Here is a 104432-nt window from a genome sequence, read left to right as displayed (position 1 = left end):
TCTGAGGCCTCACAACACCGCTCACGGATGGGCTCGAACCACCAACCTTTCGGTTAACAGCCGAACGCGCTAACCATTGCGCCACGGAAGCCCAAAGATTAAATGTTCGTCAGGTATTGTTGAAAAACTTTAACTATTTACGTCACATCTGAGACTTCACAACACCGCTCCCGGATGGGCTCGAACCACAAACCTTTTGAATAACAGCTGAACGCTCTAACCATTGCGCCACGGAAGACCAAAAATTAAATGTTCGTCAGTTATTTTTAAAAAACTCTGAATTTTACGTTACATATAAGACCTCACGACACCGCTCCCGGATGGGCTCGAACCACCAACCTTTCGGTTAACAGCCGACGGCGTTAACCATTGTGCAACGGAAGCCCAAAGATTAAATGTTCGTCAGGTATTGTGGAAAAGCTTTGACTTTTTACGTCACATCTGAGACTTCACAACACCGCTCCCGGATGGGCTCGAACCACAAACCTTTTGAATAACAGCTGAACGCTCTAACCATTGCGCCACGGAAGCCCAAAAATTAAATGTTCGTCAGTTATTTTTAAAAAACTCTGAATTTTACGTTACATCTAAGACCTCACAACACCGCTCCCGGATGGGCTCGAACCACCAACCTTTCGGTTAACAGCCGACGGCGTTAACCATTGCGCAACGGAAGCCCAATGATTAAATGTTCGTCAGGTATTGTGAAAAAACTTTGGATTTTTACGTTACATGTGAGATTTCACAACACCGCTCTAGGGTGGGCTCGAACCACCAACCTTTCGGTTAACAGCCGACGGCGTTAACCATTGCGCAACGGAGGCCCAAAGATTAAATGTTCGTCAGGTATTGTGGAAAAACTTTGACTTTTTACGTCACATCTGAGACCTCACAACACCGCTCACGGATGGGCTCGAACCACCAACCTTTCGGTTAACAGCCGAACGCGCTAACCATTGCGCCACGGAAGCCCAAAAATTAAATGTGCGTCAGGTATTGTGGAAAAACTTTGGCATTTGACATTACGTTTGAGATCTCACAACACCGCTCCCAGGTGGGCTCGAACCACCAACCTTTTGAATAACAGCTGAACGCTCTAACCATTGCGCCACGGAAGCCCAAAAATTAAATGTTCGTCAGTTATTTTTAAAAAACTCTGAATTTTACGTTACATCTAAGACCTCACAACACCGCTCCCGGATGGGCTCGAACCACCAACCTTTCGGTTAACAGCCGACGGCGTTAACCATTGCGCAACGGAAGCCCAAAAATTAAATGTTCGTCAGTTATTTTTAAAAAACTCTGAATTTTACGTTACATCTAAGATCTCACAACACCGCTCCCGGGTGGGCTCGAACCGCCAACCTTTCGGTTAACAGCCGAACGCGCTAACCATTGCGCCACGGGAGCCCAAAGATTAAATGTTCGTCAGGTATTGTGGAAAAACTTTGACTTTTTACGTCATATCTGAGACTTAACAACACCGCTCCCGGATGGGCTCGAACCACCAACCTTTCGGTTAACAGCCGAACGCGCTAACCATTGCGCCACGGAAGCCCAAAGATTAAATGTTCGTCAGGTATTGTGGAAAAACTTTGACTTTTTACGTCACATCTGAGACCTCACAACACCGCTCACGGATGGGCTCGAACCACCAGCCTTTCGGTTAACAGCCGAACGCGCTAACCATTGCGCCACGGAAGCCCAAAGATTAAATGTTCGTCAGGTATTGTGGAAAAACTTTGACTTTTTACGTCACATCTGAGACCTCACAACACCGCTCTCGGATGGGCTCGAACCACCAATCTTTCGGTTAACAGCCGAACGCGCTAACCATTGCGCCACGGAAGCCCAAAGATTAAATGTTCGTCAGGTATTGTGGAAAAACTTTGACTTTTTACGTCACATCTGAGACCTCACAACACCGCTCCCGGATGGGCTCGAACCACCAACCTTTCGGTTAACAGCCGACGGCGTTAACCATTGTAAAACGGAAGCCCAAAGATTATTTGTTCGTCAGGTATTGTGGAAAAACTTTAACTATTTACGTCACATCTGAGACTTCACAACACCCCTCCCGGATGGGCTCGAACCACAAACCTTTTGAATAACAGCTGAACGCTCTAACCTTTGCGCCACGGAAGCCCAAAAATTAAATGTTCGTCAGTTATTTTTAAAAAACTCTGAATTTTACGTTACATCTAAGACCTCACAACACAGCTCCTGGATGGGCTCGAACCACCAACCTTTCGGTTAACAGCCGACGGCGTTAACCATTGCGCAACGGAAGCCCAAAGATGAAATGTTCGTCAGGTATTGTGGAAAAACTTTGACTTTTTTCGTCACATCTGAGACCTCACAACACAGCTCCTGGATGGGCTCGAACCACCAACCTTTCGGTTAACAGCCGACGGCGTTAACCATTGCGCAACGGAAGCCCAAAGATTAAATGTTCGTCAGGTATTGTGGAAAAACTTTGACTTTTTACGACACATCTGAGACCTCACAACACCGCTCACGGATGGGCTCGAACCACCAACCTTTCGGTTAACAGCCGAACGCGCTAACCATTGCGCCACGGAAGCCCAAAATATAAATGGTCGTCGGGTATTGTGGAAACACTTTGGCTTTTTACGTTACATGTGAGAGCTCACAACACCGCTCCCGGATGGTCTCGAACCACCAACCTTTCAGTTAACAGCCGAACGCGCTAATCATTGCGCCACGGAAGCCCAAAAATTAAATGTTCGTCAGGTATTGTGGAAAAACTTTGGCTTTTTACGTTACATTTGAGACTTCACAACACGGCAGCCGGGTGGGCACGAACCACCAACCTTTTGGTTAACATCCGAACGCGCTAACCTTCGAGCCAAGGAAGCTCAGAAATGAAATGGTCGTCAGGTATTGTGGAAAAACTTTGGCTTTTTACGTTACATGTGAGATTTCACAACACCGCTCTTGGGTGGGCTCGAACCACCAACCTTTCGGTTAACAGCCGAACGCGCTAACCATTGCGCCACGGAAGCCCAAAGATTAAATGTTCGTCAGGTATTGTGGAAAAACTTTGACTTTTTACGTCACATCTGAGACCTCACAACACCGCTCTCGGATGGGCTCGAACCACCAATCTTTCGGTTAACAGCCGAACGCGCTAACCATTGCGCCACGGAAGCCCAAAGATTAAATGTTCGTCAGGTATTGTGGAAAAACTTTGACTTTTTACGTCACATCTGAGACCTCACAACACCGCTCACGGATGGGCTCGAACCACCAGCCTTTCGGTTAACAGCCGAACGCGCTAACCATTGCGCCACGGAAGCCCAAAGATTAAATGTTCGTCAGGTATTGTGGAAAAACTTTGACTTTTTACGTCACATCTGAGACCTCACAACACCGCTCTCGGATGGGCTCGAACCACCAATCTTTCGGTTAACAGCCGAACGCGCTAACCATTGCGCCACGGAAGCCCAAAGATTAAATGTTCGTCAGGTATTGTGGAAAAACTTTGACTTTTTACGTCACATCTGAGACCTCACAACACCGCTCCCGGATGGGCTCGAACCACCAGCCTTTCGGTTAACAGCCGACGGCGTTAACCATTGTGTAACGGAAGCCCAAAGATTAAATGTTCGTCAGGTATTGTGGAAAAACTTTAACTATTTACGTCACATCTGAGACTTCACAACACCGCTCCCGGATGGGCTCGAACCACAAACCTTTTGAATAACAGCTGAACGCTCTAACCTTTGCGCCACGGAAGCCCAAAAATTAAATGTTCGTCAGTTATTTTTAAAAAACTCTGAATTTTACGTTACATCTAAGACCTCACAACACCGCTCCCGGATGGGCTCGAACCACCAACCTTTCGGTTAACAGCCGACGGCGTTAACCATTGCGCAACGGAAGCCCAAAGATTAAATGTTCGTCAGGTATTGTGGAAAAACTTTGACTTTTTACGTCACATCTGAGACCTCACAACACCGCTCACGGATGGGCTCGAACCACCAACCTTTCGGTTAACAGCCGAACGCGCTAACCAATGCGCCACGGAAGCCCGAAAAATAAATGGTCGTCGGGTATTGTGGAAACACTTTGGCTTTTTACGTTACATGTGAGAGCTCACAACACCGCTCCCGGATGGTCTCGAACCACCAACCTTTCAGTTAACAGCCGAACGCGCTAATCATTGCGCCACGGAAGCCCAAAAATTAAATGTTCGTCAGGTATTGTGGAAAAACTTTGGCTTTTTACGTTACATTTGAGACTTCACAACACGGCAGCCGGGTGGGCACGAACCACCAACCTTTTGGTTAACATCCGAACGCGCTAACCTTCGAGCCAAGGAAGCTCAGAAATGAAATGGTCGTCAGGTATTGTGGAAAAACTCTGACTTTTTACGTCACATCCGAGACTTCAAAACACCGCTCCCGGATGGGCTCGAACCACAAACCTTTTGAATAACAGCTGAACGCGCTAACCATTGCGCCACGGAAGCCCAAAAATTAAATGTTCGTCATATATTTTTAAAAAACTCTGAATTTTACGTTACATCTAAGACCTCACAACACCGCTCCCGGATGGGCTCGAACCACCAACCTTTCGGTTAACAGCCGACGGCGTTAACCATTGCGCAACGGAAGCCCAAAGATTAAATGTTCGTCAGGTATTGTGGAAAAACTTTGGATTTTTACGTTACATGTGAGATCTCACAACACCGCTCCCGGGTGGGCTCGAACCGCCAACCTTTCGGTTAACAGCCGAACGCGCTAACCATTGCGCCACGGAAGCCCAAAGATTAAATGTTCGTCAGGTATTGTGGAAAAACTTTGACTTTTTACGTCACATCTGAGACTTCACAACACCGCTCCCGGATGGGCCCAAACCACAAACCTTTTGAATAACAGCTGAACGCTCTAACCATTGCGGCACGGAAGACCAAAAATTAAATGTTCGTCAGTTATTTTTAAAAAACTCTGAATTTTACGTTACATCTAAGACCTCACAACACCGCTCCCGGATGGGCTCGAACCACCAACCTTTCGGTTAACAGCCGACGGCGTTAACCATTGTAAAACGGAAGCCCAAAGATTATTTGTTCGTCAGGTATTGTGGAAAAACTTTAACTATTTACGTCACATCTGAGACTTCCCAACACCCCTCCCGGATGGGCTCGAACCACATACCTTTTGAATAACAGCTGAACGCTCTAACCTTTGCGCCACGGAAGCCCAAAAATTAAATGTTCGTCAGTTATTTTTAAAAAACTCTGAATTTTACGTTACATCTAAGACCTCACAACACAGCTCCTGGATGGGCTCGAACCACCAACCTTTCGGTTAACAGCCGAACGCACTAACCATTGCGCCACGGAAGCCCAAAGATTAAATGTTCGTCAGGTATTGTGGAAAAACTTTGACTTTTTACGTCACATCTGAGACCTCACAACACCGCTCTCGGATGGGCTCGAACCACCAATCTTTCGGTTAACAGCCGAACGCGCTAACCATTGCGCCACGGAAGCCCAAAGATTAAATGTTCGTCAGGTATTGTGGAAAAACTTTGACTTTTTACGTCACATCTGAGACCTCACAACACCGCTCCCGGATGGGCTCGAACCACCAACCTTTCGGTTAACAGCCGACGGCGTTAACCATTGTGCAACGGAAGCCCAAAGATTAAATGTTCGTCAGGTATTGTGGAAAAATTTTAACTATTTACGTCACATCTGAGACTTCACAACACCGCTCTCGGATGGGCTCGAACCACAAACCTTTTGAATAACAGCTGAACGCGCTAACCATTGCGCCACGGAAGCCCAAAGATTAAATGTTCGTCAGGTATTGTGGAAAAACTTTGGCATTTGAAATTACGTTTGAGATCTCACAACACCGCTCCCGGGTGGGCTCGAACCACCAACCTTTAGGTTAACAGCCGAACGCGCTAACCATTGCGCCACGGAAGCTCAAAAATTAAACGGTCGTCAGGTATTGTGGAAAAACTTTGGCTTTTTACGTTACATATGAGACTTCACAACACGGCAGCCGGGTGGGCTCGAACCACCAACCTTTTGGTTAACATCCGAACGCGCTAACCTTCGAGCCAAGGAAGCTCAGAAATGAAATGGTCGTCAGGTATTGTGGAAAAACTCTGACTTTTTACGTCACATCCGAGACTTCAAAACACCGCTCCCGGATGGGCTCGAACCACAAACCTTTTGAATAACAGCTGAACGCGCTAACCATTGCGCCACGGAAGCCCAAAGATTAAATGTTCGTCAGGTATTGTGGAAAAACTTTAACTATTTACGTCACATCTGAGACTTCACAACACCGCTCCCGGATGGGCTCGAACCACAAACCTTAAGCTTAACATCCGAACACGCTAACCATGGAGCCAAGGAAGCTCAGAAGTGAAATGGTCGTCAGGTATTGTGGAAAAACTTTGACTTTTTACGTCACATCTGAGACTTCACAACACCGCTCCCGGATGGGCTCGAACCACAAACCTTTTGAATAACAGCTGAACGCTCTAACCAATTGCGCCACGGAAGCCCAAAAATTAAATGTTCGTCAGTTATTTTAAAAAAACTCTGAATTTTACGTTACATCTAAGACCTCACAACACCGCTCCCGGATGGGCTCGAACCACCAACCTTTCGGTAACAGCCGACGGCGTTAACCATTGCGCAACGGAAGCCCAACGATTAAATGTTCGTCAGGTATTGTGGAAAAACTTTGGATTTTTACGTTACATGTGAGATTTCACAACACCGCTCTTGGGTGGGCTCGAACCACCAACCTTTCGGTTAACAGCCGAACGCGCTTACCATTGCGCCACGGAAGCCCAAAAATTAAATGTTCGTCAGGTATTGTGGAAACCTTTGACTTTTTACGTCACATCTGAGACCTCACAACACCGCTCACGGATGGGCTCGAACCACCAACCTTTCGGTTAACAGCCGACGGCGTTAACCATTGTGCAACGGAAGCCCAAAGATTAAATGTTCGTCAGGTATTGTGGAAAAGCTTTGACTTTTTACGTCACATCTGAGACTTCACAACACCGCTCTCGGATGGGCTCGAACCACAAACCTTTTGAATAACAGCTGAACGCTCTAACCATTGCGCCACGGAAGCCCAAAAATTAAATGTTCGTCAGTTATTTTTAAAAAACTCTGAATTTTACGTTACATCTAAGACCTCACAACACCGCTCCCGGATGGGCTCGAACCACCAACCTTTCGGTTAACAGCCGACGGCGTTAACCATTGCGCAACGGAAGCCCAACGATTAAATGTTCGTCAGGTATTGTGAAAAAACTTTGGATTTTTACGTTACATGTGAGATTTCACAACACCGCTCTTGGGTGGGCTCGAACCACCAACCTTTCGGTTAACAGCCGACGGCGTTAACCATTGCGCAACGGAAGCCCAAAAAATAAATGGTCGTCGGGTATTGTGGAAACACTTTGGCTTTTTACCTTACATGTGAGAGCTCACAACACCGCTCCCGGATGGTCTCGAACCACCAACCTTTCAGTTAACAGCCGAACGCGCTAATCATTGCGCCACGGAAGCCCAAAAATTAAATGTTCGTCAGGTATTGTGGAAAAACTTTGGCTTTTTACGTTACATTTGAGACTTCACAACACGGCAGCCGGGTGGGCTCGAACCACCAACCTTTTGGTTAACATCCGAACGCGCTAACCTTCGAGCCAAGGAAGCTCAGAAATGAAATGGTCGTCAGGTATTGTGGAAAAACTTTGGCTTTTTACGTTACATGTGAGATTTCACAACACCGCTCTTGGGTGGGCTCGAACCACCAACCTTTCGGTTAACATCCGAACGCGCTAACCTTCGAGCCAAGGAAGCTCAGAAATGAAATGGTCGTCAGGTATTGTGGAAATCTTTGGCTTTTTACGTTACATGTGAGATTTCACAACACCGCTCTTGGGTGGGCTCGAACCACCAACCTTTCGGTTAACAGCCGAACGCGCTAACCATTGCGCCACGGAAGCCCAAAAATTAAATGTTCGTCAGGTATTGTGGAAAAACTTTGACTTTTTACGTCACATCTGAGACTTCACAACACCGCTCCCGGATGGGCTCGAACCACAAACCTTAAGCTTAACATCCGAACACGCTAACCATGGAGCCAAGGAAGCTCAGAAGTGAAATGGTCGTCAGGTATTGTGGAAAAACTTTGACTTTTTACGTCACATCTGAGACTTCACAACACCGCTCCCGGATGGGCTCGAACCACAAACCTTTTGAATAACAGCTGAACGCTCTAACCAATTGCGCCACGGAAGCCCAAAAATTAAATGTTCGTCAGTTATTTTAAAAAAACTCTGAATTTTACGTTACATCTAAGACCTCACAACACCGCTCCCGGATGGGCTCGAACCACCAACCTTTCGGTAACAGCCGACGGCGTTAACCATTGCGCAACGGAAGCCCAACGATTAAATGTTCGTCAGGTATTGTGGAAAAACTTTGGATTTTTACGTTACATGTGAGATTTCACAACACCGCTCTTGGGTGGGCTCGAACCACCAACCTTTCGGTTAACAGCCGAACGCGCTTACCATTGCGCCACGGAAGCCCAAAAATTAAATGTTCGTCAGGTATTGTGGAAACCTTTGACTTTTTACGTCACATCTGAGACCTCACAACACCGCTCACGGATGGGCTCGAACCACCAACCTTTCGGTTAACAGCCGACGGCGTTAACCATTGTGCAACGGAAGCCCAAAGATTAAATGTTCGTCAGGTATTGTGGAAAAGCTTTGACTTTTTACGTCACATCTGAGACTTCACAACACCGCTCTCGGATGGGCTCGAACCACAAACCTTTTGAATAACAGCTGAACGCTCTAACCATTGCGCCACGGAAGCCCAAAAATTAAATGTTCGTCAGTTATTTTTAAAAAACTCTGAATTTTACGTTACATCTAAGACCTCACAACACCGCTCCCGGATGGGCTCGAACCACCAACCTTTCGGTTAACAGCCGACGGCGTTAACCATTGCGCAACGGAAGCCCAACGATTAAATGTTCGTCAGGTATTGTGAAAAAACTTTGGATTTTTACGTTACATGTGAGATTTCACAACACCGCTCTTGGGTGGGCTCGAACCACCAACCTTTCGGTTAACAGCCGACGGCGTTAACCATTGCGCAACGGAAGCCCAAAAAATAAATGGTCGTCGGGTATTGTGGAAACACTTTGGCTTTTTACCTTACATGTGAGAGCTCACAACACCGCTCCCGGATGGTCTCGAACCACCAACCTTTCAGTTAACAGCCGAACGCGCTAATCATTGCGCCACGGAAGCCCAAAAATTAAATGTTCGTCAGGTATTGTGGAAAAACTTTGGCTTTTTACGTTACATTTGAGACTTCACAACACGGCAGCCGGGTGGGCTCGAACCACCAACCTTTTGGTTAACATCCGAACGCGCTAACCTTCGAGCCAAGGAAGCTCAGAAATGAAATGGTCGTCAGGTATTGTGGAAAAACTTTGGCTTTTTACGTTACATGTGAGATTTCACAACACCGCTCTTGGGTGGGCTCGAACCACCAACCTTTCGGTTAACATCCGAACGCGCTAACCTTCGAGCCAAGGAAGCTCAGAAATGAAATGGTCGTCAGGTATTGTGGAAATCTTTGGCTTTTTACGTTACATGTGAGATTTCACAACACCGCTCTTGGGTGGGCTCGAACCACCAACCTTTCGGTTAACAGCCGAACGCGCTAACCATTGCGCCACGGAAGCCCAAAAATTAAATGTTCGTCAGGTATTGTGGAAAAACTTTGACTTTTTACGTCACATCTGAGACCTCACAACACCGCTCACGGATGGGCTCGAACCTACAACCTTTCGGTTAACAGCCGAACGCGCTAACCATTGCGCCACGGAAGCCCAAAGATTAAATGTTCGTCAGGTATTGTGGAAAAACTTTGACTTTTTACGTCACATCTAAGACCTCACAACACCGCTCTCGGATGGGCTCGAACCACCAACCTTTCGGTTAACAGCCGAACGCGCTAACCATTGCGCCACGGAAGCCCAAAGATTAAATGTTCGTCAGGTATTGTGGAAAAACTTTGACTTTTTACGTCACATCTGAGACCTCACAACACCGCTCCCGGATGGGCTCGAACCACCAACCTTTCGGTTAACAGCCGACGGCATTAACCATTGTGCAACGGAAGCCCAAAGATTAAATGTTCGTCAGGTATTGTGGAAAAACTTTAACTATTTACGTCACATCTGAGACTTCACAACACCGCTCCCGGATGGGCTCGAACCACAAACCTTTTGAATAACAGCTGAACGCTCTAACCTTTGCGCCACGGAAGCCCAAAAATTAAATGTTCGTCAGTTATTTTTAAAAAACTCTGAATTTTACGTTACATCTAAGACCTCACAACACCGCTCCCGGATGGGCTCGAACCACCAACCTTTCGGTTAACAGCCGACGGCGTTAACCATTGCGCAACGGAAGCCCAAAGATTAAATGTTCGTCAGGTATTGTGAAAAAACTTTGGATTTTTACGTTACATGTGAGATTTCACAACACCGCTCTTGGGTGGGCTCGAACCACCAACCTTTCGGTTAACAGCCGAACGCGCTAACCATTGCGCTACGGAAGCCCAAAAAATAAATGGTCGTCGGGTATTGTGGAAACACTTTGGCTTTTTACGTTACATGTGAGAGCTCACAACACCGCTCCCGGATGGTCTCGAACCACCAACCTTTCAGTTAACAGCCGAACGCGCTAATCATTGCGCCACGGAAGCCCAAAAATTAAATGTTCGTCAGGTATTGTGGAAAAACTTTGGCTTTTTACGTTACATGTGAGATTTCACAACACCGCTCTTGGGTGGGCTCGAACCACCAACCTTTCGGTTAACAGCCGAACGCGCTAACCATTGCGCCACGGAAGCCCAAAGATTAAATGTTCGTCAGGTATTGTGGAAAAACTTTGACTTTTTACGTCACATCTGAGACCTCACAACACCGCTCTCGGATGGGCTCGAACCACCAACCTTTCGGTTAACAGCCGAACGCGCTAACCATTGCGCCACGGAAGCCCAAAGATTAAATGTTCGTCAGGTATTGTGGAAAAACTTTGACTTTTTACGTCACATCTGAGACCTCACAACACCGCTCCCGGATGGGCTCGAACCACAAACCTTTCGGTTAACAGCCGACGGCGTTAACCATTGTGCAACGGAAGCCCAAAGATTAAATGTTCGTCAGGTATTGTGGAAAAACTTTGACTTTTTACGTCACATCTGAGACTTCACAACACCGCTCCCGGATGGGCTCGAACCACAAACCTTTTGAATAACAGCTGAACGCTCTAACCATTGCGCCACGGAAGACCAAAAATTAAATGTTCGTCAGTTATTTTTAAAAAACTCTGAATTTTTCGTTACATCTAAGACCTCACAACACTGCTCCCAGATGGGCTCGAACCACCAACCTTTCGGTTAACAGCCGACGGCGTTAACCATTGTGCAACGGAAGCCCAAAGATTAAATGTTCGTCAGGTATTGTGGAAAAACTTTAACTATTTACGTCACATCTGAGACTTCACAACACCGCTCCCGGATGGGCTCGAACCACAAACCTTTTGAATAACAGCTGAAGGCTCTAACCTTTGCGCCACGGAAGCCCAAAAATTAAATGTTCGTCAGTTTTTTTTAAAAAACTCTGAATTTTACGTTACATCTAAGACCTCACAACACCGCTCCCGGATGGGCTCGAACAACCAACCTTTCGGTTAACAGCCGAACGCGCTAACCATTGCGCCACGGAAGCTCAAAAATTATATGTTCGTCAGGTATTGTGGAAAAACTTTGGATTTTTACGTTACATGTGAGATTTCACAACACCGCTCCCGGGTGGGCTCGAACCACCAACCTTTCGGTTAACAGCCGAACTCGCTAACCATTGTGCCACGGAAGCCCAAAAATTAAATGTTCGTCAGGTATTGTGGAAAAACTTTGACTTTTTACGGCACATCTGAGACTTCACAACACCTCTCCCGGATGGGCTCGAACCACAAACCTTTTGAATAACAGCTGAACGCTCTAACCATTGCGCCACGGAAGCCCAAAAATTAAATGTTCGTCAGTTATTTTTAAAAAACTCTGAATTTTACGTTACATCTAAGACCTCACAACACCGCTCCCGGATGGGCTCGAACCACCAACCTTTCGGTAACAGCCGACGGCGTTAACCATTTCGCAACGGAAGCCCAACGATTAAATGTTCGTCAGGTATTGTGGAAAAACTTTGGATTTTTACGTTACATGTGAGATTTCACAACACCGCTCTTGGGTGGGCTCGAACCACCAACCTTTCGGTTAACAGCCGAACGCGCTAACCATTGCGCCACGGAAGCCCAAAGATTAAATGTTCGTCAGGTATTGTGGAAAAACTTTGACTTTTTACGTCACATCTGAGACCTCACAACACCGCTCTCGGATGGGCTCGAACCACCAACCTTTCGGTTAACAGCCGAACGCGCTAACCATTGCGCCACGGAAGCCCAAAGATTAAATGTTCGTCAGGTATTGTGGAAAAACTTTGACTTTTTACGTCACATCTGAGACCTCACAACACCGCTCCCGGATGGGCTCGAACCACAAACCTTTCGGTTAACAGCCGACGGCGTTAACCATTGTGCAACGGAAGCCCAAAGATTAAATGTTCGTCAGGTATTGTGGAAAAACTTTGACTTTTTACGTCACATCTGAGACTTCACAACACCGCTCCCGGATGGGCTCGAACCACAAACCTTTTGAATAACAGCTGAACGCTCTAACCATTGCGCCACGGAAGACCAAAAATTAAATGTTCGTCAGTTATTTTTAAAAAACTCTGAATTTTTCGTTACATCTAAGACCTCACAACACTGCTCCCAGATGGGCTCGAACCACCAACCTTTCGGTTAACAGCCGACGGCGTTAACCATTGTGCAACGGAAGCCCAAAGATTAAATGTTCGTCAGGTATTGTGGAAAAACTTTAACTATTTACGTCACATCTGAGACTTCACAACACCGCTCCCGGATGGGCTCGAACCACAAACCTTTTGAATAACAGCTGAAGGCTCTAACCTTTGCGCCACGGAAGCCCAAAAATTAAATGTTCGTCAGTTTTTTTTAAAAAACTCTGAATTTTACGTTACATCTAAGACCTCACAACACCGCTCCCGGATGGGCTCGAACAACCAACCTTTCGGTTAACAGCCGAACGCGCTAACCATTGCGCCACGGAAGCTCAAAAATTATATGTTCGTCAGGTATTGTGGAAAAACTTTGGATTTTTACGTTACATGTGAGATTTCACAACACCGCTCCCGGGTGGGCTCGAACCACCAACCTTTCGGTTAACAGCCGAACTCGCTAACCATTGTGCCACGGAAGCCCAAAAATTAAATGTTCGTCAGGTATTGTGGAAAAACTTTGACTTTTTACGGCACATCTGAGACTTCACAACACCTCTCCCGGATGGGCTCGAACCACAAACCTTTTGAATAACAGCTGAACGCTCTAACCATTGCGCCACGCAAGCCCAAAAATTAAATGTTCGTCAGTTATTTTTAAAAAACTCTGAATTTTACGTTACATCTAAGACCTCACAACACCGCTCCCGGATGGGCTCGAACCACCAACCTTTCGGTAACAGCCGACGGCGTTAACCATTTCGCAACGGAAGCCCAACGATTAAATGTTCGTCAGGTATTGTGGAAAAACTTTGGATTTTTACGTTACATGTGAGATTTCACAACACCGCTCTTGGGTGGGCTCGAACCACCAACCTTTCGGTTAACAGCCTAAGTAACATAAAAAGTCAAAGTTTTTCCACAATACCTGACGACCATTTAATTTTTGGGCTTCGGTGGTGCAATGGTTAGCGCGTTCGGCTGTTAACCGAAAGATTGGTGGTTCGAGCCCACCCGGGAGCGGTGTTATGAGGTGTCAGATGTAACGCAAAATATAAAAGTATTTCCACAATACCTGACGACCATTTAATTTTTAGGCTTCCGTGGCGTAATGGCTGGCTCGTTCGGCTGTAATCCGAAAGGTTGGTGGTTCGAGCCCATCCGGGAATGGTGTAGTGAGTTCTCAGATGTGACGTAAAAAGTCAAAGTTTTTCCACAATACCTGAAAACCATTTAATTTTTGAGCTTCCGTTGCGCAGTGGTTAGCGCATTCGGCTGTTATCTGAAAGGTTGGTGGTTCGAGCCCATCCGGGAGCGGTGTTGTGAGGTCTCAGATGTGACGTAAAAAGTCAAAGTTTTATCACAATACCTGACGGCCATTTAATTTTTAGGCTTCTGTGGCGCAATGGTTAGAGCGTTCGGCTGTTAACCGAAAGGTTGGTGGTTCGAGCCCATCCGGGTGTGGTGTTGTGAGGTCTCAGATGTGACGTAAAAAGTCAAAGTTTTTCCACAATACCTGAAGACCATTTAATTTTTGGGCTTCCGTTGCGCAATGGTTAGAGCGTTCGGCTGTTAACCGAAAGGTTGGTGGTTCGAGCCCATCCGGGAGTGGTGTTGTGAGGTCTCAGATGTAACGTAAAAAGCCAAAGTTTTACTACAATACCTGACGAGCATTTCATTTCTGAGCTTCCGTGGCGCAATGGTTAGCGCGTTCGGCTGTTAACCGAAAGGTTGGTGGTTCGAGCCCACCCGGGAGCGGTGTTGTGGGGTGTCAGATGTAACGTTAAAAAACAAAGTTTTTCCACAATACCTGACGACCAGTTAATTGCCGGGCTTCTGTGGCGCAGTGGTTAGCGCGTTCGGCTGTTATCCGAAAGGTTGGTGGCTAAAGCCCACCCGGGAACATTTGTGTAAAGTTTTTCCACAATACCTGAAGACCATTTAATATTTGGGCTTCTGTGGCGCAATGGTTAGCAAGTTCAGCTTTTAATCAAAAGGTTGGTGGTTCAGGCCCATCCGCAAGCGCTGTTGTAAGGTCTCAGGTGTACCGAAAAAAGTCAAAGTTTTTACACAATACCTGACGACCACTTAATTTCCGGGCATCTGTGGCGCCATGGTTAGCGCGTTCGGCTGTTAACCAAAAGGTTGGTGGTTCGAGACCATCTGGACGCGGTGTTGTGAGGTCTCAGATGTAACGTAAAAAGCCATAGTTTTTCCACAATACCTGACGACCATTTATTTTTTGGGCTTCGGTGGCGCAATGGTTAGGTTAGGGCGTTCGGCTGTTAACCGAAAGGTTGGTGGTTACATCCCACGCTCGAGAGTTAGTGTGAAATGTTTTAAGTAACATAAAAAGTCAAAGTTTTTCCACCATACTTGACAACATTTTAAATTCTAAGCTTCCGTGGCGCAATGCTTAGTGCGTTCGGCCGTTAACCGATAGGTTGGTGGTTCGAGCCCATCCGGGAGCGGTGTTGTGAGGTCTCAGATGTGACGTAAAAATTCAAAGTTTTTCCACAATACCTGACATCAAATTAATTTCCTAGCTTCCGTGGCGTAATGGCTTGCGCGTTCGGCTGTTAACCGAAAAGTTGGTGGTTCAAGCCCACCCGGGAACGGTTGTGTAATGTTTTATAAGTAACGTTAAAATCAAAGTTTTTCCACAATACCTGACGGCCATTTAGTTTTTAGACTTCCGTGGCGCGATGGTTAGGTTAGCGCGTTCGGCTGTTAACCGAAAGGTTGGTGGTTAGAGCCCACCCGGGAGCGGTGTTGTGGGGTGTCAGATGTAACGTTAAAAAACAAAGTTTTTCCACAATACCTGACGACCAGTTAATTGCCGGGCTTCTGTGGCGCAGTGGTTAGCGCGTTCGGCTGTTATCCGAAAGGTTGGTGGCTAAAGCCCACCCGGGAACATTTGTGTAAAGTTTTTCCACAATACCTGAAGACCATATATCTTTTGGGCTTCCTTTGCGCAATAGTTAGCGCGTTCGGCCGTTAACCGAAAGGATGGTGGTTCGAGCCCTTCCGGGAGCGGTGTAGTGAGGTATAAGATGGTACGTAAAAAGTCAAAGTTTTTCCACAATACCTGAAAACCATTTAATTTTTTGGCTTCCAATGCGCAATGGTTAACGCGTTCGACAGTTATCCGAAAGCTTGGTGGTTCGAGCACACCCGGGAGCGGTGTTGTGAGGTCTCAGATGTATCGTAAAAAGCTAAAGTTTTTCCAAAATACCTGACGACCATTTAATATTTGGGCTTCTGTGGCGCAATGGTTAGCAAGTTCAGCTTTTAATCAAAAGGTTGGTGGTTCAGGCCCATCCGCAAGCGCTGTTGTAAGGTCTCAGGCGTACCGAAAAAAGCCATAGTTTTTCCACAATACCTGAAGACCATATATCTTTGGGCTTCCGTTGCCTTTATCCGGGAGCGGTGTTGTGAGGTATATGATGTGACGTAAAAAGTTAAAGCTTTTCCACAATACCTGAAGACCATATATCTTTGGGCTTCCGTTGCGCAATGGTTAGAGCGTTCGGCTGTTAATCAAAAGGTTGGTGGTTCAAGCCCACCCGGGAACGGTTGTGTAAAGTTTTATAAGTAACGTAAAAAGTCAAAATTTTTTCAACCCGACGACCATTGCATTTCTAAGCTTCTGTGTCGCATTGCTTAGTGCGTTCGGCTGTTAACCGAAAGGTTGGTGGTTCGAGCCCATCCGGGAGCGGTGTTGTGAGGTCTCAGATGTACCGAAAAAAGACAAAGTTTTTCCACAATACCTGACGACCACTTAATTTCCGGGCATCTGTGGCGACATGGTTAGCGCGATCGGCTGTTAACCGAAAGGTTGGTGGTTAGAGACCACGCTGGGCCGTTAGTGTGAAGTGTTATAAGTAACGTAAAAAGTCAAATTTTTTCCACAATTCCTTACAACATTTTAAATTATAAGCTTCTGTGTCGAAATGCTTAGCGCGTTCGGCTGTTAACCGAAAGGTTGGTGGTTCGAGCCCATCCGGGAGCGGTGTTGTGAGGTCTCAGATGTAACGTAAAAAGCCAAAGTTTTTCCACAATACCAGACGACCATTTAATTTTTGGGCTTCGGTGGCGCAATGGTTAGCGCGTTCGGCTGTTAACCGAAAGGTTGGTGGTTCGAACCCACCCGGGAGCGTAGGTGTGTAGTTTTATAAGTAACGTAAAAAGTCAAAGTTTTTCCACAATACCTGACAACATTTAAAATTCTAAGCTTCTGTGTCGCATTGCTTAGTGCGTTCGGCTGTTAACCGAAAGGTTGGTGGTTTGAGCCCATCCGGGAGCGGTGTTGTGAGGTCTCAGATGTACCGAAAAAAGCCAAAGTTTTTCCACAATACCTGACGACCATTTAATTTTTGGCCTTCGGTGGCGCAATGGTTAGCGCGTTCGGCTGTTAACCGAAAGGTTGGTGGTTCGAGCCCATCCGGGAGCGGTGTTGTAAGGTCTCAGATGTAACGTAAAAAGCCAAAGTTTTTCCACAATACCTGACGACCATTTAATTTTTGGCCTTCGCTGGCGCAATGGTTAGCGCGTTCGGCTGTTAACCGAAAGGTTGGTGGTTCGAGCCCTTCCGGGAGCGGTGTAGTGAGGTCTCAGATGTAACGTAAAAAGCCAAAGTTTTTCCACAATACCTGACGACCATTTAATTTTTGGGCTTCGGTGGCGCAATGGTTAGCGCGTTCGGCTGTTAACCGAAAGGTGAGTGGTTCGAGCCCACCCGGGAGCGGTGTTATGAGGTGTCAATGTAACGTAAAATATAAAAGTATTTCCACAATACCTGACGACCATTTAATTTTTAGGCTTCCGTGGCGTAATGGCTGGCTCGTTCGGCTGTTAACCGAAAGGTTGGTGGTTCGAGCCCATCCGGGAGCGGTGTTGTAAGGTCTCAGATGTAACGTAAAAAGCCAAAGTTTTTCCACAATACCTGACGACCATTTAATTTTTGGCCTTCGCTGGCGCAATGGTTAGCGAGTTCGGCTGTTAACCGAAAGGTTGGTGGTTCGAGCCCTTCCGGGAGCGGTGTAGTGAGGTCTCAGATGTAACGTAAAAAGCCAAAGTTTTTCCACAATACCTGACGACCATTTAATTTTTGGGCTTCGGTGGCGCAATGGTTAGCGCGTTCGGCTGTTAACCGAAAGGTGAGTGGTTCGAGCCCACCCGGGAGCGGTGTTATGAGGTGTCATTGTAACGTAAAATATAAAAGTATTTCCACAATACCTGACGACCATTTAATTTTTAGGCTTCCGTGGCGTAATGGCTGGCTCGTTCGGCTGTAATCCGAAAGGTTGGTTGTTCGAGCCCATCCGGGAGCGGTGTAGTGAGGTCTCAGATGTAACGTAAAAAGCCAAAGTTTTTCCACAATACCTGACGACCATTTAATTTTTGGGCTTCGGTGGCGCAATGGTTAGCGCGTTCGACTGTTAACCGAAAGGTTGGTGGTTCAAGCCCACCCGGGAACGGTTGTGTAATGTTTTATAAGTAACGTAAAAAGTCAATGTTTTTCCACAATACCTGACGGCCATTTAATTTTTAGGCTTCCGTGGCGCGATGGTTAGGTTAGGGCGTTCGGCTGTTAACCGAAAGGTTGGTGGTTAGATCCCACGCTGGAGCGTTAGTGTGAAATGTTTTAAGTAACATAAAAAGTCAAAGTTTTTCCACCATACTTGACAACATTTTAAATTCTAAGCTTCCGTGGCGCAATGCTTAGTGCGTTCGGCCGTGGTTAGCGCGTTCGACTGTTAACCGAAAGGTTGGTGGTTCAAGCCCACCCGGGAACGGTTGTGTAATGTTTTATAAATAACGTAAAAAGCCAAAGTTTTTCCACAATACCTGACGACCATTTAATTTTTGGCCTTCGCTGGCGCAATGGTTAGCGCGTTCGGCTGTTAACCGAAAGGTTGGTGGTTCGAGCCCTTCCGGGAGAGGTGTAGTGAGGTCTCAGATGTAACGTAAAAAGCCAAAGTTTTTCCACAATACCTGACGACCATTTAATTTTTGGGCTTCGGTGGCGCAATGGTTAGCGCGTTCGGCTGTTAACCGAAAGGTGAGTGGTTCGAGCCCACCCGGGAGCGGTGTTATGAGGTGTCAATGTAACGTAAAATATAAAAGTATTTCCACAATACCTGACGACCATTTAATTTTTAGGCTTCCGTGGCGTAATGGCTGGCTCGTTCGGCTGTAATCCGAAAGGTTGGTTGTTCGAGCCCATCCGGGAGCGGTGTAGTGAGGTCTCAGATGTAACGTAAAAAGCCAAAGTTTTTCCACAATACCTGACGACCATTTAATTTTTGGGCTTCGGTGGCGCAATGGTTAGCGCGTTCGACTGTTAACCGAAAGGTTGGTGGTTCAAGCCCACCCGCGAACGGTTGTGTAATGTTTTATAAGTAACGTAAAAAGTCAATGTTTTTCCACAATACCTGACGGCCATTTAATTTTTAGGCTTCCGTGGCGCGATGGTTAGGTTAGGGCGTTCGGCTGTTAACCGAGAGGTTGGTGGTTAGATCCCACGCTGGAGCGTTAGTGTGAAATGTTTTAAGTAACATAAAAAGTCAAAGTTTTTCCACCATACTTGACAACATTTTAAATTCTAAGCTTCCGTGGCGCAATGCCTAGTGCGTTCGGCCGTTAACGGAAAGGTTGGTGGTTCGAGCCCATCCGGGAGCGGTGTAGTAAGGTCTCAGATGTAACGTAAAAAGCCAAAGTTTTTCCACAATACCTGACGACCATTTAATTTTTGGGCATCGGTGGCGCAATGGTTAGCGCGTTCGGCTGTTAACCGAAAGGTTGGTGGTTCGAGCACACCCGGGAGCGGTGTTATGAGGTGTCAATGTAACGCAAAATATAAAAGTATTTCCACAATACCTGACGACCATTTAATTTTTAGGCTTCCGTGGCGTAATGGCTGGCTCGTTCGGCTGTAATCCGAAAGGTTGGTGGTTCGAGCCCATCCGGGAGCGGTGTAGTGAGGTCTCAGATGTAACGTAAAAAGCCAAAGTTTTTCCACAATACCTGACGACCATTTAATTTTTGGGCTTCGGTGGCGCAATGGTTGGCGCGTTCGGCTGTTAACCGAAAGGTTGGTGGTTCAAGCCCACCCGGGAACGGTTGTTCTAATGTTTTATAAGTAACGTAAAAAGTCAATGTTTTTCCGCAATACCTGACGGCCATTTAATTTTTAGGCTTCCGTGGCGCGATGGTTAGGTTAGGGCGTTCGGCTGTTAACCGAAAGGTTGGTGGTTAGATCCCACGCTGGAGCGTTAGTGTGAAATGTTTTAAGTAACATAAAAAGTCAAAGTTTTTCCACCATACTTGACAACATTTTAAATTCTAAGCTTCCGTGGCGCAATGCTTAGTGCGTTCGGCCGTTAACCGAAAGGTTGGTGGTTCGAGCCCATCCGGGAACGGTGTTGTGAGGTGGAAAAACTTTGGCTTTTTACGTTACATCTGAGACCTCACAACATCGCTCCCGAATGGGCTCGAACCACCAACCTTTCGGTTAACGGCCGAACGCACTAAGCATTGCGCCACGGAAGCTTAGAATTTAAAATGTTGTCAAGTATGGCGGAAAAACTTTGACTTTTTATGTTACTTAAAACATTTCACACTAACTCTCGAGCATGGGATCTAACCACCAACCTTTCGGTTAACAGCCGAACGCCCTAACCTAACCATCGCGCCACAGAAGCCTAAAAATTAAATGGCCGTCAGGTATTGCGGAAAAACATTGACTTTTTACGTTACTTATAAAACATTAGAACAACCGTTCCCGGGTGGGCTTGAACCACCAACCTTTCGGTTAACAGCCGAACGCGCCAACCATTGCGCCACCGAAGCCCAAAAATTAAATGGTCGTCAGGTATTGTGGAAAAACTTTGGCTTTTTACGTTACATCTGAGACCTCACTACACCGCTCCCGGATGGGCTCGAACCACCAACCTTTCGGATTACAGCCGAACGAGCCAGCCATTACGCCACGGAAGCCTAAAAATTAAATGGTCGTCAGGTATTGTGCAAATACTTTTATATTTTGCGTTACATCTGACACCTCATAACACCGCTCCCGGGTGGGCTCGAACCACCAACCTTTCGGTTAACAGCTGAACGCGCTAACCATTGCGCCACCGAAGCCCAAAAATTAAATGGTCGTCAGGTATTGTGGAAATACTTTTATATTTTGCGTTACATCTGACACCTCATAACACCGCTCCCGGGTGGGCTCGAACCACCAAACTTTCGGTTAACAGCCGAACGCAATAACCATTGCGCCACCGAAGCCCAAAAATTAAATGGTCGTCAGGTATTGTGGAAAAACTTTGGCTTTTTACGTTACATCTGAGACCTCACAACACCGCTCCCGGATGGGCTCGAACCACCAACCTTTCGGTTAACGGCCGAACTCAGTAACCATTGCGCCACAGAAGCCCAAAGATTAAATGTTCGTCAGGTATTTTTAAAAAACTCTGAATTTTACGTTACATCTACGACCTCACAACACCGCTCCCGGATGAGCTCGAACCACCAACCTTTCGGTTAACAGCCGAACGCGCTAACCATTGCGCCACGGAAGCCCAAAAATTTAATATTCGTCAGTTATTTTTAAAAAACTCTGAATTTTACGTTACATCTAAGACCTCACAACACCAATCCCGGATGGGCTCAAACCACCAACCTTTCGGTTAACAGCCGACGGCGTTAACCATTGCGCAACGGAAGCCCAAAGATTAAATGTTCGTCAGGTATTGTGGAAAAACTTTGGATTTTTACGTTACATGTGAGATCTCACAACACCGCTCCCGGGTGGGCTCGAACCACCAACCTTTCGGTTAACAGCCGAACGCGCTAACCATTGCGCCACGGAAGCCTAAAGATTAAATGTTTGTCAGGTATTGTGGAAAAACTTTGACTTTTTACGTCACATCTGACACTTCACAACACCGCTCCCGGATGGGCTCGAACCACAAACCTTTTGAATAACAGCTGAACGCTCTAACCATTGCGCCACGGAAGCCCAAAGATTAAATGTTCGTCAGTTATTTTTAAAAAACTCTGAATTTTACGTTACATCAAAGACCTCACAACACAGCTCCCGGATGGGCTCGAACCACCAACCTTTCGGTTAACAACCGAACGCGCTAACCATTGCGCCACGGAAGCCCAAAAATTAAATGGTCGTCGGCTATTGTGGAAACACTTTGGCTTTTTACGTTACATGTGAGAGCTCACAACACCGCTCCCGGGTGGGCTCGAACCACCAACCTTTCGGTTAACAGCCGAACGCGCTAACCATTGCGCCACGGAAGCCCAAAAATTAAATGGTCGTCGGCTATTGTGGAAACACTTTGGCTTTTTACGTTACATGTGAGAGCTCACAACACCGCTCCCGGGTGGGCTCGAACCACCAACCTTTCGGTTAACAGCCGAACGCGCTAACCATTGCGCCACGGAAGCCCAAAGATTAAATATTCGTCAGGAATTTTTAAAAAACTCTGAGTTTTACGTTACATCTAAGACCTCACATTACCATTCCCGTATGGGCTCGAACCACAAACCTTTTGAATAACAGCTGAACGCTCTAAACATTGCGCCACGGAAGCCCAAAAATTTAATATTCGTCAGTTATTTTTAAAAAACTCTGAATTTTACGTTACATCTAAGACCTCACAACACCGCTCCCGGATGGGCTCAAACCACCAACCTTTCGGTTAACAGCCGACGGCGTTAACCATTGCGCAACGGAAGCCCAAAGATTAAATGTTCGTCAGGTATTGTGGAAAAACTTTGGATTTTTACGTTACATGTGAGATCTCACAACACCGCTCCCGGGTGGGCTCGAACCACCAACCTTTCGGTTAACAGCCGAACGCGCTAACCATTGCGCCACGGAAGCCCAAAGATTAAATGTTCGTCAGGTATTGTGGAAAAACTTTGACTTTTTACGTCACATCTGAGACTTCACAACACCGCTCCCGGATTGGCTCGAACCACAAACCTTTTGAATAACAGCTGAACGCTCTAACCATTGCGCCACGGAAGCCCAAAAATTAAATGTTCGTCAGTTATTTTTAAAAAACTCTGAATTTTACGTTACATCTAAGACCTCACAACACAGCTCCCAGATGGGCTCGAACCACCAACTTTTCGGTTAACAGCCGACGGCGTTAACCATTGCGCAACGGAAGCCCAAAAATTAAATGGTCGTCGGCTATTGTGGAAACACTTTGGCTTTTTACGTTACATGTGAGAGCTCACAACACCGATCCCGCGTGGGCTCGAACCACCAACCTTTCGGTTAACAGCCGAACGCGCTAACCATTGCGCCACGGAAGCCCAAATATTAAATGTTCGTCAGGTATTTTTAAAAAACTCTGAATTTTACGTTACATCTAAGACCTCACATTACCGCTCCCGGATGGGCTCGAACCACCAACCTTTCGGTTAACAGCCGACGGCGTTAACCATTGCGCAACGGAAGCCCAAAGATTAAATGTTCGTCAGGTATTGTGGAAAAACTTTGACTTTTTACGTCACATCTGAGACTTCACAACACCGCTCCCGGATGGGCTCGAACCACAAACCTTTTGAATAACATCTGAACGCTATAACCATTGCGCCACGGAAGCCCAAAGATTAAATGTTCGTAAGGAATTTTTAAAAAACTCTGAATTTTACGTTACATCTAAGACCTCACATTACCGCTCCCGGATGGGCTCGAACCACAAACCTTTTGAATAACAGCTAAACGCTCTAAACATTGCGCCACGGAAGCCCAAAAATTTAATATTCGTCAGTTATTTTTAAAAAACTCTGAATTTTACGTTACATCTAAGACCTCACAACACCGCTCCCGGATGGGCTCAAACCACCAACCTTTCGGTTAACAGCCGACGGCGTTAACCATTGCGCAACGGAAGCCCAAAGATTAAATGTTCGTCAGGTATTGTGGAAAAACTTTGGATTTTTACGTTACATGTGAGATCTCACAACACCGCTCCCGGGTGGGCTCGAACCACCAACCTTTCGGTTAACAGCCGAACGCGCTAACCATTGCGCCACGGAAGCCCAAAGATTAAATGTTCGTCAGGTATTGTGGAAAAACTTTGACTTTTTACGTCACATCTGAGACTTCACAACACCGCTCCCGGATGGGCTCGAACCACCAACCTTTCGGTTAACAGCCGAACGCGCTAACCATTGCGCCACGGAAGCCCAAAAATTAAATGGTCGTCGGCTATTGTGGAAACACTTTGGCTTTTTACGTTACATGTGAGAGCTCACAACACCGCTCCCGGGTGGGCTCGAACCACCAACCTTTCGGTTAACAGCCGAACGCGCTAACCATTGCGCCACGGAAGCCCAAAAATTAAATGGTCGTCGGCTATTGTGGAAACACTTTGGCTTTTTACGTTACATGTGAGAGCTCACAACACCGCTCCCGGGTGGGCTCGAACCACCAACCTTTCGGTTAACAGCCGAACGCGCTAACCATTGCGCCACGGAAGCCCAAAGATTAAATATTCGTCAGGAATTTTTAAAAAACTCTGAGTTTTACGTTACATCTAAGACCTCACATTACCATTCCCGTATGGGCTCGAACCACAAACCTTTTGAATAACAGCTGAACGCTCTAAACATTGCGCCACGGAAGCCCAAAAATTTAATATTCGTCAGTTATTTTTAAAAAACTCTGAATTTTACGTTACATCTAAGACCTCACAACACCGCTCCCGGATGGGCTCAAACCACCAACCTTTCGGTTAACAGCCGACGGCGTTAACCATTGCGCAACGGAAGCCCAAAGATTAAATGTTCGTCAGGTATTGTGGAAAAACTTTGGATTTTTACGTTACATGTGAGATCTCACAACACCGCTCCCGGGTGGGCTCGAACCACCAACCTTTCGGTTAACAGCCGAACGCGCTAACCATTGCGCCACGGAAGCCCAAAGATTAAATGTTCGTCAGGTATTGTGGAAAAACTTTGACTTTTTACGTCACATCTGAGACTTCACAACACCGCTCCCGGATTGGCTCGAACCACAAACCTTTTGAATAACAGCTGAACGCTCTAACCATTGCGCCACGGAAACCCAAAAATTAAATGTTCGTCAGTTATTTTTAAAAAACTCTGAATTTTACGTTACATCTAAGACCTCACAACACAGCTCCCAGATGGGCTCGAACCACCAACTTTTCGGTTAACAGCCGACGGCGTTAACCATTGCGCAACGGAAGCCCAAAAATTAAATGGTCGTCGGCTATTGTGGAAACACTTTGGCTTTTTACGTTACATGTGAGAGCTCACAACACCGATCCCGGGTGGGCTCGAACCACCAACCTTTCGGTTAACAGCCGAACGCGCTAACCATTGCGCCACGGAAGCCCAAATATTAAATGTTCGTCAGGTATTTTTAAAAAACTCTGAATTTTACGTTACATCTAAGACCTCACATTACCGCTCCCGGATGGGCTCGAACCACCAACCTTTCGGTTAACAGCCGACGGCGTTAACCATTGCGCAACGGAAGCCCAAAGATTAAATGTTCGTCAGGTATTGTGGAAAAACTTTGACTTTTTACGTCACATCTGAGACTTCACAACACCGCTCCCGGATGGGCTCGAACCACAAACCTTTTGAATAACATCTGAACGCTATAACCATTGCGCCACGGAAGCCCAAAGATTAAATGTTCGTAAGGAATTTTTAAAAAACTCTGAATTTTACGTTACATCTAAGACCTCACATTACCGCTCCCGGATGGGCTCGAACCACAAACCTTTTGAATAACAGCTAAACGCTCTAAACATTGCGCCACGGAAGCCCAAAAATTTAATATTCGTCAGTTATTTTTAAAAAACTCTGAATTTTACGTTACATCTAAGACCTCACAACACCGCTCCCGGATGGGCTCAAACCACCAACCTTTCGGTTAACAGCCGACGGCGTTAACCATTGCGCAACGGAAGCCCAAAGATTAAATGTTCGTCAGGTATTGTGGAAAAACTTTGGATTTTTACGTTACATGTGAGATCTCACAACACCGCTCCCGGGTGGGCTCGAACCACCAACCTTTCGGTTAACAGCCGAACGCGCTAACCATTGCGCCACGGAAGCCCAAAGATTAAATGTTCGTCAGGTATTGTGGAAAAACTTTGACTTTTTACGTCACATCTGAGACTTCACAACACCGCTCCCGGATGGGCTCGAACCACAAACCTTTTGAATAACATCTGAACGCTATAACCATTGCGCCACGGAAGCCCAAAGATTAAATGTTCGTAAGGAATTTTTAAAAAACTCTGAATTTTACGTTACATCTAAGACCTCACATTACCGCTCCCGGATGGGCTCGAACCACAAACCTTTTGAATAACAGCTGAACGCTCTAAACATTGCGCCACGGAAGCCCAAAAATTTAATATTCGTCAGTTATTTTTAAAAAACTCTGAATTTTACGTTACATCTAAGACCTCACAACACCGCTCCCGGATGGGCTCAAACCACCAACCTTTCGGTTAACAGCCGACGGCGTTAACCATTGCGCAACGGAAGCCCAAAGATTAAATGTTCGTCAGGTATTGTGGAAAAACTTTGGATTTTTACGTTACATGTGAGATCTCACAACACCGCTCCCGGGTAGGCTCGAACCACCAACCTTTCGGTTAACAGCCGAACGCGCTAACCATTGCGCCACGGAAGCCCAAAGATTAAATGTTCGTCAGGTATTGTGGAAAAACTTTGACTTTTTACGTCACATCTGAGACTTCACAACACCGCTCCCGGATGGGCTCGAACCACCAACCTTTCGGTTAACAGCCGAACGCGCTAACCATTGCGCCACGGAAGCCCAAAAATTAAATGGTCGTCGGCTATTGTGGAAACACTTTGGCTTTTTACGTTACATGTGAGAGCTCACAACACCGCTCCCGGGTGGGCTCGAACCACCAACCTCTCGGTTAACAGCCGAACGCGCTAACCATTGCGCCACGGAAGCCCAAAAATTAAATGGTCGTCGGCTATTGTGGAAACACTTTGGCTTTTTACGTTACATGTGAGAGCTCACAACACCGCTCCCGGGTGGGCTCGAACCACCAACCTTTCGGTTAACAGCCGAACGCGCTAACCATTGCGCCACGGAAGCCCAAAGATTAAATATTCGTCAGGAATTTTTAAAAAACTCTGAGTTTTACGTTACATCTAAGACCTCACATTACCATTCCCGTATGGGCTCGAACCACAAACCTTTTGAATAACAGCTGAACGCTCTAAACATTGCGCCACGGAAGCCCAAAAATTTAATATTCGTCAGTTATTTTTAAAAAACTCTGAATTTTACGTTACATCTAAGACCTCACAACACCGCTCCCGGATGGGCTCAAACCACCAACCTTTCGGTTAACAGCCGACGGCGTTAACCATTGCGCAACGGAAGCCCAAAGATTAAATGTTCGTCAGGTATTGTGGAAAAACTTTGGATTTTTACGTTACATGTGAGATCTCACAACACCGCTCCCGGGTGGGCTCGAACCACCAACCTTTCGGTTAACAGCCGAACGCGCTAACCATTGCGCCACGGAAGCCCAAAGATTAAATGTTCGTCAGGTATTGTGGAAAAACTTTGACTTTTTACGTCACATCTGAGACTTCACAACACCGCTCCCGGATTGGCTCGAACCACAAACCTTTTGAATAACAGCTGAACGCTCTAACCATTGCGCCACGGAAGCCCAAAAATTAAATGTTCGTCAGTTATTTTTAAAAAACTCTGAATTTTACGTTACATCTAAGACCTCACAACACAGCTCCCAGATGGGCTCGAACCACCAACTTTTCGGTTAACAGCCGACGGCGTTAACCATTGCGCAACGGAAGCCCAAAAATTAAATGGTCGTCGGCTATTGTGGAAACACTTTGGCTTTTTACGTTACATGTGAGAGCTCACAACACCGATCCCGGGTGGGCTCGAACCACCAACCTTTCGGTTAACAGCCGAACGCGCTAACCATTGCGCCACGGAAGCCCAAATATTAAATGTTCGTCAGGTATTTTTAAAAAACTCTGAATTTTACGTTACATCTAAGACCTCACATTACCGCTCCCGGATGGGCTCGAACCACCAACCTTTCGGTTAACAGCCGACGGCGTTAACCATTGCGCAACGGAAGCCCAAAGATTAAATGTTCGTCAGGTATTGTGGAAAAACTTTGACTTTTTACGTCACATCTGAGACTTCACAACACCGCTCCCGGATGGGCTCGAACCACAAACCTTTTGAATAACATCTGAACGCTATAACCATTGCGCCACGGAAGCCCAAAGATTAAATGTTCGTAAGGAATTTTTAAAAAACTCTGAATTTTACGTTACATCTAAGACCTCACATTACCGCTCCCGGATGGGCTCGAACCACAAACCTTTTGAATAACAGCTAAACGCTCTAAACATTGCGCCACGGAAGCCCAAAAATTTAATATTCGTCAGTTATTTTTAAAAAACTCTGAATTTTACGTTACATCTAAGACCTCACAACACCGCTCCCGGATGGGCTCAAACCACCAACCTTTCGGTTAACAGCCGACGGCGTTAACCATTGCGCAACGGAAGCCCAAAGATTAAATGTTCGTCAGGTATTGTGGAAAAACTTTGGATTTTTACGTTACATGTGAGATCTCACAACACCGCTCCCGGGTGGGCTCGAACCACCAACCTTTCGGTTAACAGCCGAACGCGCTAACCATTGCGCCACGGAAGCCCAAAGATTAAATGTTCGTCAGGTATTGTGGAAAAACTTTGACTTTTTACGTCACATCTGAGACTTCACAACACCGCTCCCGGATGGGCTCGAACCACAAACCTTTTGAATAACATCTGAACGCTATAACCATTGCGCCACGGAAGCCCAAAGATTAAATGTTCGTAAGGAATTTTTAAAAAACTCTGAATTTTACGTTACATCTAAGACCTCACATTACCGCTCCCGGATGGGCTCGAACCACAAACCTTTTGAATAACAGCTGAACGCTCTAAACATTGCGCCACGGAAGCCCAAAAATTTAATATTCGTCAGTTATTTTTAAAAAACTCTGAATTTTACGTTACATCTAAGACCTCACAACACCGCTCCCGGATGGGCTCAAACCACCAACCTTTCGGTTAACAGCCGACGGCGTTAACCATTGCGCAACGGAAGCCCAAAGATTAAATGTTCGTCAGGTATTGTGGAAAAACTTTGGATTTTTACGTTACATGTGAGATCTCACAACACCGCTCCCGGGTAGGCTCGAACCACCAACCTTTCGGTTAACAGCCGAACGCGCTAACCATTGCGCCACGGAAGCCCAAAGATTAAATGTTCTTCAGGTATTGTGGAAAAACTTTGACTTTTTACGTCACATCTGAGACTTCACAACACCGCTCCCGGATGGGCTCGAACCACAAACCTTTTGAAAAACATCTGAACGCTATAACCATTGCGCCACGGAAGACCAAAAATTAAATGTTCGTCAGTTATTTTTAAAAAACTCTGAATTTTACGTTACATCTAAGACCACACAACACCGCTCCCGGATGGGCTCGAACCACCAACCTTTCGCTTAACAGCCGACGGCGTTAACCATTGTGCAACGGAAGCCCAAAGATTAAATGTTCGTCAGGTATTGTGGAAAAACTTTGACTTTTTACGTCACATCTAAGACTTCACAACACCGCTCCCGGATTGGCTCGAACCACAAACCTTTTGAATAACAGCTGAACGCTCTAACCATTGCGCCACGGAAGCCCAAAAATTAAATGTTCGTCAGTTATTTTTAAAAAACTCTGAATTTTACGTTACATCTAAGACCTCACAACACAGCTCCCGGATGGGCTCGAACCACCAACCTTTCGGTTAACAGCCGACGGCGTTAACCATTGCGCAACGGAAGCCCAAAAATTAAATGGTCGTCGGCTATTGTGGAAACACTTTGGCTTTTTACGTTACATGTGAGAGCTCACAACACCGATCCCGGGTGGGCTCGAACCACCAACCTTTCGGTTAACAGCCGAACGCGCTAACCATTGCGCCACGGAAGCCCAAAGATTAAATGTTCGTCAGTTATTTTTAAAAAACTCTGAATTTTACGTTACATCTAAGACCACACAACACCGCTCCCGGATGGGCTCGAACCACCAACCTTTCGCTTAACAGCCGACGGCGTTAACCATTGTGCAACGGAAGCCCAAAGATTAAATGTTCGTCAGGTATTGTGGAAAAACTTTGACTTTTTACGTCACATCTGAGACTTCACAACACCGCTCCCGGATTGGCTCGAACCACAAACCTTTTGAATAACAGCTGAACGCTCTAACCATTGCGCCACGGAAGCCCAAAAATTAAATGTTCGTCAGTTATTTTTAAAAAACTCTGAATTTTACGTTACATCTAAGACCTCACAACACAGCTCCCGGATGGGCTCGAACCACCAACCTTTCGGTTAACAGCCGACGGCGTTAACCATTGCGCAACGGAAGCCCAAAAATTAAATGGTCGTCGGCTATTGTGGAAACACTTTGGCTTTTTACGTTACATGTGAGAGCTCACAACACCGATCCCGGGTGGGCTCGAACCACCAACCTTTCGGTTAACAGCCGAACGCGCTAACCATTGCGCCACGGAAGCCCAAAGATTAAATGTTCGTCAGGTATTTTTAAAAAACTCTGAATTTTACGTTACATCTAAGACCTCACATTACCGCTCCCGGATGGGCTCGAACCACCAACCTTTCGGTTAACAGCCGACGGCGTTAACCATTGCGCAACGGAAGCCCAAAGATTAAATGTTCGTCAGGTATTGTGGAAAAACTTTGACTTTTTACGTCACATCTGAGACTTCACAACACCGCTCCCGGATGGGCTCGAACCACAAACCTTTTGAATAACATCTGAACGCTATAACCATTGCGCCACGGAAGCCCAAAGATTAAATGTTCGTAAGGAATTTTTAAAAAACTCTGAATTTTACGTTACATCTAAGACCTCACATTACCGCTCCCGGATGGGCTCGAACCACAAACCTTTTGAATAACAGCTAAACGCTCTAAACATTGCGCCACGGAAGCCCAAAAATTTAATATTCGTCAGTTATTTTTAAAAAACTCTGAATTTTACGTTACATCTAAGACCTCACAACACCGCTCCCGGATGGGCTCAAACCACCAACCTTTCGGTTAACAGCCGACGGCGTTAACCATTGCGCAACGGAAGCCCAAAGATTAAATGTTCGTCAGGTATTGTGGAAAAACTTTGGATTTTTACGTTACATGTGAGATCTCACAACACCGCTCCCGGGTGGGCTCGAACCACCAACCTTTCGGTTAACAGCCGAACGCGCTAACCATTGCGCCACGGAAGCCCAAAGATTAAATGTTCGTCAGGTATTGTGGAAAAACTTTGACTTTTTACGTCACATCTGAGACTTCACAACACCGCTCCCGGATGGGCTCGAACCACAAACCTTTTGAATAACATCTGAACGCTATAACCATTGCGCCACGGAAGCCCAAAGATTAAATGTTCGTAAGGAATTTTTAAAAAACTCTGAATTTTACGTTACATCTAAGACCTCACATTACCGCTCCCGGATGGGCTCGAACCACAAACCTTTTGAATAACAGCTGAACGCTCTAAACATTGCGCCACGGAAGCCCAAAAATTTAATATTCGTCAGTTATTTTTAAAAAACTCTGAATTTTACGTTACATCTAAGACCTCACAACACCGCTCCCGGATGGGCTCAAACCACCAACCTTTCGGTTAACAGCCGACGGCGTTAACCATTGCGCAACGGAAGCCCAAAGATTAAATGTTCGTCAGGTATTGTGGAAAAACTTTGGATTTTTACGTTACATGTGAGATCTCACAACACCGCTCCCGGGTAGGCTCGAACCACCAACCTTTCGGTTAACAGCCGAACGCGCTAACCATTGCGCCACGGAAGCCCAAAGATTAAATGTTCTTCAGGTATTGTGGAAAAACTTTGACTTTTTACGTCACATCTGAGACTTCACAACACCGCTCCCGGATGGGCTCGAACCACAAACCTTTTGAAAAACATCTGAACGCTATAACCATTGCGCCACGGAAGACCAAAAATTAAATGTTCGTCAGTTATTTTTAAAAAACTCTGAATTTTACGTTACATCTAAGACCACACAACACCGCTCCCGGATGGGCTCGAACCACCAACCTTTCGCTTAACAGCCGACGGCGTTAACCATTGTGCAACGGAAGCCCAAAGATTAAATGTTCGTCAGGTATTGTGGAAAAACTTTGACTTTTTACGTCACATCTAAGACTTCACAACACCGCTCCCGGATTGGCTCGAACCACAAACCTTTTGAATAACAGCTGAACGCTCTAACCATTGCGCCACGGAAGCCCAAAAATTAAATGTTCGTCAGTTATTTTTAAAAAACTCTGAATTTTACGTTACATCTAAGACCTCACAACACAGCTCCCGGATGGGCTCGAACCACCAACCTTTCGGTTAACAGCCGACGGCGTTAACCATTGCGCAACGGAAGCCCAAAAATTAAATGGTCGTCGGCTATTGTGGAAACACTTTGGCTTTTTACGTTACATGTGAGAGCTCACAACACCGATCCCGGGTGGGCTCGAACCACCAACCTTTCGGTTAACAGCCGAACGCGCTAACCATTGCGCCACGGAAGCCCAAAGATTAAATGTTCGTCAGGTATTTTTAAAAAACTCTGAATTTTACGTTACATCTAAGACCTCACATTACCGCTCCCGGATGGGCTCGAACCACCAACCTTTGGGTTAACAGCCGAACGCGCTAACCATTGCGCCACGGAAGCCCAAAAATTAAATGTTCGTCAGTTATTTTTAAAAAACTCTGAATTTTACGTTACATCTAAGACCTCACAACACCGCTCCCGGATGGGCTCAAACCACCAACCTTTCGGTTAACAGCCGACGGCGTTAACCATTGCGCAACGGAAGCCCAAAGATTAAATGTTCGTCAGGTATTGTGGAAAAACTTTGACTTTTTACGTCACATCTGAGACTTCACAACACCGCTCCCGGATGGGCTCGAACCACAAACCTTTTGAATAACATCTGAACGCTATAACCATTGCGCCACGGAAGACCAAAAATTAAATGTTCGTCAGTTATTTTTAAAAAACTCTGAATTTTACGTTATATCTAAGACCTCACAACACCGCTCCCAGATGGGCTCGAACCACCAACCTTTCGGTTAACAGCCGACGGCGTTAACCATTGTGCAACGGAAGCCCAAAGATTAAATGTTCGTCAGGTATTGTGGAAAAACTTTGACTTTTTACGTCACATCTGAGACTTCACAACACCGCTCCCGGATGGGCTCGAACCACAAACATTTTGAATAACAGCTGAACGCTCTAACCATTGCGCCACGGAAGCCCAAAAATTAAATGTTCGTCAGTTATTATTAAAAAACTCTGAATTTTACGTTACATCTAAGACCTCACAACACAGCTCCCGGATGGGCTCGAACCACCAACCTTTCGGTTAACAGCCGACGGCGTTAACCATTGCGCAACGGAAGCCCAAAAATTAAATGGTCGTCGGCTATTGTGGAAACACTTTGGCTTTTTACGTTACATGTGAGAGCTCACAACACCGATCCCGGGTGGGTTCGAACCACCAACCTTTCGGTTAACAGCCGAACGCGCTAACCATTGCGCCACGGAAGCCCAAAGATTAAATGTTCGTCAGGTATTTTTAAAAAACTCTGAATTTTGCGTTACATCTAAGACCTCACATTACCGCTCCCGGATGGGCTCGAACCACCAACCTTTCGGTTAACAGCCGAACGCGCTAACCATTGCGCCACGGAAGCCCAAAAATTAAATGTTCGTCAGTTATTTTTAAAAAACTCTGAATTTTACGTTACATCTAAGACCTCACAACACCGCTCCCGGATGGGCTCGAACCACCAACCTTTCGGTTAACAGCCGACGGCGTTAACCATTGCGCAACGGAAGCCCAACGATTAAATGTTCGTCAGGTATTGTGGAAAAACTTTGGATTTTTACGTTACATGTGAGATTTCACAACACCGCTCCCGGGTGGTCTCGAACCACCAACCTTTCGGTTAACAGCCGAACGCGCTAACCATTGCGCCACGGAAGCCCAAAAATTAAATGTTCGTCAGGTATTGTGGAAAAACTTTGACTTTTTACGTCACATCTGAGACCTCACAACACCGCTCACGGATGGGCTCGAACCACCAACCTTTCGGTTAACAGCCGAACGCGCTAACCATTGCGCCACGGAAGCTCAGAAATGAAATGGTCGTCAGGTATTGTGGAAAAACTTTGACTTTTTACGTCACATCTGAGACCTCACAACACCGCTCCCGGATGGGCTCGAACCACCAACCTTTCGGTTAACAGCCGAACGCGCTAACCATTGCGCCACGGAAGCTCAAAAATTAAATGGTCGTCAGGTATGTGGAAAAACTTTGACTTTTTACGTTACATTTGAGACTTCACAACACTGCTCCCGGGTGGGCTCGAACCACCAACCTTAAGGTTAACATCCGAACACGCTAACCATGGAGCCAAGGAAGCTCAGAAATGGAATGGTCGTCAGGTATTGTGGAAAAACTTTGACTTTTTACGTCACATCTGAGACTTCACAACACCGCTCCCGGATGGGCTCGAACCACAAACCTTTTGAATAACAGCTGAACGCTCTAACCATTGCGCCAAGGAAGCCCAAAAATTAAATGTTCGTCAGTTATTTTTAAAAAACTCTGAATTTTACGTTACATCTAAGACCTCACAACACCGCTCCCGGATGGGCTCGAACCACCAACCTTTCGGTAACAGCCGACGGCGTTAACCATTGCGCAACGGAAGCCCAACGATTAAATGTTCGTCAGGTATTGTGGAAAAAGTTTGGATTTTTACGTTACATATGAGATTTCACAACACCGCTCCCGGGTGGGCTCGAACCACCAACCTTTCGGTTAACAGCCGAACGCGCTAACCATTGCGCCACGGAAGCCCAAAAATTAAATGTTCGTCAGGTATTGTGGAAAAATTTTGACTTTTTACGTCACATCTGAGACCTCACAACACCGCTCACGGATGGGCTCGAACCACCAACCTTTCGGTTAACAGCCGAACGCGCTAACCATTGCGCCACGGAAGCTCAAAAATTAAATGGTCGTCAGGTATGTGGAAAAACTTTGACTTTTTACGTTACATCTAAGACCTCACAACACCGCTCCCGAATGGGCTCAAACCACCAACCTTTCGGTTAACAGCCGACGGCGTTAACCATTGCGCAACGGAAGCCCAAAGATTAAATGTTCGTCAGGTATTGTGGAAAAACTTTGAATTTTTACGTCACATCTGAGACTTCACAACACCGCTCCCGGATGGGCTCGAACCACAAACCTTTTGAATAACATCTGAACGCTATAACCAATGCGCCACGGAAGACCAAAAATTAAATGTTCGTCAGTTATTTTTAAAAAACTCTGAATTTTACGTTATATCTAAGACCTCACAACACCGCTCCCGGATGGGCTCGAACCACCAACCTTTCGGTTAACAGCCGACGGCGTTAACCATTGTGCAACGGAAGCCCAAAGATTAAATGTTCGTCAGGTATTGTGGAAAAACTTTGACTTTTTACGTCACATCTGAGACTTCACAACACCGCTCCCGGATGGGCTCGAACCACAAACCTTTTGAATAACAGCTGAACGCTCTAACCATTGCGCCACGGAAGCCCAAAAATAAAATGTTCGTCAGTTATTATTAAAAAACTCTGAATTTTACGTTACATCTAAGACCTCACAACACAGCTCCCGGATGGGCTCGAACCACCAACCTTTCGGTTAACAGCCGACGGCGTTAACCATTGCGCCACGGAAGCCCAAAGATTAAATGTTTGTCAGGTATTGTGGAAAAACTTTGGCATTTGACATTACGTTTGAGATCTCACAACACCGCTCCCGGGTGGGCTCGAACCACCAACCTTTCGGTTGACAGCCGAACGCGCTAACCATTGCTTCAAGGAAGCCCAAAGATTAAATGTTCGTCAGGTATTGTGGAAAAACTTTGACTTTTTACGTCACATCTGAGACCTCACAACACCGCTCCCGGATGGGCTCGAACCACCAACCTTTCGGTTAACAGCCGAACGCGCTAACCATTGCGCCACGGAAGCTCAAAAATTAAATGGTCGTCAGGTATGTGGAAAAACTTTGACTTTTTACGTTACATTTGAGACTTCACAACACTGCTCCCGGGTGGGCTCGAACCACCAACCTTAAGGTTAACATCCGAACACGCTAACCATGGAGCCAAGGAAGCTCAGAAATGAAATGGTCGTCAGGTATTGTGGAAAAACTTTGACTTTTTACGTCACATCTGAGACTTCACAACACCGCTCCCGGATGGGCTCGAACCACAAACCTTTTGAATAACAGCTGAACGCTCTAACCATTGCGCCAAGTAAGTTCAAAAATTAAATGTTCGTCAGTTATTTTTAAAAAACTCTGAATTTTACGTTACATCTAAGACCTCACAACACCGCTCCCGGATGGGCTCGAACCACCAACCTTTCGGTAACAGCCGACGGCGTTAACCATTGCGCAACGGAAGCCCAACGATTAAATGTTCGTCAGGTATTGTGGAAAAAGTTTGGATTTTTACGTTACATATGAGATTTCACAACACCGCTCCCGGGTGGGCTCGAACAACCAACCTTTCGGTTAACAGCCGAACGCGCTAACCATTGCGCCACAGAAGCCCAAAAATTAAATGTTCGTCAGGTATTGTGGAAAACTTTGACTTTTTACGTCACATCTGAGACCTCACAACACCGCTCACGGATGGTCTCGAACCACCAACCTTTCAGTTAACAGCCGAACGCGCTAACCATTGCGCCACGGAAGCCCAAAGATTAAATGTTTGTCAGGTATTGTGGAAAAACTTTGGCATTTGACATTACGTTTGAGATCTCACAACACCGCTCCCGGATGGGCTCGAACCACAAACCTTTTGAATAACAGCTGAACGCTCTAACCATTGCGCCAAGGAAGCCCAAAAATTAAATGTTCGTGAGTTATTTTTAAAAAACTCTGAATTTTACGTTACATCTAAGACCTCACAACACCGCTCCCGGATGGGCTCGAACCACCAACCTTTCGGTAACAGCCGACGGCGTTAACCATTGCGCAACGGAAGCCCAACGATTAAATGTTCGTCAGGTATTGTGGAAAAAGTTTGGATTTTTACGTTACATATGAGATTTCACAACACCGCTCCCGGGTGGGCTCGAACCACCAACCTTTCGGTTAACAGCCGAACGCGCTAACCATTGCGCCACGGAAGCCCAAAAATTAAATGTTCGTCAGGTATTGTGGAAAAATTTTGACTTTTTACGTCACATCTGAGACCTCACAACACCGCTCACGGATGGGCTCGAACCACCAACCTTTCGGTTAACAGCCGAACGCGCTAACCATTGCGCCACGGAAGCTCAAAAATTAAATGGTCGTCAGGTATGTGGAAAAACTTTGACTTTTTACGTTACATCTAAGACCTCACAACACCGCTCCCGAATGGGCTCAAACCACCAACCTTTCGGTTAACAGCCGACGGCGTTAACCATTGCGCAACGGAAGCCCAAAGATTAAATGTTCGTCAGGTATTGTGGAAAAACTTTGAATTTTTACGTCACATCTGAGACTTCACAACACCGCTCCCGGATGGGCTCGAACCACAAACCTTTTGAATAACATCTGAACGCTATAACCAATGCGCCACGGAAGACCAAAAATTAAATGTTCGTCAGTTATTTTTAAAAAACTCTGAATTTTACGTTATATCTAAGACCTCACAACACCGCTCCCGGATGGGCTCGAACCACCAACCTTTCGGTTAACAGCCGACGGCGTTAACCATTGTGCAACGGAAGCCCAAAGATTAAATGTTCGTCAGGTATTGTGGAAAAACTTTGACTTTTTACGTCACATCTGAGACTTCACAACACCGCTCCCGGATGGGCTCGAACCACAAACCTTTTGAATAACAGCTGAACGCTCTAACCATTGCGCCACGGAAGCCCAAAAATAAAATGTTCGTCAGTTATTATTAAAAAACTCTGAATTTTACGTTACATCTAAGACCTCACAACACAGCTCCCGGATGGGCTCGAACCACCAACCTTTCGGTTAACAGCCGACGGCGTTAACCATTGCGCCACGGAAGCCCAAAGATTAAATGTTTGTCAGGTATTGTGGAAAAACTTTGGCATTTGACATTACGTTTGAGATCTCACAACACCGCTCCCGGGTGGGCTCGAACCACCAACCTTTCGGTTGACAGCCGAACGCGCTAACCATTGCTTCAAGGAAGCCCAAAGATTAAATGTTCGTCAGGTATTGTGGAAAAACTTTGACTTTTTACGTCACATCTGAGACCTCACAACACCGCTCCCGGATGGGCTCGAACCACCAACCTTTCGGTTAACAGCCGAACGCGCTAACCATTGCGCCACGGAAGCTCAAAAATTAAATGGTCGTCAGGTATGTGGAAAAACTTTGACTTTTTACGTTACATTTGAGACTTCACAACACTGCTCCCGGGTGGGCTCGAACCACCAACCTTAAGGTTAACATCCGAACACGCTAACCATGGAGCCAAGGAAGCTCAGAAATGAAATGGTCGTCAGGTATTGTGGAAAAACTTTGACTTTTTACGTCACATCTGAGACTTCACAACACCGCTCCCGGATGGGCTCGAACCACAAACCTTTTGAATAACAGCTGAACGCTCTAACCATTGCGCCAAGTAAGTTCAAAAATTAAATGTTCGTCAGTTATTTTTAAAAAACTCTGAATTTTACGTTACATCTAAGACCTCACAACACCGCTCCCGGATGGGCTCGAACCACCAACCTTTCGGTAACAGCCGACGGCGTTAACCATTGCGCAACGGAAGCCCAACGATTAAATGTTCGTCAGGTATTGTGGAAAAAGTTTGGATTTTTACGTTACATATGAGATTTCACAACACCGCTCCCGGGTGGGCTCGAACAACCAACCTTTCGGTTAACAGCCGAACGCGCTAACCATTGCGCCACAGAAGCCCAAAAATTAAATGTTCGTCAGGTATTATGGAAAACTTTGACTTTTTACGTCACATCTGAGACCTCACAACACCGCTCACGGATGGTCTCGAACCACCAACCTTTCAGTTAACAGCCGAACGCGCTAACCATTGCGCCACGGAAGCCCAAAGATTAAATGTTTGTCAGGTATTGTGGAAAAACTTTGGCATTTGACATAACGTTTGAGATCTCACAACACCGCTCCCGGGTGGGCTCGAACCACCAACCTTTCGGTTAACAGCCGAACACGCTAACCATGGAGCCAAGGAAGCTCAGAAATGAAATGGTCGTCAGGTATTGTGGAAAAACTTTGACTTTTTACGTCACATCTGAGACCTCACAACAGCGCTCCCGGATGGGCTCGAACCACCAACCTTTCGGTTAACAGCCGAACGCGCTAACCATTGCGCCACGGAAGCTCAAAAATTAAATGGTCGTCAGGTATGTGGAAAAACTTTGACTTTTTACGTTACATTTGAGACTTCACAACACTGCTCCCGGGTGGGCTCGAACCACCAACCTTAAGGTTAACATCCGAACACGCTAACCATGGAGCCAAGGAAGCTCAGAAATGAAATGGTCGTCAGGTATTGTGGAGAAACTTTGACTTTTTACGTCACATCTGAGACTTCACAACACCGCTCCCGGATGGGCTCGAACCACAAACCTTTTGAATAACAGCTGAACGCTCTAACCATTGCGCCAAGTAAGCCCAAAAATTAAATGTTCGTCAGTTATTTTTAAAAAACTCTGAATTTTACGTTACATCTAAGACCTCACAACACCGCTCCCGGATGGGCTCGAACCACCAACCTTTCGGTAACAGCCGACGGCGTTAACCATTGCGCCACGGAAGCCCAAAAATTAAATGTTCGTCAGGTATTGTGGAAAAACTTTGACTTTTTACGTCACATCTGAGACCTCACAACACCGCTCACGGATGGGCTCGAACCACCAGCCTTTCGGTTAACAGCCGAACGCGCTAACCATTGCGCCACGGAAGCCCAAAGATTAAATGTTTGTCAGGTATTGTGGAAAAACTTTGGCATTTGACATTACGTTTGAGATCTCACAACCCCGCTCCCGGGTGGGCTCGAACCACCAACCTTTCGGTTAACAGCCGAACACGCTAACCATGGAGCCAAGGAAGCTCAGAAATGAAATGGTCGTCAGGTATTGTGGAAAAACTTTGACTTTTTACGTCACATCTGAGACCTCACAACACCGCTCCCGGATGGGCTCGAACCACCAACCTTTCGGTTAACAGCCGAACGCGCTAACCATTGCGCCACGGAAGCTCAAAAATTAAATGGTCGTCAGGTATGTGGAAAAACTTTGACTTTTTACGTTACATTTGAGACTTCACAACACTGCTCCCGGGTGGGCTCGAACCACCAACCTTAAGGTTAACATCCGAACACGCTAACCATGGAGCCAAGGAAGCTCAGAAATGAAATGGTCGTCAGGTATTGTGGAAAAACTTTGACTTTTTACGTCACATCTGAGACTTCACAACACCGCTCCCGGATGGGCTCGAACCACAAACCTTTTGAATAACAGCTGAACGCTCTAACCATTGCGCCAAGTAAGCCCAAAAATTAAATGTTCGTCAGTTATTTTTAAAAAACTCTGAATTTTACGTTACATCTAAGACCTCACAACACCGCTCCCGGATGGGCTCGAACCACCAACCTTTCGGTAACAGCCGACGGCGTTAACCATTGCGCAACGGAAGCCCAACGATTAAATGTTCGTCAGGTATTGTGGAAAAAGTTTGGATTTTTACGTTACATATGAGATTTCACAACACCGCTCCCGGGTGGGCTCGAACAACCAACCTTTCGGTTAACAGCCGAACGCGCTAACCATTGCGCCACGGAAGCCCAAAAATTAAATGTTCGTCAGGTATTGTGGAAAAACTTTGACATTTTACGTCACATCTGAGACCTCACAACACCGCTCACGGATGGTCTCGAACCACCAACCTTTCAGTTAACAGCCGAACGCGCTAACCATTGCGCCACGGAAGCCCAAAGATTAAATGTTTGTCAGGTATTGTGGAAAAACTTTGGCATTTGACATTACGTTTGAGATCTCACAACACCGCTCCCGGGTGGGCTCGAACCACCAACCTTTCGGTTAACAGCCGAACGCGCTAACCATTGCGCCACGGAAGCTCAAAAATTAAACGGTCGTCAGGTATTGTGGAAAAACTTTGGCTTTTTACGTTACATTTGACACTTCACAACACGGCAGCCGGGTGGGCTCGAACCACCAACCTTTTGGTTAACATCCGAACGCGCTAACCTTCGAGCCAAGGAAGCTCAGAAATGAAATGGTCGTCAGGTATTGTGGAAAAACTCTGACTTTGTACGTCACATCCGAGACTTCAAAACACCGCTCCCGGATGGGCTCGAACCTCAAACCTTTTGAATAACAGCTGAACGCGCTAACCATTGCGCCATGGAAGCCCAAAAATTAAATGTTCGTCAGATATTTTTAAAAAACTCTGAATTTTACGTTACATCTAAGACCTCACAACACCGCTCCCGGATGGGCTCGAACCACCAACCTTTCGGTAACAGCCGACGGCGTTAACCATTGCGCAACGGAAGCCCAACGATTAAATGTTCGTCAGGTATTGTGGAAAAAGTTTGGATTTTTACGTTACATATGAGATTTCACAACACCGCTCCCGGGTGGGCTCGAACAACCAACCTTTCGGTTAACAGCCGAACGCGCTAACCATTGCGCCACGGAAGCCCAAAAATTAAATGTTCGTCAGGTATTGTGGAAAAACTTTGACATTTTACGTCACATCTGAGACCTCACAACACCGCTCACGGATGGTCTCGAACCACCAACCTTTCAGTTAACAGCCGAACGCGCTAACCATTGCGCCACGGAAGCCCAAAGATTAAATGTTTGTCAGGTATTGTGGAAAAACTTTGGCATTTGACATTACGTTTGAGATCTCACAACACCGCTCCCGGGTGGGCTCGAACCACCAACCTTTCGGTTAACAGCCGAACGCGCTAACCATTGCGCCACGGAAGCTCAAAAATTAAACGGTCGTCAGGTATTGTGGAAAAACTTTGGCTTTTTACGTTACATTTGACACTTCACAACACGGCAGCCGGGTGGGCTCGAACCACCAACCTTTTGGTTAACATCCGAACGCGCTAACCTTCGAGCCAAGGAAGCTCAGAAATGAAATGGTCGTCAGGTATTGTGGAAAAACTCTGACTTTGTACGTCACATCCGAGACTTCAAAACACCGCTCCCGGATGGGCTCGAACCTCAAACCTTTTGAATAACAGCTGAACGCGCTAACCATTGCGCCACGGAAGCCCAAAAATTAAATGTTCGTCAGATATTTTTAAAAAACTCTGAATTTTACGTTACATCTAAGACCTCACAACACCGCTCCCGGATGGGCTCGAACCACCAACCTTTCGGTAACAGCCGACGGCGTTAACCATTGCGCAACGGAAGCCCAACGATTAAATGTTCGTCAGGTATTGTGGAAAAAGTTTGGATTTTTACGTTACATATGAGATTTCACAACACCGCTCCCGGGTGGGCTCGAACAACCAACCTTTCGGTTAACAGCCGAACGCGCTAACCATTGCGCCACAGAAGCCCAAAAATTAAATGTTCGTCAGGTATTGTGAAAAAACTTTGACTTTTTACGTCACATCTGAGACCTCACAACACCGCTCACGGATGGTCTCGAACCACCAACCTTTCAGTTAACAGCCGAACGCGCTAACCATTGCGCCACGGAAGCCCAAAGATTAAATGTTTGTCAGGTATTGTGGAAAAACTTTGGCATTTGACATTACGTTTGAGATCTCACAACACCGCTCCCGGGTGGGCTCGAACCACCAACCTTTCGGTTAACAGCCGAACACGCTAACCATGGAGCCAAGGAAGCTCAGAAATGAAATGGTCGTCAGGTATTGTGGAAAAACTTTGACTTTTTACGTCACATCTGAGACCTCACAACAGCGCTCCCGGATGGGCTCGAACCACCAACCTTTCGGTTAACAGCCGAACGCGCTAACCATTGCGCCACGGAAGTTCAAAAATTAAATGGTCGTCAGGTATGTGGAAAAACTTTGACTTTTTACGTTACATTTGAGACTTCACAACACTGCTCCCGGGTGGGCTCGAACCACCAACCTTAAGGTTAACATCCGAACACGCTAACCATGGAGCCAAGGAAGCTCAGAAATGAAATGGTCGTCAGGTATTGTGGAAAAACTTTGACTTTTTACGTCACATCTGAGACTTCACAACACCGCTCCCGGATGGGCTCGAACCACAAACCTTTTGAATAACAGCTGAACGCTCTAACCATTGCGCCAAGTAAGCCCAAAAATTAAATGTTCGTCAGTTATTTTTAAAAAACTCTGAATTTTACGTTACATCTAAGACCTCACAACACCGCTCCCGGATGGGCTCGAACCACCAACCTTTCGGTAACAGCCGACGGCGTTAACCATTGCGCAACGGAACCCCAACGATTAAATGTTCGTCAGGTATTGTGGAAAAAGTTTGGATTTTTACGTTACATATGAGATTTCACAACACCGCTCCCGGGTGGGCTCGAACAACCAACCTTTCGGTTAACAGCCGAACGCGCTAACCATTGCGCCACGGAAGCCCAAAAATTAAATGTTCGTCAGGTATTGTGGAAAAACTTTGACTTTTTACGTCACATCTGAGACCTCACAACACCGCTCACGGATGGTCTCGAACCACCAACCTTTCAGTTAACAGCCGAACGCGCTAACCATTGCGCCACGGAAGCCCAAAGATTAAATGTTTGTCAGGTATTGTGGAAAAACTTTGGCATTTGACATTACGTTTGAGATCTCACAACACCGCTCCCGGGTGGGCTCGAACCACCAACCTTTCAGTTAACAGCCGAACGCGCTAACCATTGCGCCACGGAAGCTCAAAAATTAAACGGTCGTCAGGTATTGTGGAAAAACTTTGGCTTTTTACGTTACATTTGAGACTTCACAACACGGCAGCCGGGTGGGCTCGAACCACCAACCTTTTGGTTAACATCCGAACGCGCTAACCTTCGAGCCAAGGAAGCTCAGAAATGAAATGGTCGTCAGGTATTGTGGAAAAACTCTGACTTTGTACGTCACATCCGAGACTTCAAAACACCGCTCCCGGATGGGCTCGAACCTCAAACCTTTTGAATAACAGCTGAACGCGCTAACCATTGCGCCACGGAAGCCCAAAAATTAAATGTTCGTCAGATATTTTTAAAAAACTCTGAATTTTACGTTACATCTAAGACCTCACAACACCGCTCCCGGATGGGCTCGAACCACCAACCTTTCGGTTAACAGCCGACGGCGTTAAACATTGCGCAACGGAAGCCCAAAGATTAAATGTTCGTCAGGTATTGTGGAAAAACCTCGGATTTTTGCGTTACATGTGAGATCTCACAACACCTCTCCCGGGTGGGCTCGAACCGCCAACCTTTCGGATAACAGCCGAACGCGCTAACCATTGCGCCACGGAAGCCCAAAGATTAAATGTTCGTCAGGTATTGTGGAAAAACTTTGACTTTTTACGTCACATCTGAGACCTCACAACACCGCTCTCGGATGGGCTCGAACCAGCAACCTTTCGGTTAACAGCCGAACGCGCTAATCATTGCGCCACGGAAGCCCAAAGATTAAATGTTCGTCAGGTATTGTGGAAAAACTTTGACTTTTTACGTCACATCTGAGACCTCACAACACCGCTCCCGGATGGGCTCGAACCTCCAACCTTTCGGTTAACAGCCGACGGCGTTAACCATTGTGCAACGGAAGCCCAAAGATTAAATGTTTGTCAGGTATTGTGGAAAAACTTTAACTATTTACGTCACATCTGAGACTTCACAACACCGCTCCCGGATGTGCTCGAACCACAAACCTTTTGAATAACAGCTGAACGCTCTAACCTTTGCGCCACGGAAGCCCAAAAATTAAATGTTCGTCAGATATATTTAAAAAACTCTGAATTTTACGTTACATCTAAGACCTCACAACACAGCTTCCGGATGGGCTCGAACCACCAACCTTTCGGTTAACAGCCGACGGCGTTAACCATTGCGCCACGGAAGCCCAAAGATTAAATGTTCGTCAGGTATTGTGGAAAAACTTTGATTTTTACGTCACATCTGAGACCTCACAACACCGCTCCCGGATGGTCTCGAACCACCAACCTTTCAGTTAACAGCCGAACGCGCTAACCATTGCGCCACGGAAGCCCAAAGATTAAATGTTTGTCAGGTATTGTGGAAAAACTTTGGCATTTGACATTACGTTTGAGATCTCACAACACCGCTCCCGGGTGGGCTCGAACCACCAACCTTTCGGTTAACAGCCGAACGCGCTAACCATTGCGCCACGGAAGCTCAAAAATTAAACGGACGTCAGGTATTGTGGAAAACTTTGGCTTTTTACGTTACATTTGAGACTTCACAACACGGCAGCCGGGTGGGCTCGAACCACCAACCTTTTGGTTAACATCCGAACGCGCTAACCTTCGAGCCAAGGAAGCTCAGAAATGAAATGGTCGTCAGGTATTGTGGAAAAACTCTGACTTTGTACGTCACATCCGAGACTTCAAAACACCGCTCCCGGATGGGCTCGAACCTCAAACCTTTTGAATAACAGCTGAACGCGCTAACCATTGCGCCACGGAAGCCCAAAAATTAAATGTTCGTCAGATATTTTTAAAAAACTCTGAATTTTACGTTACATCTAAGACCTCACAACACCGCTCCCGGATGGGCTCGAACCACCAACCTTTCGGTTAACAGCCGACGGCGTTAAACATTGCGCAACGGAAGCCCAAAGATTAAATGTTCGTCAGGTATTGTGGAAAAACTTTGACTTTTTACGTCACATCTGAGACCTCACAACACCACTCCCGGATGGGCTCGAACCACCAACCTTTCGGTTAACAGCCGAACGCGCTAACCATTGCGCCACGGAAGCTCAAAAATTAAATGGTCGTCAGGTATTGTGGAAAAACTTTGACTTTTTCCGTCACATCTGAGACCTCACAACACCACTCCCGGATGGTCTCGAACCACCAACCTTTCAGTTAACAGCCGAACGCGCTAACCATTGCGCCACGGAAGCCCAAAGATTAAATGTTTGTCAGGTATTGTGGAAAAACTTTGGCATTTGACATTACGTTTGAGATCTCACAACACCGCTCCCGGGTGGGCTCGAACCACCAACCTTTCGGTTAACAGCCGAACGCGCTAACCATTGCGCCACGGAAGCTCAAAAATTAAACGGTCGTCAGGTATTGTGGAAAAACTTTGGCTTTTTACGTTACATTTGACACTTCACAACACGGCAGCCGGGTGGGCTCGAACCACCAACCTTTTGGTTAACATCCGAACGCGCTAACCTTCAAGCCAAGGAAGCTCAGAAATGATATGGTCGTCAGGTATTGTGGAAAAACTGACTTTGTACGTCACATCCGAGACTTCAAAACACCGCTCCCGGATGGGCTCGAACCTCAAACCTTTTGAATAACAGCTGAACGCGCTAACCATTGCGCCACGGAAGCCCAAAAATTAAATGTTCGTCAGATATTTTTAAAAAACTCTGAATTTTACGTTACATCTAAGACCTCACAACACCGCTCCCGGATGGGCTCGAACCACCAACCTTTCGGTTAACAGCCGACGGCGTTAAACATTGCGCAACGGAAGCCCAAAGATTAAATGTTCGTCAGGTATTGTGGAAAAACTTCGGATTTTTACGTTACATGTGAGATCTCACAACACCGCTCCCGGGTGGGCTCGAACCGCCAACCTTTCGGATAACAGCCGAACGCGCTAACCATTGCGCCACGGAAGCCCAAAGATTAAATGTTCGTCAGGTATTGTGGAAAAACTTTGACTTTTTACGTCACATCTGAGACCTCACAACACCGCTCTCGGATGGGCTCGAACCACCAACCTTTCGGTTAACAGCCGAACGCGCTAACCATTGCGCCACGGAAGCCCAAAGATTAAATGTTCGTCAGGTATTGTGGAAAAACTTTGACTTTTTACGTCACATCTGAGACCTCATAACACCGCTCCCGGATGGGCTCGAACCACCAACCTTTCGGTTAACAGCCGACGGCGTTAACCATTGTGCAACGGAAGCCCAAAGATTAAATGTTTGTCAGGTATTGTGGAAAAACTTTAACTATTTACGTCACATCTGAGACTTCACAACACCGCTCCCGGATGTGCTCGAACCACAAACCTTTTGAATAACAGCTGAACGCTCTAACCTTTGCGCCACGGAAGCCCAAAAATTAAATGTTCGTCAGTTATATTTAAAAAACTCTGAATTTTACGTTACATCTAAGACCTCACAACACAGCTCCCGGATGGGCTCGAACCACCAACCTTTCGGTTAACAGCCGACGGCGTTAACCATTGCGCAACGGAAGCCCAAGGATTAAATGTTCGTCAGGTATTGTGGAAAAACTTTGGATTTTTACGTTACATGTGAGATTTCACAACACCGCTCCCGGGTGGGCTCGAACCACCAACCTTTCGGTTAACAGCCGAACGCGCTAACCATTGCGCCACGGAAGCCCAAAAATTAAATGTTCGTCAGGTATTGTGGAAAAACTTTGACTTTTTACGTCACATCTGAGACCTCGAAACACCGCTCACGGATGGGTTCGAACCACCAACCTTTCGGTTAACAGCCGAACGCGCTAACCATTGCGCCACAGAAGCCCAGAGATTAAATGTTCGTCAGGTATTGTGGAAAAACTTTGACTTTTTACGTCACATCTGAGACCTCACAACACCGCTCCCGGATGGTCTCGAACCACCAACCATTCAGTTAACAGCCGAACGCGCTAACCATTGCGCCACGGAAGCCCAAAGATTAAATGTTTGTCAGGTATTGTGGAAAAACTTTGGCATTTGACATTACGTTTGAGATCTCACAACACCGCTCCCGGGTGGGCTCGAACCACCAACCTTTCGGTTAACAGCCGAACGCGCTAACCATTGCGCCACGGAAGCTCAAAAATTAAACGGTCGTCAGGTATTGTGGAAAACTTTGGCTTTTTACGTTACATTTGAGACTTCACAACACGGCAGCCGGGTGGGCTCGAACCACCAACCTTTTGGTTAACATCCGAACGCGCTAACCTTCGAGCCAAGGAAGCTCAGAAATGAAATGGTCGTCAGGTATTGTGGAAAAACTCTGACTTTGTACGTCACATCCGAGACTTCAAAACACCGCTCCCGGATGGGCTCGAACCTCAAACCTTTTGAATAACAGCTGAACGCGCTAACCATTGCGCCACGGAAGCCCAAAAATTAAATGTTCGTCAGATATTTTTAAAAAACTCTGAATTTTACGTTACATCTAAGACCTCACAACACCGCTCCCGGATGGGCTCGAACCACCAACCTTTCGGTTAACAGCCGACGGCGTTAAACATTGCGCAACGGAAGCCCAAAGATTAAATGTTCGTCAGGTATTGTGGAAAAACTTTGACTTTTTACGTCACATCTGAGACCTCACAACACCACTCCCGGATGGGCTCGAACCACCAACCTTTCGGTTAACAGCCGAACGCGCTAACCATTGCGCCACGGAAGCTCAAAAATTAAATGGTCGTCAGGTATTGTGGAAAAACTTTGACTTTTTCCGTCACATCTGAGACCTCACAACACCGCTCCCGGATGGTCTCGAACCACCAACCTTTCAGTTAACAGCCGAACGCGCTAACCATTGCGCCACGGAAGCCCAAAGATTAAATGTTTGTCAGGTATTGTGGAAAAACTTTGGCATTTGACATTACGTTTGAGATCTCACAACACCGCTCCCGGGTGGGGTCGAACCACCAACCTTTCGGTTAATAGCCGAACGCGCTAACCATTGCGCCACGGAAGCTCAAAAATTAAACGGTCGTCAGGTATTGTGGAAAAACTTTGGCTTTTTACGTTACATTTGACACTTCACAACACGGCAGCCGGGTGGGCTCGAACCACCAACCTTTTGGATAACATCCGAACGCGCTAACCTTCGAGCCAAGGAAGCTCAGAAATGATATGGTCGTCAGGTATTGTGGAAAAACTCTGACTTTGTACGTCACATCCGAGACTTCAAAACACCGCTCCCGGATGGGCTCGAACCTCAAACCTTTTGAATAACAGCTGAACGCGCTAACCATTGCGCCACGGAAGCCCAAAAATTAAATGTTCGTCAGATATTTTTAAAAAACTCTGAATTTACGTTACATCTAAGACCTCACAACACCGCTCCCGGGTGGGCTCGAACCACCAACCTTTCGGTTAACAGCCGAACGCGCTAACCATTGCTTCACGGAAGCCCAAAAATTAAATGTTCGTCAGGTATTGTGGAAAAACTTTGACTTTTTACGTCACATCTGAGACCTCACAACACCGCTCCCGGATGGGCTCGAACCACCAACCTTTCGGTTAACAGCCGACGGCGTTAAACATTGCGCAACGGAAGCCCAAAGATTAAATGTTCGTCAGGTATTGTGGAAAAACTTCGGATTTTTACGTTACATGTGAGATCTCACAACACCGCTCCCGGGTGGGCTCGAACCGCCAACCTTTCGGTTAACAGCCGAACGCGCTAACCATTGCGCCACGGAAGCCCAAAGATTAAATGTTCGTCAGGTATTGTGGAAAAACTTTGACTTTTTACGTCACATCTGAGACCTCACAACACCGCTCTCGGATGGGCTCGAACCACCAACCTTTCGGTTAACAGCCGAACGCGCTAACCATTGCGCCACGGAAGCCCAAAGATTAAATGTTCGTCAGGTATTGTGGAAAAACTTTGACTTTTTACGTCACATCTGAGACCTCACAACACCGCTCCCGGATGGGCTCGAACCACCAACCTTTCGGTTAACAGCCGACGGCGTTAACCATTGTGCAACGGAAGCCCAAAGATTAAATGTTCGTCAGGTATTGTGGAAAAACTTCGGATTTTTACGTTACATGTGAGATCTCACAACACCGCTCCCGGGTGGGCTCGAACCGCCAACCTTTCGGTTAACAGCCGAACGCGCTAACCATTGCGCCACGGAAGCCCAAAGATTAAATGTTCGTCAGGTATTGTGGAAAAACTTTGACTTTTTACGTCACATCTGAGACCTCACAACACCGCTCCCGGATGGGCTCGAACCACCAACCTTTCGGTTAACAGCCGACGGCGTTAACCATTGTGCAACGGAAGCCCAAAGATTAAATGTTCGTCAGGTATTGTGGAAAAACTTTAACTATTTACGTCACATCTGAGACTTCACAACACCGCTCCCGGATGGGCTCGAACCACAAACCTTTTGAATAACAGCTGAACGCTCTAACCTTTGCGCCACGGAAGCCCAAAAATTAAATGTTCGTCAGTTATTTTTAAAAAAACTCTGAATTTTACGTTACATCTAAGACCTCACAACACCGCTCCCGGATGGGCTCGAACCACCAACCTTTCGGTTAACAGCCGACGGCGTTAAACATTGCGCAACGGAAGCCCAAAGATTAAATGTTCGTCAGGTATTGTGGAAAAACTTCGGATTTTTACGTTACATGTGAGATCTCACAACACCGCTCCCGGGTGGGCTCGAACCGCCAACCTTTCGGATAACAGCCGAACGCGCTAACCATTGCGCCACGGAAGCCCAAAGATTAATTGTTCGTCAGGTATTGTGGAAAAACTTTGACTTTTTACGTCACATCTGAGACCTCACAACACCGCTCTCGGATGGGCTCGAACCACCAACCTTTCGGTTAACAGCCGAACGCGCTAACCATTGCGCCACGGAAGCCCAAAGATTAAATGTTCGTCAGGTATTGTGGAAAAACTTTGACTTTTTACGTCACATCTGAGACCTCATAACACCGCTCCCGGATGGGCTCGAACCACCAACCTTTCGGTTAACAGCCGACGGCGTTAACCATTGTGCAACGGAAGCCCAAAGATTAAATGTTTGTCAGGTATTGTGGAAAAACTTTAACTATTTACGTCACATCTGAGACTTCACAACACCGCTCCCGGATGTGCTCGAACCACAAACCTTTTGAATAACAGCTGAACGCTCTAACCTTTGCGCCACGGAAGCCCAAAAATTAAATGTTCGTCAGTTATATTTAAAAAACTCTGAATTTTACGTTACATCTAAGACCTCACAACACAGCTCCCGGATGGGCTCGAACCACCAACCTTTCGGTTAACAGCCGACGGCGTTAACCATTGCGCAACGGAAGCCCAAAGATTAAATGTTCGTCAGGTATTGTGGAAAAACTTTGGATTTTTACGTTACATGTGAGATTTCACAACACCGCTCCCGGGTGGGCTCGAACCACCAACCTTTCGGTTAACAGCCGAACGCGCTAACCATTGCGCCACGGAAGCCCAAAAATTAAATGTTCGTCAGGTATTGTGGAAAAACTTTGACTTTTTACGTCACATCTGAGACCTCACAACACCGCTCACGGATGGGTTCGAACCACCAACCTTTCGGTTAACAGCCGAACGCGCTAACCATTGCGCCACGGAAGCCCAGAGATTAAATGTTCGTCAGGTATTGTGGAAAAACTTTGACTTTTTACGTCACATCTGAGACCTCACAACACCGCTCCCGGATGGTCTCGAACCACCAACCTTTCAGTTAACAGCCGAACGCGCTAACCATTGCGCCACGGAAGCCCAAAGATTAAATGTTTGTCAGGTATTGTGGAAAAACTTTGGCATTTGACATTACGTTTGAGATCTCACAACACCGCTCCCGGGTGGGCTCGAACCACCAACCTTTCGGTTAACAGCCGAACGCGCTAACCATTGCGCCACGGAAGCTCAAAAATTAAACGGTCGTCAGGTATTGTGGAAAACTTTGGCTTTTTACGTTACATTTGAGACTTCACAACACGGCAGCCGGGTGGGCTCGAACCACCAACCTTTTGGTTAACATCCGAACGCGCTAACCTTCGAGCCAAGGAAGCTCAGAAATGAAATGGTCGTCAGGTATTGTGGAAAAACTCTGACTTTGTACGTCACATCCGAGACTTCAAAACACCGCTCCCGGATGGGCTCGAACCTCAAACCTTTTGAATAACAGCTGAACGCGCTAACCATTGCGCCACGGAAGCCCAAAAATTAAATGTTCGTCAGATATTTTTAAAAAACTCTGAATTTTACGTTACATCTAAGACCTCACAACACCGCTCCCGGATGGGCTCGAACCACCAACCTTTCGGTTAACAGCCGACGGCGTTAAACATTGCGCAACGGAAGCCCAAAGATTAAATGTTCGTCAGGTATTGTGGAAAAACTTTGACTTTTTACGTCACATCTGAGACCTCACAACACCGCTCCCGGATGGGCTCGAACCACCAACCTTTCGGTTAACAGCCGACGGCGTTAAACATTGCGCAACGGAAGCCCAAAGATTAAATGTTCGTCAGGTATTGTGGAAAAACTTCGGATTTTTACGTTACATGTGAGATCTCACAACACCGCTCCCGGGTGGGCTCGAACCGCCAAACTTTCGGTTAACAGCCGAACGCGCTAACCATTGCGCCACGGAAGCCCAAAGATTAAATGTTCGTCAGGTATTGTGGAAAAACTTTGACTTTTTACGTCACATCTGAGACCTCACAACACCGCTCTCGGATGGGCTCGAACCACCAACCTTTCGGTTAACAGCCGAACGCGCTAACCATTGCGCCACGGAAGCCCAAAGATTAAATGTTCGTCAGGTATTGTGGAAAAACTTTGATTTTTACGTCACATCTGAGACCTCACAACACCGCTCCCGGATGGGCTCGAACCACCAACCTTTCGGTTAACAGCCGACGGCGTTAACCATTGTGCAACGGAAGCCCAAAGATTAAATGTTCGTCAGGTATTGTGGAAAAACTTCGGATTTTTATGTTACATGTGAGATCTCACAACACCGCTCCCGGGTGGGCTCGAACCGCCAACCTTTCGGTTAACAGCCGAACGCGCTAACCATTGCGCCACGGAAGCCCAAAGATTAAATGTTCGTCAGGTATTGTGGAAAAACTTTGACTTTTTACGTCACATCTGAGACCTCACAACACCGCTCCCGGATGGGCTCGAACCACCAACCTTTCGGTTAACAGCCGACGGCGTTAACCATTGTGCAACGGAAGCCCAAAGATTAAATGTTCGTCAGGTATTGTGGAAAAACTTTAACTATTTACGTCACATCTGAGACTTCACAACACCGCTCCCGGATGGGCTCGAACCACAAACCTTTTGAATAACAGCTGAACGCTCTAACCTTTGCGCCACGGAAGCCCAAAAATTAAATGTTCGTCAGTTATTTTTAAAAAAACTCTGAATTTTACGTTACATCTAAGACCTCACAACACAGCTCCCGGATGGGCTCGAACCACCAACCTTTCGGTTAACAGCCGACGGCGTTAACCATTGCGCAACGGAAGCCCAAAGATTAAATGATCGTCAGGTATTGTGGAAAAATTTTGCATTTTTACGTTACATGTGAGATTTCACAACACCGCTCCCGGGTGGGCTCGAACCACCAACCTTTCGGTTAACAGCCGAACGCGCTAACCATTGCTTCACGGAAGCCCAAAAATTAAATGTTCGTCAGTTATTTTTAAAAAACTCTGAATTTTACGTTACATCTAAGACCTCACAACACCGCTCCCGGGTGGGCTCGAACCACCAACCTTTCGGTTAACAGCCGAACGCGCTAACCATTGCTTCACGGAAGCCCAAAAATTAAATGTTCGTCAGGTATTGTGGAAAAACTTTGACTTTTTACGTCACATCTGAGACTTCACAACACCGCTCCCGGATGGGCTCGAACCACAAACCTTTTGAATAACAGCTGAACGCTCTAAACATTGCGCCACGGAAGCCCAAAAATTAAATGTTCGTCAGTTATTTTTAAAAAACTCTGAATTTTACGTTACATCTAAGACCTCACAACACCGCTCCCGGGTGGGCTCGAACCACCAACCTTTCGGTTAACAGCCGAACGCGCTAACCATTGCTTCACGGAAGCCCAAAAATTAAATGTTCGTCAGGTATTGTGGAAAAACTTTAACTTTTTACGTCACATCTGAGACTTCACAACACCGCTCCCGGATGGGCTCGAACCACAAACCTTTTGAATAACAGCTGAACGCTCTAAACATTGCGCCACGGAAGCCCAAAAATTAAATGTTCGTCAGTTATTTTTAAAAAACTCTGAATTTTACGTTACATCTAAGACCTCACAACACCGCTCCCGGGTGGGCTCGAACCACCAACCTTTCGGTTAACAGCCGAACGCGCTAACCATTGCGCCACGGAAGCTCAAAAATTAAACGGTCGTCAGGTATTGTGGAAAAACTTTGGCTTTTTACGTTACATTTGAGACTTCACAACACGGCAGCCGGGTGGGCTCGAACCACCAACCTTTTGGTTAACATCCGAACGCGCTAACCTTCGAGCCAAGGAAGCTCAGAAATGAAATGGTCGTCAGGTATTGTGGAAAAACTCTGACTTTGTACGTCACATCCGAGACTTCAAAACACCGCTCCCGGATGGGCTCGAACCTCAAACCTTTTGAATAACAGCTGAACGCGCTAACCATTGCGCCACGGAAGCCCAAAAATTAAATGTTCGTCAGATATTTTTAAAAAACTCTGAATTTTACGTTACATCTAAGACCTCACAACACCGCTCCCGGATGGGCTCGAACCACCAACCTTTCGGTTAACAGCCGACGGCGTTAAACATTGCGCAACGGAAGCCCAAAGATTAAATGTTCGTCAGGTATTGTGGAAAAACTTCGGATTTTTGCGTTACATGTGAGATCTCACAACACCGCTCCCGGGTGGGCTCGAACCGCCAACCTTTCGGATAACAGCCGAACGCGCTAACCATTGCGCCACGGAAGCCCAAAGATTAAATGTTCGTCAGGTATTGTGGAAAAACTTTGACTTTTTACGTCACATCTGAGACCTCACAACACCGCTCTCGGATGGGCTCGAACCACCAACCTTTCGGTTAACAGCCGAACGCGCTAACCATTGCGCCACGGAAGCCCAAAGATTAAATGTTCGTCAGGTATTGTGGAAAAACTTTGACTTTTTACGTCACATCTGAGACCTCACAACACCGCTCCCGGATGGGCTCGAACCACCAACCTTTCGGTTAACAGCCGACGGCGTTAACCATTGTGCAACGGAAGCCCAAAGATTAAATGTTTGTCAGGTATTGTGGAAAAACTTTAACTATTTACGTCACATCTGAGACTTCACAACACCGCTCCCGGATGTGCTCGAACCACAAACCTTTTGAATAACAGCTGAACGCTCTAACCTTTGCGCCACGGAAGCCCAAAAATTAAATGTTCGTCAGATATATTTAAAAAACTCTGAATTTTACGTTACATCTAAGACCTCACAACACAGCTCCCGGATGGGCTCGAACCACCAACCTTTCGGTTAACAGCCGACGGCGTTAACCATTGCGCAACGGAAGCCCAAAGATTAAATGTTCGTCAGGTATTGTGGAAAAACTTTGGATTTTTACGTTACATGTGAGATTTCACAACACCGCTCCCGGGTGGGCTCGAACCACCAACCTTTCGGTTAACAGCCGAACGCGCTAACCATTGCGCCACGGAAGCCCAAAAATTAAATGTTCGTCAGGTATTGTGGAAAAACTTTGACTTTTTACGTCACATCTGAGACCTCACAACACCGCTCACGGATGGGTTCGAACCACCAACCTTTCGGTTAACAGCCGAACGCGCTAACCATTGCGCCACGGAAGCCCAAAGATTAAATGTTCGTCAGGTATTGTGGAAAACTTTGACTTTTTACGTCACATCTGAGACCTCACAACACCGCTCCCGGATGGTCTCGAACCACCAACCTTTCAGTTAACAGCCGAACGCGCTAACCACTGCGCCACGGAAGCCCAAAGATTAAATGTTTGTCAGGTATTGTGGAAAAACTTTGGCATTTGACATTACGTTTGAGATCTCACAACACCGCTCCCGGGTGGGCTCGAACCACCAACCTTTCGGTTAACAGCCGAACGCGCTAACCATTGCGCCACGGAAGCTCAAAAATTATTCGGACGTCAGGTATTGTGGAAAACTTTGGTTTTTTACGTTACATTTGAGACTTCACAACACGGCAGCCGGGTGGGCTCGAACCACCAACCTTTTGGTTAACATCCGAACGCGCTAACCTTCGAGCCAAGGAAGCTCAGAAATGAAATGGTCGTCAGGTATTGTGGAAAAACTCTGACTTTGTACGTCACATCCGAGACTTCAAAACACCGCTCCCGGATGGGCTCGAACCTCAAACCTTTTGAATAACAGCTGAACGCGCTAACCATTGCGCCACGGAAGCCCAAAAATTAAATGTTCGTCAGATATTTTTAAAAAACTCTGAATTTTACGTTACATCTAAGACCTCACAACACCGCTCCCGGATGGGCTCGAACCACCAACCTTTCGGTTAACAGCCGACGGCGTTAAACATTGCGCAACGGAAGCCCAAAGATTAAATGTTCGTCAGGTATTGTGGAAAAACTTTGACTTTTTACGTCACATCTGAGACCTCACAACACCACTCCCGGATGGGCTCGAACCACCAACCTTTCGGTTAACAGCCGAACGCGCTAACCATTGCGCCACGGAAGCTCAAAAATTAAATGGTCGTCAGGTATTGTGGAAAAACTTTGACTTTTTCCGTCACATCTGAGACCTCACAACACCACTCCCGGATGGTCTCGAACCACCAACCTTTCAGTTAACAGCCGAACGCGCTAACCATTGCGCCACGGAAGCCCAAAGATTAAATGTTTGTCAGGTATTGTGGAAAAACTTTGGCATTTGACATTACGTTTGAGATCTCACAACACCGCTCCCGGGTGGGCTCGAACCACCAACCTTTCGGTTAACAGCCGAACGCGCTAACCATTGCGCCACGGAAGCTCAAAAATTAAACGGTCGTCAGGTATTGTGGAAAAACTTTGGCTTTTTACGTTACATTTGACACTTCACAACACGGCAGCCGGGTGGGCTCGAACCACCAACCTTTTGGTTAACATCCGAACGCGCTAACCTTCAAGCAAAGGAAGCTCAGAAATGATATGGTCGTCAGGTATTGTGGAAAAACTGACTTTGTACGTCACATCCGAGACTTCAAAACACCGCTCCCGGATGGGCTCGAACCTCAAACCTTTTGAATAACAGCTGAACGCGCTAACCATTGCGCCACGGAAGCCCAAAAATTAAATGTTCGTCAGATATTTTTAAAAAACTCTGAATTTTACGTTACATCTAAGACCTCACAACACCGCTCCCGGATGGGCTCGAACCACCAACCTTTCGGTTAACAGCCGACGGCGTTAAACATTGCGCAACGGAAGCCCAAAGATTAAATGTTCGTCAGGTATTGTGGAAAAACTTCGGATTTTTACGTTACATGTGAGATCTCACAACACCGCTCCCGGGTGGGCTCGAACCGCCAACCTTTCGGATAACAGCCGACGGCGTTAAACATTGCGCAAAGGAAGCCCAAAGATTAAATGTTCGTCAGGTATTGTGGAAAAACTTCGGATTTTTACGTTACATGTGAGATCTCACAACACCGCTCCCGGGTGGGCTCGAACCGCCAACCTTTCGGTTAACAGCCGAACGCGCTAACCATTGCGCCACGGAAGCCCAAAGATTAAATGTTCGTCAGGTATTGTGGAAAAACTTTGACTTTTTACGTCACATCTGAGACCTCACAACACCGCTCTCGGATGGGCTCGAACCACCAACCTTTCGGTTAACAGCCGAACGCGCTAACCATTGCGCCACGGAAGCCCAAAGATTAAATGTTCGTCAGGTATTGTGGAAAAACTTTGACTTTTTACGTCACATCTGAGACCTCACAACACCGCTCCCGGATGGGCTCGAACCACCAACCTTTCGGTTAACAGCCGACGGCGTTAACCATTGTGCAACGGAAGCCCAAAGATTAAATGTTCGTCAGGTATTGTGGAAAAACTTCGGATTTTTACGTTACATGTGAGATCTCACAACACCGCTCCCGGGTGGGCTCGAACCGCCAACCTTTCGGTTAACAGCCGAACGCGCTAACCATTGCGCCACGGAAGCCCAAAGATTAAATGTTCGTCAGGTATTGTGGAAAAACTTTGACTTTTTACGTCACATCTGAGACCTCACAACACCGCTCCCGGATGGGCTCGAACCACCAACCTTTCGGTTAACAGCCGACGGCGTTAACCATTGTGCAACGGAAGCCCAAAGATTAAATGTTCGTCAGGTATTGTGGAAAAACTTTAACTATTTACGTCACATCTGAGACTTCACAACACCGCTCCCGGATGGGCTCGAACCACAAACCTTTTGAATAACAGCTGAACGCTCTAACCTTTGCGCCACGGAAGTTCAAAAATTAAATGTTCGTCAGTTATTTTTAAAAAACTCTGAATTTTACGTTACATCTAAGACCTCACAACACAGCTCCCGGATGGGCTCGAACCACCAACCTTTCGGTTAACAGCCGACGGCGTTAACCATTGCGCAACGGAAGCCCAAAGATTAAATGATCGTCAGGTATTGTGGAAAAATTTTGGATTTTTACGTTACATGTGAGATTTCACAACACCGCTCCCGGGTGGGCTCGAACCACCAACCTTTCGGTTAACAGCCGAACGCGCTAACCATTGCTTCACGGAAGCCCAAAAATTAAATGTTCGTCAGTTATTTTTAAAAAACTCTGAATTTTACGTTACATCTAAGACCTCACAACACCGCTCCCGGGTGGGCTCGAACCACCAACCTTTCGGTTAACAGCCGAACGCGCTAACCATTGCTTCACGGAAGCCCAAAAATTAAATGTTCGTCAGGTATTGTGGAAAAACTTTAACTTTTTACGTCACATCTGAGACTTCACAACACCGCTCCCGGATGGGCTCGAACCACAAACCTTTTGAATAACAGCTGAACGCTCTAAACATTGCGCCACGGAAGCCCAAAAATTAAATGTTCGTCAGTTATTTTTAAAAAACTCTGAATTTTACGTTACATCTAAGACCTCACAACACCGCTCCCGGGTGGGCTCGAGCCACCAACCTTTCGGTTAACAGCCGAACGCGCTAACCATTGCGCCACGGAAGCCCAGAAATTAAATGGTCGTCGGGTATTGTGGAAACACTTTGGCTTTTTACGTTACATGTGAGAGCTCACAACACCGCTCCCGGGTGGGCTCGAACCACCAACCTTTCGGTTAACAGCCGAACGCGCTAACCATTGCGCCACAGAAGCCCAAAGATTAAATGTTCGTCAGGTATTTTTAAAAAACTCTGAATTTTACGTTACATCTAAGACCTCACAACACCGCTCCCGGATGGGCTCGAACCACCAACCTTTCGGTTAACAGCCGACGGCGTTAACCATTGCGCAACGGAAGCCCAAAGATTAAATGTTCGTCAGGTATTGTGGAAAAACTTTGGATTTTTACGTTACATGTGAGATCTCACAACACCGCTCCCGGGTGGGCTCGAACCACCAACCTTTCGGTTAACAGCCGAACGCGCTAACCATTGCGCCACGGAAGCCCAAAAATTAAATGGTCGTCGGGTATTGTGGAAACACTTTGGCTTTTTACGTTACATGTGAGAGCTCACAACACCGCTCTAGGGTGGGCTCGAACCACCAACCTTTCGGTTAACAGCCGAACGCGCTAACCATTGCGCCACAGAAGCCCAAAGATTAAATGTTCGTCAGGTATTTTTAAAAAACTCTGAATTTTACGTTACATCTAAGACCTCACAACACCGCTCCTGGATGGGCTCGAACCACCAACCTTTCGGTTAACAGCCGACGGCGTTAACCATTGCGCAACGGAAGCCCAAAGATTAAATGTTCGTCAGGTATTGTGGAAAAACTTTGGATTTTTACGTTACATGTGAGATCTCACAACACCGCTCCCGGGTGGGCTCGAACCACCAACCTTTCGGTTAACAGCCGAACGCGTTAACCATTGCGCCACGGAAGCCCAAAGAATAAATGTTCGTCAGTTATTGTGGAAAAACTTTGACTTTTTACGTCACATCTGAGACTTCACAACACCGCTCCCGGATGGGCTCGAACCACAAACCTTTTGAATAACAGCTGAACGCTCTAACCATTGCGCCACGGAAGACCAAAAATTTAATGTTCGTCAGTTATTTTTAAAAAACTCTGAATTTTACGTTACATCTAAGACCTCACAACACCGCTCCCGGATGGACTCGAACCACCAACCTTTCGGCTAACAGCCGACGGCGTTAACCATTGTGCAACGGAAGCCCAAAGATTAAATGTTCGTCAGGTATTGTGGAAAAACTTTGACTTTTTACGTCACATCTGAGACTTCACAACACCGCTCCCGGATGGGCTCGAACCACAAACCTTTTGAATAACAGCTGAACGCTCTAACCATTGCGCCACGGAAGACCAAAAATTTAATGTTCGTCAGTTATTTTTAAAAAACTCTGAATTTTACGTTACATCTAAGACCTCACAACACCGCTCCCGGATGGGCTCGAACCACCAACCTTTCGGCTAACAGCCGAGGGCGTTAACCATTGTGCAACGGAAGCCCAAAGATTAAATGTTCGTCAGGTATTGTGGAAAACTTTGACTTTTCACGTCACATCTGAGACTTCACAACACCGCTCCCGGATGGGCTCGAACCACAAACCTTTTGAATAACAGCTGAACGCTCTAAACATTGCGCCACGGAAGCCCAAAAATTAAATGTTCGTCAGTTATTTTTAAAAAAACTCTGAATTTTACGTTACATCTAAGACCTCACAACACTGCTCCCGGGTTAGCTCGAACCACCAACCTTTCGGTTAACAGCCGAACGCGCTAACCATTGCTTCACGGAAGCCCAAAAATTAAATGTTCGTCAGGTATTGTGGAAAAACTTTGACTTTTTACGTCACATCTGAGACTTCACAACACCGCTCCCGGATGGGCTCGAACCACTAACCTTTTGAATAACAGCTGAACGCTCTAAACATTGCGCCACGGAAGCCCAAAAATTAAATGTTCGTCAGTTATTTTTAAAAAACTCTGAATTTTACGTTACATCTAAGACCTCACAACACCGCTCCCGGATGGGCTCGAACCACCAACCTTTCGGTTAACAGCCGACGGCGTTAACCATTGCGCAACGGAAGCCCAAAGATTAAATGTTCGTCAGGTATTGTGGAAAAACTTTGGATTTTTACGTTACATGTGAGATCTCACAACACCGCTCCTGGGTGGGCTCGAACCACCAACCTTTCGGTTAACAGCCGAACGCGCTAACCATTGCGCCACGGAAGCCCAAAGATTAAATGTTCGTCAGGTATTGTGGAAAAACTTTGACTTTTTTCGTCACATCTGAGACTTCACAACACCGCTCCCGGATGGGCTCGAACCACAAACCTTTTGAATAACAGCTGAACGCTCTAAACATTGCGCCACGGAAGCCCAAAAATTAAATGTTCGTCAGTTATTTTTAAAAAACTCTGAATTTTACGTTACATCTAAGACCTCACAACACCGCTCCCGGATGGGCTCGAACCACCAACCTTTCGGTTAACAGCCGACGGCGTTAACCATTGCGCAACGGAAGCCCAAAGATTAAATGTTCGTCAGGTATTGTGGAAAAACTTTGGATTTTTACGTTACATGTGAGATCTCGCAACACCGCTCCTGGGTGGGCTCGAACCACCAACCTTTCGGTTAACAGCCGAACGCGCTAACCATTGCGCCACGGAAGCCCAAAGATTAAATGTTCGTCAGGTATTGTGGAAAAACTTTGACTTTTTTCGTCACATCTGAGACTTCACAACACCGCTCCCGGATGGGCTCGAACCACAAACCTTTTGAATAACAGCTGAACGCTCTAACCATTGCGCCACGGAAGACCAAAAATTAAATGTTCGTCAGTTATTTTTAAAAAACTCTGAATTTTACGTTACATCTAAGACCTCACAACACCGCTCCCGGATGGGCTCGAACCACCAACCTTTCGGTTAACAGCCGACGGCGTTAACCATTGTGCAACGGAAGCCCAAAGATTAAATGTTCGTCAGGTATTGTGGAAAAACTTTGACTTTTTACGTCACATCTGAGACTTCACAACACCGCTCCCGGATGGGCTCGAACCACAAACCTTTTGAATAACAGCTGAACGCTCTAACCATTGCGCCACGGAAGACCAAAAATTAAATGTTCGTCAGTTATTTTTAAAAAACTCTGAATTTTACGTTACATCTAAGAACTCACAACAACGCTCCCGGATGGGCTCGAACCACCAACCTTTCGGTTAACAGCCGACGGCGTTAACCATTGTGCAACGGAAGCCCAAAGATTAAATGTTCGTCAGGTATTGTGGAAAAACTTTGACTTTTTACGTCACATCTGAGACTTCACAACACCGCTCCCGGATGGGCTCGAACCACAAACCTTTTGAATAACAGCTGAACGCTCTAAACATTGCGCCAATGAAGCCCAAAAATTAAATGTTCGTCAGTTATTTTTAAAAAAACTCTGAATTTTACGTTACATCTAAGACCTCACAACACCGCTCCCGGGTGGGCTCGAACCACCAACCTTTCGGTTAACAGCCGAACGCGCTAACCATTGCTTCACGGAAGCCCAAAGATTAAATGTTCGTCAGGTATTGTGGAATAACTTTGACTTTTTACGTCACATCTGAGACTTCACAACACCGCTCCCGGATGGGCTCGAACCACAAACCTTTTGAATAACAGCTGAACGCTCTAAACATTGCGCCACGGAAGCCCAAAAATTAAATGTTCGTCAGTTATTTTTAAAAAACTCTGAATTTTACGTTACATCTAAGACCTCACAACACCGCTCCCGGATGGGCTCGAACCACCAACCTTTCGGTTAACAGCCGACGGCGTTAACCATTGCGCAACGGAAGCCCAAAGATTAAATGTTCGTCAGGTATTGTGGAAAAACTTTGGATTTTTACGTTACATGTGAGATCTCACAACACCGCTCCTGGGTGGGCTCGAACCACCAACCTTTCGGTTAACAGCCGAACGCGCTAACCATTGCACCACGGAAGCCCAAAGATTAAATGTTCGTCAGGTATTGTGGAAAAACTTTGACTTTTTTCGTCACATCTGAGACTTCACAACACCGCTCCCGGATGGGCTCGAACCACAAACCTTTTGAATAACAGCTGAACGCTCTAAACATTGCGCCACGGAAGCCCAAAAATTAAATGTTCGTCAGTTATTTTTAAAAAACTCTGAATTTTACGTTACATCTAAGACCTCACAACACCGCTCCCGGATGGGCTCGAACCACCAACCTTTCGGTTAACAGCCGACGGCGTTAACCATTGCGCAACGGAAGCCCAAAGATTAAATGTTCGTCAGGTATTGTGGAAAAACTTTGGATTTTTACGTTACATGTGAGATCTCGCAACACCGCTCCTGGGTGGGCTCGAACCACCAACCTTTCGGTTAACAGCCGAACGCGCTAACCATTGCGCCACGGAAGCCCAAAGATTAAATGTTCGTCAGGTATTGTGGAAAAACTTTGACTTTTTTCGTCACATCTGAGACTTCACAACACCGCTCCCGGATGGGCTCGAACCACAAACCTTTTGAATAACAGCTGAACGCTCTAACCATTGCGCCACGGAAGACCAAAAATTAAATGTTCGTCAGTTATTTTTAAAAAACTCTGAATTTTACGTTACATCTAAGACCTCACAACACCGCTCCCGGATGGGCTCGAACCACCAACCTTTCGGTTAACAGCCGACGGCGTTAACCATTGTGCAACGGAAGCCCAAAGATTAAATGTTCGTCAGGTATTGTGGAAAAACTTTGACTTTTTACGTCACATCTGAGACTTCACAACACCGCTCCCGGATGGGCTCGAACCACAAACCTTTTGAATAACAGCTGAACGCTCTAAACATTGCGCCAATGAAGCCCAAAAATTAAATGTTCGTCAGTTATTTTTAAAAAACTCTGAATTTTACGTTACATCTAAGACCTCACAACACCGCTCCCGGGTGGGCTCGAACCACCAACCTTTCGGTTAACAGCCGAACGCGCTAACCATTGCTTCACGGAAGCCCAAAGATTAAATGTTCGTCAGGTATTGTGGAAAAACTTTGACTTTTTACGTCACATCTGAGACTTCACAACACCGCTCCCGGATGGGCTCGAACCACAAACCTTTTGAATAACAGCTGAACGCTCTAACCATTGCGCCACGGAAGACCAAAAATTAAATGTTCGTCAGTTATTTTTAAAAAACTCTGAATTTTACGTTACATCTAAGACCTCCCAACACCGCTCCCGGATGGGCTCGAACCACCAACCTTTCGGTTAACAGCCGACGGCGTTAACCATTGTGCAACGGAAGCCCAAAGATTAAATGTTCGTCAGGTATTGTGGAAAAACTTTGACTTTTTACGTCACATCTGAGACTTCACAACAACGCTCCCGGATGGGCTCGAACCACAAACCTTTTGAATAACAGCTGAACGCTCTAAACATTGCGCCAATGAAGCCCAAAAATTAAATGTTCGTCAGTTATTTTTAAAAAACTCTGAATTTTACGTTACATCTAAGACCTCACAACACCGCTCCCGGGTGGGCTCGAACCACCAACCTTTCGGTTAACAGCCGAACGCGCTAACCATTGCTTCACGGAAGCCCAAAGATTAAATGTTCGTCAGGTATTGTGGAAAAACTTTGACTTTTTACGTCACATCTGAGACTTCACAACACCGCTCCCGGATGGGCTCGAACCACAAACCTTTTGAATAACAGCTGAACGCTCTAAACATTGCGCCACGGAAGCCCAAAAATTAAATGTTCGTCAGTTATTTTTAAAAAACTCTGAATTTTACGTTACATCTAAGACCTCACAACACCGCTCCCGGGTGGGCTCGAACCACCAACCTTTCGGTTAACAGCCGAACGCGCTAACCATTGCTTCACGGAAGCCCAAAGATTAAATGTTCGTCAGGTATTGTGGAATAACTTTGACTTTTTACGTCACATCTGAGACTTCACAACACCGCTCCCGGATGGGCTCGAACCACAAACCTTTTGAATAACAGCTGAACGCTCTAAACATTGCGCCACGGAAGCCCAAAAATTAAATGTTCGTCAGTTATTTTTAAAAAACTCTGAATTTTACGTTACATCTAAGACCTCACAACACCGTTCCCGGGTGGGCTCGAACCACCAACCTTTCGGTTAACAGCCGAACGCGCTAACCATTGCTTCAAGAAGCCCAAAAATTAAATGTTCGTCAGGTATTGTGGAAAAACTTTAACTTTTTACGTCACATCTGAGACTTCACAACACCGCTCCCGGATGGGCTCGAACCACAAACCTTTTGAATAACAGCTGAACGCTCTAAACATTGCGCAACGGAAGCCCAAAGATTAAATGTTCGTCAGGTATTGTGGGAAAACTTTGGATTTTTACGTTACATGTGAGATCTCACAACACCGCTCCTGGGTGGGCTCGAACCACCAACCTTTCGGTTAACAGCCGAACGCGCTAACCATTGCGCCACGGAAGCCCAAAGATTAAATGTTCGTCAGGTATTGTGGAAAAACTTTGACTTTTTACGTCACATCTGAGACTTCACAACACCGCTCCCGGATGGGCTCGAACCACAAACCTTTTGAATAACAGCTGAACGCTCTAAACATTGCGCAACGGAAGCCCAAAGATTAAATGTTCGTCAGGTATTGTGGAAAAACTTTGGATTTTTACGTTACATGTGAGATCTCACAACACCGCTCCTGGGTGGGCTCGAACCACCAACCTTTCGGTTAACAGCCGAACGCGCTAACCATTGCGCCACGGAAGCCCAAAGATTAAATGTTCGTCAGGTATTGTGGAAAAACTTTGACTTTTTACGTCACATCTGAGACTTCACAACACCGCTCCCGGATGGGCTCGAACCACAAACCTTTTGAATAACAGCTGAACGCTCTAAACATTGCGCCACGGAAGCCCAAAGATTAAATGTTCGTCAGGTATTGTGGAGAAACTTTGGATTTTTACGTTACATGTGAGATCTCACAACACCGCTCCTGGGTGGGCTCGAACCACCAACCTTTCGGTTAACAGCCGAACGCGCTAACCATTGCGCCACGGAAGCCCAAAGATTAAATGTTCGTCAGGTATTGTGGAAAAACTTTGGATTTTTACGTTACATGTGAGATCTCACAACACCGCTCCTGGGTGGGCTCGAACCACCAACCTTTCGGTTAACAGCCGAACGCGCTAACCATTGCGCCACGGAAGCCCAAAGATTAAATGTTCGTCAGGTATTGTGGAAAAACTTTGACTTTTTACCACACATCTGAGACTTCACAACACCGCTCCCGGATGGGCTCGAACCACAAACCTTTTGAATAACAGCTGAACGCTCTAACCATTGCGACACGGAAGACCAAAAATTAAATGTTCGTCAGTTATTTTTAAAAAACTCTGAATTTTACGTTACATCTAAGACCTCACAACACCGCTCCCGGATGGGCTCGAACCACCAACCTTTCGGTTAACAGCCGACGGCGTTAACCATTGTGCAACGGAAGCCCAAAGATTAAATGTTCGTCAGGTATTGTGGAAAAACTTTGACTTTTTACGTCACATCTGAGACTTCACAACACCGCTCCCGGATGGGCTCGAACCACCAACCTTTCGGTTAACAGCCGAACGCGCTAACCATTGCTTCACGGAAGCCCAAAGATTAAATGTTCGTCAGGTATTGTGGAAAAACTTTGATTTTTACGTCACATCTGAGACTTCACAACACCGCTCCCGGATGGGCTCGAACCACAAACCTTTTGAATAACAGCTGAACGCTCTAAACATTGCGCCACGGAAGCCCAAAAATTAAATGTTCGTCAGTTATTTTTAAAAAACTCTGAATTTTACGTTACATCTAAGACCTCACAACACCGCTCCCGGATGGGCTCGAACCACCAACCTTTTGGTTAACAGCCGACGGCGTTAACCATTGTGCAACGGAAGCCCAAAGATTAAATGTTCGTCAGGTATTGTGGAAAAACTTTGACTTTTTACGTCACATCTGAGACTTCACAACACCGCTCCCGGATGGGCTCGAACCACAAACCTTTTGAATAACAGCTGAACGCTCTAAACATTGCGCCACGGAAGCCCAAAAATTAAATGTTCGTCAGTTATTTTTAAAAAACTCTGAATTTTACATTACATCTAAGACCTCACAACACCGTTCCCGGGTGGGCTCGAACCACCAACCTTTCGGTTAACAGCCGAACGCGCTAACCATTGCTTCACGGAAGCCCAAAAATTAAATGTTCGTCAGGTATTGTGGAAAAACTTTAACTTTTTACGTCACATCTGAGACTTCACAACACCGCTCCCGGATGGGCTCGAACCACAAACCTTTTGAATAACAGCTGAACGCTCTAACCATTGCGCCACGGAAGCCCAAAAATTAAATGTTCGTCAGTTATTTTTAAAAAACTCTGAATTTTACGTTACATCTAAGACCTCACAACACCGTTCCCGGGTGGGCTCGAACCACCAACCTTTCGGTTAACAGCCGAACGCGCTAACCATTGCTTCACGGAAGCCCAAAAATTAAATGTTCGTCAGGTATTGTGGAAAAACTTTAACTTTTTACGTCACATCTGAGACTTCACAACACCGCTCCCGGATGGGCTCGAACCACAAACCTTTTGAATAACAGCTGAACGCTCTAAACATTGCGCAACGGAAGCCCAAAGATTAAATGTTCGTCAGGTATTGTGGAAAAACTTTGGATTTTTACGTTACATGTGAGATCTCACAACACCGCTCCTGGGTGGGCTCGAACCACCAACCTTTCGGTTAACAGCCGAACGCGCTAACCATTGCGCCACGGAAGCCCAAAGATTAAATGTTCGTCAGGTATTGTGGAAAAACTTTGGATTTTTACGTTACATGTGAGATCTCACAACACCGCTCCTGGGTGGGCTCGAACCACCAACCTTTCGGTTAACAGCCGAACGCGCTAACCATTGCTTCACGGAAGCCCAAAAATTAAATGTTCGTCAGGTATTGTGGAAAAACTTTAACTTTTTACGTCACATCTGAGACTTCACAACACCGCTCCCGGATGGGCTCGAACCACAAACCTTTTGAATAACAGCTGAACGCTCTAAACATTGCGCAACGGAAGCCCAAAGATTAAATGTTCGTCAGGTATTGTGGAAAAACTTTGGATTTTTACGTTACATGTGAGATCTCACAACACCGCTCCTGGGTGGGCTCGAACCACCAACCTTTCGGTTAACAGCCGAACGCGCTAACCATTGCGCCACGGAAGCCCAAAGATTAAATGTTCGTCAGGTATTGTGGAAAAACTTTGACTTTTTACGTCACATCTGAGACTTCACAACACCGCTCCCGGATGGGCTCGAACCACAAACCTTTTGAATAACAGCTGAACGCTCTAAACATTGCGCCACGGAAGCCCAAAGATTAAATGTTCGTCAGGTATTGTGGAAAAACTTTGGATTTTTACGTTACATGTGAGATCTCACAACACCGCTCCTGGGTGGGCTCGAACCACCAACCTTTCGGTTAACAGCCGAACGCGCTAACCATTGCGCCACGGAAGCCCAAAATTAAATGTTCGTCAGGTATTGTGGAAAAACTTTGGATTTTTACGTTACATGTGAGATCTCACAACACCGCTCCTGGGTGGGCTCGAACCACCAACCTTTCGGTTAACAGCCGAACGCGCTAACCATTGCGCCACGGAAGCCCAAAGATTAAATGTTCGTCAGGTATTGTGGAAAAACTTTGACTTTTTACGTCACATCTGAGACTTCACAACACCGCTCCCGGATGGGCTCGAACCACAAACCTTTTGAATAACAGCTGAACGCTCTAACCATTGCGCCACGGAAGACCAAAAATTAAATGTTCGTCAGTTATTTTTAAAAAACTCTGAATTTTACGTTACATCTAAGACCTCACAACACCGCTCCCGGATGGGCTCGAACCACCAACCTTTCGGTTAACAGCCGACGGCGTTAACCATTGTGCAACGGAAGCCCAAAGATTAAATGTTCGTCAGGTATTGTGGAAAAACTTTGACTTTTTACGTCACATCTGAGACTTCACAACACCGCTCCCGGATGGGCTCGAACCACCAACCTTTCGGTTAACAGCCGAACGCTCTAACCATTGCTTCACGGAAGCCCAAAGATTAAATGTTCGTCAGGTATTGTGGAAAAACTTTGATTTTTACGTCACATCTGAGACTTCACAACACCGCTCCCGGATGGGCTCGAACCACAAACCTTTTGAATAACAGCTGAACGCTCTAAACATTGCGCCACGGAAGCCCAAAAATTAAATGTTCGTCAGTTATTTTTAAAAAACTCTGAATTTTACGTTACATCTAAGACCTCACAACACCGCTCCCGGATGGGCTCGAACCACCAACCTTTCGGTTAACAGCCGACGGCGTTAACCATTGTGCAACGGAAGCCCAAAGATTAAATGTTCGTCAGGTATTGTGGAAAAACTTTGACTTTTTACGTCACATCTGAGACTTCACAACACCGCTCCCGGATGGGCTCGAACCACAAACCTTTTGAATAACAGCTGAACGCTCTAACCATTGCGCCACGGAAGACCAAAAATTAAATGTTCGTCAGTTATTTTTAAAAAACTCTGAATTTTACGTTACATCTAAGACCTCACAACACCGCTCCCGGATGGGCTCGAACCACCAACCTTTCGGTTAACAGCCGACGGCGTTAACCATTGTGCAACGGAAGCCCAAAGATTAAATGTTCGTCAGGTATTGTGGAAAAACTTTGACTTTTTACGTCACATCTGAGACTTCACAACACCGCTCCCGGATGGGCTCGAACCACCAACCTTTCGGTTAACAGCCGAACGCTCTAACCATTGCTTCACGGAAGCCCAAAGATTAAATGTTCGTCAGGTATTGTGGAAAAACTTTGATTTTTACGTCACATCTGAGACTTCACAACACCGCTCCCGGATGGGCTCGAACCACAAACCTTTTGAATAACAGCTGAACGCTCTAAACATTGCGCCACGGAAGCCCAAAAATTAAATGTTCGTCAGTTATTTTTAAAAAACTCTGAATTTTACGTTACATCTAAGACCTCACAACACCGCTCCCGGATGGGCTCGAACCACCAACCTTTCGGTTAACAGCCGACGGCGTTAACCATTGTGCAACGGAAGCCCAAAGATTAAATGTTCGTCAGGTATTGTGGAAAAACTTTGACTTTTTACGTCACATCTGAGACTTCACAACACCGCTCCCGGATGGGCTCGAACCACAAACCTTTTGAATAACAGCTGAACGCTCTAAACATTGCGCCACGGAAGCCCAAAAATTAAATGTTCGTCAGTTATTTTTAAAAAACTCTGAATTTTACGTTACATCTAAGACCTCAGAACACCGTTCCCGGGTGGGCTCGAACCACCAACCTTTCGGTTAACAGCCGAACGCGCTAACCATTGCTTCACGGAAGCCCAAAGATTAAATGTTCGTCAGGTATTGTGGAAAAACTTTGACTTTTTACGTCACATCTGAGACTTCACAACACCGCTCCCGGATGGGCTCGAACCACAAACCTTTTGAATAACAGCTGAACGCTCTAACCATTGCGCCACGGAAGACCAAAAATTAAATGTTCGTCAGTTATTTTTAAAAAACTCTGAATTTTACGTTACATCTAAGACCTCACAACACCGCTCCCGGATGGGCTCGAACCACCAACCTTTCGGTTAACAGCCGACGGCGTTAACCATTGTGCAACGGAAGCCCAAAGATTAAATGTTCGTCAGGTATTGTGGAAAAACTTTGACTTTTTACGTCACATCTGAGACTTCACAACACCGCTCCCGGATGGGCTCGAACCACCAACCTTTCGGTTAACAGCCGAACGCGCTAACCATTGCTTCACGGAAGCCCAAAGATTAAATGTTCGTCAGGTATTGTGGAAAAACTTTGATTTTTACGTCACATCTGAGACTTCACAACACCGCTCCCGGATGGGCTCGAACCACAAACCTTTTGAATAACAGCTGAACGCTCTAAACATTGCGCCACGGAAGCCCAAAAATTAAATGTTCGTCAGTTATTTTTAAAAAACTCTGAATTTTACGTTACATCTAAGACCTCACAACACCGCTCCCGGATGGGCTCGAACCACCAACCTTTCGGTTAACAGCCGACGGCGTTAACCATTGTGCAACGGAAGCCCAAAGATTAAATGTTCGTCAGGTATTGTGGAAAAACTTTGACTTTTTACGTCACATCTGAGACTTCACAACACCGCTCCCGGATGGGCTCGAACCACAAACCTTTTGAATAACAGCTGAACGCTCTAAACATTGCGCCACGGAAGCCCAAAAATTAAATGTTCGTCAGTTATTTTTAAAAAACTCTGAATTTTACGTTACATCTAAGACCTCACAACACCGTTCCCGGGTGGGCTCGAACCACCAACCTTTCGGTTAACAGCCGAACGCGCTAACCATTGCTTCACGGAAGCCCAAAAATTAAATGTTCGTCAGGTATTGTGGAAAAACTTTAACTTTTTACGTCACATCTGAGACTTCACAACACCGCTCCCGGATGGGCTCGAACCACAAACCTTTTGAATAACAGCTGAACGCTCTAACCATTGCGCCACGGAAGCCCAAAAATTAAATGTTCGTCAGTTATTTTTAAAAAACTCTGAATTTTACGTTACATCTAAGACCTCACAACACCGTTCCCGGGTGGGCTCAAACCACCAACCTTTCGGTTAACAGCCGAACGCGCTAACCATTGCTTCACGGAAGCCCAAAAATTAAATGTTCGTCAGGTATTGTGGAAAAACTTTAACTTTTTACGTCACATCTGAGACTTCACAACACCGCTCCCGGATGGGCTCGAACCACAAACCTTTTGAATAACAGCTGAACGCTCTAAACATTGCGCAACGGAAGCCCAAAGATTAAATGTTCGTCAGGTATTGTGGAAAAACTTTGGATTTTTACGTTACATGTGAGATCTCACAACACCGCTCCTGGGTGGGCTCGAACCACCAACCTTTCGGTTAACAGCCGAACGCGCTAACCATTGCGCCACGGAAGCCCAAAGATTAAATGTTCGTCAGGTATTGTGGAAAAACTTTGGATTTTTACGTTACATGTGAGATCTCACAACACCGCTCCTGGTGGGCTCGAACCACCAACCTTTCGGTTAACAGCCGAACGCGCTAACCATTGCGCCACGGAAGCCCAAAGATTAAATGTTCGTCAGGTATTGTGGAAAAACTTTGACTTTTTACGTCACATCTGAGACTTCACAACACCGCTCCCGGATGGGCTCGAACCACAAACCTTTTGAATAACAGCTGAACGCTCTAACCATTGCGCCACGGAAGACCAAAAATTAAATGTTCGTCAGTTATTTTTAAAAAACTCTGAATTTTACGTTACATCTAAGACCTCACAACACCGCTCCCGGATGGGCTCGAACCACCAACCTTTCGGTTAACAGCCGACGGCGTTAACCATTGTGCAACGGAAGCCCAAAGATTAAATGTTCGTCAGGTATTGTGGAAAAACTTTGACATTTTACGTCACATCTGAGACTTCACAACACCGCTCCCGGATGGGCTCGAACCACCAACCTTTCGGTTAACAGCCGAACGCGCTAACCATTGCTTCACGGAAGCCCAAAGATTAAATGTTCGTCAGGTATTGTGGAAAAACTTTGACTTTTTACGTCACATCTGAGACTTCACAACACCGCTCCCGGATGGGCTCGAACCACAAACCTTTTGAATAACAGCTGAACGCTCTAAACATTGCGCCACGGAAGCCCAAAAATTAAATGTTCGTCAGTTATTTTTAAAAAACTCTGAATTTTACGTTACATCTAAGACCTCACAACACCGCTCCCGGGTGGGCTCGAACCACCAACCTTTCGGTTAACAGCCGAACGCGCTAACCATTGCTTCACGGAAGCCCAAAAATTAAATGTTCGTCAGGTATTGTGGAAAAACTTTGGATTTTTACGTTACATGTGAGATCTCACAACACCGCTCCTGGGTGGGCTCGAACCACCAACCTTTCGGTTAACAGCCGAACGCGCTAACCATTGCGCCACGGAAGCCCAAAGATTAAATGTTCGTCAGGTATTGTGGAAAAACTTTGACTTTTTACGTCACATCTGAGACTTCACAACACCGCTCCCGGATGGGCTCGAACCACAAACCTTTTGAATAACACCTGAACGCTCTAACCATTGCGCCACGGAAGACCAAAAATTAAATGTTCGTCAGTTATTTTTAAAAAACTCTGAATTTTACGTTACATCTAAGACCTCACAACACCGCTCCCGGATGGGCTCGAACCACCAACCTTTCGGTTAACAGCCGACGGCGTTAACCATTGTGCAACGGAAGCCCAAAGATTAAATGTTCGTCAGGTATTGTGGAAAAACTTTGACTTTTTACGTCACATCTGAGACTTCACAACACCGCTCCCGGATGGGCTCGAACCACAAACCTTTTGAATAACAGCTGAACGCTCTAAACATTGCGCCAATGAAGCCCAAAAATTAAATGTTCGTCAGTTATTTTTAAAAAACTCTGAGTTTTACGTTACATCTAAGACCTCACAACACCGCTCCCGGGTGGGCTCGAACCACCAACCTTTCGGTTGACAGCCGAACGCGCTAACCATTGCTTCAAGGAAGCCCAAAGATTAAATGTTCGTCAGGTATTGTGGAAAAACTTTGACTTTTTACGTCACATCTGAGACTTCACAACACCGCTCCCGGATGGGCTCGAACCACCAACCTTTCGGTTAACAGCCGACGGCGTTAACCATTGTGCAACGGAAGCCCAAAGATTAAATGTTCGTCAGGTATTGTGGAAAAACTTTGACTTTTTACGTCACATCTGAGACTTCACAACACCGCTCCCGGATGGGCTCGAACCACAAACCTTTTGAATAACAGCTGAACGCTCTAAACATTGCGCCAATGAAGCCCAAAAATTAAATGTTCGTCAGTTATTTTTAAAAAACTCTGAATTTTACGTTACATCTAAGACCTCACAACACCGCTCCCGGGTGGGCTCGAACCACCAACCTTTCGGTTAACAGCCGAACGCGCTAACCATTGCTTCACGGAAGCCCAAAGATTAAATGTTCGTCAGGTATTGTGGAAAAACTTTGGATTTTTACGTTACATGTGAGATCTCACAACACCGCTCCTGGGTGGGCTCGAACCACCAACCTTTCGGTTAACAGCCGAACGCGCTAACCATTGCGCCACGGAAGCCCAAAGATTAAATGTTCGTCAGGTATTGTGGAAAAACTTTGACTTTTTACGTCACATCTGAGACTTCACAACACCGCTCCCGGATGGGCTCGAACCACAAACCTTTTGAATAACAGCTGAACGCTCTAACCATTGCGCCACGGAAGACCAAAAATTAAATGTTCGTCAGTTATTTTTAAAAAACTCTGAATTTTACGTTACATCTAAGACCTCACAACACCGCTCCCGGATGGGCTCGAACCACCAACCTTTCGGTTAACAGCCGACGGCGTTAACCATTGTGCAACGGAAGCCCAAAGATTAAATGTTCGTCAGGTATTGTGGAAAAACTTTGACATTTTACGTCACATCTGAGACTTCACAACACCGCTCCCGGATGGGCTCGAACCACCAACCTTTCGGTTAACAGCCGAACGCGCTAACCATTGCTTCACGGAAGCCCAAAGATTAAATGTTCGTCAGGTATTGTGGAAAAACTTTGACTTTTTACGTCACATCTGAGACTTCACAACACCGCTCCCGGATGGGCTCGAACCACAAACCTTTTGAATAACAGCTGAACGCTCTAAACATTGCGCCACGGAAGCCCAAAAATTAAATGTTCGTCAGTTATTTTTAAAAAACTCTGAATTTTACGTTACATCTAAGACCTCACAACACCGCTCCCGGGTGGGCTCGAACCACCAACCTTTCGGTTAACAGCCGAACGCGCTAACCATTGCTTCACGGAAGCCCAAAAATTAAATGTTCGTCAGGTATTGTGGAAAAACTTTGGATTTTTACGTTACATGTGAGATCTCACAACACCGCTCCTGGGTGGGCTCGAACCACCAACCTTTCGGTTAACAGCCGAACGCGCTAACCATTGCGCCACGGAAGCCCAAAGATTAAATGTTCGTCAGGTATTGTGGAAAAACTTTGACTTTTTACGTCACATCTGAGACTTCACAACACCGCTCCCGGATGGGCTCGAACCACAAACCTTTTGAATAACAGCTGAACGCTCTAACCATTGCGCCACGGAAGACCAAAAATTAAATGTTCGTCAGTTATTTTTAAAAAACTCTGAATTTTACGTTACATCTAAGACCTCACAACACCGCTCCCGGATGGGCTCGAACCACCAACCTTTCGGTTAACAGCCGACGGCGTTAACCATTGTGCAACGGAAGCCCAAAGATTAAATGTTCGTCAGGTATTGTGGAAAAACTTTGACTTTTTACGTCACATCTGAGACTTCACAACACCGCTCCCGGATGGGCTCGAACCACAAACCTTTTGAATAACAGCTGAACGCTCTAAACATTGCGCCAATGAAGCCCAAAAATTAAATGTTCGTCAGTTATTTTTAAAAAACTCTGAGTTTTACGTTACATCTAAGACCTCACAACACCGCTCCCGGGTGGGCTCGAACCACCAACCTTTCGGTTGACAGCCGAACGCGCTAACCATTGCTTCAAGGAAGCCCAAAGATTAAATGTTCGTCAGGTATTGTGGAAAAACTTTGACTTTTTACGTCACATCTGAGACTTCACAACACCGCTCCCGGATGGGCTCGAACCACCAACCTTTCGGTTAACAGCCGACGGCGTTAACCATTGTGCAACGGAAGCCCAAAGATTAAATGTTCGTCAGGTATTGTGGAAAAACTTTGACTTTTTACGTCACATCTGAGACTTCACAACACCGCTCCCGGATGGGCTCGAACCACAAACCTTTTGAATAACAGCTGAACGCTCTAAACATTGCGCCAATGAAGCCCAAAAATTAAATGTTCGTCAGTTATTTTTAAAAAACTCTGAATTTTACGTTACATCTAAGACCTCACAACACCGCTCCCGGGTGGGCTCGAACCACCAACCTTTCGGTTAACAGCCGAACGCGCTAACCATTGCTTCACGGAAGCCCAAAGATTAAATGTTCGTCAGGTATTGTGGAAAAACTTTGGATTTTTACGTTACATGTGAGATCTCACAACACCGCTCCTGGGTGGGCTCGAACCACCAACCTTTCGGTTAACAGCCGAACGCGCTAACCATTGCGCCACGGAAGCCCAAAGATTAAATGTTCGTCAGGTATTGTGGAAAAACTTTGACTTTTTACGTCACATCTGAGACTTCACAACACCGCTCCCGGATGGGCTCGAACCACAAACCTTTTGAATAACAGCTGAACGCTCTAACCATTGCGCCACGGAAGACCAAAAATTAAATGTTCGTCAGTTATTTTTAAAAAACTCTGAATTTTACGTTACATCTAAGACCTCACAACACCGCTCCCGGATGGGCTCGAACCACCAACCTTTCGGTTAACAGCCGACGGCGTTAACCATTGTGCAACGGAAGCCCAAAGATTAAATGTTCGTCAGGTATTGTGGAAAAACTTTGACATTTTACGTCACATCTGAGACTTCACAACACCGCTCCCGGATGGGCTCGAACCACCAACCTTTCGGTTAACAGCCGAACGCGCTAACCATTGCTTCACGGAAGCCCAAAGATTAAATGTTCGTCAGGTATTGTGGAAAAACTTTGACTTTTTACGTCACATCTGAGACTTCACAACACCGCTCCCGGATGGGCTCGAACCACAAACCTTTTGAATAACAGCTGAACGCTCTAAACATTGCGCCACGGAAGCCCAAAAATTAAATGTTCGTCAGTTATTTTTAAAAAACTCTGAATTTTACGTTACATCTAAGACCTCACAACACCGCTCCCGGGTGGGCTCGAACCACCAACCTTTCGGTTAACAGCCGAACGCGCTAACCATTGCTTCACGGAAGCCCAAAAATTAAATGTTCGTCAGGTATTGTGGAAAAACTTTGGATTTTTACGTTACATGTGAGATCTCACAACACCGCTCCTGGGTGGGCTCGAACCACCAACCTTTCGGTTAACAGCCGAACGCGCTAACCATTGCGCCACGGAAGCCCAAAGATTAAATGTTCGTCAGGTATTGTGGAAAAACTTTGACTTTTTACGTCACATCTGAGACTTCACAACACCGCTCCCGGATGGGCTCGAACCACAAACCTTTTGAATAACAGCTGAACGCTCTAACCATTGCGCCACGGAAGACCAAAAATTAAATGTTCGTCAGTTATTTTTAAAAAACTCTGAATTTTACGTTACATCTAAGACCTCACAACACCGCTCCCGGATGGGCTCGAACCACCAACCTTTCGGTTAACAGCCGACGGCGTTAACCATTGTGCAACGGAAGCCCAAAGATTAAATGTTCGTCAGGTATTGTGGAAAAACTTTGACTTTTTACGTCACATCTGAGACTTCACAACACCGCTCCCGGATGGGCTCGAACCACAAACCTTTTGAATAACAGCTGAACGCTCTAAACATTGCGCCAATGAAGCCCAAAAATTAAATGTTCGTCAGTTATTTTTAAAAAACTCTGAATTTTACGTTACATCTAAGACCTCACAACACCGCTCCCGGGTGGGCTCGAACCACCAACCTTTCGGTTAACAGCCGAACGCGCTAACCATTGCTTCACGGAAGCCCAAAGATTAAATGTTCGTCAGGTATTGTGGAAAAACTTTGACTTTTTACGTCACATCTGAGACTTCACAACACCGCTCCCGGATGGGCTCGAACCACAAACCTTTTGAATAACAGCTGAACGCTCTAAACATTGCGCCACGGAAGCCCAAAACTTAAATGTTCGTCAGTTATTTTTAAAAAACTCTGAATTTTACGTTACATCTAAGACCTCACAACACCGCTCCCGGGTGGGCTCGAACCACCAACCTTTCGGTTAACAGCCGAACGCGCTAACCATTGCTTCAAGGAAGCCCAAAGATTAAATGTTCGTCAGGTATTGTGGAAAAACTTTGACTTTTTACGTCACATCTGAGACTTCACAACACCGCTCCCGGATGGGCTCGAACCACCAACCTTTCGGTTAACAGCCGACGGCGTTAACCATTGTGCAACGGAAGCCCAAAGATTAAATGTTCGTCAGGTATTTTGGAAAAACTTTGACTTTTTACGTCACATCTGAGACTTCACAACACCGCTCCCGGATGGGCTCGAACCACAAACCTTTTGAATAACAGCTGAACGCTCTAAACATTGCGCCACGGAAGCCCAAAAATTAAATGTTCGTCAGTTATTTTTAAAAAACTCTGAATTTTACGTTACATCTAAGACCTCACAACACCGCTCCCGGGTGGGCACGAGCCACCAACCTTTCGGTTAACAGCCGAACGCGCTAACCATTGCGCCACGGAAGCCCAAAAATTAAATGGTCGTCGGGTATTGTGGAAACACTTTGGCTTTTTACGTTACATGTGAGAGCTCACAACACCGCTCCCGGGTGGGCTCGAACCACCAACCTTTCGGTTAACAGCCGAACGCGCTAACCATTGCGCCACAGAAGCCCAAAGATTAAATGTTCGTCAGGTATTTTTAAAAAACTCTGAATTTTACGTTACATCTAAGACCTCACAACACCGCTCCCGGATGGGCTCGAACCACCAACCTTTCGGTTAACAGCCGACGGCGTTAACCATTGCGCAACGGAAGCCCAAAGATTAAATGTCGGTCAGGTATTGTGGGAAAACTTTGGATTTTTACGTTACATGTGAGATCTCACAACACCGCTACCGGGTGGGCTCGAACCACCAACTTTTCGGTTAACAGCCGAACGCGCTAACCATTGCGCCACAGAAGCCCAAAGATTAAATGTTCGTCAGTTATTGTGGAAAAACTTTGACTTTTTACGTCACATCTGAGACTTCACAACACCGCTCCCGGATGGGCTCGAACCACAAACCTTTTGAATAACAGCTGAACGCTCTAACCATTGCGCCACGGAAGACCAAAAATTAAATGTTCGTCAGTTATTTTTAAAAAACTCTGAATTTTACGTTACATCTAAGACCTCACAACACCGCTCCCGGATGGGTTCGAACCACCAACCTTTCGGTTAACAGCCGACGGCGTTAACCATTGTGCAACGGAAGCCCAAAGATTAAATGTTCGTCAGGTATTGTGGAAAAACTTAGGATTTTTACGTCACATCTGAGACTTCACAACACCGCTCCCGGATGGGCTCGAACCACAAACCTTTTGAATAACAGCTGAACGCTCTAACCATTGCGCCACGGAAGCCCAAAAATTAAATGTTCGTCAGGTATTGTGGAAAAACTTTGGATTTTTACGTTACATGTGAGATCTCACAACACCGCTCCTGGGTGGGCTCGAACCACCAACCTTTCGGTTAACAGCCGAACGCGCTAACCATTGCGCCACGGAAGCCCAAAGATTAAATGTTCGTCAGGTATTGTGGAAAAACTTTGACTTTTTACGTCACATCTGAGACTTCACAACACCGCTCCCGGATGGGCTCGAAACACAAACCTTTTGAATAACAGCTGAACGCTCTAAACATTGCGCCACGGAAGCCCAAAAATTAAATGTTCGTCAGTTATTTTTAAAAAACTCTGAATTTTACGTTACATCTAAGACCTCACAACACCGTTCCCGGGTGGGCTCGAACCACCAACCTTTCGGTTAACAGCCGAACGCGCTAACCATTGCTTCACGGAAGCCCAAAAATTAAATCTTCGTCAGGTATTGTGGAAAAACTTTAACTTTTTACGTCACATCTGAGACTTCACAACACCGCTCCCGGATGGGCTTGAACCACAAACCTTTTGAATAACAGCTGAACGCTCTAAACATTGCGCAACGGAAGCCCAAAGATTAAAGGTTCGTCAGGTATTGTGGAAAAACTTTGGATTTTTACGTTACATCTAAGACCTCACAACACCGCTCCCGGATGGGCTCGAACCACCAACCTTTCGGTTAACAGCCGACGGCGTTAACCATTGTGCAACGGAAGCCCAAAGATTAAATGTTCGTCAGGTATTGTGGAAAAACTTTGACTTTTTACGTCACATCTGAGACTTCACAACACCGCTCCCGGATGGGCTCGAACCACAAACCTTTTGAATAACAGCTGAACGCTCTAAACATTGCGCCAATGAAGCCCAAAAATTAAATGTTCGTCAGTTATTTTTAAAAAACTCTGAATTTTACGTTACATCTAAGACCTCACAACACCGCTCCCGGATGGGTTCGAACCACCAACCTTTCGGTTAACAGCCGACGGCGTTAACCATTGTGCAACGGAAGCCCAAAGATTAAATGTTCGTCAGGTATTGTGGAAAAACTTAGGATTTTTACGTCACATCTGAGACTTCACAACACCGCTCCCGGATGGGCTCGAACCACAAACCTTTTGAATAACAGCTGAACGCTCTAACCATTGCGCCACGGAAGCCCAAAAATTAAATGTTCGTCAGGTATTGTGGAAAAACTTTGGATTTTTACGTTACATGTGAGATCTCACAACACCGCTCCTGGGTGGGCTCGAACCACCAACCTTTCGGTTAACAGCCGAACGCGCTAACCATTGGGCCACGGAAGCCCAAAGATTAAATGTTCGTCAGGTATTGTGGAAAAACTTTGACTTTTTACGTCACATCTGAGACTTCACAACACCGCTCCCGGATGGGCTCGAACCACAAACCTTTTGAATAACAGCTGAACGCTCTAAACATTGCGCCAATGAAGCCCAAAAATTAAATGTTCGTCAGTTATTTTTAAAAAACTCTGAATTTTACGTTACATCTAAGACCTCACAACACCGCTCCCGGATGGGTTCGAACCACCAACCTTTCGGTTAACAGCCGACGGCGTTAACCATTGTGCAACGGAAGCCCAAAGATTAAATGTTCGTCAGGTATTGTGGAAAAACTTAGGATTTTTACGTCACATCTGAGACTTCACAACACCGCTCCCGGATGGGCTCGAACCACAAACCTTTTGAATAACAGCTGAACGCTCTAACCATTGCGCCACGGAAGCCCAAAAATTAAATGTTCGTCAGGTATTGTGGAAAAACTTTGGATTTTTACGTTACATGTGAGATCTCACAACACCGCTCCTGGGTGGGCTCGAACCACCAACCTTTCGGTTAACAGCCGAACGCGCTAACCATTGCGCCACGGAAGCCCAAAGATTAAATGTTCGTCAGGTATTGTGGAAAAACTTTGACTTTTTACGTCACATCTGAGACTTCACAACACCGCTCCCGGATGGGCTCGAAACACAAACCTTTTGAATAACAGCTGAACGCTCTAAACATTGCGCCACGGAAGCCCAAAAATTAAATGTTCGTCAGTTATTTTTAAAAAACTCTGAATTTTACGTTACATCTAAGACCTCACAACACCGTTCCCGGGTGGGCTCGAACCACCAACCTTTCGGTTAACAGCCGAACGCGCTAACCATTGCTTCACGGAAGCCCAAAAATTAAATCTTCGTCAGGTATTGTGGAAAAACTTTAACTTTTTACGTCACATCTGAGACTTCACAACACCGCTCCCGGATGGGCTCGAACCACAAACCTTTTGAATAACAGCTGAACGCTCTAAACATTGCGCAACGGAAGCCCAAAGATTAAATGTTCGTCAGGTATTGTGGAAAAACTTTGGATTTTTACGTTACATCTAAGACCTCACAACACCGCTCCCGGATGGGCTCGAACCACCAACCTTTCGGTTAACAGCCGACGGCGTTAACCATTGTGCAACGGAAGCCCAAAGATTAAATGTTCGTCAGGTATTGTGGAAAAACTTTGACTTTTTACGTCACATCTGAGACTTCACAACACCGCTCCCGGATGGGCTCGAACCACAAACCTTTTGAATAACAGCTGAACGCTCTAAACATTGCGCCAATGAAGCCCAAAAATTAAATGTTCGTCAGTTATTTTTAAAAAACTCTGAATTTTACGTTACATCTAAGACCTCACAACACCGCTCCCGGGTGGGCTCGAACCACCAACCTTTCGGTTAGCAGCCGAACGCGCTAACCATTGCTTCACGGAAGCCCAAAGATTAAATGTTCGTCAGGTATTGTGGAAAAACTTTGACTTTTTACGTCACATCTGAGACTTCACAACACCGCTCCCGGATGGGCTCGAACCACAAACCTTTTGAATAACAGCTGAACGCTCTAAACATTGCGCCACGGAAGCCCAAAAATTAAATGTTCGTCAGTTATTTTTAAAAAACTCTGAATTTTACGTTACATCTAAGACCTCACAACACCGCTCCCGGGTGGGCTCGAACCACCAACCTTTCGGTTAACAGCCGAACGCGCTAACCATTGCTTCACGGAAGCCCAAAAATTAAATGTTCGTCAGGTATTGTGGAAAAACTTTAGATTTTTACGTTACATGTGAGATCTCACAACACCGCTCCTGGGTGGGCTCGAACCACCAACCTTTCGGTTAACAGCCGAACGCGCTAACCATTGCGCCACGGAAGCCCAAAGATTAAATGTTCGTCAGGTATTGTGGAAAAACTTTGACTTTTTACGTCACATCTGAGACTTCACAACACCGCTCCCGGATGGGCTCGAACCACAAACCTTTTGAATAACAGCTGAACGCTCTAACCATTGCGCCACGGAAGACCAAAAATTAAATGTTCGTCAGTTATTTTTAAAAAACTCTGAATTTTACGTTACATCTAAGACCTCACAACACCGCTCCCGGATGGGCTCGAACCACCAACCTTTCGGTTAACAGCCGACGGCGTTAACCATTGTGCAACGGAAGCCCAAAGATTAAATGTTCGTCAGGTATTGTGGAAAAACTTTGACTTTTTACGTCACATCTGAGACTTCACAACACCGCTCCCGGATGGGCTCGAACCACAAACCTTTTGAATAACAGCTGAACGCTCTAAACATTGCGCCAATGAAGCCCAAAAATTAAATGTTCGTCAGTTATTTTTAAAAAACTCTGAATTTTACGTTACATCTAAGACCTCACAACACCGTTCCCGGGTGGGCTCGAACCACCAACCTTTCGGTTAACAGCCGAACGCGCTAACCATTGCTTCACGGAAGCCCAAAAATTAAATGTTCGTCAGGTATTGTGGAAAAACTTTAACTTTTTACGTCACATCTGAGACTTCACAACACCGCTCCCGGATGGGCTCGAACCACAAACCTTTTGAATAACAGCTGAACGCTCTAAACACTGCGCAACGGAAGCCCAAAGATTAAATGTTCGTCAGGTATTGTGGAAAAACTTTGGATTTTTACGTTACATCTAAGACCTCACAACACCGCTCCCGGATGGGCTCGAACCACCAACCTTTCGGTTAACAGCCGACGGCGTTAACCATTGTGCAACGGAAGCCCAAAGATTAAATGTTCGTCAGGTATTGTGGAAAAACTTTGGATTTTTACGTTACATGTGAGATCTCACAACACCGCTCCTGGGTGGGCTCGAACCACCAACCTTTCGGTTAACAGCCGAACGCGCTAACCATTGCGCCACGGAAGCCCAAAGATTAAATGTTCGTCAGGTATTGTGGAAAAACTTTGACTTTTTACGTCACATCTGAGACTTCACAACACCGCTCCCGGATGGGCTCGAACCACAAACCTTTTGAATAACAGCTGAACGCTCTAAACATTGCGCCAATGAAGCCCAAAAATTAAATATTCGTCAGTTATTTTTAAAAAACTCTGAGTTTTACGTTACATCTAAGACCTCACAACACCGCTCCCGGGTGGGCTCGAACCACCAACCTTTCGGTTGACAGCCGAACGCGCTAACCATTGCTTCAAGGAAGCCCAAAGATTAAATGTTCGTCAGGTATTGTGGAAAAACTTTGACTTTTTACGTCACATCTGAGACTTCACAACACCGCTCCCGGATGGGCTCGAACCACCAACCTTTCGGTTAACAGCCGACGGCGTTAACCATTGTGCAACGGAAGCCCAAAGATTAAATGTTCGTCAGGTATTGTGGAAAAACTTTGACTTTTTACGTCACATCTGAGACTTCACAACACCGCTCCCGGATGGGCTCGAACCACAAACCTTTTGAATAACAGCTGAACTCTCTAAACATTGCGCAACGGAAGCCCAAAGATTAAATGTTCGTCAGGTATTGTGGAAAAACTTTGGATTTTTACGTTACATGTGAGATCTCACAACACCGCTCCTGGGTGGGCTCGAACCACCAACCTTTCGGTTAACAGCCGAACGCGCTAACCATTGCGCCACGGAAGCCCAAAGACTAAATGTTCGTCAGGTATTGTGGAAAAATTTGACTTTTTACGTCACATCTGAGACTTCACAACACCGCTCCCGGATGGGCTCGAACCACAAACCTTTTGAATAACAGCTGAACGCTCTAACCATTGCGCCACGGAAGACCAAAAATTAAATGTTCGTCAGTTATTTTTAAAAAACTCTGAATTTTACGTTACATCTAAGACCTCACAACACCGCTCCCGGATGGGCTCGAACCACCAACCTTTCGGTTAACAGCCGACGGCGTTAACCATTGTGCAACGGAAGCCCAAAGATTAAATGTTCGTCAGGTATTGTGGAAAAACTTTGACTTTTTACGTCACATCTGAGACTTCACAACACCGCTCCCGGATGGGCTCGAACCACAAACCTTTTGAATAACAGCTGAACGCTCTAAACATTGCGCCAATGAAGCCCAAAAATTAAATGTTCGTCAGTTATTTTTAAAAAACTCTGAATTTTACTTTACATCTAAGACCTCACAACACCGCTCCCGGGTGGGCTCGAACCACCAACCTTTCGGTTAACAGCCGAACGCGCTAACCATTGCTTCACGGAAGCCCCAAGATTAAATGTTCGTCAGGTATTGTGGAAAAACTTTGACTTTTTACGTCACATCTGAGACTTCACAACACCGCTCTCGGATGGGCTCGAACCACAAACCTTTTTAATAACAGCTGAACGCTCTAAACATTGCGCCACGGAAGCCCAAAAATTAAATGTTCGTCAGTTATTTTTAAAAAACTCTGAATTTTACGTTACATCTAAGACCTCACAACACCGCTCCCGGGTGGGCTCGAACCACCAACCTTTCGGTTAACAGCCGAACGCGCTAACCATTGCTTCACGGAAGCCCAAAAATTAAATGTTCGTCAGGTATTGTGGAAAAACTTTAACTTTTTACGTCACATCTGAGACTTCACAACACCGCTCCCGGATGGGCTCGAACCACAAACCTTTTGAATAACAGCTGAACGCTCTAAACATTGCGCCACGGAAGCCCAAAAATTAAATGTTCGTCAGTTATTTTTAAAAAACTCTGAATTTTACGTTACATCTAAGACCTCACAACACCGCTCCCGGATGGGCTCGAACCACCAACCTTTCGGTTAACAGCCGACGGCGTTAACCATTGCGCAACGGAAGCCCAAAGATTAAATGTTCGTCAGGTATTGTGGAAAAACTTTGGATTTTTACGTTACATGTGAGATCTCACAACACCGCTCCTGGGTGGGCTCGAACCACCAACCTTTCGGTTAACAGCCGAACGCGCTAACCATTGCGCCACGGAAGCCCAAAGATTAAATGTTCGTCAGGTATTGTGGAAAAACTTTGACTTTTTACGTCAAATCTGAGACTTCACAACACCGCTCCCGGATGGGCTCGAACCACAAACCTTTTGAATAACAGCTGAACGCTCTAACCATTGCGCCACGGAAGACCAAAAACTAAATGTTCGTCAGTTATTTTTAAAAAACTCTGAATTTTACGTTACATCTAAGACCTCACAACACCGCTCCCGGATGGGCTCGAACCACCAACCTTTCGGTTAACAGCCGACGGCGTTAACCATTGTGCAACGGAAGCCCAAAGATTAAATGTTCGTCAGGTATTGTGGAAAAACTTTGACTTTTTACGTCACATCTGAGACTTCACAACACCGCTCCCGGATGGGCTCGAACCACAAACCTTTTGAATAACAGCTGAACGCTCTAAACATTGCGCCAATGAAGCCCAAAAATTAAATGTTCGTCAGTTATTTTTAAAAAACTCTGAGTTTTACGTTACATCTAAGACCTCACAACACCGCTCCCGGGTGGGCTCGAACCACCAACCTTTCGGTTGACAGCCGAACGCGCTAACCATTGCTTCAAGGAAGCCCAAAGATTAAATGTTCGTCAGGTATTGTGGAAAAACTTTGACTTTTTACGTCACATCTGAGACTTCACAACACCGCTCCCGGATGGGCTCGAACCACCAACCTTTCGGTTAACAGCCGACGGCGTTAACCATTGTGCAACGGAAGCCCAAAGATTAAATGTTCGTCAGGTATTGTGGAAAAACTTTGACTTTTTACGTCACATCTGAGACTTCACAACACCGCTCCCGGATGGGCTCGAACCACAAACCTTTTGAATAACAGCTGAACGCTCTAAACATTGCGCAACGGAAGCCCAAAGATTAAATGTTCGTCAGGTATTGTGGAAAAACTTTGGATTTTTACGTTACATGTGAGATCTCACAACACCGCTCCTGGGTGGGCTCGAACCACCAACCTTTCGGTTAACAGCCGAACGCGCTAACCATTGCGCCACGGAAGCCCAAAGACTAAATGTTCGTCAGGTATTGTGGAAAAACTTTGACTTTTTACGTCACATCTGAGACTTCACAACACCGCTCCCGGATGGGCTCGAACCACAAACCTTTTGAATAACAGCTGAACGCTCTAACCATTGCGCCACGGAAGACCAAAAATTAAATGTTCGTCAGTTATTTTTAAAAAACTCTGAATTTTACGTTACATCTAAGACCTCACAACACCACTCCCGGATGGGCTCGAACCACCAACCTTTCGGTTAACAGCCGACGGCGTTAACCATTGTGCAACGGAAGCCCAAAGATTAAATGTTCGTCAGGTATTGTGGAAAAACTTTGACTTTTTACGTCACATCTGAGACTTCACAACACCGCTCCCGGATGGGCTCGAACCACAAACCTTTTGAATAACAGCTGAACGCTCTAAACATTGCGCCAATGAAGCCCAAAAATTAAATGTTCGTCAGTTATTTTTAAAAAACTCTGAGTTTTACGTTACATCTAAGACCTCACAACACCGCTCCCGGGTGGGCTCGAACCACCAACCTTTCGGTTGACAGCCGAACGCGCTAACCATTGCTTCAAGGAAGCCCAAAGATTAAATGTTCGTCAGGTATTGTGGAAAAACTTTGACTTTTTACGTCACATCTGAGACTTCACAACACCGCTCCCGGATGGGCTCGAACCACCAACCTTTCGGTTAACAGCCGACGGCGTTAACCATTGTGCAACGGAAGCCCAAAGATTAAATGTTCGTCAGGTATTGTGGAAAAACTTTGACTTTTTACGTCACATCTGAGACTTCACAACACCGCTCCCGGATGGGCTCGAACCACAAACCTTTTGAATAACAGCTGAACGCTCTAAACATTGCGCAACGGAAGCCCAAAGATTAAATGTTCGTCAGGTATTGTGGAAAAACTTTGGATTTTTACGTTACATGTGAGATCTCACAACACCGCTCCTGGGTGGGCTCGAACCACCAACCTTTCGGTTAACAGCCGAACGCGCTAACCATTGCGCCACGGAAGCCCAAAGACTAAATGTTCGTCAGGTATTGTGGAAAAACTTTGACTTTTTACGTCACATCTGAGACTTCACAACACCGCTCCCGGATGGGCTCGAACCACAAACCTTTTGAATAACAGCTGAACGCTCTAACCATTGCGCCACGGAAGACCAAAAATTAAATGTTCGTCAGTTATTTTTAAAAAACTCTGAATTTTACGTTACATCTAAGACCTCACAACACCGCTCCCGGATGGGCTCGAACCACCAACCTTTCGGTTAACAGCCGACGGCGTTAACCATTGTGCAACGGAAGCCCAAAGATTAAATGTTCGTCAGGTATTGTGGAAAAACTTTGACTTTTTACGTCACATCTGAGACTTCACAACACCGCTCCCGGATGGGCTCGAACCACAAACCTTTTGAATAACAGCTGAACGCTCTAAACATTGCGCCAATGAAGCCCAAAAATTAAATGTTCGTCAGTTATTTTTAAATAACTCTGAATTTTACGTTACATCTAAGACCTCACAACACCGCTCCCGGGTGGGCTCGAACCACCAACCTTTCGGTTAACAGCCGAACGCGCTAACCATTGCTTCACGGAAGCCCAAAGATTAAATGTTCGTCAGGTATTGTGGAAAAACTTTGACTTTTTACGTCACACCTGAGACTTCACAACACCGCTCCCGGATGGGCTCGAACCACAAACCTTTTGAATAACAGCTGAACGCTCTAACCATTGCGCCACGGAAGACCAAAAACTAAATGTTCGTCAGTTATTTTTAAAAAACTCTGAATTTTACGTTACATCTAAGACCTCACAACACCGCTCCCGGATGGGCTCGAACCACCAACCTTTCGGTTAACAGCCGACGGCGTTAACCATTGTGCAACGGAAGCCCAAAGATTAAATGTTCGTCAGGTATTGTGGAAAAACTTTGACTTTTTACGTCACATCTGAGACTTCACAACACCGCTCCCGGATGGGCTCGAACCACAAACCTTTTGAATAACAGCTGAACGCTCTAAACATTGCGCCAATGAAGCCCAAAAATTAAATGTTCGTCAGTTATTTTTAAAAAACTCTGAGTTTTACGTTACATCTAAGACCTCACAACACCGCTCCCGGGTGGGCTCGAACCACCAACCTTTCGGTTGACAGCCGAACGCGCTAACCATTGCTTCAAGGAAGCCCAAAGATTAAATGTTCGTCAGGTATTGTGGAAAAACTTTGACTTTTTACGTCACATCTGAGACTTCACAACACCGCTCCCGGATGGGCTCGAACCACCAACCTTTCGGTTAACAGCCGACGGCGTTAACCATTGTGCAACGGAAGCCCAAAGATTAAATGTTCGTCAGGTATTGTGGAAAAACTTTGACTTTTTACGTCACATCTGAGACTTCACAACACCGCTCCCGGATGGGCTCGAACCACAAACCTTTTGAATAACAGCTGAACGCTCTAAACATTGCGCAACGGAAGCCCAAAGATTAAATGTTCGTCAGGTATTGTGGAAAAACTTTGGATTTTTACGTTACATGTGAGATCTCACAACACCGCTCCTGGGTGGGCTCGAACCACCAACCTTTCGGTTAACAGCCGAACGCGCTAACCATTGCGCCACGGAAGCCCAAAGACTAAATGTTCGTCAGGTATTGTGGAAAAACTTTGACTTTTTACGTCACATCTGAGACTTCACAACACCGCTCCCGGATGGGCTCGAACCACAAACCTTTTGAATAACAGCTGAACGCTCTAAACATTGCGCCAATGAAGCCCAAAAATTAAATGTTCGTCAGTTATTTTTAAATAACTCTGAATTTTACGTTACATCTAAGACCTCACAACACCGCTCCCGGGTGGGCTCGAACCACCAACCTTTCGGTTAACAGCCGAACGCGCTAACCATTGCTTCACGGAAGCCCAAAGATTAAATGTTCGTCAGGTATTGTGGAAAAACTTTGACTTTTTACGTCACACCTGAGACTTCACAACACCGCTCCCGGATGGGCTCGAACCACAAACCTTTTGAATAACAGCTGAACGCTCTAAACATTGCGCCAATGAAGCCCAAAAATTAAATGTTCGTCAGTTATTTTTAAAAAACTCTGAGTTTTACGTTACATCTAAGACCTCACAACACCGCTCCCGGGTGGGCTCGAACCACCAACCTTTCGGTTGACAGCCGAACGCGCTAACCATTGCTTCAAGGAAGCCCAAAGATTAAATGTTCGTCAGGTATTGTGGAAAAACTTTGACTTTTTACGTCACATCTGAGACTTCACAACACCGCTCCCGGATGGGCTCGAACCACCAACCTTTCGGTTAACAGCCGACGGCGTTAACCATTGTGCAACGGAAGCCCAAAGATTAAATGTTCGTCAGGTATTGTGGAAAAACTTTGACTTTTTACGTCACATCTGAGACTTCACAACACCGCTCCCGGATGGGCTCGAACCACAAACCTTTTGAATAACAGCTGAACGCTCTAAACATTGCGCAACGGAAGCCCAAAGATTAAATGTTCGTCAGGTATTGTGGAAAAACTTTGGATTTTTACGTTACATGTGAGATCTCACAACACCGCTCCTGGGTGGGCTCGAACCACCAACCTTTCGGTTAACAGCCGAACGCGCTAACCATTGCGCCACGGAAGCCCAAAGACTAAATGTTCGTCAGGTATTGTGGAAAAACTTTGACTTTTTACGTCACATCTGAGACTTCACAACACCGCTCCCGGATGGGCTCGAACCACAAACCTTTTGAATAACAGCTGAACGCTCTAACCATTGCGCCACGGAAGACCAAAAATTAAATGTTCGTCAGTTATTTTTAAAAAACTCTGAATTTTACGTTACATCTAAGACCTCACAACACCGCTCCCGGATGGGCTCGAACCACCAACCTTTCGGTTAACAGCCGACGGCGTTAACCATTGTGCAACGGAAGCCCAAAGATTAAATGTTCGTCAGGTATTGTGGAAAAACTTTGACTTTTTACGTCACATCTGAGACTTCACAACACCGCTCCCGGATGGGCTCGAACCACAAACCTTTTGAATAACAGCTGAACGCTCTAAACATTGCGCCAATGAAGCCCAAAAATTAAATGTTCGTCAGTTATTTTTAAATAACTCTGAATTTTACGTTACATCTAAGACCTCACAACACCGCTCCCGGGTGGGCTCGAACCACCAACCTTTCGGTTAACAGCCGAACGCGCTAACCATTGCTTCACGGAAGCCCAAAGATTAAATGTTCGTCAGGTATTGTGGAAAAACTTTGACTTTTTACGTCACACCTGAGACTTCACAACACCGCTCCCGGATGGGCTCGAACCACAAACCTTTTGAATAACAGCTGAACGCTCTAAACATTGCGCCAATGAAGCCCAAAAATTAAATGTTCGTCAATTATTTTTAAAAAACTCTGAGTTTTACGTTACATCTAAGACCTCACAACACCGCTCCCGGGTGGGCTCGAACCACCAACCTTTCGGTTGACAGCCGAACGCGCTAACCATTGCTTCAAGGAAGCCCAAAGATTAAATGTTCGTCAGGTATTGTGGAAAAACTTTGACTTTTTACGTCACATCTGAGACTTCACAACACCGCTCCCGGATGGGCTCGAACCACCAACCTTTCGGTTAACAGCCGACGGCGTTAACCATTGTGCAACGGAAGCCCAAAGATTAAATGTTCGTCAGGTATTGTGGAAAAACTTTGACTTTTTACGTCACATCTGAGACTTCACAACACCGCTCCCGGATGGGCTCGAACCACAAACCTTTTGAATAACAGCTGAACGCTCTAAACATTGCGCAACGGAAGCCCAAAGATTAAATGTTCGTCAGGTATTGTGGAAAAACTTTGGATTTTTACGTTACATGTGAGATCTCACAACACCGCTCCTGGGTGGGCTCGAACCACCAACCTTTCGGTTAACAGCCGAACGCGCTAACCATTGCGCCACGGAAGCCCAAAGACTAAATGTTCGTCAGGTATTGTGGAAAAACTTTGACTTTTTACGTCACATCTGAGACTTCACAACACCGCTCCCGGATGGGCTCGAACCACAAACCTTTTGAATAACAGCTGAACGCTCTAACCATTGCGCCACGGAAGACCAAAAATTAAATGTTCGTCAGTTATTTTTAAAAAACTCTGAATTTTACGTTACATCTAAGACCTCACAACACCGCTCCCGGATGGGCTCGAACCACCAACCTTTCGGTTAACAGCCGACGGCGTTAACCATTGTGCAACGGAAGCCCAAAGATTAAATGTTCGTCAGGTATTGTGGAAAAACTTTGACTTTTTACGTCACATCTGAGACTTCACAACACCGCTCCCGGATGGGCTCGAACCACAAACCTTTTGAATAACAGCTGAACGCTCTAAACATTGCGCCAATGAAGCCCAAAAATTAAATGTTCGTCAGTTATTTTTAAATAACTCTGAATTTTACGTTACATCTAAGACCTCACAACACCGCTCCCGGGTGGGCTCGAACCACCAACCTTTCGGTTAACAGCCGAACGCGCTAACCATTGCTTCACGGAAGCCCAAAGATTAAATGTTCGTCAGGTATTGTGGAAAAACTTTGACTTTTTACGTCACACCTGAGACTTCACAACACCGCTCCCGGATGGGCTCGAACCACAAACCTTTTGAATAACAGCTGAACGCTCTAAACATTGCGCCAATGAAGCCCAAAAATTAAATGTTCGTCAATTATTTTTAAAAAACTCTGAGTTTTACGTTACATCTAAGACCTCACAACACCGCTCCCGGGTGGGCTCGAACCACCAACCTTTCGGTTGACAGCCGAACGCGCTAACCATTGCTTCAAGGAAGCCCAAAGATTAAATGTTCGTCAGGTATTGTGGAAAAACTTTGACTTTTTACGTCACATCTGAGACTTCACAACACCGCTCCCGGATGGGCTCGAACCACCAACCTTTCGGTTAACAGCCGACGGCGTTAACCATTGTGCAACGGAAGCCCAAAGATTAAATGTTCGTCAGGTATTGTGGAAAAACTTTGACTTTTTACGTCACATCTGAGACTTCACAACACCGCTCCCGGATGGGCTCGAACCACAAACCTTTTGAATAACAGCTGAACGCTCTAAACATTGCGCAACGGAAGCCCAAAGATTAAATGTTCGTCAGGTATTGTGGAAAAACTTTGGATTTTTACGTTACATGTGAGATCTCACAACACCGCTCCTGGGTGGGCTCGAACCACCAACCTTTCGGTTAACAGCCGAACGCGCTAACCATTGCGCCACGGAAGCCCAAAGACTAAATGTTCGTCAGGTATTGTGGAAAAACTTTGACTTTTTACGTCACATCTGAGACTTCACAACACCGCTCCCGGATGGGCTCGAACCACAAACCTTTTGAATAACAGCTGAACGCTCTAACCATTGCGCCACGGAAGACCAAAAATTAAATGTTCGTCAGTTATTTTTAAAAAACTCTGAATTTTACGTTACATCTAAGACCTCACAACACCGCTCCCGGATGGGCTCGAACCACCAACCTTTCGGTTAACAGCCGACGGCGTTAACCATTGTGCAACGGAAGCCCAAAGATTAAATGTTCGTCAGGTATTGTGGAAAAACTTTGACTTTTTACGTCACATCTGAGACTTCACAACACCGCTCCCGGATGGGCTCGAACCACAAACCTTTTGAATAACAGCTGAACGCTCTAAACATTGCGCCAATGAAGCCCAAAAATTAAATGTTCGTCAGTTATTTTTAAATAACTCTGAATTTTACGTTACATCTAAGACCTCACAACACCGCTCCCGGGTGGGCTCGAACCACCAACCTTTCGGTTAACAGCCGAACGCGCTAACCATTGCTTCACGGAAGCCCAAACATTAAATGTTCGTCAGGTATTGTGGAAAAACTTTGACTTTTTACGTCACACCTGAGACTTCACAACACCGCTCCCGGATGGGCTCGAACCACAAACCTTTTGAATAACAGCTGAACGCTCTAAACATTGCGCCAATGAAGCCCAAAAATTAAATGTTCGTCAATTATTTTTAAAAAACTCTGAGTTTTACGTTACATCTAAGACCTCACAACACCGCTCCCGGGTGGGCTCGAACCACCAACCTTTCGGTTGACAGCCGAACGCGCTAACCATTGCTTCAAGGAAGCCCAAAGTTTAAATGTTCGTCAGGTATTGTGGAAAAACTTTGACTTTTTACGTCACATCTGAGACTTCACAACACCGCTCCCGGATGGGCTCGAACCACCAACCTTTCGGTTAACAGCCGACGGCGTTAACCATTGTGCAACGGAAGCCCAAAGATTAAATGTTCGTCAGGTATTGTGGAAAAACTTTGACTTTTTACGTCACATCTGAGACTTCACAACACCGCTCCCGGATGGGCTCGAACCACAAACCTTTTGAATAACAGCTGAACGCTCTAAACATTGCGCAACGGAAGCCCAAAGATTAAATGTTCGTCAGGTATTGTGGAAAAACTTTGGATTTTTACGTTACATGTGAGATCTCACAACACCGCTCCTGGGTGGGCTCGAACCACCAACCTTTCGGTTAACAGCCGAACGCGCTAACCATTGCGCCACGGAAGCCCAAAGACTAAATGTTCGTCAGGTATTGTGGAAAAACTTTGACTTTTTACGTCACATCTGAGACTTCACAACACCGCTCCCGGATGGGCTCGAACCACAAACCTTTTGAATAACAGCTGAACGCTCTAACCATTGCGCCACGGAAGACCAAAAATTAAATGTTCGTCAGTTATTTTTAAAAAACTCTGAATTTTACGTTACATCTAAGACCTCACAACACCACTCCCGGATGGGCTCGAACCACCAACCTTTCGGTTAACAGCCGACGGCGTTAACCATTGTGCAACGGAAGCCCAAAGATTAAATGTTCGTCAGGTATTGTGGAAAAACTTTGACTTTTTACGTCACATCTGAGACTTCACAACACCGCTCCCGGATGGGCTCGAACCACAAACCTTTTGAATAACAGCTGAACGCTCTAAACATTGCGCCAATGAAGCCCAAAAATTAAATGTTCGTCAGTTATTTTTAAAAAACTCTGAGTTTTACGTTACATCTAAGACCTCACAACACCGCTCCCGGGTGGGCTCGAACCACCAACCTTTCGGTTGACAGCCGAACGCGCTAACCATTGCTTCAAGGAAGCCCAAAGATTAAATGTTCGTCAGGTATTGTGGAAAATCTTTGACTTTTTACGTCACATCTGAGACTTCACAACACCGCTCCCGGATGGGCTCGAACCACCAACCTTTCGGTTAACAGCCGACGGCGTTAACCATTGTGCAACGGAAGCCCAAAGATTAAATGTTCGTCAGGTATTGTGGAAAAACTTTGACTTTTTACGTCACATCTGAGACTTCACAACACCGCTCCCGGATGGGCTCGAACCACAAACCTTTTGAATAACAGCTGAACGCTCTAAACATTGCGCAACGGAAGCCCAAAGATTAAATGTTCGTCAGGTATTGTGGAAAAACTTTGGATTTTTACGTTACATGTGAGATCTCACAACACCGCTCCTGGGTGGGCTCGAACCACCAACCTTTCGGTTAACAGCCGAACGCGCTAACCATTGCGCCACGGAAGCCCAAAGACTAAATGTTCGTCAGGTATTGTGGAAAAACTTTGACTTTTTACGTCACATCTGAGACTTCACAACACCGCTCCCGGATGGGCTCGAACCACAAACCTTTTGAATAACAGCTGAACGCTCTAACCATTGCGCCACGGAAGACCAAAAATTAAATGTTCGTCAGTTATTTTTAAAAAACTCTGAATTTTACGTTACATCTAAGACCTCACAACACCGCTCCCGGATGGGCTCGAACCACCAACCTTTCGGTTAACAGCCGACGGCGTTAACCATTGTGCAACGGAAGCCCAAAGATTAAATGTTCGTCAGGTATTGTGGAAAAACTTTGACTTTTTACGTCACATCTGAGACTTCACAACACCGCTCCCGGATGGGCTCGAACCACAAACCTTTTGAATAACAGCTGAACGCTCTAAACATTGCGCCAATGAAGCCCAAAAATTAAATGTTCGTCAGTTATTTTTAAATAACTCTGAATTTTACGTTACATCTAAGACCTCACAACACCGCTCCCGGGTGGGCTCGAACCACCAACCTTTCGGTTAACAGCCGAACGCGCTAACCATTGCTTCACGGAAGCCCAAAGATTAAATGTTCGTCAGGTATTGTGGAAAAACTTTGACTTTTTACGTCACATCTGAGACTTCACAACACCGCTCCCGGATGGGCTCGAACCACAAACCTTTTGAATAACAGCTGAACGCTCTAAACATTGCGCCACGGAAGCCCAAAAATTAAATGTTCGTCAGTTATTTTTAAAAAACTCTGAATTTTACGTTACATCTAAGACCTCACAACACCGCTCCCGGGTGGGCTCGAACCACCAACCTTTCGGTTAACAGCCGAACGCGCTAACCATTGCTTCACGGAAGCCCAAAAATTAAATGTTCGTCAGGTATTGTGGAAAAACTTTAACTTTTTACGTCACATCTGAGACTTCACAACACCGCTCCCGGATGGGCTCGAACCACAAACCTTTTGAATAACAGCTGAACGCTCTAAACATTGCGCCACGGAAGCCCAAAAATTAAATGTTCGTCAGTTATTTTTAAAAAACTCTGAATTTTACGTTACATCTAAGACCTCACAACACCGCTCCCGGATGGGCTCGAACCACCAACCTTTCGGTTAACAGCCGACGGCGTTAACCATTGCGCAACGGAAGCCCAAAGATTAAATGTTCGTCAGGTATTGTGGAAAAACTTTGGATTTTTACGTTACATGTGAGATCTCACAACACCGCTCCTGGGTGGGCTCGAACCACCAACCTTTCGGTTAACAGCCGAACGCGCTAACCATTGTGCAACGGAAGCCCAAAGATTAAATGTTCGTCAGGTATTGTGGAAAAACTTTGACTTTTTACGTCACATCTGAGACTTCACAACACCGCTCCCGGATGGGCTCGAACCACAAACCTTTTGAATAACAGCTGAACGCTCTAAACATTGCGCCAATGAAGCCCAAAAATTAAATGTTCGTCAGTTATTTTTAAAAAACTCTGAGTTTTACGTTACATCTAAGACCTCACAACACCGCTCCCGGGTGGGCTCGAACCACCAACCTTTCGGTTGACAGCCGAACGCGCTAACCATTGCTTCAAGGAAGCCCAAAGATTAAATGTTCGTCAGGTATTGTGGAAAAACTTTGACTTTTTACGTCACATCTGAGACTTCACAACACCGCTCCCGGATGGGCTCGAACCATCAACCTTTCGGTTAACAGCCGACGGCGTTAACCATTGTGCAACGGAAGCCCAAAGATTAAATGTTCGTCAGGTATTGTGGAAAAACTTTGACTTTTTACGTCACATCTGAGACTTCACAACACCGCTCCCGGATGGGCTCGAACCACAAACCTTTTGAATAACAGCTGAACGCTCTAAACATTGCGCCACGGAAGCCCAAAAATTATATGTTCGTCAGTTATTTTTAAAAAACTCTGAATTTTACGTTACATCTAAGACCTCACAACACCGCTCCCGGATGGGCTCGAACCACCAACCTTTCGGTTAACAGCCGACGGCGTTAACCATTGTGCAACGGAAGCCCAAAGATTAAATGTTCGTCAGGTATTGTGGAAAAACTTTGACTTTTACGTCACATCTGAGACTTCACAACACCGCTCCCGGATGGGCTCGAACCACAAACCTTTTGAATAACAGCTGAACGCTCTAACCATTGCGCCACGGAAGACCAAAAACTAAATGTTCGTCAGTTATTTTTAAAAAACTCTGAATTTTACGTTACATCTAAGACCTCACAACACCGCTCCCGGATGGGCTCGAACCACCAACCTTTCGGTTAACAGCCGACGGCGTTAACCATTGTGCAACGGAAGCCCAAAGATTAAATGTTCGTCAGGTATTGTGGAAAAACTTTGACTTTTTACGTCACATCTGAGACTTCACAACACCGCTCCCGGATGGGCTCGAACCACAAACCTTTTGAATAACAGCTGAACGCTCTAAACATTGCGCCAATGAAGCCCAAAAATTAAATGTTCGTCAGTTATTTTTAAAAAACTCTGAGTTTTACGTTACATCTAAGACCTCACAACACCGCTCCCGGGTGGGCTCGAACCACCAACCTTTCGGTTGACAGCCGAACGCGCTAACCATTGCTTCAAGGAAGCCCAAAGATTAAATGTTCGTCAGGTATTGTGGAAAAACTTTAACTTTTTACGTCACATCTGAGACTTCACAACACCGCTCCCGGATGGGCTCGAACCACAAACCTTTTGAATAACAGCTGAACGCTCTAAACATTGCGCCACGGAAGCCCAAAAATTAAATGTTCGTCAGTTATTTTTAAAAAACTCTGAATTTTACGTTACATCTAAGACCTCACAACACCGCTCCCGGATGGGCTCGAACCACCAACCTTTCGGTTAACAGCCGACGGCGTTAACCATTGTGCAACGGAAGCCCAAAGATTAAATGTTCGTCAGGTATTGTGGAAAAACTTTGACTTTTTACGTCACATCTGAGACTTCACAACACCGCTCCCGGATGGGCTCGAACCACAAACCTTTTGAATAACAGCTGAACGCTCTAAACATTGCGCCAATGAAGCCCAAAAATTAAATGTTCGTCAGTTATTTTTAAAAAACTCTGAGTTTTACGTTACATCTAAGACCTCACAACACCGCTCCCGGGTGGGCTCGAACCACCAACCTTTCGGTTGACAGCCGAACGCGCTAACCATTGCTTCAAGGAAGCCCAAAGATTAAATGTTCGTCAGGTATTGTGGAAAAACTTTAACTTTTTACGTCACATCTGAGACTTCACAACACCGCTCCCGGATGGGCTCGAACCACAAACCTTTTGAATAACAGCTGAACGCTCTAAACATTGCGCCACGGAAGCCCAAAAATTAAATGTTCGTCAGTTATTTTTAAAAAACTCTGAATTTTACGTTACATCTAAGACCTCACAACACCGCTCCCGGGTGGTCTCGAGCCACCAACCTTTCGGTTAACAGCCGAACGCGCTAACCATTGCGCCACGGAAGCCCAAAAATTAAATGGTCGTCGGGTATTGTGGAAACACTTTGGCCTTTTACGTTACATCTAAGACCTCACAACACCGCTCCCGGATGGGCTCGAACCACCAACCTTTCGGTTAACAGCCGACGGCGTTAACCATTGCGCAACGGAAGCCCAAAGATTAAATGTCGGTCAGGTATTGTGGGAAAACTTTGGATTTTTACGTTACATGTGAGATCTCACAACACCGCTCCCGGGTGGGCTCGAACCACCAACTTTTCGGTTAACAGCCGAACGCGCTAACCATTGCGCCACAGAAGCCCAAAGATTAAATGTTCGTCAGTTATTGTGGAAAAACTTTGACTTTTTACGTCACATCTGAGACTTCACAACACCGCTCCCGGATGGGCTCGAACCACAAACCTTTTGAATAACAGCTGAACGCTCTAACCATTGCGCCACGGAAGACCAAAAATTAAATGTTCGTCAGTTATTTTTAAAAAACTCTGAATTTTACGTTACATCTAAGACCTCACAAAACCGCTCCCGGATGGGTTCGAACCACCAACCTTTCGGTTAACAGCCGACGGCGTTAACCATTGTGCAACGGAAGCCCAAAGATTAAATGTTCGTCAGGTATTGTGGAAAAACTTAGGATTTTTACGTCACATCTGAGACTTCACAACACCGCTCCCGGATGGGCTCGAACCACAAACCTTTTGAATAACAGCTGAACGCTCTAACCATTGCGCCACGGAAGCCCAAAAATTAAATGTTCGTCAGGTATTGTGGAAAAACTTTGGATTTTTACGTTACATGTGAGATCTCACAACACCGCTCCCGGGTGAGCTCGAACCACCAACCTTTCGGTTTACAGCCGAACGCGCTAACCATTGCGCCACGGAAGCCCAAAAATTAAATGGTCGTCGGGTATTGTGGAAACACTTTGGCTTTTTACGTTACATGTGAGAGCTCACAACACCGCTCCCGGGTGGGCTCGAACCACCAACCTTTCGGTTAACAGCCGAACGCGCTAACCATTGCGCCACAGAAGCCCAAAGATTAAATGTTCGTCAGGTATTTTTAAAAAACTCTGAATTTTACGTTACATCTAAGACCTCACAACACCGCTCCCGGATGGGCTCGAACCACCAACCTTTCGGTTAACAGCCGACGGCGTTAACCATTGCGCAACGGAAGCCCAAAGATTAAATGTTCGTCAGGTATTGTGGAAAAACTTAGGATTTTTACGTCACATCTGAGACTTCACAACACCGCTCCCGGATGGGCTCGAACCACAAACCTTTTGAATAACAGCTGAACGCTCTAACCATTGCGCCACGGAAGCCCAAAAATTAAATGTTCGTCAGGTATTGTGGAAAAACTTTGGATTTTTACGTTACATGTGAGATCTCACAACACCGCTCCCGGGTGAGCTCGAACCACCAACCTTTCGGTTTACAGCCGAACGCGCTAACCATTGCGCCACGGAAGCCCAAAAATTAAATGGTCGTCGGGTATTGTGGAAACACTTTGGCTTTTTACGTTACATGTGAGAGCTCACAACACCGCTCCCGGGTGGGCTCGAACCACCAACCTTTCGGTTAACAGCCGAACGCGCTAACCATTGCGCCACAGAAGCCCAAAGATTAAATGTTCGTCAGGTATTTTTAAAAAACTCTGAATTTTACGTTACATCTAAGACCTCACAACACCGCTCCCGGATGGGCTCGAACCACCAACCTTTCGGTTAACAGCCGACGGCGTTAACCATTGCGCAACGGAAGCCCAAAGATTAAATGTTCGTCAGGTATTGTGGAAAAACTTTGACTTTTTACGTCACATCTGAGACTTCACAACACCGCTCCCGGATGGGCTCGAACCATCAACCTTTCGGTTAACAGCCGACGGCGTTAACCATTGTGCAACGGAAGCCCAAAGATTAAATGTTCGTCAGGTATTGTGGAAAAACTTTGACTTTTTACGTCACATCTGAGACTTCACAACACCGCTCCCGGATGGGCTCGAACCACAAACCTTTTGAATAACAGCTGAACGCTCTAAACATTGCGCCACGGAAGCCCAAAAATTATATGTTCGTCAGTTATTTTTAAAAAACTCTGAATTTTACGTTACATCTAAGACCTCACAACACCGCTCCCGGATGGGCTCGAACCACCAACCTTTCGGTTAACAGCCGACGGCGTTAACCATTGTGCAACGGAAGCCCAAAGATTAAATGTTCGTCAGGTATTGTGGAAAAACTTTGACTTTTACGTCACATCTGAGACTTCACAACACCGCTCCCGGATGGGCTCGAACCACAAACCTTTTGAATAACAGCTGAACGCTCTAACCATTGCGCCACGGAAGACCAAAAACTAAATGTTCGTCAGTTATTTTTAAAAAACTCTGAATTTTACGTTACATCTAAGACCTCACAACACCGCTCCCGGATGGGCTCGAACCACCAACCTTTCGGTTAACAGCCGACGGCGTTAACCATTGTGCAACGGAAGCCCAAAGATTAAATGTTCGTCAGGTATTGTGGAAAAACTTTGACTTTTTACGTCACATCTGAGACTTCACAACACCGCTCCCGGATGGGCTCGAACCACAAACCTTTTGAATAACAGCTGAACGCTCTAAACATTGCGCCAATGAAGCCCAAAAATTAAATGTTCGTCAGTTATTTTTAAAAAACTCTGAGTTTTACGTTACATCTAAGACCTCACAACACCGCTCCCGGGTGGGCTCGAACCACCAACCTTTCGGTTGACAGCCGAACGCGCTAACCATTGCTTCAAGGAAGCCCAAAGATTAAATGTTCGTCAGGTATTGTGGAAAAACTTTAACTTTTTACGTCACATCTGAGACTTCACAACACCGCTCCCGGATGGGCTCGAACCACAAACCTTTTGAATAACAGCTGAACGCTCTAAACATTGCGCCACGGAAGCCCAAAAATTAAATGTTCGTCAGTTATTTTTAAAAAACTCTGAATTTTACGTTACATCTAAGACCTCACAACACCGCTCCCGGATGGGCTCGAACCACCAACCTTTCGGTTAACAGCCGACGGCGTTAACCATTGTGCAACGGAAGCCCAAAGATTAAATGTTCGTCAGGTATTGTGGAAAAACTTTGACTTTTACGTCACATCTGAGACTTCACAACACCGCTCCCGGATGGGCTCGAACCACAAACCTTTTGAATAACAGCTGAACGCTCTAACCATTGCGCCACGGAAGACCAAAAACTAAATGTTCGTCAGTTATTTTTAAAAAACTCTGAATTTTACGTTACATCTAAGACCTCACAACACCGCTCCCGGATGGGCTCGAACCACCAACCTTTCGGTTAACAGCCGACGGCGTTAACCATTGTGCAACGGAAGCCCAAAGATTAAATGTTCGTCAGGTATTGTGGAAAAACTTTGACTTTTTACGTCACATCTGAGACTTCACAACACCGCTCCCGGATGGGCTCGAACCACAAACCTTTTGAATAACAGCTGAACGCTCTAAACATTGCGCCAATGAAGCCCAAAAATTAAATGTTCGTCAGTTATTTTTAAAAAACTCTGAGTTTTACGTTACATCTAAGACCTCACAACACCGCTCCCGGGTGGGCTCGAACCACCAACCTTTCGGTTGACAGCCGAACGCGCTAACCATTGCTTCAAGGAAGCCCAAAGATTAAATGTTCGTCAGGTATTGTGGAAAAACTTTAACTTTTTACGTCACATCTGAGACTTCACAACACCGCTCCCGGATGGGCTCGAACCACAAACCTTTTGAATAACAGCTGAACGCTCTAAACATTGCGCCACGGAAGCCCAAAAATTAAATGTTCGTCAGTTATTTTTAAAAAACTCTGAATTTTACGTTACATCTAAGACCTCACAACACCGCTCCCGGATGGGCTCGAACCACCAACCTTTCGGTTAACAGCCGACGGCGTTAACCATTGTGCAACGGAAGCCCAAAGATTAAATGTTCGTCAGGTATTGTGGAAAAACTTTGACTTTTACGTCACATCTGAGACTTCACAACACCGCTCCCGGATGGGCTCGAACCACAAACCTTTTGAATAACAGCTGAACGCTCTAACCATTGCGCCACGGAAGACCAAAAACTAAATGTTCGTCAGTTATTTTTAAAAAACTCTGAATTTTACGTTACATCTAAGACCTCACAACACCGCTCCCGGATGGGCTCGAACCACCAACCTTTCGGTTAACAGCCGACGGCGTTAACCATTGTGCAACGGAAGCCCAAAGATTAAATGTTCGTCAGGTATTGTGGAAAAACTTTGACTTTTTACGTCACATCTGAGACTTCACAACACCGCTCCCGGATGGGCTCGAACCACAAACCTTTTGAATAACAGCTGAACGCTCTAAACATTGCGCCAATGAAGCCCAAAAATTAAATGTTCGTCAGTTATTTTTAAAAAACTCTGAGTTTTACGTTACATCTAAGACCTCACAACACCGCTCCCGGGTGGGCTCGAACCACCAACCTTTCGGTTGACAGCCGAACGCGCTAACCATTGCTTCAAGGAAGCCCAAAGATTAAATGTTCGTCAGGTATTGTGGAAAAACTTTAACTTTTTACGTCACATCTGAGACTTCACAACACCGCTCCCGGATGGGCTCGAACCACAAACCTTTTGAATAACAGCTGAACGCTCTAAACATTGCGCCACGGAAGCCCAAAAATTAAATGTTCGTCAGTTATTTTTAAAAAACTCTGAATTTTACGTTACATCTAAGACCTCACAACACCGCTCCCGGGTGGTCTCGAGCCACCAACCTTTCGGTTAACAGCCGAACGCGCTAACCATTGCGCCACGGAAGCCCAAAAATTAAATGGTCGTCGGGTATTGTGGAAACACTTTGGCCTTTTACGTTACATCTAAGACCTCACAACACCGCTCCCGGATGGGCTCGAACCACCAACCTTTCGGTTAACAGCCGACGGCGTTAACCATTGCGCAACGGAAGCCCAAAGATTAAATGTCGGTCAGGTATTGTGGGAAAACTTTGGATTTTTACGTTACATGTGAGATCTCACAACACCGCTCCCGGGTGGGCTCGAACCACCAACTTTTCGGTTAACAGCCGAACGCGCTAACCATTGCGCCACAGAAGCCCAAAGATTAAATGTTCGTCAGTTATTGTGGAAAAACTTTGACTTTTTA

The 104432-nt window shown here is 45.9% G+C and overlaps 33 non-coding genes across 33 annotated transcripts; 1 reads left to right on the top strand and 32 right to left on the bottom strand.

Annotated features, from left to right (window-relative positions):
* The first annotated feature begins 14647 nt into the window (after positions 1 to 14647).
* Positions 14648 to 14720, top strand: TRNAN-GUU (transfer RNA asparagine (anticodon GUU)). The gene has a single exon. It is a non-coding gene; the product is annotated as a tRNA-Asn (tRNA).
* A 7050-nt stretch (positions 14721 to 21770) lies between these two features.
* TRNAN-GUU (transfer RNA asparagine (anticodon GUU)) lies at positions 21771 to 21843 on the bottom strand. The gene has a single exon. It is a non-coding gene; the product is annotated as a tRNA-Asn (tRNA).
* Positions 21844 to 22210: 367 nt separating this feature from the next.
* TRNAN-GUU (transfer RNA asparagine (anticodon GUU)) lies at positions 22211 to 22283 on the bottom strand. Its single transcript has one exon. It is a non-coding gene; the product is annotated as a tRNA-Asn (tRNA).
* A 74-nt stretch (positions 22284 to 22357) lies between these two features.
* Positions 22358 to 22430, bottom strand: TRNAN-GUU (transfer RNA asparagine (anticodon GUU)). The gene has a single exon. It is a non-coding gene; the product is annotated as a tRNA-Asn (tRNA).
* A 366-nt stretch (positions 22431 to 22796) lies between these two features.
* TRNAN-GUU (transfer RNA asparagine (anticodon GUU)) lies at positions 22797 to 22869 on the bottom strand. Its single transcript has one exon. It is a non-coding gene; the product is annotated as a tRNA-Asn (tRNA).
* Positions 22870 to 23968: 1099 nt separating this feature from the next.
* Positions 23969 to 24041, bottom strand: TRNAN-GUU (transfer RNA asparagine (anticodon GUU)). Its single transcript has one exon. It is a non-coding gene; the product is annotated as a tRNA-Asn (tRNA).
* A 221-nt stretch (positions 24042 to 24262) lies between these two features.
* Positions 24263 to 24335, bottom strand: TRNAN-GUU (transfer RNA asparagine (anticodon GUU)). The gene has a single exon. It is a non-coding gene; the product is annotated as a tRNA-Asn (tRNA).
* A 74-nt stretch (positions 24336 to 24409) lies between these two features.
* Positions 24410 to 24482, bottom strand: TRNAN-GUU (transfer RNA asparagine (anticodon GUU)). The gene has a single exon. It is a non-coding gene; the product is annotated as a tRNA-Asn (tRNA).
* Positions 24483 to 24848: 366 nt separating this feature from the next.
* On the bottom strand, positions 24849 to 24921 carry TRNAN-GUU (transfer RNA asparagine (anticodon GUU)). Its single transcript has one exon. It is a non-coding gene; the product is annotated as a tRNA-Asn (tRNA).
* Positions 24922 to 26020: 1099 nt separating this feature from the next.
* On the bottom strand, positions 26021 to 26093 carry TRNAN-GUU (transfer RNA asparagine (anticodon GUU)). The gene has a single exon. It is a non-coding gene; the product is annotated as a tRNA-Asn (tRNA).
* A 954-nt stretch (positions 26094 to 27047) lies between these two features.
* Positions 27048 to 27120, bottom strand: TRNAN-GUU (transfer RNA asparagine (anticodon GUU)). The gene has a single exon. It is a non-coding gene; the product is annotated as a tRNA-Asn (tRNA).
* A 366-nt stretch (positions 27121 to 27486) lies between these two features.
* TRNAN-GUU (transfer RNA asparagine (anticodon GUU)) lies at positions 27487 to 27559 on the bottom strand. The gene has a single exon. It is a non-coding gene; the product is annotated as a tRNA-Asn (tRNA).
* A 1099-nt stretch (positions 27560 to 28658) lies between these two features.
* Positions 28659 to 28731, bottom strand: TRNAN-GUU (transfer RNA asparagine (anticodon GUU)). The gene has a single exon. It is a non-coding gene; the product is annotated as a tRNA-Asn (tRNA).
* Positions 28732 to 31295: 2564 nt separating this feature from the next.
* Positions 31296 to 31368, bottom strand: TRNAN-GUU (transfer RNA asparagine (anticodon GUU)). Its single transcript has one exon. It is a non-coding gene; the product is annotated as a tRNA-Asn (tRNA).
* Positions 31369 to 34957: 3589 nt separating this feature from the next.
* Positions 34958 to 35030, bottom strand: TRNAN-GUU (transfer RNA asparagine (anticodon GUU)). The gene has a single exon. It is a non-coding gene; the product is annotated as a tRNA-Asn (tRNA).
* A 2270-nt stretch (positions 35031 to 37300) lies between these two features.
* Positions 37301 to 37373, bottom strand: TRNAN-GUU (transfer RNA asparagine (anticodon GUU)). The gene has a single exon. It is a non-coding gene; the product is annotated as a tRNA-Asn (tRNA).
* A 3883-nt stretch (positions 37374 to 41256) lies between these two features.
* On the bottom strand, positions 41257 to 41329 carry TRNAN-GUU (transfer RNA asparagine (anticodon GUU)). Its single transcript has one exon. It is a non-coding gene; the product is annotated as a tRNA-Asn (tRNA).
* An 807-nt stretch (positions 41330 to 42136) lies between these two features.
* TRNAN-GUU (transfer RNA asparagine (anticodon GUU)) lies at positions 42137 to 42209 on the bottom strand. Its single transcript has one exon. It is a non-coding gene; the product is annotated as a tRNA-Asn (tRNA).
* Positions 42210 to 45509: 3300 nt separating this feature from the next.
* On the bottom strand, positions 45510 to 45582 carry TRNAN-GUU (transfer RNA asparagine (anticodon GUU)). Its single transcript has one exon. It is a non-coding gene; the product is annotated as a tRNA-Asn (tRNA).
* An 807-nt stretch (positions 45583 to 46389) lies between these two features.
* Positions 46390 to 46462, bottom strand: TRNAN-GUU (transfer RNA asparagine (anticodon GUU)). The gene has a single exon. It is a non-coding gene; the product is annotated as a tRNA-Asn (tRNA).
* A 1246-nt stretch (positions 46463 to 47708) lies between these two features.
* On the bottom strand, positions 47709 to 47781 carry TRNAN-GUU (transfer RNA asparagine (anticodon GUU)). The gene has a single exon. It is a non-coding gene; the product is annotated as a tRNA-Asn (tRNA).
* Positions 47782 to 48149: 368 nt separating this feature from the next.
* Positions 48150 to 48222, bottom strand: TRNAN-GUU (transfer RNA asparagine (anticodon GUU)). The gene has a single exon. It is a non-coding gene; the product is annotated as a tRNA-Asn (tRNA).
* Positions 48223 to 49029: 807 nt separating this feature from the next.
* On the bottom strand, positions 49030 to 49102 carry TRNAN-AUU (transfer RNA asparagine (anticodon AUU)). The gene has a single exon. It is a non-coding gene; the product is annotated as a tRNA-Asn (tRNA).
* Positions 49103 to 51525: 2423 nt separating this feature from the next.
* Positions 51526 to 51598, bottom strand: TRNAN-GUU (transfer RNA asparagine (anticodon GUU)). Its single transcript has one exon. It is a non-coding gene; the product is annotated as a tRNA-Asn (tRNA).
* Positions 51599 to 51966: 368 nt separating this feature from the next.
* Positions 51967 to 52039, bottom strand: TRNAN-GUU (transfer RNA asparagine (anticodon GUU)). The gene has a single exon. It is a non-coding gene; the product is annotated as a tRNA-Asn (tRNA).
* Positions 52040 to 54459: 2420 nt separating this feature from the next.
* Positions 54460 to 54532, bottom strand: TRNAN-GUU (transfer RNA asparagine (anticodon GUU)). Its single transcript has one exon. It is a non-coding gene; the product is annotated as a tRNA-Asn (tRNA).
* Positions 54533 to 55780: 1248 nt separating this feature from the next.
* Positions 55781 to 55853, bottom strand: TRNAN-GUU (transfer RNA asparagine (anticodon GUU)). Its single transcript has one exon. It is a non-coding gene; the product is annotated as a tRNA-Asn (tRNA).
* A 367-nt stretch (positions 55854 to 56220) lies between these two features.
* TRNAN-GUU (transfer RNA asparagine (anticodon GUU)) lies at positions 56221 to 56293 on the bottom strand. The gene has a single exon. It is a non-coding gene; the product is annotated as a tRNA-Asn (tRNA).
* An 807-nt stretch (positions 56294 to 57100) lies between these two features.
* Positions 57101 to 57173, bottom strand: TRNAN-GUU (transfer RNA asparagine (anticodon GUU)). Its single transcript has one exon. It is a non-coding gene; the product is annotated as a tRNA-Asn (tRNA).
* Positions 57174 to 59739: 2566 nt separating this feature from the next.
* Positions 59740 to 59812, bottom strand: TRNAN-GUU (transfer RNA asparagine (anticodon GUU)). Its single transcript has one exon. It is a non-coding gene; the product is annotated as a tRNA-Asn (tRNA).
* A 22653-nt stretch (positions 59813 to 82465) lies between these two features.
* On the bottom strand, positions 82466 to 82538 carry TRNAS-GCU (transfer RNA serine (anticodon GCU)). The gene has a single exon. It is a non-coding gene; the product is annotated as a tRNA-Ser (tRNA).
* A 17524-nt stretch (positions 82539 to 100062) lies between these two features.
* Positions 100063 to 100135, bottom strand: TRNAY-GUA (transfer RNA tyrosine (anticodon GUA)). The gene has a single exon. It is a non-coding gene; the product is annotated as a tRNA-Tyr (tRNA).
* Positions 100136 to 100649: 514 nt separating this feature from the next.
* TRNAY-GUA (transfer RNA tyrosine (anticodon GUA)) lies at positions 100650 to 100722 on the bottom strand. Its single transcript has one exon. It is a non-coding gene; the product is annotated as a tRNA-Tyr (tRNA).
* Positions 100723 to 104432: the final 3710 nt, after the last annotated feature.

This window comes from Phalangium opilio, unplaced genomic scaffold, assembly GCF_054372755.1.
Source record: "Phalangium opilio isolate 3A_F unplaced genomic scaffold, DU_Popi_V2 ptg000352l_1, whole genome shotgun sequence".
Taxonomy (NCBI): domain Eukaryota; kingdom Metazoa; phylum Arthropoda; class Arachnida; order Opiliones; family Phalangiidae; genus Phalangium; species Phalangium opilio.
Note: the sequence above shows the minus strand (reverse complement) of the source record. Positions and strands in the feature narration are given on the sequence as shown.